This window comes from Heloderma suspectum, chromosome 4, assembly GCF_057233095.1.
Source record: "Heloderma suspectum isolate Gila_16-S chromosome 4, 16-S_ref, whole genome shotgun sequence".
In the NCBI taxonomy this organism is placed as follows: domain Eukaryota; kingdom Metazoa; phylum Chordata; class Lepidosauria; order Squamata; family Helodermatidae; genus Heloderma; species Heloderma suspectum.
In genome coordinates this window covers 116,246,462-116,390,640 of record NC_139461.1, presented here as the reverse complement: position 1 = coordinate 116,390,640, position 144,179 = coordinate 116,246,462, and the positions used below count along the sequence as shown (strand labels likewise).

Below are 144,179 nucleotides of genomic sequence, written 5' to 3'. Positions count from 1 at the left end.
ATCATAGGGGATTGGAATGCTAAAGTAGGAAGTCAAGAAATCACCGGGATAACAGGCAGGCATGGCCTTGGTGTACAAAATGAAGCAGGACAAAAGCTAATAGAGTTTTGCCAAGAGAACATGCTGACCATAGCAAACACTCTTTTCCAACAGCACAAGAGGCGACTCTACACATGGACGTCACCAGATGGTCAATATCGAAATCAGATTGATTATGTCCTTTGCAGCCAAAGATGGAGAAGCTCCATACAGTCAGTAAAAACAAGACCTGGAGCTGACTGTGGCTCAGATCATGAGCTGCTTCTTGCAAAATTTCGGCTTAAATTGAAGAACGTCGGGAAAACCACTAAACCGTTCAGGTATGACCTAAATCATATCCCTGATGAATATACAGTGGAGGTGAGGAATAGATTTCAGGGATTAGACCTGATAGACAGAGTGCCTGAGGAACTATGGACGGAGGTCCGTAACATTGTTCAGGAGGCAGCAACGAAATCCATCCCAAAGAAAAAGAAATGCAAGAAAGCCAAGTGGCTGTCTGATGAGGCTTTACAAGTAGCTCACGAAAGAAGGGAAGCGAAAAGCAAGGGAGAAAGGGGAAGATATACCCAACTGAATGCAGAGTTCCAGAGAATAGCAAGGAGAGACAAGGAGGCCTTCTTAAATGAACAATGCAAAGAAATCGAGGAAAACAACAGAATGGGAAAGACTAGAGATATTTTCAAGAAAATTGGAGATCTCAAGGGAACGTTTTGTGCAAAGACGGGCATGATAAAGGACAAAGAAGGCAGGGACCTAACAGAAGCAGATGAGATTAAGAAGAGGTGGCAAGAATACACAGAAGAACTATACAGGAAAGATCTGAATGTCCCTGATAGCCATGATAGTGCGGTCACTGAACTTGAGCCGGACATCCTCGAGAGTGAAGTCAAGTGGGCCTTAGGAAGCATTAGTAACAACAAAGCTAGCGGAGATGACAGTATTCCAGCCGAGCTATTTAAAATCCTAAAAGATGATGCTGTTAAAGTGCTGCATTCAATATGCCAACAAATCTGGAACACTCAACAGTGGCCACAAGACTGGAAAAGGTCAGTTTACATTCCAATTCCAAAGAAGGGCAACGCCAAAGAGTGTTCAAACTACCGCACAATTGCGCTCATTTCACATGCCAGCAAGGTGATGCTCAAAATCCTACAAGCTAGGCTTCAGCAGTATGCGAACCGAGAACTACCGGAAGTACAAGCTGGGTTTAGAAGAGGCAGAGGAACTAGAGATCAAATCGCCAACATTCGCTGCATCATGGAGAAAGCAAGAGAATTCCAGAAGAACGTCTATTATTGCTTCATTGACTACGCTAAAGCCTTTGATTGTGCGGATCACAACAAACTGTGGCAAATTCTTAAAGTGATGGGAGTACGAGACCACCTTACCTGTCTCCTGAGAAACCTGTACGAGGGTCAAGAAGCAACAGTAAGAACCAGACATGGAACAACCGATTGGTTCCAAATTGGGAAAGGAGTACGACAAGGCTGCATATTGTCACCCTGCTTATTTAACTTATATGCAGAGTACATCATGAGAAATGCCGGGTTGGATGAATCAGAGGTCGGAATTAAGATTGCCGGGAGAATTATCAACAACCTCCGATATGCAGACGATACCACCCTAATGGCAGAAAGCGAAGAGGATCTCAAGAGCCTCTTGTTGAGGGTGAAAGAGGAGAGTGCAAAAGCTGGTTTGAAACTCAACATTAAAAAAACTAAGATCATGGCATCTGGCCCTATCACTTCCTGGCATATAGAAGGGGAAGAAATGGAAGCAGTGACAGATTTTACTTTCTTGGGCTCCAAGATCACCGCAGACGGGGACTGTAGCCATGAAATTAAAAGACGCTTGCTCCTTGGGAGGAAAGCTATGGCCAACCTAGACAGCATAGTAAGAAGCAGAGACATCACCTTGCCGACAAAGGTCCGTCTAATCAAAGCTATGGTTTTCCCAGTAGTAATGTATGGCTGTGAGAGCTGGACTATAAGGAAGGCTGAGCGCCGAAGAATTGATGCTTTCGAACTGTGGTGCTGGAGAAGACTCTTACGAGTCTCCTGGACTGCAAGGAGGTCAAATCAGTCCATCCTAAAGGAAATCAACCCTGAGTGCTCATTGGAAGGACAGATACTGAAGCTGAAGCTCCAATATTTTGGCCACCTAATGCGAAGAGAAAACTCCCTGGAAAAGACCCTGATGCTGGGAAAGACTGAAGGCAAAAGGAGAAGGGGACGGCAGAGGATGAGATGGCTAGATAGCATCACGGATGCAATGAATATGAACTTGAGCACGCTCCGGGAGAGAGCACAGGACAGGAAAGCCTGGCGTGCTATGGTCCATGGGGTCAGGAAGAGTCGGACACGACTGAACGACTGAACAACAACAAATGCTATTTGCATCCCTGCTTTAGCCGTGATAGGCTACATAAATACTTATGTAGCCTATCACGGCTATCACGGCTAAAGCGGGGACGCAAATGGCATAGGGGACGCCATTTGCGTCCCCACTTTTGCTGTGATAGGCTATGTAAGTATTTACATAGCCTATCATGGCAAAAGGCAGCTATGCAAATGGCGGCTACGGTGGCCACCATTTGCATGGCTGCCTTTTGACATGATAGGCTACATAAGTATTTACATAGCCTATCACAGCCTCCACAGGGACTCAAATGGTGTCCCTGTGTTAGCCGTGATAGGCTACGTAAATACTTACATAGCCTATCACGGCATTCCTGGGGAGGTGAATGTCAGCCACCAATGCGGCCGCCATTCGTGGAGCACCCACCAGCGAACGGCACCAGGTAGGCTTCGTTTCGCATGCGTTTCGCAGGGTGGGGGGGCTTTGCTCCGCCATGGATTCTGGGGGGCTGAATGTGCTGGCATTCGGCCTCACTGGGATCCATGGCAGAATTCTCCGCCATCCCTAGGGAAGGAAGTGCATGTAAAGGGAGTCCGTCATGATCCTGCATTTAAAACGGAAGCAGAAGGCCTTGTTTTACATGCAGGATTTTAGGCTGGTATAGAGATGCTCTGAGTTGATGTTACAGGCATTGTCCAAAAGGTGCCTGCCAGTGCAATCACAGAATAGCCAACCTGGATCCAGCCCTCTGACCAGAAAGTGTGAGTTTCAAACTCCCAGGGTTCTAAGACAAACTGAACCCAAACAAGTTCAATTTGCTGATTAATTTGCTGGTTTGGGCCATGATCCAGAGGAACTATGTCTTTTTAAAACTGAAGAGCTGCTTGCCTCATTAAACTATAAAGACTGCTCTGATGATGGGCATGGTTCCATTACAGGCATGTAAACTGTTCCTCTGGATAGCAGCCTATGAGAAAGAATGATCTGCTATATTTAGTTAAAATTTTAAAATTAAACATTTGTTTCACACTGTCTCTTGCTGCTGAAATATATATATTCGTTACAGTGGAGCAATGCTGTTATTCTGTTTTAGCTGTCCAGTTTCAATCAAGGTAAAGAGGATGTGAGTTCAGAATCCAGACAGTATTCGGCAGAGCCACTGAGCTGCGATGCCTCAGAATCCAGTCGGGGAACACACGCCTTCGTCTAAAGAACCTGTAAACAACCATGAATAAGGAACCATGAGCACGCAATGATTGCCTCATGTAGAAAAGCTCATAGTTGTACTGATAAGCAATTGCAATGCAGGCATGGATGCAAACCCATGCTCCATACACATATTCAGCTCCACAGGTAGGAAGTCAGAACGTTAGTCCATCTAGTTCAGTTTTGTCTACACCAGTGGTGGGGAACCTTTCTTGGTCTTGATCCCCTTGACCAATCTGGCAGGCCAGTAATGTCAAGAGGTGGGGCCCCCTCCCCAAATCCCCACCCCTCCCTGTGCATCATGTGGCCCCACCCCACCCGTTTTTCCTTTCCCCATGCAAAGAGAGCCACAGAGCTCCTACAGGGAGCAAGGGACTGACGAAAGGGTCCCTCTGCGTGGAGAAAGGGACTCGGCTGAGGTGACTGACTGAGTCAGGTGTCTCCTTTGTGTGCCACTTGCCATCCTAATTGGTGCCGAGTGCCACAGCACTTAGCACATCGCTCCCCCAGGGGAATCCTCTGGTTATCTCTGGTCACAGATTGGAGATAACAAAGGGGCTCCTTTCCCTGCCACCTCCCCAGGCCCCTGGTTGCCTCCAGGGTGGATCCTAAGCTTTTGTGGACCAGATGGGGAACCTCCATGGGCTGGGTTAGGCCTGTGGGCCAGATGTTCCCCATGCCTGGTCTACACAGGTTGGCAGCAGCTCTCCAGGGTTTCAGGCAGGAGTCTTTTCTAGCTCTGCCTAGAGTTGCCAGGGATTGGACCTGGAAGCTTTTGCATGAAAAGCAGGTGGAGGTGTTTCTCACAGGAGAGGCATTTAGTTCATGGCAGGCTGGTGATTCATTCTCCCCTCCCTGTAATTCTTGCGGGGGAGACCTGGCCTCCGAGGGAGACTGGCAAAACATGAACAGAACTGAACCAAAATTTACAGAACTAGCCTCCTGCCCTGCCAGCCCCAGTGGGCACCAGCTGTCAGTAAAAACAGATGCCCTACTCCTGAGCAAAGAGCTGTTCATGTGGGGATGAATCTCTGCATCAAGGACTTGAGGCTGTGCGTGAGCTCTCTGATACTGGAGCAAGCATACAGTACTGAAGAAATGTTTGGTGTCATCAGCTTTGGCTGCATAGTCCACATTTTTAATTTTTTAAGGAAATGGGACTGAATCCAAACCCTCTCTCCCCACCTCTGCTTGACCAGTACTAAACATCTGTTGGATGTCTAGGTATGTTCAGCAGCAATACAGAGAGACCACACATTTCTGAACCAGGACAACTGTGAAACTGTCCTAAGTTGTTTTAGATGATTGAAACATGGGTGAAATGGAAGAATTGCCCACAAATGCCTGTGGGAAAGGTTTATTCTAAGAACTTTAGCTACTTCTCACTTTTAACTTTGAGATAGTCGATTTGGCTTTATTTTATTTATTTAAAACATTTCTTGGCCGCCTTTCAGGGCAGAAGCCCTCCCAAGGTGGCTTAACAGCAATAAAATACATAAAAACATTTAGAATATTAAAAGTGATAAAAACATAAAAACAATAAAAACAACAATAAAAGCCAACAATAAAACCAGCGACACTGTTAACAGCAGCAACAACAGCAGTCATATCAAGAGAAGGCCAAGGTAAAATAATATGTTTTCAAGGCCTTCTTAAAAGCCTGCAATGACAGAGCATGGCAGACCTCAGATAGCAGCTTGTTCCAAGGGTATGGGGTCACTGCAGAGAAGGCCCTCTCCCATGTGATCACCAACCTGACTGCTCTCACAGGTGGGCAAATGAGAAGGGCCTCTCTTTCTGATCTTAAAGTGCAGGCAGGCTGGTATGGGTGAAGGTGGCCCTTCAAGTAACTTGGTCCCAAACCGTTTAAGGCTTTAAAGGTCAAAACTAGCACTTTGAATTGGGCTCAGAAACACACTGGTAACCAGTGCAGCTGGTGCTGTATTGAAGCACCTCACCCCCATCAACACTCAGGCAGCCACAGTCTGCACAAGCTGCAGTTTCCAAACCGTCTTCAAAGGCAGCCCCACGTATAGCTCATTACAGTAGTCCAGCCTGGATGTCACTAGTGCGTGGATAACTGAGGCAAGGTCCATCCTCTCCAGATAGGGCTGCAGTTGGAGTACCAGCCTAAGCTGGTAAAAAGAACTCCTGGACACGGCAGCCACTTGGGCTTCCCCAGTTAACTCAGAGTCCAGGAGGACTCCCAGACTCCCATTCAAACAAGATATATTGTTTGTATCTAATCAGTGTCTGAACTATGGGGGTGAAACAGTGGTGCAGTGGACCCAGGGCTCACAGGGACACAGCACTGACACTCTTTTTATTAGCAGGGGCACAGAAGTTTTTTGCCACCCCCCTCAGGCTTTCCTGTTCCCTCTGAGCTTAGCTGCAATTCTCGCGGTAGCTGGGGGTGATGGAGTTAATTTTCTCAACAACTAAATATCATTCCCTGTTGTAATGTGAAGTATTTGGGGGCTGGTCTTGAATTGGCAATGAAGACCCAATAGTTTTACAAAACTGGTGGAGATGAAAACTGCTAGAGCTGGGTTGTTGATATGGCTCAACACCACCACTGTTGGCTTCTCCTTGGGGCTGTGGCTAAGGAGATTATCATGATAAGTGTCTGCACTTCAGAATTTACCACTGCACCACTGAGGAGGGGAGGGGAGTAATGAAATCTGCCTTCTAATTTTAGCCAAATTATGCCCACTCTGGAGTCTTTTTAAAAACAGTAGTTAATGAAATCTTTACAAAAGGTAAGGGGGCTGGGCCTCCTTTGCCCCCCTCCCCATGATTTGAACACTGGATTTTGTGATTCTTCAAGCATATTATTCTAATGATGTGGCTGCATAGAGAACCCCTTGAGGAAAGCTTTTAAAGACAGAGCTGTTCTAAACAGAGTTTGAACAGAGGGGAATCGATAATGTGGATTTGATGAGGCAGAGGCTCATAAGCCTGATGGCATATGTGCTGGGTGTTGGGACTGAATCCTAGTGCAAAGCCATCCATTGGTGGCTTTGCGCTAGGAGAAAGCACGGATGGTCATGCAAGGTGGGACCTGATGTTTGCTGATCTCCCCGCATCCCACTTGCAACCACTTGCACTGCCCAAAAGGCTGCTGGTTGGGAGGAACAGAATGGGATATGGCATAGAGGGCTGCTTCACATGATAAATCCTTTTTGCTAGTGCAAAGCCACCACTGGATGCAGCCCATTGTTTCTGAATCATAACATTAGAGCTGGAATAAATTGCATTTACGTTTTATTTGTTTTATATTTATAGCCCACCTCCAACCATGAGGCTTGGGGCGGGTTACAATTTAAATTGAGTGCATATCCAGAAAGGAACACAAGTAGTGCCTTAAAATACATGTTGCATTGTGCAGTTATATCATAACAGCAACAAAAAAGCATAACGACATGTCTTTCCTTCAACCTGTCAACTTTATTTTCTTTCTCCTTTATTCTGTTTCTGTAGGTGAACTCTCTGTGAGCCCTGAAACTTCTGAAAAAGCCATTCAAGAGGAGGAAGACAAAAAAGGTGGAAGAGGTACACTGAGGAATGAGGGAAAATATAGTTCATTTTGCTAAGAATGTACCAAATTTACACTTCCTGAATTGATATGAGAACCAGAACACCGCTATCCTGTGGGATTCACACTTCCCAGGATGTTGCGATGCAGTTCATTAAGCAAAGAACACATAAAAAATGCATATATTGGGGGAAAGTGCACATACAAATGTGCATATTCATGACAAAACTGAATTATATTAAGAAAAACTGTTGGAAAATGCATATTTAAGCAAACTTGCATACAAAAAGGAATGTATGTTAGGAAAAATATGCACAAAAATGCATACAAATGTCCCTGCAGACTTCTTTTACTTAAAAAGATGCAAACTGATGTGGACACAGAGGGGAAAGAATTTAAGATGAGAAATTTTGAAACGGAGGGAAATTGAAATTACCTGATTAGTCTATGGCTAGGTATAGCACAAATCTGATGCCCTGGCCTATTTTTAGTTTATTTTTAAGTTCATGTTTGGGGCAATATGTATTAATAGCTAAAGATGCCTATCTGGTTTGGTTCTTATTTCCCTTTTTTATTACTATTAACAAGATCATTTGACAAAAAAAAAATCAAATAAAATTCCAAATGAGGGTGAGAAAAACATCTTGATGCAAAAAACCAGTACCAAGATAAGTACATTACAGTATTTATTTAAAAACCGTAATGAATTCAACTTTACATTTTCCTCCTGTTTGCAGCTCAGGAGGCTCTACAGAAGCCTGTGGTAGAAGAGTGTGAGGCATGCGCAGTGAAGGAAGGACCTTCCTTTCCAGCTTCTGAGCAGGTGGACAGCAATTTGACCCATGTTCTCACATCTACCATTTCTCAATCCAGCAACGAAAAAGGGATGTCTTCTAACTGTCTTCCCTGGAGCAAACACATTCCACAACATGACACAGAGGAGGTTCTGAGCCAAGAAGGGACTTCTCCTGAGGGGGAAGCTTTTTCCAACCTGGCCAGCTGTCTGGAAAATCAGGAGGGATCATTCACAAATAGAAAGTTGGTTTCTGAAGACATTAGGCTACCTTCTTTTTACAGTTTTGAAACAGGTGCCAAAAATACATGCAAAACTTCATTACAGACACTGAGATGTCCTGCAAACCATGTGGAGTGCCAGGATTGTGGAGTGAAACTGGGGACCTCTTCTCTAGTGTCCCTTCCAGATTCTCAGATAGGTCACAGTCAGTCAGCAACAGAAAGCCACTCTATGGCAGGTACCACTCCTCAGCCTAATACTGAAGATGTTGCCTTGCATCTACTGAGAAGAGAAGATGATGAGGTTCTAAACCAAGAACAGTCTTCTCTGGAAGAGACAGTGCACCAAAATCGGGTGAACCCAGAGCCAGGAAGGATTATCTCAAAGTGAAAGCATGACCATTTCAGATCCACCTTCACCTTCACCTTCACCTTATGGAAGCAGTTTCACCTTATGGAAGCAGTTTCACCTTATGGAAGCAGTTTCACCTTATGGAAGCAGTTGCAGAAAATTCACTCAAGGCTCCATTTCAGGAATTCAGAAACAACATGGATTCTGTGGAATCTATGGAAATGAATGATTCTTGGGCAGAAGGTGCAACTTCTTCTCCATTTGCCTTTCCTCCATATGGGATCAATGATGGACCAACACATTATAATTTGATTCAGACTTTAGAAGATACCAGTTCCCAGCTTGGTTTGGAAGAAGATATTTCTTCAGACTTTCTTCCATGGAGTGAGGATTTTCCAAGGAGAGAGGAGAATGAGGCTGTAAGCCGAGAATGGTCCTCTCCAGCAGATGAAGTGTTTCACAGTCAGATCAGATCACTAGGACCCCAAGAGGAATTGTGTTTAAATCATGCAGATTCCCAAAACACATCTTGGTCCTCTGGTGTGGAAGGAGCTGCAGGAACTATCAACGCTGCTCTGAAGGAATCCAGGCAAACCATGAATCAGAAGAAGAGTGAAGAGTCTTCAGGAGAAGAAGGAATCTCCAGTTCAATTTCTTCATCAAATGCTAGGCTAATTGATGGCAGCTGGAGAGCAGTTTGGACCCCAAAATGGAATATAGTTTTAGTCAGTTGGCACCTAAAATAGGTACTTCATACCTTCCATGGAATAAACACCTTTCAGGAAGGGAACACAGGGAGGCTCGATTATGTTCACATGTTCCTCTGAGACGAAATGACCTTGAATATCTAAAGGCACCACCTGAAAGCAGGAAATATAACAAACACACCTGGGTGCCAAATGTTACCTTTGCTTCAGGACTGACAGTGCAATCCTCCCTATGTCTACTCAGAAGTAACTCCTATTGAGTTCAGTGGGGCTTGCTCCCAGGTGAGTGGATGTAGGATTGCCACCTGAGTTTGCTGCTTTAGCTTCAGGAACAGCTTGATATATACAATCAAATGTACATTCTTGAACTTGAACTCTGCATGTTTTCGAACGATGCATTTAGCTCTTTGTAAGAGTTGTTTACCAGTTTTCAATGGGTGCTACTCTAAAAGAAATTGCATTATATAGCCCTTTTGGCAAGATGCCTAAGAGCCAAACCAAATGTGATGGTGAGACTCATGTGCAGAATCAAATCTGCCACTAAATCTCAATAAAGAGGTTTATAGTGATTTAAGGAGCATCATGATCAGGCATGATTGGAATGGGGACTCAATCCTCTCTGCACAACTGCTTTCTAAAAGCCATTTTTCTTCTGGTGGTTCTCTTAGATCAGAAGTAACCCCACTGAGAGACCAACAGCTTTTGAAAAGCAGTTCCAGGTGGAAGACGCAGGCAAGTTCACTTCACGCCTGCCCATCCAGGCTGCACTTTAAATCTCCTCTAACACACGCAGACCCCGCTTTCTAAGGAACTGATATGGCTCCTGCTGCTGCCATGTCTAGCTGTGTCCTTAAGGAGTCTTACTTCTGGAGACACTGTATTTTTAAAAAAGCTTATACCCTATTCTTTTCAGTGGCGGCTGCTGACTCCAGTTCCAGAGGGGTGGTGATTCCATTCTGGGGTTGAGTTACAACCAGCCAAAGCTCCAAAGGTGCTATCCAAGGTGCTGAACCCATTTTGGGGATAATGTTCAGCACCTTGGACAGTACCTTTAGAGTTTTGGCTGGTGGCAACTAAAACCCAGAATGAAATAACCACACCTCCGGAATTGGAGTCACCAATCACCACTGCCTCTTCTCAAAAAGTCCTCAAGGTGGCGTATAGTACTAAAACATCATACAAAGTATAAACACATACATATCAACCATACATGAAACAGAAATCATAGTAGAACAGCACTACCATAACAAGCCAAGAACTCAATTAAATAGCAAGAACAGCTATATCACAAAACAATAAAAAAGGAACGCCATTAACCTAACATACAGAGGGAAAAAATACTCAGCCTTCTCCAACAGTCATGTTTTAACAAAGCACCTGAAAACATATGAGAAACATAATATTCTATATTGGTGCAAGCCATAACTATGGCTGGCTCTAGCCTTAAGAAATCATTTGGGGAAACAAGCACTGACCATTTGTACTTGGGTGCTCTGAAATGAAAAGTGCTACTGCTCACTTCACCACTCACTCTAAGAATGGTGCAGCTGGGAGGACAGATTGTCGAAGGGTGTCTTTCAAGAGCGATTCATATACTCATTTGGATTAGAAACAGACATAAGGGATTTTTACACACATGATATAGAAGATAAACTAGTATATCTCTTTAATTTAATTGACTAGAGTTATTACCCTCCATGCACTTCAAATCCTATATTTTAATTGCATGTAAGGCTCTTCCGTATGATTCTGTCCTGATTAGTCTAGCCAGAAACTGTACTCTAATTAGGTTTCAATGTAATAAATATAAATAAAGAAAGAAAACACACATTCTGAGTGTATTTGTGCAGAGTCTTTTTTAATTTTACATTGTTTTGGCTGATTTCAAAAGGCCATTTAATAAAGTTACTCAACAAATGTCTGTTATCATCAGTCTTGCTTTGGGTGAGGAGGGTTTAGAACCCCAGTTGAGGAAGTACGGGGTGAGTAAGATAGGTCCTCAGTCCAAGGAGGTGAGTATTCTAGAGTGGCCCCTTTGCAAAGCCTGATGGAGGTCACAGCCACATATTCCAGGATAAAAAAAATGCTAGGATCTCTTCAGTCTGAGAGAAGAGTTCAGTTGTGTACAAATTTACTCATGTCCCCAAAGAATGGGAAGTATAAGTTAAGGCACCTGCCTTAATTTCTGTGCCATGTAGGTGGTAAGTGTGTTCTACAGACAGGGTGGGCAACTTGTGGCCCTCCAGATTTTTGACCTACAACTCCCATCATCCTTTACCATTGGCTCTGCTGGCTAGGGCTGACGGGAGTTGTAGGCAAAAACTTCTGGAGGGCTACAAGTTGTCCAGCCCTGTTCTAGACACCCACATATTGTGCTTGCTTACAACTTAGACTCCATGCACCCATACTTTCCCTTGATCTTTCAGCCCCAATCCCCTTCCTCTTAAGAATTCAAGTGACTTTGATCCACTAATTGAAGCATGCATTGGACAGAGCCCATCATTGGGCAAGAGCCCTGAAATTTAGTATACATGCAAGGCACCTCAGCTGCTAGAAAAATCTGAAAAGGTATCAGTTAACTTTTCTCCCATAAAATGTGGTACTCAAAGTATATACCAAAATGTTCAAGCTACTCCCACATTAGCTAGAAAGCTGAAAACTGGTATGTACATAGGCCAAGACACTTAGGGCACAATCCTATGCATGTTTAGACAGAAAAAAGTCTTACAGCTTCCAGCATGCCCCAGCCAGCCATGCAGGCTGGGGGATGCTGGGAGATGAAGGACTTTTTTCTGTCTAAACATGCATAGGATCACACTCTTAAACAGTCTGAGGAGCAGCATTTGTATATCTGTCCCTAAAAATGGGGAGGAGGAAGTGAACCCCCAAAGCATTTTCAGCCATCGAAAAGGTGGCATTTAGCAACATAGACAGTCCAGGAGGTATAGTGCGAGACACAGATTACGGGAAACATTTAAAAACCAGTCATTTTGTACTTGTCAAAACCAGAGACATAGAGTTTACTACAGAAGAGAGACCAGCATTTCAGCACAGAACAAGCCAAGTCATGCATGGGACAGACTATCAGGATGCAGCAGTTCCATTGCCTCTTCAGGCTTGGGATGGGTGAAGGGGCACTATAGGCAGAAAGACAGGTCTCTTCTTGTACAATGCAAACTCCGTTTACTAGTATTGCTGTAAAGCAGCCTTCTCCAACTTGGTGTCGTCGAGATGTTTTGGACTACAACTTTCATAAACCCCAGCCAGCATGGCCAGTGGTCAGGGATGATGGGAGTTGTAGTCCAAAACATCTAGAGACCCCCTGGTTGGGGAAGGCTGCGATAACGGTTTTCACCAGTTAAATCATGGAATTCCCAGATCCAACCTGAAATCCCATCACCCATTCACAGCCCCATCACCCATTACTATACAGTAAGAATAACTTGTCCTTTTATTGATTAGCATTTGTTTTGAATGCCACATACTTCGCTTACAACATTTCTCTTCTTTGGGACAGCCTGATTCCTGCCAGCTTCCTCCCATTCAGCTGATAAGAGCAGAATTTTGAGGTGCTTTGAAGTGAGTTGCAAAACCCTTTTTGGCAGCAACATCCCTAGGCAACATCTGTCATAGACTGTGTTTGTGGAAAGGCTAGTGATAACAAGTAGAGCTGATTATGTCACTTCCTGAAGAACAGATTTTTTTTTTTTTTTTTACTGATATGCATCTCTGAACAACAAGCAAGCGGGACTCTGATGCAAGTGAATCAGCAGATTAATTTCAGCTGATTTGTAATGACAATGTATTGGCTTGCTCCACTCATAGATTCATTAATGGTGCCATTAATACATACCTGCCATGACAACATAAGAAGAGCCATGCTGACTCAGACTGAAGGCCTATCTAGTCCAGCATTCTGTTCACACAGGGGCCAGCCAGATACCTATGAGAAGTCCAAAAGGAGGAAATGAATGCAATAGTGCCTTCCTGGTCTTGTTCCCCAGCAACTGGCAGTCAGAGGCTAGTTGAGGGGGAAGGTCTGAAGGGGGTTTCTTCTCACATTTAAGTGAACCTGAGTAGAGGCCCCCTTCAGACCTTTCTCCTCAACGCATGAAGATTGAAGACTGAGTGGCTGAGGATGGGGATGTTGGGCGGGGCTTGTGTGTATGTCCATGACACCCCCCCACCTCATGTGAGCAAGCTGAGCATCTTCATTGGGCTAGAGTCCTTGTTAATATATATACTTTGTTGAAATAGACCCAAGACAAAAGCCCTGTGCAGGCATTGGTCTACTCGCATATAGGACAAAAGTGGGGAGGGGGATGTGGGTGTGCAGGTCAGCCCTGCCTCCAATGTCTCTGCATGCTCTGCTGCCTTCATGTGTTGAGTGCAAAGGTCTGCAACAGGTTCTGCAAGCATGTTTAGCTGAACACGCTTACAGAGCCCTTTGCAGACCTTCGTACTCAATGTGCGAAGGGCTAATCAGAAGCTGGGTGTGCAGGGGCGTTGAGGGAGGGGTTTAGGTGCACACCCAAGCCCCCCTTCCCGCTTTTGCCCTACATGTGAGCAGGCTAATGTCTGCATAGGATTAAAGTGGAAATGTAATTTTGTCCTATCAGAATCTTTCATTGCTATTTGGTCAGGCCCTGTCTGTGAAGAAAGGAAGACGGAGCAAAGGCCAAACTATACATGATACTCAGTGTGTTTTCCTCCTCGGACAATTTAATTGCCAGATTTTTTGGAGGGTGTGTGTGTGAATGTTATCTCTGATGATGTAACAGGTAATTTTATCATTAAGATAAATGAAAGTCTTATAAAAGAAAATCCCTCTCGACTGCATGAATTGAGGTCAGTATTGGAACTTCAGATTCAAATTCTCCACAGTTTTACCAAGATTTATTCCAAGGCAAATTATATTCTTTGCTCCTATAAATGGCCTGGAAGATAATTCTAAAATTTAATCTCTCTGATGTTTAGAGACTTTCCTGAACCCAAATATTCTTCTCACTCTGCTGTTAACATCCCAGATTAATTTTTTCTGTCTCAGTCACATGTTCTCCTCAGCTAAACTAAACATGCTATGTTAAGCCTTTGATATTGGTTGCAAAATTCCAGGTGACTTTGATGTAAGATGAGTTTCAAAACATCAAAAGCTAAATCCCTCATATGCTTTTAATAGCTATAGGTGCACAAGTCGCCTGCAATAATTATGTGTCCTTCAGGGCGTGCTTTTTTGTTGTTGCTGCCACTGCTTGGATTTGTTGCCTACAGAAATAATCCTTTTAAAATATAACCAGAATTGGACACTGAATGCCCAAAGAAATTTTTTTAGTTCGTTAAAGGTGTTAATGCTTCCCCGACCAGGCTGAAAATATTTTAACCCGTGCATTCTGAAAATGCATTTAGCCTTCTAAGCCTCTGGTTTTCGTAATCTTCTGTCCTTCTTTAGTACAAAATACTACATTTCATCATCCCACTGAGATCAATGGAACTACTCCTGAGTATATTTACATTGTTACATCTTTAGGATAAATACCTAATCAAATTTGGGATTTTCAAACATAGCTTCCCAAAGAATTATTTACTCCATGACTAGGCAGATCCCAATGTTGATGGCAGTATTTTCATAGTCACAGCATTTGACATTGTGGTCATCCCCTTCAAATGGAAGCACAACTGTCTGTTGAACTTTATCTTCAGGAAAACCAGGGATGAATGAGTCAAGCGGTTCTTTCAGGCTGGTTTTGTTGATGCTGATTTCGCCAATCCATCTTCTGTGAGGACGGAGACACCAGCCAGAGAAAAAAGCAGTTTGTTTGTCAATACTCAGCATTAGTCCTAAATAAATAAATATGCACACACAACGGCACTTGAAAATAAGAAACATCATAGTTACCCATAAAGAACAGACCTGGCTGCCTTAAAAGCAAAATATCAGGAGCACTGCTATGTGGAATACTTAACAAATGTGAGAAGTGCAAACAGCCCTGGTCAAAGATGTCTTGCCACCTGAGGTAAGAACATATGGTGCCAGTGCCGCTTTGCACCCCCCTGCTGCCATCTCCCCTGCACATCCCTTTCCCTCCGCCTCCACCTCACGCCCCTTTCCAGCCAGGGGGCTCTCGTGAGACCTCAGCCATATGAAGCCTGACAGCACCAAAGCTAAGAGAAGGGTGGGGGTGGGGGGACATGAAGGAAATATCAAGGGTGGGTGAAGGGTGAAGGGTGGGTGGCTGCTCCAGAGAGCCCCACCAGCTGCTTTTTTGCTGCATCAAATGCCACAGCAGGATAGCAGCTGGTGGGGCTCTCATGAGTACTTGCTTGAGGTGATGCAAGCCCTCCTGGCCGGGGGCGGGTGGACAGGACACAATTCGTTGCTCCCCCGCCTAATGCACCTCTGTTTGCCTCATGACAGGGCTGGCCCTGAAGGGAAACAGGTCAAAACCAAATATGGAGAACAGCCCTTGAGCTGTGTATGAGTCAATTTTCAATTACTTCGTTGTCTACATGCAGGATGTGTATAGCGTCGCGCCTCTTGTCTTTATGTTACTACACCTTGCCACACTTATTCACTATCATCTTCATAGGGTTAGGAGGCAACAGCATCAACAAAATGTGTCTGGGAGAACAACATTAATCCCAGCTCTTCATGGGAATAAAGCTGACTGAGATGGAAGTTCTGCATATACACTACAGAGATATCCACAATCCGCGCCGTAACTCCTGTAAAAATGCCATTAGAGATGGGATCAGTCTAGCATTCTTATTTTTATCTTCTTCTACAGCAGGGGTGGGCAGGTTTGGGAGGCTCAGGGGCCATTTTTACTGCACTTCCTCCCCTTGCAGTGCTGAAAAAAGAAAATAAAAAGAAAAATAGAAAATTAAAAAAATGCATCTGGAATGGCATCTGGATTGCCAAAAAGGTCAAAATAAGCTTGTTTCCAAGCTAATTTTGATCCTTTTGGTGCTCCATAGTAAAAAAAAAAAGGGAAAAAAAAGACTTTGAAATGGCTGCTCTGGATGCCATTTGGTTTTTACAATTTTTTAAAACCATTTTGAGGGGCACTGAGGGCTGAATGTTGCCCACCTCTCCTGTAAAGCAAAAGTTCTTTGGAAATAGTGATGGAAATATGCAAATTTACCATTGCATAGCCTCATTGAGTGCAGTGAGACTTACTTGCTCTATTCAGGCTGGGTAAGAGAATATCTCCTAGGTGATTTGCAAAATCACATGTGCATACGACTTCCACCTGCAAAATGAAGTGAAATAATTTAGTTCTTCCTGGTGCTAAGCTCCTGCACTATTCCTGACTGGTGAGTCCACAGCAGATATTGCAAATTTGTATTATTAGAGTGCAGCTCCATAGGAAGTACCTCATGCTCTTGCTTGCTTGCTTGCCTGCTTTATTTATTTATTTATTTATTTTTCTTGCTTTAGCTTGGTTTTCTCTGGGAAGCTATCCTAGGAGTGAGGGGGAAATGATGAAGACACATGGGGATTGCCTAGAAAATACAAAATTTCAGCCTTTAAAAAACAAAACAAAACACACCTTTTGTTACAAGTTGTCAAGTTATCCCATACACCCAGAAGGAGGATGTCAAAACCATGGTGTTCCCAGTATCCACTTTTGATGTTTATAATGTTCAACAATGTTGCTACATGCAAAAAATGGAATTAATTTGTTGACAAAACATAGAGGGTTGGATCCAGATTTATGCTAGATCATCAACTGCGCTGGCAGAAGAGGACTTCCCCAGCCCCAGCTCCTCCAGCAGCCTGAAAAGTTTACAAGAGAGTCAGGAGACCCTGCTGAATGGAATGAACTGTGTGTGTGTGTATGGGCGGGCTGGGGGAGATCCCCCCAAATCAGGCAGATGGACCTTCTGCAACTGTGGGCAGAACATTTCCTCTTGCGGAAAGAAAGCCCCTTCCTCTCGCAGAAGGCAGATCCTGGATCCACCCCCCCCCCAAATTCACAAACAATCTACAACATTCATATACCACTCCACATCTAGACAGATTCCAGAGTGGTGAATGGTAAGAGATAAAAAATAAGAAGATAAAAGAACCTCCATATTAAAAATTACTTTTTAATAAAACGGAATACTGATAAAAACCATGGCTGGTCAGTCAAGGAAGGCTTCCTGAAAGAAAGATGTTTTCAGGAGGCACCAGGAACAGCACAGTGTTTGCGCCTGCTTGACCTTCAGAGGCAGGGAGTTCCATAGAAAGGGGGCCACCACAATGAAGGCTGTTCTCCAGGTGGATGCCCTTCAGAGGCAGGGAGTTCCATAGAAAGGGGGCCACCACAATGAAGGCTGTTCTCCAGGTGGATGCCAATCAGGCCATAGGTCTATGCAGAACCACCAGGAGCAGGCTGTCTGATGACCTCAGTGACTGGACAGGTTGGTAAGGGAGAAGGCGCTGTCTCAGGTATCCTGGTCTCAAGCTGTTTAGGTCTTTATAAAGTACTACCAAAATCTTAATCCTGGCCCGGTGGTGAACTGGCAGCCTGTGCAAAGAAGTTCCCTCAGCAAAGAAGTTGCATGCTGAAAAGGGACAGCTCCTGACAACAACCAAGCTGCTGCATTCTGCACAAGCTCCAGCTTCTGGAGCAGCCTTAAGGGCAGCCCCACATAGAGTCCATTGCAGTAATCCAGTCTTGAGGTTACTGGCACCTGTACCACTGTGGCTGAGCTATCCCTGTCCCATAGAGGCCATAACTGGTGAATCAGCTGAAGCTGGTAAAAGGCACTCCGAGCTGCCATGGCCACTTGGGCCTCCAGCGACAGCGATGGATCTAGGACTACCCCCCAACTATGAACTTGATCTTTCAAGGGGAGTGCAACTCCATCTAGAACAGGCAGTGGGCCAATCTCCTAGTGCTTGGGAACCACCGGGCTTCCATCTTACCAGGATTCAGCATCAGTTTATTGGCCCTCATCCAGCCCATGAGTCTAGGCACTGATCCAGGGCTTGCACAGCCTCATTTGATTCAGATGTCACAGGGAGCTAAAGCTGTGTGTCATCAGCAAATGGATGGCATTTGGCTCCAAATCCCTTAATGACCGCTCCCACTGGCTTCATATAGACGTTAAACGACATTGGGGACAAGGCAGTACCCTGCGGAACCCCATAGCTCAATTGCCAAGTGGCCAAGGAATGGTCACCCAGTGTTGCTTTCTGAAATTGGCTCTCCAGGTAAGACTGGAGCCACTGTAACACAGTGCCTCCAATGCCCATCTGACAGTCAGTCTAGGAGGATACCATGGTCAATGGTATCAAAAGCTGATGAGAGATCGAGCGGAATTAACAGGGTACATACCTGTGTGTGTGTGTGTGCGTGTGTGTGTGTGCCTTGTGCACTTACCAGTGGGTTGTGTCAGTGGTGATGTCAAAATTGCCATCATCAAAGTTGATGGAGGCAGCAGAGGGAATGCCGCAAGTGTGAGCTATGCAACACAGATGCCACAACACAGTGCCTGAGAATAGCCAATAGTGACTAGCATGGGTGTGAACTGAAGGTGCCTGATGGTGGTCACTGCTGGCCAATGTGCAGGTTCACCATTATGTTGCATGTGCTGTGTAACATGTGCCCACTCCCTCCCTCTTCCTCTTCCTCATCTGATACTGCAGCAGGTGCATTCATGCTGTGATCAAGAGGCCCCAGGCTTGGCACAATGATAGGGGCACTCTTGGGCTCAGTGGCTGGATGACTTATCTGGCTCTGGGTCCCAACCAGTGCTCAGTCATGACCACACTTATTGCAGGTCCTGAGCAGGCTAGGATGTGAAAAGGTGATGTATGAGAGCAGTTTAACTTCTATGCTTTAGCAGGCCTGATTCTGTTTCTGCAAATTGATTGACACCCTTTAGTTTTGTAAGGCTTCAAATATTTCTGCTGTTGCCAAACGTTCTCTCAGTATGGCCACATTCTGCAAATAATGTCATAACCGCACAACTTCGGGACATCAAAGGGATGTGGTTCAGAAATAACTTAATTATTTGCTTTGCTAATGAACTTGGCTTTTATGCAAGCTAGTTTAATTCATCTCACCATTTTTAATTCATCACGCCTCCTTCTGATAAAAATTCTAATGGGACATCAGTATATCTACAAAACTAGGATTCTAAAGAAGTTGGGTCAATGAACAATACTATTGCACTTGAAGGGGGTGGGGGAGGACCACATCTCCTGGCCTCACCCCTAGCATCACTGTACCTGCCACCCCCATCCCTGCCATCTCTGTACCTGCCCAGTTCCACCAATCTGACCTCTGTGCATTCACAGAGGTCATAAAAGTGGAGCTGGCTGTTAATGCATAGGCTTTTGCATTTGGATGGGAACCTCACCAAGCATGCAGAGGTCAGAGGGGCAGAGCCAACCATACACATGAAACAGTGGGGCAGGTCTATCAGTGCAGCCCTGGTCTTCCTCATTCATCCATTAGTCCTTCCTGTGGCAAACAGATGAACAGGGCTATAGTGTACAATAGAAAAAGGGTCATCTCTGCTGTGGCAATCGACCTTATTCTTAGAAAGCAGCTGTGGTATCCAAAATGTTGGACTACAAAGTCTTTGTTGTTGATCCACACTGTTCATTAAAGCATATAAATATTTCTGCCACTATAATATTCACAATGAATTTCAGGTCTCATTACCTCTTTTCATGATTCATATACTCTATTTTGCACCCCAGTTGTCCAAATGACTGTAGCCCTCTACTTGTTCAGAGAACCGCATTGCAAAATTCTGAGAAGTGCAAATACTGAAGGATACCTGTGTTCTGGTTCACATATGGATTCGGGAAGTACAAATTTCATAAGTTTGTATCAAAATGTGAACTGAACAAAATTCTCTCCCATCCCTAGTTGAAAGGCTCTCCATGCAGTCAGGAACACTGCATAATCCTTGATTGCCTGGAGTGTGTACAGGCATACATTTGTAGATGTGTAGGCTTACTTTCCAAATGTCATGTTGAACAGGTGGATGCCAGGATGGGATGTGTGATGTTGGGGTGAGGCTGGGTTCCATGCTGGATATGTACACGAAGGGGCTACAGTGAGAAGGACAGCCCTTACATCCTGTCTTTAAACTCATTTCAACATCAGATTTGGTCCTTAATTGTACACACTTATCCAAGGATCAAACAACACAATATATTAATTGTGTAGCATGTAACTGAGGGTAATCACTCTCTTTTTAAACTCTAGAGTAAGTGCACATGGCTCTGGTTTGGATCAGGACCACTTCACACCCAAAGGGGAGGATTAAACCTCCCCCCACTTTTTTGAGGCTTTTCCCTTTTTTTTAACACCCCTGCACATGGGGGGGGGATTTGGGGAAAAATGATGAGGAAGTTTAATCCTCCCTTCCCAGTATGCAGTGGTTGCACACTTACTCCAGAGGAAAAAAAAGAAAGATTATCTTCAGCTACACAATTAACGTAATGTGTAGCTTGACCTCAAGATGAAGTGCATTTAGGGGAGGTTGCTATGTTGTATAAATACTTCTGTAACCAATGATGTCACTATGGAGGTGCTGTATTTTGCTATTTATTTGTCCTAATTTCTGCTGATGGCTTCTCCTTCTGAGGTTGGAGATGTGCTTACCTAAACGTCTCCAGATTGTCGGGGAGGAATATCTCATTAGTTATAATTTGTACGTTATGAAATACTGACAGAATTGTATCTCTTATTGCAATTACCTCACACACAAAAGAGCGCGTGTGTTTGTTCAGAAGGTATACTTTAATTAGTATAAGTTGCTCGCATATTGACTAATACTTTAAGTGTACTAAGGTCAATTTGTAACTGATTAACAATGAAGAGCATCTCTTTAACATGTGTCTGGTTGAGCTTTGGTCATAATTGTACCACTGAATGTCCTTGAAGATGAACAAGGCACAATGAGGTTATTATTCCAGAATTCGTTAGTCTCTGCAAAAGTTGTTTGGGCCCAGCATTTGAAAGCTTTCTCTATCTCCCACAATGGAGAACTAGGTAACTAAGGCATTGCAGGAGGTTGCAGAATTGGATTTTTGTCATCAACAAAATGGTCTATGTGTTTCAACAACTTTCCATGAAAATTAGATTCCTTTTATTATGTATTGGAATCCTCCTTATCAATATCTTAATTTGGAAGTCATATCTTCCAAATAAAATGTAATAAATAAAATAAAATGTACATAAGAGAGCAAACCTACAGTCCCTGGGCAAGCTTCCCAGGGACCATAGCGTTACTTGGATTCCCCCTTCTAAGGTCAGAGGCAGCATTCCAACCTCAGAAGGGGGAGTCAGAGAAAGAACCACGCCGGCTGCCCTCTGAGGTTGGAAAAGTGACCTTGGAGGAGAAACAAAGAGGGTGTTCTGGTGGGTGGGCAGAGGAGGAGACTGGAGAGGCCAGGATACAAGTCATCCTGAGACTCTTCCAGCTGCCTTTCCTCCCCCTCCAAAGCACCCTCACTAGACAGGCTAAAAAAAGCCCATCTAGTGAAATCTGCAGGGTGGAAGGATGGGGATGCAAAGATTGCCTCCACCACTCCTCCTGCCTTACATTGGATGATCAGACACCCCTGGATTTGGGGGTTTCCGACCACTGAGGGTACAGTCTATAGGACTGCTTTCTATAGGACTGCACCCTAAATACCTTAATTTCCCTAAGTTTAATAACATTAACTGAACAAGTTGGAGGTTCAGTTTCACACAGCACAATATCATTCTCATCACTCATCTACCCATTACACAGAATGTGATGGAAGACTGAGGTGGGTTGTTGTTTTTTTTTTTTAGAATTCTGGGCTGTACCACTGCAGGTGGGGTTTAGGGTTGGCAACTAGCTTGCGTGCGGGGGGCGGGGGATGGCCTGGCCCTGTTCTTATGCCTTTAACAGCAGGTTCATGTGCAGGAATCAGGAGGTGAAGCCATTCACAGCAAAGAGATATGCATTACTGTTATATGCTACGTTCTGTATAGGAAGGTCCTGTGAAAGGCACAAGAGAAAAAGTTTACTAAAGAAGTTAGCAATCCTAGAAGAACAGTCATATTTTTCAATGCTCCCCTATGTGAAAATTAGCACATATGTCTCTAATGCAACATAGTGCTTCAAAGGATAACTGCAGTGTGGCATAAGACCTCTTGCTTGGCTGTGTGGGATAACCGCAGTGGCATAAGACCTCTTGCTTGGCTGTGTGGGATAACCGCAGTGGCATAAGACCTCTTGCTTGGCTGTGTGGGATAACCGCAGTGGCATAAGACCTCTTGCTTGGCTGTGTGGGATAACCGCAGTGGCATAAGACCTCTTGCTTGGCTGTGTGGGATAACCGCAGTGGCATAAGACCTCTTGCTTGGCTGTGTGGGATAACCGCAGTGGCATAAGACCTCTTGCTTGGCTGTGTGGGATAACCGCAGTGGCATAAGACCTCTTGCTTGGCTGTGTGGGATAACCGCAGTGGCATAAGACCTCTTGCTTGGCTGTGTGGGATAACCGCAGTGGCATAAGACCTCTTGCTTGGCTGTGCGGTTCAGTTCATACTGCAAGTAGGGAATGAATGCTTAAATGCTGTACGCCATCCAGGCTGGCTTCAAGAGTGGGCATGGCTGGGCACTTGCTGAGGGCCCACACCCCAGCAGGGACCACTGATAAGAGCCCCCTTTACTTGCTCCTCCTCTTCACCACTGCAACCTGCTTATTCACCTGTCTCTCGCTCTGCCCCAGTCAGAGAGCGGTGGTGGTGAGAAGCGGGAGTGGCAGATGCCGCTGTCTCCTTGCGCACTGGTCCTCTGCCTGCCTGCCAAGCAAGCAAGTGGGAGCAAGGACAAGAAAGAGGATGAAGAGCACTAGCAGCTGGTGACAATGGTGAGGGAGGGAGCCCACCGAGGGTGTCGTGCCCAAGGGTCCTCAAAAACCTGGGACCAGCACTGTACATCACACATGCAGAGCTATCACGTGAGGGTTAGGGTAGAACCTTGCCTTCAACACTGTGCTAGGTAGAGCTAAAACAACAGCACCGCCGCTCACCTAATTCAGCACCCACCCACCCCACTCTCTGTGTAGCATTTTCAGGGGGCTGGAGAGGACGGGAGGGGGAGGTCTGCTTTCCCCGGCCTGGCTCTGTGTGCCTAATCTGATCCCATGCCACTTCCCCCCCCTTAAAATGGCCGGGTGTTCTTTCAGCCAACCAGGCGAGATGATAAATTTCCACATGCTTAACATAACTCCGTCGATGATCTGCGCAAGGCAAGCGTTTTGCCACTTGGCACTTGCGCTGCTCATCCCCACATCCTCGTTATTATACATTGCCAGTGTGACATTGCACTCACAATCGGGAGACAGGACTGCTCTGAGGATAATCTCTAGAACTGATATAGCACATTTCAGCTCCTGAAAGCACTTTACCATCATTATCTCGCCAGTCGTTACATTTGTTTTATAAGCAACCGGCCAGTATATTACTATGATGCCCACAGCACAGGTTGGTGGTGGTGGGAGAAGCTGAAACAATAGAGGTTTGCCAAAGGCCACCTAGTGTAGCCTTCCCCCAATCTGGCACCCTCCAGATGTTTTGGACTTTAACTCCCATCAGCCCCAGCTGGCATGGTCAATGGTCAGGAATCCTGGGAGTTGTAATCCAAAAACTCCTGGTGAGAGGGCACCAGGTTGGGAAAAGGAGGCCTAGAGAGAGTTTGTGGCTCCAGTGGGACTCGAACCCAGTTCACAGTGTTCACATATGACAAATATATGAACATAGGAAGCTGCTTTAGACTGAGTTAGACCCAGAGGAGGCTGGTGGCTCTGATTTTGATGGGGTGGGTCCATTCTGGGTTTCATTCAGAACAAGCCAGAACTCTAAAGGTGCTGAACTTTGGGTCCATCTAGCCCAGTATTGTCTACACTGACTGACAGCAGCTCTGCATGATTTCAGGCAGGCGTCTTTCCGGCCCTACGGGGATTGAACCTGGGACCTGCTGCACGCAAAGCATCTGTTCTACCACTGAGCCAGGGCCCCTCCCTTAAGCTGTGGCCCTTCCCTTAACAGGTTGTACCAGCTCAGATGGTGTTTTGAATACGAAAGACTTTGAAAAAGGCTGTGGTTTCTGTAGTTGCTGTACCAGTGCAACTGTCTCAGCACGTCGGGAAAGCTTCAGACCAGGCTGCTGTGATTCTAACAAATTCCCACAGGAGGTAAGCAGCATTGCTTGGGGTGTGTGTTTGAGGGGCAGCCTAACCTACTGTTCATCCCTATTCCAGATCATCTGGTGTGAATCAGGAATATTCAGAGAAGGTGATGAAGGCGGCGGCTTGAGCCTCACCTTTGCTTTCTTCAGGGTAGGGTGAAGGGCTGTAGCTCGGCGTGATAGAGCACCTGCTGTGCATGCAGGAGGTCCCAGGTTTGATCCCCGGCTACTCCAGGTAGGGCAAGGAAAGAATCGTGCCTGAAACTCTCGAGAGCAGCTGCCAGTCAGTGTTGGCAGTACTGGAATGGATGGACCAATGCTCTGACACAGTATAAGGAAGCCTCCTGAGGGTCATTTGAAGCATGGCACTTTCTTGCAGGCTAAAGAGGGCTCTTGTCAGGGGCCTCAGCAAGTGCCCTCTCATTAGGCAAAATGAGTGAAGTGAAGTTCACTGAGCTGCAGTTACAGCTCCGTTGTTCTCCCACCCCTTCTCCACGGGGCAGGGCTTCAGGGAGGGGAGGGGCCTCACCCGAGGCCTCTGTGGGCTGGATGAGTCAGCCTCATGGGCCGAATTTGGCTGACGGGCTGGAGGTTCCCTATCCCTGCCTTACTAGAACATGCCCCATAGCCCTCTTTAAAACACAAGGTTCCATGGTAGGAATCTCAAGGCAGATAAGTTAATGTGGGAAGGGTTCCCTGTAGACAGAAACTGTGACAGTCACTTACATGAGACAACCCTGTTAATTGTGACTCTACGCTCTAAACAGCTTGTGAACACCCAAGATTATTCTCATAGAATGGAAACAGACGAATGTTTTCAAAATGTTTTGGTTGGAGAATGAGGCTGCAGTCCTATTCCCACACACCTGGGCATAAGTCCCATTGAATTCAGTGGGCTGACTTCCGAGCAGACCTGTATAAGACTGCACTGTAAGGCAAAAACCTCTGTGGGTGAGGCCAAGATGTGGCGTGCAGCATCATAACTCTTCTGCTCTCTGCTCCCTATGCTAAATATACAGTGACAATTACCAAGGACTACCATCTAAGAGCAAAATGTCTTTTGTGCCTCTTACACCAGCCTAATTAGTCAAATCAGACTGATACACATCATTATCGATTTGTAGTCGCAAGCTAGTTTATTGGCAGTAGGGTGGAAAGGAATCATTATATAAATGACAGAAGCTCACATCACACACTGCTAGACTCCTGGAAGACAAGGTCTGTGCTTTTGGAAGGCTACCTAAGTTCCAGGTTTAGTTAAGGGACTTTGCACAAGAAATTGCTTAAACACGGGGAGATGATTAGTGGAAGGGGCCATAGCTCAGGGCCATGACTCAGTGGTAGCGCACATGCTTTGCATGCACAAGGCCCCAGGTGCAATTCCCGGCATCTCCATGTAGGGCTAGGAAAGAATCTTGCCTGAAACCCTGGAAAGCTGCTGCCAGTCAGCATTGACACTATTGGGCTGCATGGACCAATATTCTGGCTCAGTATCAGCAAATTATCAAGTATCATGTTCTTACTGCTGGTTTCTGTTTGTGGCACATTACAGATCATATAGGCTGATCTGTGGCAGACCATGTATGGATGATCTCATCTTGCCGTGTGGAGTTGCATTCAATGACCAACTGTGCAATTCATGTATTAACTAGCCAGAACGTCAAAACTGCATAGTGGGATCCAGTCACTAGCAGAGAGACGAATATATAGTCTTGATGGGTATGTGCTACCTCCAATACCTGAGGCAGTGAGCCTATGTACACCAGTTGCTGGGGAACATAGGTGGGAGGGTGCTGTTGCACTCATGCCCTGCTTGTGGGTTCCTGGTTGACAGCTGGTCGGCTACTGTGTGGACAGAACGCTGGACTAGATAGACCCTTGGTCTGATCCAGCACGGCTCTTCTTATGTTCTTACCCTGATACTCCATGTGGTGTTAGTGGAACATCAACATCATGTGCCACCTTAGTTATTGCATTCTCAGCAAGGCAAGTCTATCCCATTATGTTGCATGGCAGTTACAGTCCCATTGGGAGATTTTTTCAAGTGCCTTTCAGGGTTTAGGGTTGTGCTGATGTATCTGGCTCTGTGGTGACTGAAAAGCCATCTGGCGGTGCTTTACCAGCAGAATCAATCATGCTTAGCATTTGCATACCACTTTCACATGTTCAAAGTGTTTCACATGAGTGAAGGACAAATCTATCAGTTTATCTTTCTCCCATATTCTTTTTTTTTTTTAATCTCAAATTCTTTCCATCTCATTTATGAAGAAATTTGTAAATTTTGGCAAGTCCTTATCAAAAACTGAACCAAACTAAATTCTCACCCATCCCTACTTCGTATGCATTATCTAGTTGAAAACCGCACAACAATCCTATAAGGTATGTCAGTATTATTATGCCCCATATTGCAGGTGAGTGGACAGGCTGAGAGGGAGTGGCTTGCCTAAGGCCAACCTTCTCTAACCTGATGTTTTGGATGACAACTCCAAGCATTCCTAGCCATTAGCCATGCAGGCTGGTGGTGATGGGAGTTGAAGACCAAAACATTTGGAGGGCACCATGTTGGGGAAGACACCTAGTGGGCTCATGACAGAAGCAGGATTTGAACCGGAGAGGGGACCTTGATTTGAAAATCAGTCTTTTAGCCACTATGCTTTGTCTTATCAGTTCTATTCCTCGATTATACCATTTTAGGCTGCAGGGGTTGTGTGTGTGTGTGTGTGTGTTGGCTGCCTGTTTGAGTGCTTCCTGGTGAAACCTTTCTGCACAGAAAAAAGAGCATGTCCCCATCATGCTAGCTTTCTACATGCAGAGAAAGTTTTTTGGGGTTGGTGCTTATTCAGACATTCAGTTACTACATCACTAATCTGAAGTGCTACGGTCCAGGAAAGGCTGTACCACTTCATTCTGCTGAATGTATAAACTGACCCTTAGATGGCTATCAACTGTTAAGTAAGCAGCAGTCTGTATGCTAGTGAGTGTATCTAACTTGCAATAAATTGGCTGAAACCTTCTTTTGACACTTGATGCAGTGGGAACCCTTTAAAAACCCTTAAAAAAAGATCACGGGCTGGGGCTAGGATCCTCGTTCCAGCAGCAGAAGGACATCGCCAGTGGAACGGGACGTCTGTGTCCTCTCTTCCCTGCTGCAGCCCCCCCTCCCACACCCTCCAAATCTCCTCTGGAAGATCCCCCAATCCTCTGGAGCAGATTTGGAGGGTGCACAGAGGGGCTGCATGGGGGAGGAGAGGACATGGAAGTCCCATTCTGCAAGCGGTGTCCTTCTGCTGGTGGAATGAGGCTTCTCGATCCAAGCCTTTATCTCTCTGTCATGGTTTATATTTTTTCTGTTCCTGTTCTTTTTCTTCTTGTCCTGTTGTGTTGTTGTTGTTGTTGTTGTTATTATTATTATTATTATTATTACAGAGTATTCGGATTTAACAATGGTCACCCTCAGTGAAGCAAATGCTAAGTTTGCTGTTGACTTTTACCATATGGTAACCCGTGAACACCCAAATGAAAATGTCGTGATTTCTCCTGTGAATCTCACAGCCGCTCTGGGTCTGCTCATTTATGGATCCGACGGTGATGCAGCAGCTCATATAGAAAAGGTAGGTACCAAAGAGATCTGCTTTGGATCTTACAAGGGTCTACAGGAAGTTTTTCATGAGTTACTCCAGTGTATTAATTGTTCTGTAACACAAATCTTTTCCTTTCACCCCCCCCCCCTACAACAGCAGAAACATCACCTGATATAATGAATGGCCCACCGAGAATGAGCTGGACATATCTGAAGACATTGTCACGCTGGGCTGTAGATTATTAATGTTTATTAATGTACAACAAATAATGTACTACAATAAATGTAGATAATTACTGTACAACAAAGATAGCATCCATTTTCCTTATCTCCCATGAAATGCAGATGGATACAAACAGCAGCAACATGATATAATGGAGTAGTCTATGGTCCCCCAAAGACTGGAGTAGTCTTTGGAGGACCACAACTTACTGGTAGAGCACATGCTTTGTATGAGAAGGTCCCAAGTTCAATCCCCAACATCTCCAGTTACAAAAAGGGCCAGGCAGCAAGTGATGGGGAAGAGCCTTGTCTGCACAGCTACTGCTGGCCAGAGTACACAATACTGGTCTAAATGTGCGAAAAGTCTGACCTGGTCTAAAGCCACTTCCTGTGTTCCTAGACTTGCTGTACTTAAATGCATTGTTGATGTTGCCATGAATAAGCCACTGCAGGATCCCAAGTAGAACAATTCAACAATTTGGAACGATCTGGATATACACAACACATGTCTACGGCTGAAGCTAAGCAGGTCTGGACCTGTAAGATGCCTGGGGGAACTGTGCGTTAGTCACTCTAAGCCCTTATGAATAGGATGGAGAGTAACTGTAATTTTTTTTTTTAAATGTAGTGTTAAAAGTTCCATTGAAATCCAAATGAAAGGCTATTGGAACATTCCGTATGATCATGTGTGATAGTCCAGTTGGATTGTACCACTTCAGACTGAAGATGAGGGGTGTGTGTGCGTGCATTTTTGAATGCTCTGTCTCATAAAAAGCTCCCCCACTTAGAAAACCAGCATAAAGGAGAGGAAGGTTCTAACATAGCTCTCTAGAGGAGGGGTAGGCAACCCAGAGCCCTCCAGACACTTTGGACTATAACTCCCATCTGCCCCAGCCAGCATGGCCAATGGTTAGAGATGTCCAAGACATCTAGAGGGCATTGGGTTGCCTACGTCTGTTCTAGAGAGTCCTTTAAGGGGTGAGGAGGGTAATACTAAACACTTTATAATATTGTTACATTCAACAAGGTTGTTGCCTGAAAGAGATATAATTATTAGTGGCCTAAACCAGGCGTACACAATAGACTCATGGAGCTGATTCCTGGAAATCATCTGGTCCAGCACCCTGCTCAATGCAGGCTCTGCACTGCAGGATGCAACTGTATCAGTGACAGATGGCCATCCAGTCTCTGCTTAAATGACTCCAAGTGAAGGAGAGCCCATCACCTCTGAACAGCTCTTACCTTTAGGAAGTTTATCCTAATGTTTATCAGAAATCTGCTTCCCTGAAATTTCCTCCCACTGGTTCTAGTCTTCCCCCATGGGGGTGGGGGGTCGGGAGAGAACCGGTCTGCTCCACATTTAACATGATAGCCTTTCAGATATTTGAAGACTGCTATCGTGTCTCGCTCTTGCCCTCATTTTTTTCTCTCTCCATGCTAAACATACCCAGCCCTCATAGAACATGCAGCCCACTAAGACCTACACAAAACATCAGCCATCTATAGTGGCCTATTAAGGGCTCAATAAACCTCCTGGTTTTGTCTTGGACAGATTGTCAAGCCCCTGCTAAGTGGGCTGGTTTGCTGGGTAACAAGTTGAGTGAGCCAGTGTGAGCAGTGTCATAGCTATAATTCACCCACAGTCTCAAGAAAAAAAAACAATTTATAGAACTGTATTGTGTAGTTCAGCATGCTTGTTTGGAAGAATCTATTTTGTGGAGGGGAAGATATCCCTGCTCTTAAGTCATGTTGACTTGCCACAATTAATAAACTAACTAGTATTGTCTCAGAGTTTACTTCCATGACCACAGCTATCTCATTCCATTCCAGATACTTCATTGGGATGAAGTTAAAGAGAGCAGTGGCCCTGGGACAAGAAGAACTTTAGTGGCATCGAGAAACTATGGTCACTTGGGAGACATACGAAGAGCTAATTTGTCATATCAAACCCCTCCCACAATGGTATCATCAAAACAATTTTTTTGAATTATGCTTGTGAAAGTGGACACTGATTAGATGAACTAGAGTGGTAGCTCAGAATATTCAGCTCTTAGGAAAACAATCATTTTATAATCCAGTTTATAAGAGAGAAGGGAAAGTTGTCAGTTTGGATGGGATTAAAAGCACAACAGGGGATGATAAGGAAGAGGTCCTGGGAGGTGGGGAAATGAAGGGAAAGAGAGCCCAGAGCCAAGGAGACTAATGGGAGGATGCAGAATTGGCTGTGAATGGAGAACTAGGAACTTCAAAGACGAAGAAGGAAGGGGATTCAGTTATAGTCAAGGTCAACAACTATAATTGGGCTGCTTGGAGAAGACTTGACTGTCATTCTGAGGAGAAAGCAATCTAAAATGTGAGCTGATGCAAGCCAGTAGCTCAACATTTCAATCACATCAACAATGTTTATGAAATCTATAATGAAGATCACAGAAGCTGTTAATATTGAAATCTGTCAGCTATAGGTTGACCTCCTAGACACATGTTGAGATTAGATGATCCCATGAGAGGAAAAGTGGCCCATAGTGATGCATCAACTGGCTCTGTTCTTTTATAGATAAGGGCATTGGATAGTGCTAAAAGTTTGCTTTGCTGTGGTACTTTATTTAGGGATGCAATCCTATGCATGTTTACACAGAAAAAAGTTGACAACACAGTGCCCATGGGTGCAGTGGCCCCTGCATATCCTCGCCAGATCCCCACTGCCACCACCACTACCACCACTTTCCTCTTCCCCCAACCTTTGCTGCCGCTTTCCTCCCCACTGCTACCAATTTCATCCCCACACCACTGCTTTCCTCCCCTCTGCTGCCACCTGCATTTGCACTCACATCAGCAGCCCTACTGAGGAAGGAGGAAGTAGAGGGAGGTGAGACCCATGGCAGCAGGGAAGGAAATTACAGGCAGGAAGAGGTGGAGGAAAAAGAGGTGACTGCTGTGGTGGGAAGAAATTGCTGGGTGGTGGAGGAGGAAGTGAGTGTGGTGGTGGAGAAGGGAATTGATTGGTTGGGCAGGGAGAGGAGGATGAGGTGAGCATGGTGGTGGTGGGAGGGGGGAAGGGAAGTGGCTGGACAGAGGAGGAGTGGTGAGCATGGGAGGAAGAAGAGAAAGAAGGGAGAGGCGTGTGGGAAGGAAATCCCAAGCGTAGAAAGATAAGGAGGGGGGACAGGCAAAAAAGGGAGAATCCACAGAGAGGGATAGAGAGAGAACCTATGGACGGGAGCAGAAAAGGGAGATTCTTAGGTAAAAACAATAAATGCACCAGCAGACCCAAAAAGATTGCCTAACCCTCTTGTAGGCCATCTAGTCCAACCACCTCTTCAACACAGGAAATCCAGAGTTAGAGCACCCCCAAAAGATGGCTGTCTTACATAGGATTGCAGCCAAAGAGAATGAGCTATAAATCAGGAAGAGCCCAGTTTGAATCTCACCTCTGCCATGAACTCATCAGGTAGTTTTAGGCAAGCCACTCATCCTTCCAGTTTGCAGTATGTGGATAATAACACTCACTTAGCTTGTAGGGTTGCTGTAAGGATTGCAATGAGATAATATACATGATGTGCTTTGAACACTTCAAAGTACTAGACAAACACTAACTATTAAGTATTACTATTAAGTGTGAGAGTAAAGCAAATTGCAGGAACTCATAGCAATGGTCAAATAAATGTCACAGAGTAATGTCAGGTCTCCTGATACTCAGAGCTGTGCCACAGACTGAGCAACAATGCCGAACGTTGGAAAGGTTAAAAAGTCCAAAGAAGTCTTTGTGAGGAAATCAGGAACAATTAACTATGTGCCTTGGGTAAAATTCCATGCATGCATGCACAGCACTTGATTTCTCACAGCAGGATTTGTCAACTTACTCCACTGAAAATTGTTGCATTTGAGATAAGAAAGTTGTCCCACTTGCAAGTCATCCAGTGATGAACATTCATTTGTGAACCAGCCCTCGGACTTCTGTATTTGCACATGTACGATACAATAACATTGATGTTGTTACATGAAGGTCCCTGATTTTGAATGTGAGAAACCTGAGGGGATCCATACTGCTTTCCACAAGATCCTTGCAGAGCTCAACAAGCCTAGCACAGACTATGTGCTGAGTATCGCCAATCGACTCTACGGAGACCAGGCCATTGTTTTTTGCCAGGTAACTTGGGTTAACAGATTGTTGCATTGTGGCAGAGGTGTTGAACCTTTTTAAGCCTGAGGGCCCAATTCTATTTTGGAGACGCTCTCAGGGGCTGTGTTCCAGTGGGGGGTGCAGTCGAAGGCAAAAGGGGCAGAGCCAAAACGCCAGCCTATTTTAGCTTAAAGCTCTTCCAGCAAGTAACTAAGGGCACAATCCTATGCATGTTTAGACAGAGGAAAAGGTCAACAACTCCCAGCATGCCCCAGCCAGCAATGCTAGCTGGGGCATGCTGGGAGTTGTAGGCCTTTTCCTCTGTCTAAACATGCATAGGATTGTACCCTAAGCCTTCGGAGAAGCGTTTCAACCTTTTAGAATGGGGAAAAAACTTCTTAAAAGCTGGGAAAACCACCATACTATCAGTGGTTGGGGGAAAGGGGGTTGGGAGCATAGCCATTTGGAAAAGCCCAGAGGGCCAGATTTGGAAACCAGGCAAGCCTGAGGATCTGCTTCCCTGCGTTATGGGATCTAGATTTCAAATGGGAGTGTGGAATCCCAAACATTTGATGGCATTGATTGAGTTATGACATTTGTACCCCATGTTTCCTTAAAAAAATGTGGCTAGCAAGGGTCTAAACCAAAATAAATAGTAACATATAACACCATCTAAAAATCAAAGAAGAGCATATATTTATTTGATGTCTTTATTTGTACAAGCTTTTGGGGTACAGTCAAGCCTTTTATCTGCTTTCTGGTGATGCAGTGATGTTTTTGTTGTATTTTATTGTGTATTTGTAATTTTAGAATTATGATTTTAGCAGCGTTCATATGTTGTATTGTTTCTATATGAGTTGTTAGGCACCCTGTGCTCCTTGTGAAGAAGGATGGGATATAAATACACGCGCACATGCACACACACAAATGTAGCAGCCCAGTGAAACATCAGTAAAGTAAAATACAGGTTAAAAGACAGAGCAGCAGAGTAAACAAATCAGCTGTATTAGGCTCAACACCTGTTTCAATAAGATTTTTACTTGCTGGAGGAAGGTCATTAATGAGGGGGTAAAATGCTTTAACCAGTTTGCCATTACTCAAATACATTGAAACTAAAAATGAGAATGGTTATTGTTAGTTACGTATGTCTAAGCATTCCCAGCACAAAGACTTAGCCCACATTCTCATCCAGAGAGCAATATTTACTGATTTATTTGATCCAGTGTTGTTTTTATTTTTGTATAGAAATTCCTTTACTGTGTTCTGAAATTGTACCTGACTGATGTGGACAGAGTTGACATTCATAATGACCCAGAGGGAGTCCGGACTGTGATAAATCTGTGGACTGAAATCCAGACACACGGTATGAGTATCTTGTGATTATGGTTTATCCCGTTTATGATACAGATGTTATGTTAGATATTGAGATGGATGTACCAACCACTTGTTTAATATACTTCTTTTAGAAAGGAAACAACTTCAGGATTTGTTCAATGAGAAGCGATATATAAAAAATGATGATGATGATGATGATAGAACAAGCAGAGAAGTAAATAAGAAGAAAATCATTCAAATTTGGAAGCCCACCCCCAACACACATGACTCTCCAACTCAAAACTTGAATACATTTCCACAATCCCATTATTATGTGGACATGATGCTATTTATATATTGAAACACATTTTAATTATATGGTTCCATAGACCTAAAGATCTGGGAGCCTTCTCCTATTTATTATTTATATAGCACCACCAAGAGACATGGCACTTTACAGATTTCAGGTTCATTGGATGACTCTGTGTTCTAGAGTTTCATAAGAAACTCAGTGATTGTATTCATTACCTCTATGCTAGTTATAATTGTATCCTCTCCATGATCTTTTTTCTTAAACTTAAATCAAAAGAGAGCAAAGTTATAGGAACATCAGACAAATTTTTCATACGATGATAAGTTAGCATACTGAGTCATACTTAGACTAGACCATTTAAATCATGACTAACTTAAGTCCCATTGATACACTCAGTTAAGGGTAGCAAGAAACAATGATTCTACCAAAAAATCACAAAATGAAGCCTGCACTTTGAGCAGAAATGTTTCAGAGAATTTATCACACTCACCTTTATTTCTCTGAGCATGCAGTCCTACGGGGATAGTTGGCCACCTCCAAACTTGGAGGTGGCCAACTATCCAATGCTGGGCAGGCGGAGCATGGAGGAGATCCTCTCCTCCATGCTCCAGCTGCCCTACATTTTCATCTAGACAGCTGATTGCAGCTGTCTAGCTGGTGCGTGTTGGAGCGGGGGTGGAGGTGCTTAGACTGTGCATAGGAAGCATCATAATGATCTTTCCACAGCCTCCTTCCCTCCCCATCCCCCAGGAACACCCCCTTTTCACCCACTCCATGCTCTTACAACTGTGGAGATGGGGACGAACTGCGCTGCCTGCAAGGTAGCGGAGGAGGGGTGGGGAGTCAGGTTTCTGGGAACTGAAAAGTCCTATGACTGTCTAGAGGCCATAGGATTGTGCCCTGAGTGAATAAGTAAACAGAGAAGTCCTTGCCCCCCAAAGGTTGTAGTCTAAATATTAACATCCAGGAAGCCAAAATGTTGCATGGATAACAAGGGATGGATGTGAGTTTTCCTTCATAAACGACATGTGTATTACAAAAGGTCTTACTACAAATTGTGCCTCTATTGTTTACAGGTGAAATCAAGAATCTGTTTCCTAAGGACAGCTTTGATAATCTTGCTCAGATGCTGCAGGTGAATGCTCTCTACTTCAAAGGACAATGGGATGTGAAGTTTAACAAAGAATTCACACAAGAAGGTGCATTTCATTTAAATGAGGTGAGTTCCAGAAATATACCCAGAGCTTCATACTTTCTTTTCCCTAAATCAGCCTTCCCCAACCTGGTACCCTCCAGGGCTGGATCTACATGGGGGATTTACTCTGGTGCTACTGCATTTCACACATAGTCATGGCACATGATGTTTCTCCCTTCTCCACAGCAACCATGGGTTTTCATGCTGTAAAACCTGCATTTTTTGCAAAGTTGTTTTTGATGGATTTTCCTGTTGTGCTGGTTTAAGTGCAGTTTGGGAGTCTGTGTGACCTCAACTAATGATACTGTCTTCAGCACCGGCTGGAGGAGCAGCTGTGATAGGTGGAAGGGAAAGTTGCATCATCAAAGGCAGGAAACCAGGAGAGGAGTTGGCTAAACATGTCTATTCAGAAGTAATTCACATCTTCAATTACACTTACTCAGTGTGGGAGCAGATACAGGGGTGGGGAGTTGGAAATTGCTTTACCTTTTGCTTTAAATCTCTGCTTATCTGGAGGAGCAGACCTGCGCATTAGGTTAATGACTTGAAAAGCTGATCATGTTTTGTTTTTGCCCAAATGAGCCTTACTTCCACCAAGAAAGTCAGCATGTTGCTTTGGGATGACTTTCTTTTAAAATCTCCACTTCAGCACTGAAAACAGCCCGCTAAACATGTCTACTCAGAAGTAATTCACATTGTCTTCTGTGAATTGGGGATTGCTTTGCCTTTTGTTTTCAATCTCCCCTTATCTGCTACAGTGGTGGATGTGAGCATAAGTTTAATGACTTTAACGAAGGGAGCATGTTGTTGATGCCACGAGATTCCATCCACATATGCCCCAACTAATGCAGTTTCTTGTGCAACCTACGATGTGAAAGGGTTTATTCCTCATGTATAAGCCACTTTAACTGACTGCATGTGCTGCAGGTGGAGCAAATCCGAATATGATAAAACATGGTTTTAAACTGAATCACATTGGGAAGCGTCTCCAATGTTTTTGACTTCAACTCCCAGCCAGCATAGCTAATGATCAGGAATGCTGGGAGGGCACCAGTTTGGGAAAGGCTATTCTAAATGTTTTGGAGGTGCACAGAAGACTTTAAGAAATGTATGGAATCATTGCTGTATGCAGACATCTTTTAAAGGGTTTGAAAGTTTCATCATATCAGTGGGGTGCTTGGGAGCCATACCGGCACAATGCAACATACAGGGGGAGCAAACAGGAGTTGGCCAGGGGAGTTGCAGCGGTAGAAGAGACAAAGGAGACAGAGGCTTAGAGGTAAGTGGGCTGCAGGAAGCCCCGGGGGCTGCCCTTTATCCTTCTGAGTGGCTGTGAGCTCACCAGGTGCTTCTGAGAGCTCCAACTGAATTGGGTGCGTGTGGCCTGAGTACTCCCAGCAGCTGAGTGGGCAGGAAGCTTCAGTCTGTTTCCCACCTCCCACCTGAGCAGAGCAGAGCAAGCTGCTCCAGCTGGTCCAGGGGGACTACAGAAGCAAGCAAGCTCCCAGAGAGCGAGCAACCAGAGCGACCAGGGGGAGCAAACAGGAGTTGGCCAGGGGAGTTCGGCAGGGGAGGTCAAGGGGGAGGCCATTTTTTTTCTTTTTTAACTAACTTGTTTTTCATTCATTTGTCTTGTAACATACACTTCCACACCAGTGGGACTCTGCTTATAACCTCTACTGAGTAGAGAAGCAGGCACAGGCTAGTCTAGAACAATCACAAAGCTAGACACAAAAAGGGAAAAGAGGCTATGGAAGGACAAGACTCTCCAGTGGTGATGACCTGCAAGGTGTGTGCAATGTTTGTTTTCTTGCCTGAGGACAACCTGGCCTACACCTAGGGATGTACGAAAGTCACTTACCTTTCCGCGGATTATGTTGATGGGGGGGGCATTCCGTCCCTCCCCCCAGAATCCTCGATGGGGGGGAGGTGATCTGTTCCTCCCCCCCGGAATCCTCCACGGCCAGCTGTGCTCTGCGGCAGCTCCACGGAGCAGCCGGCCAGGCCCAGGCCAGAGCCATCCGCAGCCGGATTTCCGGCCACGGAGGGCTCTGGCTAACCCCCCCCCCCGCATATTTTGGCCGTCTTAGTCTACGTAGACTAAGATGGCCAAAAATGAGGAACGCAAATGGCGGCGGCCGTAGCTGCCGCCATTTGCGTACGCGTTTTTTTTTTTTACCCAGCCATGATAGGCTATGTAAATCTTTACGTAGCCTATCATGTCTTGTAAAAAACCCACAAAAATGACAAGACTGCAAATGGCGGTGGCGGTGGCCAGTCGGAAGACCAGCCGCCGCCGCCACTGCCACCGCCGCTGCCGCCCGGAACATCCGCCCCAGGAAAGTCTCGTCCCGGGAGGGATCTGCGGGGGGGGGGCAGGGGGGTGGCAGGCCGTTCCGCCACGGAGTTCGGGGGGCCGAATGCACTGGCATTCGGCCTCACCAATGATCCGTGGCGGAATTCTCTGACATCCCTACCACCTGCAACAAGTGCAAGTTGATCACGCTGCTGGAAGAAAAAGTAAGTGGACTAGAGTGGTGACTGTCGACCCTCTGGTGAATAAGAGAACACAAAGAGTTCTTGGACAGAATGGGGGAACTACAGCAGCAAAGGGAAGACAAGAAGCTTGAAGAGCAACAGCAAGATGAGGCAGAAGTGGGTAGGGATGTACGAAAGTTACTTACCATTTCACGGATCTGCTTCGCGGTGGGGGGGAAGGCGCTCCCCCCTCCCCCCGGAATCCTCGACGGGGGGGGGGGAGGCGCTCCATCCCTCCACCCGGAGTCCTGCCTGGCTGGCTCCGCTCCGCGGGCATTCTGCAGAGCTGCCAGCCGGCTCTGCCAGCAGCCGGACATCCGACCGCTGGGTAGCAGGAATGCAAATGGCGGTGGCCATAGTCGCCGCTGTTTGCATCCCTGTATTCAACCGTGATAGGCTACGTAAAGACTTACGTAGCCTATCACATCTGGGTTAAAAAAAAAACAAAAAAACAAACGCGTACGCAAATGGCGGCGGCTATGGCGGCCGCCATTTGCGTTCCTTATTTTTCGCCGTCTTAGTCTACGTTAAATATTTATGTAGACTATTATGGCAAAAATAAAGGGGAACGCAAATAGCATAGTGGGCGCTATTTGCATTCCTTTTTGATTCGCTGTTTTAGCCTACGTAAATATTTACGTAGCGTTTTTTTTTTAACCCAGATGTGATAGGCTATGCAAGTCTTTATGTAGCCTATCATGTCTATGTAAAAAACAAAAAAACCCCAAAAAGACCAGACTGCAAATGGCAGCCAGTCGGAAGACCAGTCCCCGCTGCCACCACCGCCAAAGCAGCTGCTGGAGCCGCCGCCATCCGGAACATCCTCCCCAGGTAAGTCTCGTCCCGGGAAGGATCAGCGGATTTTGGATTCATGCATTGAGCAGGGCGTTGGACTCCATGGGCTTGTAGCCCCCTTCCAACCCTACTATTCTATGATTCTAAACCCTGGGCAACCTGGTTCAGAGAGGACACAACCTCTACTTTCTTAGTTGATCACATTGAGTTGGATCCAGATTTAGATATGCTTAGAAAGCACCCATTGAGATCAATGGGACGTAAGTTAATCATGATTAACTTGTCCCATTGATTTCAGTGGATGTACCCTAAGTATGATTAAGTCAGGATCCAACCATATGCAACTGGGGTTTGAAATTTCCATAATTGATGCTGGAGTCCATGCCCACTATATGACTTTTATCACCACACAAAGAGGAAAGGAAAACAAATTGTCAGAATCTTTCTTGAGCCAAACAGGAGTCACAAAACTCGCAAAGATTCCAGCATGCCTAACTGTACAATGCCAATGATAGGTTCAGAGTTTTGTCCAGATTAGCTAACAACAACAACAACAACATAGCTATTCCACAGAGCACAAAGATCCTGATGTTTCTACTTTCCTTCATATCTCTCCTTGCAGAAGGATGGCACAACTGTGCAGCTGATGCACCGGAAGGGTCAATATAAGACTGGCAAAATTGAGGGATACGATGTGCAGGTGCTTGAGATCCCCTACAGAAACAATGAGCTGAGTTTGTTCATCCTGCTCCCCAGAGACAGCCGTCTAGAATCCCTTCAGCAGGTAATTTTTTTATTATTCCTATGACATTTATTTTTATAGCATTAATATACCTCTCCTTTACAACCAGGTTATGAAATCGGCTGTTATTTTCACACATCTTTGGTCGTATCATCTCAGATACTATAAGACTAAATAATATTTGCAGGAGCCTTTCCCAACTGTTATGGAAGCACTCTCCCTTTCTTAATTTGCTCTATTACACTCTGCCTGACAAGCAAAACTCACCCACCCACCCTAAACAAATACCAGCTTCAGAAGAGACTTTCCTTCAGGACTGGAGTAAGGGCGTAATCCTGTGCATGTTTAAATGGGAAAAAAAGTCTTACAACTCCCAGCATTCCCCAGCCATTCCCCAGTTTAGACCATGCCCTGGTCCCAAAGCATGGTTTGAAGGCACATGAGACAGCCACTCAGCAGGTTTGGGTCTGGCCAGTGCTTGGAGAGGAGACCACCAGGGAACCACATGTGGCCACCTTGAGTTCCATGATAGAAGAAAGGTGGGATATAAACGTAATAAAATAAATACAATAGATGGGTTGTTTTTCATTAAGACATGCATAAGATCTCAACTTAAAGGGTTAATTTCTCTCTCCACACCAGATGCACTCCTGATAATGATATCAGCCCCTTCTAAGCTGATGCTATTTGAATTTGTAAAAACCCTGCACATCTATCCCTTACGATTAAAATGTCATGTTAACTGGAAATGCCAAGGAATAAACTTGGACTTTTACATGCAAAACATGTGCTCTGCTACTGGTCTATGGTCCCTCCTGTTGAGTTCCTGCTATTCAGCTGTTACACCAACTGTTTCAAAACACGACTTTCCTTCTCAGGTTGACTCCTATTTGGTTAGATTGATTTACATGCTGTTTTGCTCCTGCCAACTTTCTACAGCTCTCCCCTGCTCTGCCACTTCCCCCCTGGAGTTCTAAACATAGACCTGGTTTGCAAGATGTATTTAACCCACAGTGGGTTGCAGTGTGTGAGGGCAGCCATTCTGAATATTCATCCTCTGGCAGAAGGTTGCCATGGTCTGTCGTGTCATCTGAACCTGGGTGGCAGGGATTGTTTGAGGGTTAAACAACCCTCAAATACCTCATGTTCTGTTGTAGGGTTATTTGAGAGTTAACTCTCAAACAACCCCTGCCACCTGGGTTTGGATGATACAACAAACTATGGCAATGCCCCGCTGGGGGTTGAATATTCAAAATGGCTGCATGCACACAGACACAACCCAGTGGGCTGTGGTGATCATGTGAACAGGCCCATAGTCTCCCCCTGGATCAATCTAGCTGTGGCCTCAGTTTAATGGGCCTGGCATAATCGGGGACTCATAAATTTGTTCCTCCTTTTCACTGAGCCCACAGGTGTCATGGTGTGGCACTTTTTAACCGTTTATAAACCTGTCACCAATATGACATCTGCATTTGCATCCTCCACCCCATTGATGTCCCATGCTAAGAATTATGAATACATCGAATATGGAATGCTAGTTTGACCTTTTTTCACCCCAACCCCTCATCATTGACAAAAATATTTGTATACAAATATTTAGTGGGTAGATCATGCTAGTCTGTGTGATACTCTTATATCCCTGTTTCTTTCCCAAGGAAAATTAATTTTACAATGAAGTGTGTTTCTGGCTTCTTTTACTGATCACTGTATTCATCACCTCACTGCAATTTGTCTCCCTCCAGCTGGAAACTGAACTTAGTGAGCTTCTGCTCGACTGGTCTTGCATTCTGAAGGAGGAAGAAGTTGAGATGGTGATCCCCAAGTTCAGCTTAGAGAAGAGCCTTGATGTCAGTGCGTATTTAGATCTGTCAGCCCTGACTGATCCCCCAAAATCCAATTTCTCTAGAGCCACAACCACAGAAAATGTGGCTCTGACTCAGCTTCTTCATGATACTTTTATTGAAATTGATGAGGAGGGTGGTGAGGAACCAGAAACCCCCCCTGGCCCTCGGGATAGGCGCCCACATCGGGAACCTGTGCAGTTTGTAGTTGACCGTCCATTCTTCTTCTATATCCTGCACAAACATACCCAAATCCTCATTACCTTGGGTAAATTCACTAAGCCAGAATAAAGGAACATGTTCAATTAGCAGACCCGGAGATCTCTAGGCCCACATGCAAAAGGATTTATAGAACTGACAATAGGGTTATCAGATTGATTCTTTCCTGCTGTAGCAGCCATTTCGGGAACCCGCCTCAAGCCTTTTACCCTGTGTTGTTGCCCTGATGCTACTGTGGTCCTCCTTGTCTAGCACTCAGTGACTGGGAGGAAACAGGACACATGGCAAGAGCTGCAGTATGGTGGGAAGCACACAGAACCACTAATTTAGCGTTAGGATGTCCTTTTATCCCAGTGCTTGAAACCTAGTAGAACCTCATCTGGAATAAAACCTCCACCAGCCCTATACACATATACGTTTCCTTTATCACTCAACTGTTTACATTGCATTGTTATTGGTGCAAAGCTCTTGAAAACTGGTGGTGGTCCTGCTTTTCTTTTACTTCTGGGTTGGATTAGAATCTTAAATTGTGAGAGGCTAAATATATATAACACCTTCCCCATAGACATTGTAACAGGCTTTTGCTTTCTGGCTGTTCAGTGTGTATAAATTGGTTCATATTGCTGACTCTTGATTAAACCCAAGCATTCAAATATAACTGTTGTCTATTTGTCTTTGTTAAGAAATGAGATGTATTGTAAAATGTTGTACTCAGTAAACATGCTCAGACATTACAAGTGGGACCTGGAACAAAATGTGGCAGCGTGGAATGGTCCTGTTCAGAGATCAAGCCAGCCATAACTTCTTTCAGGATACTCCATTCCATTGCCCTCTCACCCATTTTCCATTTCTCCTCCTCCAACAGTTAGCGACCACTCTGTGTCCACTGAGCATGCTCATTCTTCATTGAGCTTTTGTTTGTTTGTTTCTCCCTCCTCTCCTGCAGTACAATAAGTTTTGCATTCTCTTTTTTAAAAGGTTCACTATATGCTAAGACACCAACAGGAGAGTCCTGCTGGCTTGCTTTCTTTCTTTCTTTCTTTCTTTCTTCCTTTCTTTCGAGGTATATGAATGTTCCCAAGATGGAGAAGTGCAGTGAAAATCACTCAGCCTCTACAGAAACATAAAAAATGCTTTGCACAATTAAACAGTGGCACAGATGTGGTGGAGGGAAGAATGACAGTTGTCTCTGAGGTCACCGGAACTAGCCAATAGGTGTCCCATAATATTTACAGAACTACAGTAAACGTAGCACTGCAAAACTGTAATAAATACATTTCCTGGGCATCATATGCATGCATGTGGGGTGGAATACATTTTCCCTCTCATTAATAAATTTTTACAGCTGGGAAAATGCAACTCCCCAACAAAAGATACGTTAGCTATGTGAAAGATGCTCAGATTCCCTATAGAACAATGGAGGAATAACTGAGAAAATGCCTGTGGGCCTGGATCCTTGGGCCTCCTACATTCTTTACATATGGCTGGAAATGAAAACAAACAAACAAACAAACAAACAGGGAAGAGGGTCGGGCTGTCAAGTGAAAAGGTGAGGTGTTTTCAGGAAGTCTCCATATTGCCTCAAAGGGATGTTTTATACCATTTGTCCCTGTTGATTCTAAATTATGTATGCAAAATTATGTATGAAAATCAGAGGAATATGCAATCAGCTATGTCTATTACCCAAAAGCACACATTTGATTTACATACATTTACTATATGCAAAAGAAACATTTAAAAATATGTATTCTCATTTCTTAACCTACTTCCTTCATCGGCTTCTTTTTATTTCCTGCCACTTCCAAACAACTTAAGCAAATATATTATGCAGCCCCCCTCCCCGCAAAAGCCAGATCTGGATGCAGAACTGGCTTTTTACAAATGTGTGGATTTGAAGGTTGAAAGATGGCATTTCTTATCAAGAACAGGAGTTGTTCAACCAAAGTAACCCACTTCTGGGTTACACTGCTTAAAAATGTCAAACTATAATGCAGATAAAATTCTAAACAAGGATCGTTACATTATTATTTTATTTATTTATAGAGCAATCCTATGGCTGTAGACAGTGTCTAGATGGCCATAGGATTTTTCGGTTTCTGGGAACCAAGTGCACAGCCAGGGCTTTGAGCTCAGTTCTCAGAAACGGCGCTCCTGCTCCCTCCCCTGCTGCCTTGTAGGCGGCACGGTTCTTCTCTGTCTCTGTGCTTGTAACCGCAGTGCAGAGTGGGAGAAAAGGGGTGTTCCCAGGGACGGGGAGGGGAGAAAACCATGGAAGTGTCATTACAATGCTTTCTATGCTCCGTCTGGCCTCCCCCCTCCTGCTCCGAAGTCCCCAGCTAGACAGCCAAAATCAGTTGTCTAGCCACAAATGCAGGGCGGCCGGAGTGCAGAGGAGAGCATCCCCTCCATGCTTTGCCCACCCTGCATTGGATAGTTGGCCACTTCCGAGTTCAGAGGTGGCCAACTATCCCAATAGGATTGCACCCTTACTTATTCAATTACATTTATATCCTGCTTTTCTGCCCCCCAAATGGCAGAATCCCTCCCTTTTGTATTTCACCCTTTCTCCAGGAGATCAGGACAACACACATTGCCTCCTGCCCCGTTATCATCACAAAAAGACCCTGAGATAGATTAGGCTGCGACTTAAGCCCTATACAGGTGTTACAAAATTGAAATTGTGGAGGAGACATGGGAATGTGTGCCCCATTCCTGCCCCTTTCCTTCCCAACCTATCTTCAGACCCTCCCTGTCAAAATGGGGAAGTCTGGCACAGAGGGAGGTGGGGCTGCATCCCATGTCCCCTCCATGGTTTCAGTTTTATGATGCCTGAATAGGGCTATGATGACTGGCTGAAGGTTACTCAGTGAATGTCATAGTTGAATGGAATTTTGACTCAAGACTCCCCAGTCAAAGCCTTCCAGCAGCAACAATCCCATTGATCATCCACAACATATGCTTGCAAGATACTCCTTCTCACCTTTTGTGCTACAACTGCAAACTTGATCCCTTTGTTGGTCATGTATTGATCTTGGTTACTCAGCAAAAACTTTACTTTTTGTCAATTCATTGTCACTTAACAGCCCAAACATTAATGGTAACAGAACTTATTCTTGAGTAGCTTACATAGAATCATAGAAACATAGAATCATAGAATAGTAGGGTTGGAAGGGGCCTACCAGAGCATCGAGTCCAACCCCCTGCTCAATGCAGGAATCCAAGTCACAGCATCTCTGACAGATGGCTGTCCAGCCTCGTCTTGAACGCCTCCAGTGTGGGAGAGCCCACTGCCTCCCTAGGTAATTGGTTCCATTCTCGTATTGCTCTAACAGTCAGGAATTTTTTCCTGATGTTCAGCTGGAATCTGGTTTCCTGTCACTTGAGCCCATTATTCCGTGTCCTGCATTCTGGGATGATTGAGAAGAGATCTTGGCCTTCCTCTCTGTGACAACCTTTCAAGTACTTGAAGAGCGCTATCATATCTCCCCTCAGTCTTCTCTTCTCAAGGCTAAACATGCCCAGTTCTTTCAGTCTCTCTTCATAGGGCTTTGTTTCCAGTCCCCTGATCATCTTTGTTGCCCTCCTCTGAACCCTCTCCAGTTTGTCTGCATCCTTCTTAAAGGGTGGTGCCCAGAACTGGACACAGTACTCCAGATGAGGCCTAACTAGTGCTGAGTAGAGGGGAACTAGTACTTCCCGGGATTTGGAAGCTAGGCTTCTATTAATGCAGCCCAAAAATGCATTTGCCTTTTTTGCAGCCACATCACATTGTTGGCTCATGTTCAGCTTGTGATAGACAACAATTCCAAGATCCTTCTTGCTTGTAGTGTAGTTGAGCCACGTATCCCCCATCTTGTAACTGTGCATTTGGTTTCTTTTCCCTAGGTGCAGAAGTTTGCATTTATCCCTATTAAATGTCATTCTGTTGTTTTCTGCCCAGCGCTCCAGTCTATCAAGATCACTTTGAAATTTGTTTCTGTCTTCCAAAGTATTAGCTATTCCTCCCAATTTTGTGTCATCTGCAAATTTGATCAGCATTCCCTGCATCTCCTCCTCCAAGTCATTAATACAAATGTTGAAGAGCACTGGGCCCAGGACTGAGCCCTGCAGTACCCCACTCGTTACCTCTCCCCAGTTTGAGAAGGTCCCATTGATAAACACTCTTTGAGTCCGATTCTGTAGCCAACTGTGGATCCACCGGATCGTTGTTTCATCTAGCCCGCCACTTTGAGCTAGTTTGCTCATCAGGAGATCATTGGGCACTTTGTCGAAAGCTTTGCTAAAGTCGAGGTATATGATGTCTACAGCATTCCCACGGTCCACAAGGGAGGTGACTTGATCAAAAAATAAGATCAGATTCATCTGGCAGGATTTATTCTTGACAAATCCATGTTGGCTTCGAGTAATCACTGCATTGTTGTCAAGGTGCTTCCAGATGGATTGCTTTATCATCTGCTCCAGAATTTTCCCAGGGATTGATGTCAGACTGACTGGTCTGTAGTTCCCAGGTTCCTCCTTTTTACCCTTTTTGAAGATAGGGACAACATTAGCCCTCCTCCAGTCATCTGGCACTTCACCCGTCCTCCATGATTTCTCAAAGAGAATAGACAGCGGCTCTGAGAGTTCTTCTGCCAGTTCCTTTATTACTCTAGGATGCAGTTCATCTGGCTCTGGAGATTTGAACTCTTTCAAAGTAATTAGGTGTTCCTTGACCATATGCCTATCGATCTCAAGCTGTAATCCTGCCCCTTCAGCCTGTACTTTGCCTTTGCCAGGGAGGTCATAGACTCTCTTTTGGAAGAAGACTGAGCCAAAGTAGGAATTGAGCACCTCTGCCTTTTCTTTGTCATCTGTTATCATTTTGCCATCCTTATTTAATAGCTGAACCACCATTTCTTTCCTCTGCCTTTTACTATGCACGTAGCTGAAGAAAGCCTTTTTGTTGCTTTTAGCATCCCTTGCTAACCTCAGCTCGTTCTCAGCTTTAGCCTTCCTGACGCCATCCCTGCAATTCTGTGCTACCTGCCTGTACTCTTCCATTGTAGCTTGGCCTTCCTTCCACTTCCTGTATGTGTCCTTTTTTGTTTTCAGGTCATCTCTAAGCTTTTTGTGAAGCCACATTGGCTTCTTCTGTTGTCTTCCACCTTTTCTTCTTGTTGGAATTGTTTGTAATTGTGCCTTGAGAATTTCCTTTTTTAAAAGCTCCCACCCATCTTGGACTCCTTTTCTCATTAGAGTCACTTGCCATGGGACCTTACTGATCATTGTTCTGAGTTTATTAAAATCAGCTTTCCTAAAATCCAGGGTACGCGTTTGACTACACTCAGCTTTTGCTTCCCTTAGAACCAAGAACTGAAGTACAACGTGGTTGTTTTCCCCCAGAGTTCCTGTAACTGCTATTTTATCCACTAAGTCATCTCTGTTGGTTAGGATCAAGTCAAGGATAGCTGATCCTCTAGTTCCTTCCTCTACTTTCTGTAGGAGGAAGTTATCTGCCACACAAGTCAGGAATTTCCTGGAGGGGCTATGTTTTGCAGAATTTGTTTCCCAACAAATATTGGGGAAATTGAAGTCCCCCATTGCTACTACATCATGCTTCCTTAAAACATTGGCTATTTGCTTTTTAAAAGTTTCATCCTCATCTTCTCCTTGATTGGATGGCCGGTAGTAGACTCCGACCACCAGGTTCCTTTTATTCTTTGCTCCATTTATTTTGATCCAGATGCTCTCGATGGGACTACCAAGCTCATCCTCCTGTATTTCTGTGCAGAGAGATGTATTTTTCACATACAGTGCAACCCCAGCTCCCTTTCTGTTTCTCCTGTTCCTTTTGAACAAGTTATATCCTTCAATTGCTGTATTCCAGTCATGAGAGTCATCCCACCAAGTCTCAGTTATACCTATCAAGTCATTATAAATTGTATAATGTAAGGGGGGTTATGACTGACATCTTCATCTTGAGACCCATGGGGCTGCCTCCCATTTTTTTAATGCCTGCCGAATTTTGGATGGGAAGAAAGGTGTGAAATCTCAAAGTCATGAAAACCTGATTCAGAGTACTAAATCTCAATTTCTGATCTCACGATTATGGCTTAAAAAAAACACACCTTGGAAATGAGGGGAATTTGTGCTGGAAGCAAAGAAGCAAGCAAGTACATTGCTTCCTCTGCTGAAGTATGTTAGGGGTGGTGGAGGTGGCTTAGCCCCACAGTATTCTGGGATGGAGCACAGTGGAGGATTAGCCCATTGCCAACTGGAGGCAAATAGAGTTTTGGGAGGATTTGCTATGGGGGTGGAGGTACTTTCTTCTCTTACTCTGCACTGCTGATGGTTGCTTGTTTGGGTCAATGTGACTCTTCTTTAATTAAGGCTGCAATCCTATGAATATTTAGACACAAAAAAGGATGACAACTCCCAGCATTTCCTAGCCAGCCTTTTTTTAGGATTGCACCCTAAATCACAACTGGCAGCTGCAGTGCTGGTAGGGAGGAATGATAGGAATCCATCACATGGGTGGAGAATTCCACATCAATGCCAGTTCTTTCCCCATCTGGTATCATTGCAGGACTGGGTCGTTCTCTTTAGATGGCTGTCCCCATCATGTTATTTTTTGTTTCTTTCCTTCTCACTGGGGTGGTAATACTGCTCGGGGTGTAGCGGTAATTCCTCCCTGGTTCCTGCCCCTTTCCCTCCACTGGCATGTTACTGGTGGATGAGGACTGACACGCTGCAAGTCTGCAACCCTCAGCACACTTACTTGGGAGCAAGCCCCATTGAACTGAATAGGGAGCCCTGGGGTGGGGGATCAGATCTGTCTCCCTTCATTGCAGGGAGGCATTTTACCCTCTTCTCCCTCCGATCGAGAAATGTGCTCAAGCACTTACATGGAAGACACTTGGTTTGAGAGTAACGCACTTCTGTGGTGCCCTGTTGCTGAGCGGGCAGTGTGCTGCACTGTGGCCAGGATTTGGGCAGTTTGGTCGCCTTGAAGGAAAGGGGAAAATTGCTGGCGGGAGGGGAGAGTTGGGTGCAGATCTTTCCTTCCCCAGCAAGACTTGAGCAGAGGCAGGAGTTACCCTCAAACTGTGTGCCTGCCTCTCCTTGCAAGGAAGGGAGAGACCACAAGCCCTTACGGCTGTCAAATCTGCTTGGTCTCCTTCGGTGCAACCCTGCTCAGGACATGCCCCGCAGCCCATTCTCAATGCCTTTGTCATCCAACTGAAAACAAATGGCCACAGCTGGTTTCGTCCACTACTGGAGAATTTCACGGGGAGGTAATGGCACTCTTGTTCCGCTGGCTGGAAAAAATACCATATTTTTTGCGTTTGGGGAAAACACAGGATAGGCTGGAGGAAACGGCGGGAGACACCCTGGAGGGTAATGGCGTCATCTAAAGATCCCACAAACTTCCATGACACAGCCATCTCAATAGCAGGATAAAAGCTCCATGTGAAGAAGCCCATAGTGTGTGTAGGGGATGTGGGATAATGTTTTCAGCTCGCATTTTAATGAGGGCTTATGTAATTTTGCACTTTCAAACCAAGATGTGACCAAATCCCAGTTATCTTTTGCAAAACACAGTTCTCTCCATTTTGGTATGGAGTAAACCAATTTTTGTTAAAATTATTATATTTCTATACTGTATATGTATTGTTGTTCAGTCGTTAAGTAGTATCCGTCTCTTCGTGATCCCATGGACCATAGCACGCCAGGTCTTCCTGTCCTCCGCTCTCTCCCGGAGTGTGCTCAAATTCATATTCATTGCATCGGTGATGCTATCTAGCCATCTCAGCCTCTGCCGTCCCCTTCTTTTGCCTTCAATCTTTCCCATCATCAGGGTCTCTTCCATTGAGTTTTCTCTTCGCATTAGGTGGCCAAAATATTTGAGCTTCAGCTTCAGTATCTGTCCTTCCAATGATGCATGTATAAGAAAATGTATGTATTAGGGAAAATGACATTAAACTGCTTTATCTTAGGAAAATTGCTTGCAAAAATTGTGTATGTTAGACAAAGTCGCATACAAAAAATGCATGTATTAGGAGAACTGCATAGAAAAATGTGCATGGACTTTCATGCTAACTTTAAAAAATGTTCTCAAAGACCTGCACTTAAGATTGGGAATATTCTTAAAGTTTGGGATGAATGAAACTAAAGACTGGAAATATTCTTAAAGTTTGGGACGAACAAAACTTAAGATTGGAAAAATGAGGAATGGGGAGAAAATGAAATTGACAGATTTGTCCATGCCTATGTGCATGGTAGTAGGTTGGTAAACAACCTGAGGCGTTGCAATGGTAAATGGAGGTTTTCTCAAGCCACCCTCTCAGAACTTACTGGTTTATTGGGATCTGGGATGGTAGCCTCACTTGGGCACTGACAATGTCTTTGAATCCAATGCTCACCAGCTGGGAGGTGTAATAACCCTATTGGGAGCCTCTGGGGCACATCTTTAAGGTGCATTGGCCATGAAAAACATCAACCAGTCTTCAGGGCTGATCAGAGCCTTGGAGCCAGTCTGGGCTCGCCCACATGGAGTAGGCAGCAGGAGGCAATTCTCTCTTTGAACTCAGCTTAAAGGAGACGTCAGTCAACTATCTACCCCATTGCAATAAAGTTGTGGCCACCTAGATCAAATCCATATCCTTATCTGGCTTCTTCATTCTAGGGTATGGGGCCAATATAAAATGATCAGATGTTCATTCCATTTTCACAATATGTCATAGGCATGAGATATCCAGTACAGAATTAAGCAACCCACAAAGGGCTCTGCTATTCACTTTAATGGGGGGAACAGCTTTGTGCATGCAAAGGGGTGTGAACAGGAAACCCCCTTCTCTTTTCTGAAATTAATTGGGAAGTCACACAGGAACTCGGTGTTCACACAGGCCTCTAGATTAGAAAAAATATCTATGTTGTTTTTATTAGCAGAAAATACCTTCTTCCAAGGCTGAATAAACTGTTCCTGCCTTTTTACTGCTTCATTTAATTCATACTATAAACACAATCCAATCCTATGCTTTCTTCCTCAGAAGTAGGTCCCATGGAGTTCAATAGGATGTACTTTCAACTTAGGGAGCACATATGATTCCAGTGCAGATTGGGCAACCAGTGAAAAAACCCACAGAGTTGAACTATATCAAAGGTACAATCCTATTCATGTTTAGATGGGAAAAAAGTCTTGCCACTCCCAGCATTTGCCAGGTAGCAATGCTGGCTGGGGGATGCCGGGAACTGTAGACCCGCCCCATCTGAACATGCATGGGGTTGCACTCTAAACCTCTTTATTCACCACCTGTATTTTATACCATGTAATGGCACTTGCATGCAAGTACTGAGCACATCCAATGTGAGTAATACACACTGCAGCTTTCATTATGCAAACGATCTTAAATCAAATCATGAATAACTTACTATAAATGCAAACAGAAATAATGACAGTGGGGCTGGATAAAGCCTTCTATATAGCCTTTAGACGAGGAAGAACACCAGAGTCACCAAGCCACCTCTTCGGAGAGAAGGTAAAGTTTTCTATTTTTACGGTTTGAGAAGGTTTCTTTTCCAGGTGCCATTGAGAAGGAAGAAATGGGCTTTAGAGTAGTAGGGCATTAATTAACGAATGCTCATCAGGCTGACCCAATGACGCCACTCAAGAAAGCTGAGCGAGTGGGAGTCAGCATTTAATTTGGGCTCCGACACTCCAGCTGCAACCATGAAGCTGTTAATCCACTATTGTGAATCCACATTTGTCCCACCGATTTTACTTGGAAAGCTCTGGAGATAGCAAACATTTTGTGTAGAAGTTGCTGGTGTGCAGAAAGTGGATACGGAGACATACTAGCTACCAGAATTCAGGCTCATCCCATGAAGCTGACTGGTGGCAGATTCAGGACAGACAAAAGGGAGCACTTCTTCACACAGCCCATAGTTAAACTATGGCATTTGCTACCACAGGATGTAGTGATGGCCACCACTTTGGATGGCTTTAAAAAGGGCTTAGACAAATTCCTGGAGGAGAAGGCTGTCAGTGGCTACTAGTCCTGATGGCTATATGCTTCCTCCAGTATCACAGCCAGTATGCCTATGTACATCAGTTGCTGAGGAATATGGGCCGGGGGTGGTGGTGCTGTTGCACTCAAGTCCTGCTTGTGGCTTTCCCGTGGAAAGCTGGTTGGCCACTGTGTGAACAGAATGCTGGACTAGTTGGACCCTTGGTCTGATCCAGCAGGGCTCTTCTTATGTTCTTAAGGTAGCTCTCCCTATATTTTGCATTTCAACTCCCAGAAGCCCCTGCCAGCATGGCCAATGGTTAGGAATGCTGGGAGTTGAAGTCCAAAATAGCTGGCAATCTACTTTCTGCCCATCCCTGCTATAAATGTCTATGCAGAAGTAACTTCTATTGAGTTTGATGGGACCTACACCTAAGTAAGTCTGCATAGGATGGCAGTCTAAATCCCAATCTGTGGATGCCAAGGCTCAAGGCTTAGCTGTCTCAGGCTTGCTCCTTTGTGGATCATGATGGGACATGGCAACTGCAATTAGGAAAGGCTGGGATTTTGTTTGGTACTTAGAAAATTGCTACATATATGATACAGGGATCTCTGACCACTGTCATTAACTATATTATATCCTCCAAATTAGTCAGCATATTTACTTGTTTGTAATGTGGCTTCTCCTTCTAATATGCAAAAATTTAGTGATACGGGTTTGAATTGGGATCATATTTTCAAAGTGATTGTTAAAAATACTCTTTACCTGAAAAGCAAAGTCAGCCAAGGTGGTCCATTTAGAAAAATCCAGAAGAGGGAAATACCTTTATTAAAGGCTAATTAAAAATGTTACAAAACACTGAGTAAGCTTTTGCATTGCAGAGGTCCTCATCAGGCTAGATGTTAAACAAATCTGGGCGGGGGCAGGAGAGAGAGAAAGATGGTCATGGAGTAATTCCTGCAAAAGTTTGCAGTTTTAATTTATAGATAGTACACTGGGTAAAATTTCAATAGAAGCCAAATTGGGTAACATTATCTAGAGGTTGGGGGCACATAACCACCTTAACATTCTTTATTTTTTAAAGTAAGCCCAGGTTCCCTACTCACCAGGGGTCCCAGGTTGTGCCACTGTGTGGGTGCCAGTCCAGGAAGGCTCTGAAGGAGAGGGTTCGAGGTTGCAGCCAGCTGTTCATGGCCACACCTCCCACAGCCCAATCAGCTGGGCTGGGCGGAAGGATGAAAGACTGCCCTGGAGGGACACGTTTTCCCTCTGGTCCGCTTCTCAGCTACTTCAAGGGGCTGTGGCCCAGGCCTCCTCCTCACTCTGCTGCTTCAGACTTGGAAACGAGGAAAACAATGCCATGGTGCAGCAGGAAGGAGGCCATATAAAAGTAAAAGCAGCAGGAGCAAGGGTGGAGCTGGTCATGAAGGGCATGTGGGAGTGTGCTTTCTTGGGAAGGGGAGACAAATGGGGGCACTGGGGAACAGGAACCATGGGAGCTACAGCAGCAACCTCCTGGGATTGGGAATGTCTGGTTGCCGGGTGGGGAGAAGAGTCCCTGGTGGCTTGAACTGAGGCACAAAGAGACCTTTGGTAGATGGAAAGCCACCTGCCTCTCCCTGCCATTTCTCCGTGCCAGTGAGGCCCATGACAGCGCAATTGGGTGCTCTCACCCAAGGAGTCCAGGGCAAAGCCTATGGCCTGTTCCACCGTTCCCTCCCCAGTATGCTGCCCCCCCCTCCTAGCACACCTTTTGTCATGGGAATGCCTCTCTCTCCCACATTTCCCTCCAACAAGGTCCCAAGCAGGGCAATTGGTTGTGTTCACCCAATTGCTGGGGGTGAAGCCTAGGGCTTGCCCCACCCCCCTCTACACAGCCCATGTAAATATTTACATATAATAATGATAAGGATGGCTGGGCTACCTTCTAGATTATGGCAGAAGGAGGCTCAGCTTTATACCATAAGAAGGATAATGATAGTAATAGTAACGATAAAGAAGGCTGGGCTACAAGCATGCTAGGCGCAGCTTAAGACCATAACAACATTAAATAATAATAATAATAATAATAATAATAATAATAATAATAGCCAGGCTACAGGCTCAAAGATAAGCAGGTCAGTGCTAGGCTCAGCTTTATGCCAGGCTATTGCAAGGTGGCAAGAAGGGGCTATCACTCTCCTCCCTTTGCACCCGGAAGGGCTTCCCGCCCACACTGACCCTCCCACCCCAAGGGCATAAAAGGGGACAGGCCTTTAGCAAATGCGCAATGGGGGCAGAATTGGATTATGGCAGAAGGAGTAGCACCAGGCCCCCGGTGAGCACATGCTGTTGCATGCACGTTACTGGATGCAACTGTGGGCACCATGCTCCAAGGGGCATGAATATAGATAACAGTTGACTTTTATCAGGCTCTCAGTTAGGGGAGGTATGGCAGCCAAGAAGAAGAACATGAGTGTGGAGCAACGCCCGGCTACATCACCACTACAGACACGCAGACAGGACAGCCGACCCAGAAGATCCTGAGTAGCATGACCAGCAAGGCAGTGGGCTGTAGGCAAGAATGCCCTCAAAACAAGAGCAACAGTGAGCACCCACTGCAGAGCAGCAAACCCTGAAGCTGAGACCCAGACAGTGCTGAGGGGCATACCCAAAACCCTGGCTCAGGTAGCCGAATGGATGGAGCAATTTTGCCCACAAGCACAGCAGGTGCCAGTGAGTCAGGGACAAGCAGTGGCACAGCCCACCCAGGAAGGTGCACCCAGGCAAGCCAAGCAGAAGGGTTGCACAGGCAGAGCAAAGCAACCACAGCAGCACCAGAGGGACCGGGCCATGAGGAGCAGCAGCAAGTCAACCAGCCAAGAGATGGAGCCAATGGCCAGGGAAGGCCGTCCTGCCAAGAGAAGGAGCAAGACAAAAAGACGCACCAGATGGGCTGCCAAGAAGCTGAGAGAGGAGTCAGATAGCGGGGGATCATCAGGTGAGACCTCCTCATCTGAGGTGGAATCCCCTGAACCAGCGAAGAACTATTGGCTGGTTGATGCCCACACCCCAGGCCTACTGGGTTTGGCCTTAAGGAGGAGGCTTAAGAAGCCCCCATCTGACTCGGGTCCAGAAGAAGTCTGGGTTTCCAGCGAGGGAGCTACGGATGAAGTACCAGTACCCTCCACATTCAATGAGGAGGATCCCCTGGGCATACACCTCCCATGGAAAATTAGAGAATGGATTTTGGACAGCTATTACGTAGACATCTTCTCCCTACTAAAACCAGAGATGGAGGAAGGGAGGGGGGAAAACAAGAAAAAGAGAGGTAGTATAAGGGACAAGAAAGAGGGAGCTGAGAGGACATTTAATAATTGTGGGCTACTCAGTGTACATGGGGGTAGTGTTGTGAGCATACCTTGAGCAGGGCTGGCATTTGGTTAACCACCAGACCACAGTCCTAAGGGCATGAGCACTAGCTGGTGAGGGCCCTGCTATAGATTACGATGAGGCATTCAGAAAAAGAGCCCCTCACAGCCCTAAAGCATGGTGGGACCTCCTGAATGACAAGCTATGGCTTGTCATTGTGGGCCCCCATATATGGGATAGACTGGAATCCCCCAAAATGGCCAAGGGTGTGAACAGGAGTGAGACACTTTGGAAGGTTTGCTGGAAAGACTAGCAAGGGAAATGCCAGAGGCCCCGCTGCAAATTCAGTCATGATTGTGAGAGCTACATGGGCCTACATCCTAGACTTTCCTGTCCTGGGGTGGTGGTGGTGGTGGTGGTGGTGGCAGTTCCTTTTGGGGCAAAACTGCCCAGCCAACCTACCCATCAGTAAGAGAGAAGGAAATGCAGCTGGAAACAAGGCACCTCAAACTTCCCAGAGAAAATAGCAAGGCAAAGGAGAGGAAGAAAGGCCTGAGGCTGGCTAGCACCCCTGTCCACCCAGAGGCCCTGTTGCCAATCCTGGAAAGTTACCCCAACAAGGAAGCAGCCCAATACTTGTGGGAAGGTTTCACCCAAAAATTCTGGATCCTCTTCATGAGTCAGCACAGACTCAAACAATCTCAGCACAGTTTGCGACATGCCGGAGGTGGCAGAGGCAACAAAAGCCAAGGAATGTGCAGCAGGTAGAGTGGCAGGTGCCTTTCTCACCCTACCTCTCCCCAACCTCCGAGTCTCTCCACTGGGAACAGGGCCAGAGAAAACACCAGGCGAGTATCGGTTTGTTCACCATTTGCAATACCCCAAAGGGTCCTCTGTTAAAGATGCCATCCCACCTGAGCTCATAGCGGTATGTTATTTATCATTGACGATGCAGCTTAATCAGGGCATGTGGGACAGGGGCCCTTATGGCCAAGTGTGATATCCAGTCAGCTTTTAGGCTACTGCCAGTTCACTCAGAGGATTTCAACCTGTTGGGTTTTAAATTCAACAACCACTGGTACCAGTCAGGGCCAGAAATATTGGAACAAGGATAACTGTTTTGGCAGTTGGCCTCTGTATACCACCACATTGAAGTGGAAAAGAAACACACCCAGATGGGAGCGAAGTCAGGACTTTCAGCTGTAATTCAAGGGGTGTGACAAAAGTGGGGAACTAACCATTCAGGAAGGACAGCCAGCAGCATACACCCCCCCCATTGTTGGTGGCTCATAAGTAATGGAATGAATGGCTGACAAGCAGCTGCATGGCCAGGTGTGGCCTGTTTCCTGTGTACCCAATGACCAATCAAGCAGATAAAAGGCCTGGAGGTGGTTCTGAGTGTTACATTTGCATTTGGTAGCTGTTCACTGGAACTCCCAACAGGAGGTCCAAAGAGGTGTCCATGCGAGTGAAGAAGGCCATCATTAGGCTGAGGAAACAACATAGACCCATCAGAGAGATAGCAAAAACAGTGGGAGTGGCCAACACAACAGTTTGGAACATCCTGAAAAAGAAGGAATTAACTGGCAAGCTCAGCAAAAGCAAAAGGCCTGGAAGACCACGAAAGACAACTAAAGTGGATGACCGCAGAATTCTGCTCATATTGAAGAGGAACCCTTTCACAACATCTAGCCAGGTCAAGAACGCTTTTGAGGAGGTAGGCATGTCATTGTCAACATCTACAGTCAAGAGACGGCTTTATGAATGTAAATACAGAGGCTTCACAACAAGGTGCAAACCACTGGTAACACTCAAGAACAGACAGGCCAGATTAGCCTTTGCCAGCAAACACCTAAAAAAGCCTGCCCAGTTTTGGAATAAGATTCTTTGGACTGAGGAAACCAAGATTAACTTGTACCAGAATGATGGGAAGAGAAAAGTATGGAGAAGGAAAGGAACAGCTCATGATCCAAAGCATACCACATCATCTGTCCAACATGGTGGAGGCAGTGTTATGGCATGGGCATGTATGGCTGCCAATAGAACTGGGTCACTGGTGTTTATTGATGACCTGACTGCTGATAAAAGCAGCAGGATGAATTCTGAAGTGTATAGGGCTATACTTTCTGCTCAGATTCGGCCGAATGCTGCCAAACTGATAGGACGCCGCTTCATATTGCAGATGGATAATGACCCAAAACATACAGCAAAAGCTACCCAGGAGTTTCTGAAGGCAAAGAAGTGGGATGTTCTTCAATGGCCAAGTCAGTCACCTGATCTCCACCCAATAGAGCATGCTTTTCACTTACTGAAGACAAGACTGAAGGCAGAAAGACCCACAAACAAGCAGCAGCTGAAGGCAGCTGCAGTAAAGGCCTGGCAAAGCATCTCAAGGGAGGGAACTCAGCCTTTGGTCATGTCCATGGGTTCCAGACTTCAGGCAGTCATTGACTGCAAAGGATTTTCATCCAGGTATTAAAGGCGATCCTTAAGTTTGAGATGATGTTGGTTTGTTCCATTACTTATGAGCCACCAACGATTGGTGTGTGTGTATGCCACTGGCTGTCCTTCCTGAATGGTTAGTGCCCCACTTTTGTCAAACCCCTTGAATTACAGCGGGAAGTCCTGACTTCGCTCCCATCTGGGTGTGTTTCCTTTCAACTTCAATGTGGTAGTGTACAGAGGCCAACTGCCAAAACAGTTATCCTTGTTCCAATATTTCTGGCCCTGACTGTATGTCGATAAGGCGATGCCAATGGGATGCGCTATAGCTCGTGTTGCTTTTGAAACATTTAGCACGCTTTTGGAATGGGCCGCCAGAGTGAAGGTAGGTTGCCCATACATCACCCATTACTTGGATGATTTCTTGTTTGCCAAGCTCAACATCTTGCGAAGAGTATCTGAAGACATTTCAGGAGCTGGCCCAGCACCTTGGGGTCCCCTTGGCAAGTCACAAGACTGAGGATCCAGCTGGATTCGGAGGCCTGCACATCGTGCCTGTGTGAAAACGAGCTAGCCATACTCAGGTCTCTCAGCAGGGGCTTCCTCAAATGCAGTAAATGCACATGGGAGGAGCTGCAGGTGCTTATTGGCCACCTTAATTTCATGTGTAGGGTGGTTGCACCAGCTGGGGTCTTCTGTGCCTGGCTCACCAGGGCCACAGCCAGAGTTCCTTCCCCACACCATCATGTTAGGTTCACACGAAGGATGAAGGAGGACTTGAGGGTGTAGCTGGCCTTCCTGGATGGTTTTAATGGAGTTTCATTTTGGCAGGAGCGCTTAGCTGAGGGACTGGACCCTCAGGTTCACTCAGATGCCCCAGGTAGCCTGGGTTTTGTGGTTTATGACCAGGGCCGGTGGTGTGCAGAGAAGTGGCCCAAACAGTGGGCAAACCAAGGGATCACCAGTGACCTGACATTCTTGGAATTGTTTCCAGTCGTGGTGGCTGTGTGTGTATTTCAGGAACAATAAGGCATGCTTTTGGTGTGATAACCAGGCGGTGGTTAGGGTCATCAACAAACACGCAGTTCTGGCCTGATGGAGTTCACCTCTCAGATGTGGGCCAGGAGGCCTGGCTTCATAATGTCCATAGGGCACTCCTGAATTGGTTGCAGCTGCAGTGAGGCAGGCAGTGAGGCAGGCGGAAGCAATGTCCACCACTTCTGATGGATAGCATTGGGCTGGATCCAAGTCAAGGGAAAAGGGAGTACACGTTCCACTCCCCAGTGGAAGAGGGGGTCCCTGAGGGTGGGCCACAGGGCTCCAGCCCAGCTTGGGGACTGGCATGCTGGTGCACTCCCAGGAGAGCAGGGGAAAAACATGTGAACGGCCCACACTGTGGCATTGTCAACCCCACACTCTGGCCCCAAACTCCCCTTTAGAGCCACCCGGCACTCAGGCTGGGGTGTGAATCGGTCAGCAGATGGGCTGACGGATCCAGCCCCATATCATGTCAAACTCTACGCTGTAACCAATGAAGTTGTGGCCACTTTATAACCCAACACTACCTCTGTGTGGTTATTGATAGACCTTCCTGGGACAGCCACCCAATAAATGCTTCAGACACAAAGTCTTCACTTGGTTTTCAGGCCCCAACCTGCTGTCCTCTAGATGTTCTAGCTAGCTGGCCAACTTTAATCATCCCTGACTGTTGACCATGCTGACTGGGGCTGATGGTCATTGTGGTCCCAAACATCTGAAGGGCACCAGGTTCTGAAAGGCTAAAACATACCATGCCAGGTTTTAAGAACTAGGAAAATTTCAGTTAATCATTTTGGATTTATGTTTTATATTTGTCTCAACTTAGGCCATACATTTATGTTGAAATCTTCTTTTATAGTGGTGTAGCTGATCAGCTTTGATTGGCAGAAAATATTTTGAGTAAAAATCACAGACATTGAGTTGACATATTGGTGGGGAGAGGGCAATGAGATTTCAGCATACTGGGTACGGTGGGGAGAGTTTTACAACAAAATGTAAAAGCCTGCTTTTGGATGTGTTCAGGAATACATTGCAAAAAAGGTAGTGTATTTTTAAGAACATTTGTTGCAGTTACTTTTTCATACTTCATAGTAAAGTGTATCAAGCACAAAATTATTTTTCTGTATTCCTTTGTAATGATGTAATTGACTAGCATTTATTGGTGAGAGTGAGGGTTATGCCAAATACTCAGCCATTTTGATTTTCAAGTTGAAAGAGGTGCTTTTAGGGGAAGAAGACTCCTTAATTGTGAAAACATTCACCCTTTTTCAATCCTGTTCATGTAGTTACCTCTCTGGTGCTGCCTTGGTGCCAGTGGATGCAGGTGGCTCTGATGTCAGTGGGGCAATGAATGTGCTCTGGGTTTGTCAGGACTCTAAAGGAACTACCCAAGGTGCTTTGCACTGCTTGGTGCTCTTTTTCTTTGAATTACTGTATTACCTTCTTCCTCCTCCTCAATTAATCAAATGGGTGACCCCAGCCAGTTAGAGACTATGATTTTAAGTGGATAATATCATGACACTATAGCACTATGCAGCCATTTGCCTGCTTGTGTGTAGGGCAAAAGAACAGAGGGAGAAGTGGGCACGCACATAAGCCCCGTCCCCCACCAGATCTTAGAACTTTGCACGTTGAGCACGAAGATATGTAAAGGGCTTTGTAAGCGCATTCAACTGAACACACTTATACATATTCTGTGATTGCGAACCCTGCCTCATCAGGGCTTCTGATCATGGAATCTCTGTACACACGTTCAGCTGGATGTGCTTTCAGAACCCTTTACAGATCTTTGCACTCAATGCACAACAGTCTAACTGGTAGCCGGGGGCATGGACACTATGGAGGCAAAGCTTATGTGGGCACCCACGTCCCCCTCAGTTTTGTTTGCCCTACACATGAACACCGGCATAGGGCTTATATAGCCAATCAGATTTGGCTGCATGATGACATCACTGAGCCTAGATGAAGCCAATTTGAGAGTGAGGTCCAGTGCTTCACATCTGTGATCGGAGTCAATTAGGGGTCATGTATTGAACAGCAAGATGTTGATGATATTATATAACAGGTTGGGTTTGGCTACATGCTAAGATTGCTCAGAGCAAATGAAGACAATTCAAGAAGCATTGCCCAGTCTCTGAATGGATGAACACTTCTAAGCTCTTTTGATACAATCACCCCCAAAATCACAAAGGCAGACATTTTCAACATGGCTGAAAACGAGGGTGCGCGCACACACACTTTCAGCTCAGTCCTATTGAAAATTACTTTTTTTTTTTAACAACCACATAAAAAAATCACTGGAAATGTTAGTTTGTGTTTGTGGTTCATTCTATGATATGACATTACAGATACCTGCAGCAGGGGTGCACTACCTTTTGGGCCCGAGAACCACATGCCAGTGGCTACACAGCACACACACATACACAAATCCCAGCAATCCTGATACTGATCACTCTTTCCTCACTACTAGCAGCAGTAGCAAAAGGTCGGTCTGTATCAAGATCACTGATCAGGTGGGTGAATTCAGTGGTAGCAGATAGATCAGGGCATCCTGCTAGGCTGAAGTTAAGGCCTTGAGTGGTGCACCTCATGTACCCATGACCTATAGAATACAAACAGTTCGTAAACAAGCAAATAAAACCTTTTTCTTCTGACAATGTCAAGGGAGTAACAGGCTGAAGAGCCAGAGTTCAGAAATGTGGTTAAGGCATTTGTTGTCCTGTTGTTTCTTTAGGGCAGACTGATTTCACAATGACCTCCCTCAGTGCTAAATTTACCTTTGACTTCCTCCGTCTGCTGAGCAAAGATTACCCACATGAAAATATTATATATTCTCCCCTGAATCTCTCTGCTGCCATGGGTTTGCTATGTTATATGTCACGATATGACACCAAAGCTGAGATAGAAAAGGTAGGAGGAACATTTCTTTTTATTTTTCCCCTAAGGCAAGGCGGGGCAGAAAGTAGATCTCCAGATGTTTCACACTTCAACTCCCAGCATTCCTAATCATTGACCATGCTGGCAGGGGCTTCTGGGAGTTGAAGTCCAAAAGATCTGGAGATCTACCTTCTGCCCACCCCTTCTCCCCAAAGGTGTGCAGGGTAGTGTTTTAATTTCATGAAAATCTAGGGATGGATGAATCTGTCCACCTGTTTCTCATTTTTTCCAATATGAGGTTAGGTTCTTTCTGAACTGAATGAATTTCTCCCACATCCCTATGAAAATCCTATAAGTTAGGCTGAGAAGGCATGGGTTTCCCAAAGCCACCCTATGAACGTCATCATTGCAGAGTTATGAACACAAGAACCTGCCTTGTAATGAGTCAGATGTTTGGTCCATCTATGCCAGTAATGTTGGCTCTGATTCACAATGGGAGAAATCATTGAGAAAAATTCACCCAGCTGCTTCTTCAGCTTGCAGAGATTGTCTCTTACGTATTACTGCCATTACCGCAAATTCACCTTAGTCTTTGGGTTAGGGGAACTGCAAGATTTGTGAGTTTCTATCTGGGAAGCTGGGTATCAGCTAAAATCTCTATCTGTTGCTGAACAAGGTCAGCCTGTTTTCCAATTGCCTTCCCTTGGTTATATAGCCCCAAAGAGCACATTCTTGCAGGGGACAAGTTCTTGGGTTGTTAGAATTATACAGTCAAGATAAGCCCAGGTTCTAAATTAAGAAGCTTTTTTTAAGATTAGGGGTAGGGGTGAGATAAGATAGGTAGCATAGAAAGAAAAGAAACCATTTAATCTCTACATAGCTAGAAAATCTTAAAGATAAATGTTAAACTTACTTTCAAGGGACAATGGTTTCATAGGGAAGAAACCCCACTTTTATCCCTGTAGGTACAGGGAGGGGGCTGACAGTGGGAAAAGAATCCACCAATCAGGTATTACCATGGTAAACTTAATGCACCCAACACATAGGCAAGGAGTATCAGGGGAGGTGGGCTATTGACTCTTCTCCAGCTCATGAAGATGGAAGTAAAAAGGTGTGAAGAAGTTGGAGGTATTTCCTCTTTAGTCCTGGTAAACAGGACCCATGGGGGGGGGGCGGCAGGGGGAAATTCCAGTGTAAGCACCTGGAAGATGCTTGAGAGATGTGAGAAGACAGCTGTTGCATAATGGGGAAGCTAGCCTATTGTGTCAGATACACCAGATTTTTAAAGAGACAGGCATTTTTCAACCTATTTTCCAATGTTCACAGTCATTCCCAGAGATTCTTTTCAACTGGAGAAGTTAATGACTGAACCTGGGGCTTTCTTCATGCAAAACATAAGCAATGCTATGAATATGTGGCCCACAATGAAACCTAACACTTTAGTCAATATTCCTCCCCTGCCCCCAAATTTGCCCTTGGAGAAGGTCCTCCAACTCTCCGGAATTTGAGGGTGAGGGAATGCAGGAATCACCCCCTCCACTTCCCATTCACAGAAGCCATTCTTTGGCAGCTGGGGTTAAATGGATGTTGACGGATTAACAAGAAGCAGCATCATTATATTCTTTGTCAATGCATAATGATGGGGTATTTTTTTTCTGTTTTAGATGCTTCACCTCAACAAAGCTGTAGAACATGGGAGTTCAGAAACCAAAAACCACTCTGAAACAGCAACAAAAGCAGATAGTTTGGGAAGTAAGCAAAGCATGGATCTTTGAAAATTGCCAAGTGGTGTGTAAAGAAAGTTTATTGCTGAACAGGCTAGGTCTTTCCCTTACCTTTTCTGCAAAGAAAACATCTTTTATATGCAAGGATTGGATTCCTCAAAACAGAGGGTGAGCAACTTGTGACCTTCTAGATGTTTTGGCCTACAACTCCCATGAGCCCTAGCCAGCTGTAGCCAATGATGGGAGCTGTAGGAGAAAACATCTGGATGGTCACAAGTTTCCACCCCCTGCTCAAAACCCTTACTCTACATGGGCTATTGCCTTTGTTGGGCTTTACCTTTTGTTTTCCCCTTCATGGATCACTGCCTTGTTGTGGCGAAGGGGCTTGCGTAACTCAGTGAAGCCATAAGCTATGCCGTGCAGGGCCACCCAAGATGGACAGGTCATGGCAGAGAGTTCTGACAAAATGTGGTCCACTGGAGAAGGAAATGGCAACCCACTCCAGTATTCTTGCCAAGAAAACCCCATGGAACGTATCACAAGGCTAAAAGATATGACGCCGGAAGATGAGCCCCTCAGGTCGGAAGGTGTCCAATATGCTACTGGGGAAGAGCAGAGGGTATTTCCAAGTAGCGCCAGAAAGAGTGAAGTGGCTGGGCCAAAGCCGAAAGGACACTCAGCTGTGGATGTGTCTGGTGGTGAAAAGAAAATCCGATGCTGTAAAGAACAATATTGTTTAGGAACCTGGCATGTCAGATCAATGAATCAAGGTAAGCTGGAGGTGGTCAAACATGAGATGGCAAGATTGAACATCGACATCTTGGGAATCAGCAAACTAAAATGGACAGGCATGGGCGAATTTAATTCAGGTGACCATCATATCTACTATTGTGGCCAAGAATCCCTTAGAAGAAATGGAGTAGCACTCATAGTCAACAAAAGGGTGGAAAAAGCAGTACTGGGGTACAATCTTAAAAATGATAGAATGATCTCAGTACGAATCCAAGGCAAACCATTCAACATCACAGTAATTCAAGTCTATGCCCCAACCACTGAGGCCGAAGAAGCTGAGGTTGATCGGTTCTATGAAGACCTACAACACCTTCTAGAACTAACACCCAAAAAAGATGTCCTCTTCATCATAGGGGATTGGAATGCTAAAGTAGGAAGTCAAGAAATCACCGGGATAACAGGCAGGCATGGCCTTGGTGTACAAAATGAAGCAGGACAAAAGCTAATAGAGTTTTGCCAAGAGAACATGCTGACCATAGCAAACACTCTTTTCCAACAGCACAAGAGGCGAATCTATACATGGACGTCACCAGATGGTCAATATCGAAATCAGATTGATTATGTCCTTTGCAGCCAAAGATGGAGAAGCTCCATACAGTCAGTCAAAACAAGACCTGGAGCTGACTGTGGCTCAGATCATGAGCTGCTTCTTGCAAAATTTCGGCTTAAATTGAAGAACGTCGGGAAAACCACTAAACCGTTCAGGTATGACCTAAATCATATCCCTGATGAATATACAGTGGAGGTGAGGAATAGATTTCAGGGATTAGACCTGATAGACAGAGTGCCTGAGGAACTATGGACGGAGGTCCGTAACATTGTTCAGGAGGCAGCAACGAAATCCATCCCAAAGAAAAAGAAATGCAAGAAAGCCAAGTGGCTGTCTGATGAGGCTTTACAAGTAGCTCACGAAAGAAGGGAAGCGAAAAGCAAGGGAGAAAGGGGAAGATATACCCAACTGAATGCAGAGTTCCAGAGAATAGCAAGGAGAGACAAGAAGGCCTTCTTAAGTGAACAATGCAAAGAAATTGAGGAAAACAACAGAATGGGAAAGACTAGAGATCTCTTCAAGAAAATTGGAGATCTCAAGGGAACGTTTTGTGCAAAGATGGGCATGATAAAGGACAAAGAAGGCAGGGACCTAACAGAAGCAGATGAGATTAAGAAGAGGTGGCAAGAATACACAGAAGAACTATACAGGAAAGATCTGAATGTCCCTGATAGCCATGATAGTGCGGTCACTGAACTTGAGCCGGACATCCTCGAGAGTGAAGTCAAGTGGGCCTTAGGAAGCATTAGTAACAATAAAGCTAGCGGAGATGACAGTATTCCAGCCGAGCTATTTAAAATCCTAAAAGATGATGCTGTTAAAGTGCTGCATTCAATATGCCAACAAATCTGGAACACTCAACAGTGGCCACAAGACTGGAAAAGGTCAGTTTACATTCCAATTCCAAAGAAGGGCAACGCCAAAGAGTGTTCAAACTACCACACCATTGTGCTCATTTCACATGCCAGCAAGGTGATGCTCAAAATCCTACAAGCTAGGTTTCAGCAGTATGCGAACCGAGAACTACCGGAAGTACAAGCTGGGTTTAGAAGAGGCAGAGGAACTAGAGATCAAATCGCCAACATTCGCTGCATCATGGAGAAAGCAAGAGAATTCCAGAAAAACGTCTATTTCTGCTTCATTGACTACGCTAAAGCCTTTGATTGTGTGGATCACAACAAACTGTGGCAAATTCTTAAAGTGATGGGAGTACCAGACCACCTTACCTGTCTCCTGAGAAACCTGTACGAGGGTCAAGAAGCAACAGTAAGAACCAGACATGGAACAACCGATTGGTTCAAAATTGGGAAAGGAGTACGACAAGGCTGCATATTGTCACCCTGCTTATTTAACTTATATGCAGAGTACATCATGAGAAATGCCGGGTTGGATGAATCAGAGGTCAGAATTAAGATTGCTGGGAGAATTATCAACAACCTCCGATATGCAGACGATACCACCCTAATGGCAGAAAGCGAAGAGGATCTCAAGAGCCTCTTGTTGAGGGTGAAAGAGGAGAGTGCAAAAGCTGGTTTGAAACTCAACATTAAAAAAACGAAGATCATGGCATCTGGCCCCATCACTTCCTGGCATATAGAAGGGGAAGAAATGGAAGCAGTGACAGATTTTACTTTCTTGGGCTCCAAGATCACCGCAGACGGTGACTGTAGCCATGAAATTAAAAGACGCTTGCTCCTTGGGAGGAAAGCTATGGCCAACCTAGACAGCATAGTAAGAAGCAGAGACATCACCTTGCCGACAAAGGTCCATATAATCAAAGCTATGGTTTTCCCAGTAGTAATGTATGGCTGTGAGAGCTGGACTATAAGGAAGGCTGAGCGCCGAAGAATTGATGCTTTCGAACTGTAGTGCTGGAGAAGACTCTTACGAGTCCCCTGGACTGCAGGGAGGTAAAATCAGTCCATCCTAAAGGAAATCAACCCTGAGTGCTCCTTGGAAGGACAGATACTGAAGCTGAAGCTCCAATATTTTGGCCACCTAATGCAAAGAGAAAACTCCCTGGAAAAGACCCTGATGCTGGGAAAGACTGAAGGCAAAAGGAGAAGGGGACGGCAGAGGATGAGATGGCTAGATAGCATCACGGATGCAATGAATATGAACTTGAGCACGCTCCGGGAGAGAGCGCAGGACAGGAAGGCCTGGCGTGCTATGGTCCATGGGGTCACAAAGAGTCGGACACGACTGAACGACTGAACAACAACAACAACAACAACAACAACAACCTTTTGTTTTAGTTTTTTTAACATGGAATTTTATTTTGAAATAAAAGTTAAAAAATATACATGAACAAAGATGTGCTGTTGGCAGTAGGCCCCCCCCCCAAACAGCCTTGGATCCACTGAATCCAAAGCCTCCTCACTCAACTCAATTGGCTTCAAACCTACAACAGCCTGGAGCTGGTGTTGTGATTTCCCCTCCCATTTACTTCAATGGGAACAATTTTTTTTTAAAAAAGACATGCCTCCAGGGCCAGATCTACATGGAAACGCATGCAGAAGCTATTTTAGCTTTTCTCTATATTATAATGAAAATGGCTTTGGTCTGTCAGTAGCACACAAAGCAAGAACAATGCAGTATACACCACCTAAAACCCCACTGTCACAAGTCATACAAGAGCACTTTAAACCGGCTTACTTTGGAGTTGGGCGGAGTCCTGCCAGCTGACGTAAATGTCATCAACTGTAGAGATGCTGCTCAGTGAATGAGAGAGGCTTGGTCCCCGCCCTGTCCATGCTCCCCCTACTGGATGCCCCCTCTCCTTCCCCTCTGTGAATGAATCTGCCCTATTGTGAATAGGAAAAAGAGGCTAGATAGATAGTGTGCTGCTGTGAAGGCGTGAAACAGTCCAGCTCCAATTTCTCAAGGGGAAAAAGATGCTACAGATTCTCAGTGGGTGAATGCTTGTGAATGGGAAGTAGTGCCTGTGTCCAAAAAGAAGGAATGGGGGAAAAAGGGGGGCAGCCCCACCCCTTGACCAGGTCACTGCCAGGTCCCAGAAACAGCCACAGCTAGGATTTAATGCAGGGCACGGGGCACACTGCAGCAGAAACACTCTGGAGCCATGTTTAAGAAAACAATGCACTAAAACCACTTTCCAAAAATGCGCCTTTTCCAGAGGAAGGCTGTGGGGGGCTGCAGACTGGTGACAGCATCGTTTGTCACAAATGATCCTGATGTGGTTTCCCTCTGTATGAAATTGGCTGTGTAGATTGGCTCCAGAACAGATAGGGCAAGCACCTTCCCCCACCTGTGATTATTATATCATCACTACTCCTCATAAATATTTTTACAATACCAAATACAAATTCTAGCTCCAGAATTTCAGTACCTCTATATTCTCTCAACCTCTTCCTTGAGATAATACCTTAGAGCGAGTGTGTGTGGAAGGAATACATCAACTATAACTTCAGCAACCACTACTGTTGTGTTTCTCTCTCTCTCTTTCTCTCTTTTTTTTTTTAAGAAAAACTTTTTATAAACCTTTATTAGGATGCTGCCACCACCCTCCCCCTCATGAGGAGAGAACCTTCAACTTTTATGTGTGTGAGTGGGTGTAAATTCATAGGCTATGGCTTATTTCTTTCATAGTTTCATCTAACCATTTTTCTGGTAACAAACGAGACTGAGAATGGTGTGCTTTGAAAGAACAATTCAAAAATGAAACTTTATTTATAAGGTATAAGACGTTTCAATGTAAGATGTTCCAATGCAGTTGGAATTTTACCACATGAGTTTTATGTGGTAAAATAAATTACTGTTTCAAGTTTTCATTAATTTTTTTTACCTACTCTACCCCTTCTAATAATAAGGCTTTAGAATAATAAATATACCTCCCTCCACCTCCCAGGGGTATCTAACCACCCCCAAAGCTAGAGGCCAGTGCCTACCACTACCCCTCAGAAAGGCAGTCCCTATCTCACCCTCTAAAGAGAACCACGTGCCTCTTATTCCTTTGCTTTCCCAATTGAAAAAGGAACAGCCAATCAGGAGACATTTAAATCTGAACATTCTACCCCCCCCCCCACTTGCCATAGCCTTTAGGAGAAAGGATATGTTAGAATACATCAGTCATGTATTCATACTTTCAAACATACAGTTAAACAACAAAACAAAATACCATTTCATCACACCCACACACACTCTGCCCCATGACTCCTGCCCTGGTCACTATGAGCCAGCAGGGCTCAGGATGACCCAGTCATTCTGTGGTGGATCTCCCCTCACCCAGTACACGGGATCGTTCTTTAATCATCATTACCATCAAAATGTATTAGTAAATAAAAAGTAAAAAACCCAGAAAGAGCCACGTTCAGAGTGTGAGTACAGCTTAGTTCCACCACCATTAGAGATCTGGTGTTAATAGCAATGTTCAAAAATGTAGCAACCAGTAACATTGACCTTGTAATTAAGGGGAAAAGGCAACACACTGATTTACAGCCCCTGATTATAGTTAATATCCAATTATTTAAAAAACCTTCCTGTTTAAGACCAGAGTTAAGGTCTTATTGACCCAAACTCCACAAAGCCAGGAAATTGAAGCTTAGGGTGATGCTGACAGGAACAGTGGAATTCAAAACACTGGAGTGCACTGGCAGCATTCTAGGTCAGAGTGACACTGAGCATGCCCAGCATAACTTTGCCAGCAGCTGCTGCCGTACGCTTTCACGGGGCAGAAAAACTGATAATTTCTAAAGTGCTGCTCAGAATTTCACCAAACCAATGAAGGACCTCCTCAACAAGTCCAAATAAAGTATATCAGTAGTTTCTCCTAGAGTTTGAAAGAAATATATGATATGGTGAGCTGCAGCTTGAGTAAAAAGTACAGATGTGTCAATTTTCAGCACTTGTTAACCTGCTATATCTGTGGCAATTTGTATTGGATGGATATGTAATTTGTAGAACTCATCATGTAGATTATGGATGCTGTGTTTCAGGTTATTCGCTCTGTAGGTGTCATTTTTATAAGCAGTAGAACTTTGAGGCTTATAATGGTAGAACCTTTTTTGTGACCCACCTTAACCAATGAGACATTCTTGAGCCCTTTTAATATCATGGACAAGCTTGTGGGATAATTGGGGCTGCTCTCACTGTCCCTGCTGTCATGTCCTTGCCAGCCCCACCCCACCAGCCACACATTGGGGGGGGGGGCATTCTGAAGAGGGGAAACTACTCTACATATTATGGCACCCTGATTGCACAGGGTTCTAAATCGCAGGGGAAACCTATGCACGTACTTATTTATTTGTGATATTTATATACTGCTAAATATAATAAAATTCCTAAGCAATTCCCCTCTTCAGACTTCCCCTCTCAACGTGTAGATGGCAGGGGGCTGGGCTGGGCTGCAGTGATTTAACAGTGGGGGAAGGGCCAGAAAGTGTGGTCCTGTTTTCCATGTCACATGATTGTAAAAGACTGTCATCCCCCAGAAGGCCCAAAATGCATGAGGCTAAAAATGCATGTAATTGTGTGAGGGGGTCTTCTGTAGGAGGAAGCCCCAAATAAGGCTATTCAGTACTGGATAGCCTTAAATGTAATTGCACATCACTTTTTGTTTACAGTTCAGGCCATTGTGAGTGAAGCTCTGTGTGAAGCAGAAGAAGGGACCTCATCACCCAAATCATCTGGAGAAGATGAGAGACAAGCAGACACCAATTTGGCTTTGTCAGCAGCAGAAACTATTCCTCAATCCAGTGATGAGGAAGATGTTTGTTCTTACTTCATTCCTTGGAGGAAACATCTCTTGGGAATAGAAGCGACTGAAAATCTAATTCAGGAACAGCCATCTCTGGAAGGGAAACTGTCCCCAAATCCAGCTAGTCTACAAGAAAACCAGGAAGAACTACCTGCAAACAAAAAAATGGCAGTTGCAGAATCAAGTCTGCCCATGTCCCCCTTGAGTGTTGAAGCAGACACAGAAAATATTAGCGCCCTGTTGGATGAGTTCAGACATACAGTGGAACGTGCAGATGGCAACATGCAAGCATGCATGGGAACTTGGATTATTTTGAAAGAATGTTGTGACAATATGTGTACAAGCATGTCAAAACTGCAAGGTGTTTTAGAAACTCTAATTAAAATTTTAAGCTAGTAGAGAAGAAGCAGCTCTTATGGGAACAAACTATATTAAATCCATTTGTCCACTTTAAAGAGAAGTCAAATAAATGCACAAATTATTTATGTGTTGTCCTTCACAATGGCACAATAGATGGTGAATAAAGATGATCTGTCTGTCTGTCTGTCTGTCTGTCTATCATTTTAAAAATTTATAAACCCACTCCTTGATCCACAGGATCCCAGGGTGGTGAGCACAGCATTAAACACACGCACATGCATACACACACTGCATATAAAAATGCAAATTAAATTTTACCATGCATCTGTAGGGTGGTTATTCACTCATCACCAAAAAAAGAGAATAAAAAGATGGATCCTACTTTGCATCCTGGATTTGCATATAATTTACATATGCTAATGTATGTGTAGATGCAAATTTAGACATAATGACTATAATAACAAATAGTATATAATTATGATGAGGGCTTTTTTGGTGGTGACCACCCAACTTTGGAATGCTTTCAAAGGGGAAACCTGCCTGACGCCCACACTGTTATCTTTTCTGTGCCAGGCTAAGACATCCCTGTTCTCCCTAGATTTTAAAGTCTGTCAGAGAGCAATCCTATGGCCACTAGACAGAGTCTGGAGGGCCAAAGGATACTTCAGATTCCTTGATCCAAGGTCAGAGACAGTGTTCCGACCTCAGACCCAGGAGTCTGAGCTCTCCTCCCCCTCCCAGCCAGCACGGAGAGAACCACACTGCCCGCCTCTCTGAACTCACAAAAGTGACCTCGGAGAGGAGGGAACGGGGAGGTTCTGTGGGTGGGGAGGGGACTGGGGAAGTGGGGATATGAACTATTCCCATCCGTCCCCATCCTCCTTTCCTCCCGCACTGCAAAGCAGGGGAAGCACAGAGGTGAAGATTGTCTCCGCGCTCTTCCCACTCTGCATAGCATGCCCGTCAGCCTCCAAGTTCAGAGGCTGATGGGAATCCTGACAAGATTGCACCCTTAAACGTTTTTTAAATATTGTTGTATTTTTGTGTTTTATTATTTTACTCCCTGCAATGTGGCTTTACCTCTTATACCTGATATTGTATTTTATGCTGTGTCTGGCATGTTTATTAGTTTTATATTGTTAATTAATTGCATCAGTATTATTATTATTATATTTTAAATGGTAAATTGTAAAACACCTAGAGAAATTTATTTTAAGAGGCATTTAATAAATTCAATACATAAATAGTTTCAGTCGAATTACAATGCATCTCATCTCACCAGTGTGTGGAATACTCTGACCAAGTGAGCCATGGGCTTGCTCAGTCTCAGTCCAAGTGCTGACGGTTGATGGAAAATTTCCAGGCTCTCCCTTCTCATGACTTTTTTTTTTAAAAAAAATATATTTAAACTGGACCAGGACTGGACAGCCCTTCAAACAGAGAAGTCTCCTCCACCACCTCTTCAAATAGAGGACTTTCCTCTGTAAAGTAGAGACATGGGCACTCTACACATCTGTATCTGATTTATGGCAAATTCTCCTTACCACTTGGCAGGATGATACAGAGGATTCATGTGGATTAATACTTCCCAAGGGGCAACTTACTACAGTGCACAAGTAGCCACTTCGCAAGCTGATTGACTGAGCCCATACGGATAACCGAACTATCCCAGGGTGAAGTGTCTCACCCTTGTGTAGGTATTTGTCTCATTTTTTTATTTTTTTATTTTAAATATTTATAGGTCACCTTTTAGAGCAAATACCATCATAAGCTATCTTCCATAGAGAATGGGATACAATATACATATACAAAATCACAAACATAAATATGAACCATAAAAACAATAAAATACAATAACCATAAAAATAGCCAGAATAGCAAAAATGACAATATCAGACCAGCATAACAGTGTTAAAACCAGCTGAGCCTTTGATACCAATTAAGTACCAGTACATGCCCATAGGACCACAGAAGCTTTTCAAGAAAAACAATCTGAAATAGGTATGTCTTCGAAGCCTGCTTAAAGGTCTGTACAGAAGGGGCCATATGCACTACACCCAGAAGGGAATTCCACAACTGTGGGGCCACCACCAAAAAGGGCCCACCAGCCTGATTGATCTCACTGGGGAGCATATGAGAAGGGCTTCCAAAGCTGATCTTAAAACACAGGCAAGTTGGTATGGGTAAAAGGGGCCCTTCAGAGCGGTGAGATGAAGTGGTAAGACCTTTTTACCATGCTTCGGGGGCAACTCTGTAGTGAAATGCATAGCATGGTCATTCTCTGTATCCCCCTCTGTACTATCCTGCTAAAAGGCAAGGAGAAACTGAACAATATCCTAGGCATGGCCATGTGACAAAACTACATTACGATGAATGACATCAGTATTATTCCCCCGGGCCATTGGCTTACCAAGTAATTGCCATTTAGTAAATGGACATCTGTACTGGATCTTGAAGGTAGGGTTTATGAGATAAAACTGTAAAAAAGAGTGTTCTGAGCAAAGAAATCAAATGTATGAAGCATGAATGGGAAGAAAACAGTGGCTACTTCCCATTTTCAAAATACCTCTCATATTTCTGTGGTGCTTGTGCAACCATATTCTGTGCAACCATTACAATGGCAATGAACAAGCTATTTCCCAGATATAAAATATTTCAATCTGACCTGGTAAAATGCAGGATCTGCATATCCTTGATGTAAGTTGTGTAGGTAGTAAAGAACACATATGCTTTTATTGTGTGGTAAAGCAGTGCCCCCCAGATAGTAGATAAGACATTTGTCTCTCCTCTGGTCTTATACCTTTATATAAAGGTATATAAAGATTATTAAGATTTTGGCTGCAAGTAGATAGAAAGCCTCTTTCTTTGGAGAACTGCCACTGCTATCTCATTCCAGAGCAAGCAAGACGACACGCTTTACACAGCATCAATCAACTGATCGTGCAGGGCACATATTTCATTCTGACCTGTCAGAAGATGGTAATATACTGTACGTACATTATCCACATGAGATCATGCAGATTTACATACAAGTTAACAGGGTGTGAGGAGCAGCATCTAATTACAGTCTTTTTCTGTGTGTGGTAAATTAAACATACAATTAAACAACCTGAGCCTCGCTCTCATACACGTGCACATTTGCACCCACGCACCCACGCACACACACAGCAGTGCAGTCAGGGGGCAGCAGGTGAGCATGTGCATACTTACAGATACTCATTTTATTATTTTTACTTTAAACAGAAACTATTCACACATATATATATGCAATGGCGAGAGTGTTGGACTGGGAGCCGGGAGATCTGGGTTCTAGTCCCCACTCGGCCATGGAAGCTCACTGGGTGACTCTGGGCCAGTCACAGACTCTCAGGCCAACCTACCTCACAGGGTTGTTGTTGTGAGGATAAAATGGAGAGGAGGAGGAGAATGTAAGACGCCTTGGGTTCCTTCCAAGAGGAAAAAAGGCGGGGTATAAATGCAATAAATAAATTATATGCATTGTTTTCAGTGTTATTCTTATAGATTTAATATATGGGGTTGGATCCAGTATCTGCTTTCCCCAAGAGGAAGGGCTGTCCTTGTGGAAGTCCTCTGCCCAATTTTTGGGAATCCTCCTCTCCCCACACAGACCACAGCTCACCCCATTCAGCAGGGTTTCCTGGCACTTTGGGTAGCATTTTCATGGGGTTGGAGGGGCTGCCTTGGAACAGAGGGCCCCGGGGAGTCCACTTCTGCCAGCACAGTTGATCCAGCATAAATCTGGATCCAACCCCATAATGTTTCATATTATATATTAGGCTGGTATTTATGGCATAGGCAAGATTTAAACTAAAGACTCCAGCCCCATCTATACAGAGATGTCTTCCGACACTGATGCACTTTAAAAATCCTCCTGCGGACGGGAGGAGACAGCCACCGCCCGCTACGCCATTTGCATCCCTGTTCTTTGCAGTAATAGGCTACGTAAAGATTTACGTAGCCTATTACTTGAAGAACAGGGATGCAAATGGCGTAGCGGGCGGTGGGTGTCTCCTCCCGTCCGCAGGAGGATTTTGCTCCTGGCAAGGGTGGGGCAATACAAAGGGAGGCGAGCTTGCAGTGGCGCTTCTGAGAGAACACTTTTAATTAGGAGTGGGGCTCTTTTTTTTCTTGCCTGCTTTCTTTATACTTGGCCAAGGAGTAGAGCAGGAAACTCCCTTGGCCCCAACCCTGCCCCTGCGCTGGGTAGAGTGGAGATGCGCTCCTGGGGATTCTACACCCTTCCCAGCTGCTTCGCCACGAACGGCGGTGGGTGGGCGAGCAAGGTTCACACGGGCAGGGCAAAGGTGGAAGGTGCAGCCTTGGCGTAATTCCCTCAGCCTTTCAGGTTTCCCTTTGACGACCAGGGCTGACTCTTCAGGTAAGCCCTGGCTGCTTTCAGCAACGTCGGCCTGGCTCCCCTCCCGCACCCAAGCAGTTTAGTCTGGAGTTGTTTGTTAAATCACTCCTATATTCCGACGGAAGTCCCTACCTACGTAGCCTAGTTTCGATTTTCCAGACCAAAGTTAAATTGATTGATTTATCTTGTTCTCTGCGCCTCCAACTGTACCTCTTTTTTATTGGATACACACTTATTGTTAAGTGTGCACTGTATCGAATACAACTGGATTATCAAAAATAATAATAATAATAATAATAATAATAATAATAATACCTCAGCAGTAACAATTCTAAACTGGATTATCAATGATATTTATAATTCATTAGTAACAGTAGTTCTAAACTGGAGTATCAGTGTTGTTGATAAATAATGAAGAATTTAAAATGTAAATAAGTAAAAGTACTAGCGGTTGCCATTTGCGTCCCTGCTCTTTGCAATAATAGGCTATGTAAAGATTTACGTAGCCTATTACTTGAAGAACAGGGCCGCAAATGGCGTCAGTTATGCTGGACGCCATTTGCGTCCACAGTCCGGGCGCAGCAGGTGGACGGCAGCGGTCAGACCCGGACCAGCTGCCTCCAGGTAGGTTCTGTCCTGGGGAGATTCCAGGGGGTGGCAGGGGGGTAGTAATAATAATAGAAATAAAGTACAGAATAAATGTAATACACTTGCATTTAACCATCCCACCGGTCCATGGAAAAATTGTCTTCCACGAAACCGGTCCCTGGTGTCAAAAAGGTTGGGGACCGCTGCTCTAGAGGGTTTGGGCTTCAACTCCCATCAGCCCCAGCAAGCATGGCCAATGGTTAGGGATGCTGGGAGTTGTAGTCCAACACATCTGGAGGGCGGCAGGTTCGGGAAGGCTGGTATTTATGGCATAGGCAAGATTTAAACTAAAGACTCCAGCCCCATCTATACAGAGATGTCTTCCGACACTGATGCACTTTAAAAATGCATTTTCTTGAATTCGCATCCATTCATCCCGTGGCACACGTAGCCAATTAATCTGGTGTAGACTTGACATAAATCTTGTTTTTGTGAGACAAACATAATCGTAAACTGCATTAATTTGTTTATCAGCACATTTCAGCTAGTTGTTCCTTGAGACAAAGAAATAAAAAGGACAAAGGAGAGAATTGGGAAGGCTTGAAAAGAAAAGGCACTCCAAACTTTATTTTTTTCAAAGGCGGGAGGCGGGGGAGGAAGTAGCATCGCAGGAATGGGGTGACTTCTCTCCATTTTGGAACATCAACAAGTTTCCTTCCTTCCTTCCTTCCTTCCTTTTTTTTAAAAAAACATTCATAAAGGGTGCAATCCTATTGGGATAGGTGGCTGCCTCCAAACTCAGAGGAGACTACCTATCCAGTGCAGGGCAGGAGAAGCGCAGTGGGGATCATCCCCTCCATGCTTCACCTACCCTGCATTCATGGCTAGATAGCCAATTTTGGCTGTCTAGCCATGAGAAGTTGGCGTGGGGGCGGGGAGCGAATGCCAGACGATGCACCAGAAGTGTCGGAACAGCCCCACCCTGGCATTCGCCCAGGAATGCCCCGTTTTTGCTGCTCTGTGCTCCTCTTCTGAGTGCAGAGTGCGGGGCCATTCCACACTGCCAGAAGGCAGTGAGGGAGGGGATGGAGGTCAGTTCTCAGGGGACCGACCTTGGAGAGAAGGCTCCTAGTTTGGTTTCCAGGAACTGACCTATGCTATGGCCATCTAGCCACTGACTAGAGGCCATAGGATTGCACCATAAGCTTATTTGCAGGTGCGATGATGCAAAGGAGTGGAGTTGTTGTTGTTTTTAAAGTAATTCCCAAGGCAACATTTCTCAGGTGTAATTCCCTGTGCGTTAACTCTTCAGTTCATTGGGCTAAGCAGGGCAGAGAGAGAGAGCAGGAGAGAAGCCAGCAGAAATGTGTGTGTGTGATTCACAGATTCACATCTCTGCAGGTACACATTAGCAAATACTATTTAAAACACACACACCTGATCTTGGTCAGTGGAGAGTGAAGCCAATAGGAAGGGTAAACTCCTCCATTCCTGTCGGGTCTACCCTTCACTGATGCAACTTTCCGTTCCTCCTTGCAGCACTGAAGCTACTCCTCCTCCCTCCAGAATAGTACCACAAGTTTAGGAGATGAGTCCCAAAATGCAGGAAAATCACAGTAAACAGAAAATCCATCACAAAAGGTCTTTGTGAAAATGCGGGGTTTTATGGCAAGAAAACCCAGGATTGATAAAGATTGTGGGAAACATCTGTGGGAATATTGGGAAGTGGTCTGATAAATTTGCAGATAGCAGTTGCAATAAACAGCCTGTTAAGACTTATAGTCAAGGTGAAAAAGAAGGATAAAAAACTTTATTCAAGGTAAAAAAGGAACATACATAGACATCTCAGCTGCCACAAAATAAAACAGCACCTCATTGCAGGCAGAAGAGAAAAAAAGAAGGAGGTGAGATAAAAAGGGAAGTGGTCAAGATATAGGAGAGGACAAAGGGCAATTAAAGACAGTTTAGCAAGTTAACCCCTTATTCACCAAGAGAGGATTAGCCAGCAAGGACAGAAAGATTATCATAACTATCACCTCCCACTGGCTCAAACAATTAACTAACAAGTGTTGTTGCCCAGTTCTAACAATGTCATGTGTTTGAGGTGCAGTAGCACCGCAATAAATTCCCCATGTAGATTGGGCCTCCAGCTTCATCCATCCACTACCCTATACCAGTTCCTTCCTACTGTATTGTTTGCCATCAGGAATCGCTGTCTCCCAGTCCTTTGAAATTCAGGATTACCTGGGGTCACTTCAGCTTCCTTGGCTCCAGTCGCCCAGGAGTTCCAATTAAAAGAAGGAAGAGGCTGCGGGCAGGTTGGCTAACAGCTCAAGTTAGAGTTTCTTGGCTATCGCTCAACCTGTTGTGCTTAGGGAAGTGTGAGCATCTCATCATTGAGCCCCAAACCTGTTGTTCCTTTGCGAGTGCTTACAAAAGCTCACATCTTTCCTCAGCATTTGATGCAAGCGCTCAAAAAACAGTTAGAAGGACTATCCTGCTACATTTTGCATTTTTTCTGAAGGTCAGATGAAGAGGTTTCTAAATCATGAAATGGCGGAGGCGTGGCTAATCGGAAAAACACGCAAGACGTCTGTTCCAGCCCCATGAACTGGAATTTATAAACATGTTTTGCCAATTGGCTATGTTTAGTCTGTAAGATCCAGGCTAGACCAGAGATAACTGTTTATAGATATCCGTCTCTTTACTTTCATTTTTTTTTTAAATGGATATGATATACTGTACTTAAATCTCTTGTATGAGGGTGTATAGAAATGTGCACACTCATTTGCATATGTAGAAAGGATACTATCTAAAATATAGATAGCAAAATACATTAGTCATTGTTGTATTTTTTATCCTTTATATTCTTTATTTCCTTTTCTATTAATAATAATAATAATAATAATTTCAATATTATAATACTAGGATTAGTAATATTTCTGGCTGGTTGATTTTAAGCTTTATTATTATATAGTAGCTAAAAGGCATTATATGGCCAATGGAAATGAATTGTAAGCTTGCTTCCTTGTTATAAGCCTGAAGATACAATATTGAAACTGATTACTTATGCTGTATTGATTTGTAAGACTGGTAATATTATAGGTATAGTTTCTAAGTAGAGTGATATTTGAAATTTTCTGTTTCTTTCCCCTTTGTCCTTCTCTCTCCTTTCTATATTTTTTTCTTTTCCTTCTCTCCTTTTTTCTCTATTTTATTATTGATGGGTCCTCTTAAGAATACTGCAATGTTGGAAACTGTAGAAGACGATTATGTTGTTGGTGTTCTTTATTTCATTTATAAAGATAAAAGTAGAATAAAAAGTATTATAAAAAACAACAACCAGAAGGCACTCACATTGAGTACCCACCTTCTCACAGACCACTTTCCTGCCCCCCAAAGCAAAGAACTACCAGTCCCAGAACCCTGGCAGAAAGGATGTCAATATCACCAATGTTCCACTGGGGTTTCTGGGAGTGGTAGTCCTGATCCTATCCCATCCCATTCCAGGCAGGGAAGGCAACTCTGCTGGGGCTATGGAAGTCCTTGCCTCCACCATGTTCTCCTTTGCCAACCTCCAAAGTAAGGTCTCGCCCTTCAGGGTGGTGGAAAGAGGAGGCAGCAGTGACTTGCAAGATCATGGTGAGCATTGCTCTGCTCAACCTGCTTGTCTTGATCCTGCTTGCAAGCATTTGAATAGGGATGCTCACAAAAGTGTGCAATCAATGCTTCAGACATTTCCAAAAGAAAGAGTAGATGCTGAGCACCATGTAGGTTCTTTATATAAATGCTCGTGACCACTGCCCCAGGTTTTTGAGGGCCCTTGGGCAAGGCTCCCCCAATGGCCCCCCTCAATGAGTCTGCCATTGCCATTGTCACCAGCTGCTATTGCTCCTCATCTTCTTTCTCAGCACTGTTATCACTTGCAGAGATCCAGTGACCAAGTAGGTATGGCCGCTAATGCTTCTCTTTCTCAGTACCACCATTGTTTGGGCCAGAATGAGAGGCAGGTGAACAAGCAGGTTGCAATGGTGAAGAGGAGGAGAAACTCCAGGGAGATCTTGTCACGTGGCCCCTGCTGAGGTGTGGGCTTTTGGTAGGTGTCCCACCGTACCTTCCCTTGATGCATCCCTGCACTTTGGCCTCTGCCCTGCCCACTGCTAGTGTGGCCCCCCATCCCCAAGGGAATGTGGCATTTGACCATAAAAAAAATGTTCCACACTACTGTGCTAATGTGTCATCCAGAAGGGTTAGGTATCAATGGTACTGGAACAAAGGTCAGCAAGGTATAGATCAGCACTTCCAAATGCATGAAGTAACTAACCGTGGTGATGTAGCATACTCCATGGACATTGGTGTGGGGGTGTTTGCCAAGTGCAATGTTTTCCTCTTCCTGTACATAAACTAGGGGTAGCTTCTTAATACGTTAACGATGTGAAAATGAATACCAATTTACCAGTCTAAAGTGGATGCAAATATATCAGTTGGAAATCTAGTTATTTGAGCTTGCACATACAACAAAACTATTCAAGGATTCTGAATAAATGTTAAAATAATCCAATTTGCAACACCTGTCCTTGAGATCAAGTGTTGTAAATTTCTCATTATTTGTCTTTTTTTGCATGTACAAAACAAGAAGCATAATTACAAACCTACTAAACAATCCCGTCCTAAACTAAAACTTTAAGATTGACACAATCCTCTTAGTGAACCATGTTGCTGTCGTTGTGTAAGTCTGAGTGGGTGGAGGTTTTAATAAGGGGAGGGTCATCTTTCTTTGAAATAGTAAGTTAAATCAGGAGTTGGCAATGCAGACAGCACCCACCAAGATCCTCTCTTCACCCCAATCCCACTTTTGCCACAAATTTTCCCGACCTCCACAGCCAGGAAGCAGGAAGTTGGTGGTGGCACAGTGATGATGATGGTGGAGGCGGTGGGAGGGAAAGAAGCAGACAAAGCAGTGGCAGCAAGTGGGTGGAGAAGCAGTCAGAAGCAGCAGGTCAGGAGCCAAAGTAGGGGGCGGGGGCAGGGGCAGGCAGGCAGGCAGGTGGGGAGAAGGAGGAAATCTGGTGGTGGAGCTGGCAGAAGCAACAGGGATGGGGGGAAGGAGGAAATATTAAGGAGGCAGAAGAAGTGGTGGCAGGAGGAAAGGAAAATGGCAGAAGGGAGCAGAAGGTGGGAGAGGAGGAAGGACGAGGAAAAGGAAGAGAAATCTGGAGGAGGAGAAATCTGGATGCAATCCAGAAATCTGGATGCAATCCTATGCATCCTAAACATGCATAGGATTGCACCCTAAGAGTGCCAATTGAATACTTCATTGATGCCAGATTTGCCACGAGAGGTTTCAATATAAGCTGGAAAAAGGTGCTCACTGCTGATGGTGTTGTAGATATATGCCGGTCTAGCTCCTTGAATCAGCCATTGGCCATGATCCAGCTTTCTTTATGCAACTAGTCATGCATAACAGCCGGCGACCCCAGATGAGGGTGCATCAAATCCTAAATGGCAACAAATGCTGAATTCAGTTATCAGGTGAGAAATGCAGTGCAGATTTGGATGGCTCTGACTTGGTTGGGTCAATAGTGTTGAACAGCATACGGAAAGTATGCTACGTATTTTGGCTTAAAACATACAAAGAAAATGATAGTAACACAACCCTACTAGATCAGTGGTTTCAAAGAATATTCCAGGGAACCTCCATGTTGCTTGGAAGTTTCTCAAGGCTTCCTCACTGAGAAGTTCAAGAACGGCAGGTGCACTTCCCTGAAAGATAGCTGGCCAACCCACTACTGGACCATTTTCCCAGGAAATCTGGGTTCAGAGAGTTAAATGTGTCCTAGAGCGCACTCCCAGTTCATCCAGGGTGCTAGTGAGACCCAACAGACTCAGCCAGCACCTCACGTGAAATGGTTGTGCACCCTAGCTAGGGAGGTCAGAGAAATCCACAACGGAACCAAATGAGTTCGAATTTTTATGACTCCAACCTGTGGATTCTGCAACCAACAGGCTTTTCTCCTGTTGGGTGGTTTGTGCAGACCTGCAGACCATTTTTTAAATCTTTGGGAATTTTGTGCAAATTTGTGCACACAGACCCTACATCCTCCTCCAGGCTCCTTCCCTTCCCCTCCAAAGCACAGCCCGTCTAGCCAAAATAACGGAGATCGGAGAATTGGGAGACACTTCCACCACTCCTCCTGCCCTGCCGGCTTCAGCCCATCAAGGAATAGGAATCTCGGAAGCCCTAGAGTCTTCTGAGCAGCGAGAGCACAGTTCATAGGATTGCGCTCTAAGTGTATCCTCACTTCAGCTCATTGAAATCCATGGATTTAAGCAAGCCTGTGCAGTAGTTTATTGCCAACATATCGTCTTCATGCTTCTCTCTGAGATGTGTTAATCTCCTCATCACCAGCTAGACACAGCTGTTAAGTGACATCATGTTCTAGTTCCTTTTTGTGCCATTTTCTGCTGATGCCTTTTGCTCCTGAATCTGATACCGTGAACCTGCTTACCTAGATGTCTCCAGATTGTCTGGGGAGACATGCTTTCCTATAAGATTCTCCTCTCCATGCATTATGTAAAGTCTGAGGTTATGAAACAGGGACAGACTTGTATATCTCCTCGTTGCAATTATTGCATATACAAAAGGGCACACGTGCTCATTTTAAAAAAGGGGACTATTATTCAGTAGTTTCCGATTATGTGCACAATAAAGAATACTTGCATTGTCATTAAGGTCACCTTATCCGTGGCTCTCCATAGGAACATTTTGTACACGTTGAACCATTTGTTCCTTTTTGTCTCCTTTTGTGTGTGTGTTTGAAAACTTGATAAACTATCTGGAAAAAGACCATAGAATCATAGAATAGTAGGGTTGGAAGGGGCCTACAAGGCCATCGAGTCCAACCCCCTGCTCAATGCAGTAAAGCCATCTTTACTGAATCTGAAAAGCAGAATGTTATCATTATTATAAACATACATACACATGCCCTGAACTAGGTAGCATGAAAATATTTACACTGTAATCCTGTACATAACCACTCAGAAGTAAGCTCTATTTTGTTTAATACTATCTACTCCCACTAAGTAACTGTGTATAGTGTGAATCTGTGGCTCTCCAGATGTTGCTGGACTCCAGCTCCCATTATTGGCAGCCAGCAATGGTCAGCAACAATGGGAGCTGTAGTTCAACAACATCTGGAGAGGCATTGGTTCCCCGTTCTTGGTGTGCAGGATTGCAGCCTCAATGATGGACATTACATTAAGGCTGGTTCGACAGAGCCCCCACACAGGTGTGTAAGCTCACACCATATAATTCTGACTTAATAGCACAGTTGTCCATATACTAGACAGTGGTACTGTTGGGCATCCACCTGTTTTGTCAGGAACGCTATCACCTGATCTATGTATCTATTAGTTTTCATGCTGTTATGTTGCCATATTACCTGTATGATGCCTTACCCTGTAGAAATGAGAGGTATAGCGCTGGTATTACCAGCCAACTGTTACCACTTAATTTAAATTAATTTTCATTTATTTCATTTCTATACCACCCAACAGCTAAAGCTCTCTGGGTGGATTCACAAAAACGACAATACAAAATACATAGTTTTACAAACAGTTAAAAAGCTAAAACAACAGTTGCAATAAAATATTGGGACCTGATAAAACACAGACATTAAAAAAAACCTCATCATATGCCATCAAATGCCTGGGAGTAGAGGAAAGTGTTAACCTGATGCCAAAAAGATGACAATGTCCCAAGCAGACCTCAATGGGGAGAGCATTCCACATGTGGGAGGCCACCACGGAAAAGACCCTTTCTTGTTGCCATCCTCCAAACCTCCTTCAGAGGAGATACTTGGAAAAGGGCCTCAGATGATGATTGTAGTGTATGACAATGCAAAATCATATCAGGAGGCATGCTGTCAGGTATTACAGTCCTGAGCTGAACTTGAGGAATTTTCCTTGTGTTGTTCTGCGCCCTCAAGAATACCAGGGCAACTATGCTTCCACTGTATAATTTGTCAGCTCCAGTTCATATGTGTATTGACCTCCAGTAAGCCACACTGGATAAATATCAACATGTTTGTTTTCTTACTACATAACAGTAATACCATGATTTCACGTACTCCCAAAGCCAGGTAAAATAAACCAGCACATAGAAAGTCATCAAGCTCCTTTCCCTCTCAGTCCTCAGTTTCCAACTGTCATAACTGCTGTCAGTCAAGAAGCCCAATCACCATGGAGTTCTATCACCAATACAGCAAGTCCCCAGCAGTTCCTATTTCACCACAACCTGGGTCCAGCATAACCTTTGTATATAAGGCCCTCTTCTCTCATCACTCTGCAGACATCACCCTATGTGTAATCTTGTAGACTCTACGAGGAAGAATTGAGTTTTAAAAATATGACAATCTGTGAAAGAGAGAACAAACACTATTTTAGGATCATGCTCATCTGCACAAGCAGTTATCGTATGCAAAGAATGACTTCTTAAAAGAACCCTGTGAATGTTTATAGCAGTCTAAAATTGTGCTCGTGGTTATGCCTGAACAAGTTACGTAGCTCACCAGTGCTTCTGTACCTGTCAAAACCCAGCTAAGACCCTATACACAGGATTCTACAGAAAGTTAGCTATGCTTAAGTCCAATTTAAATTAATGACATAAGTTAGCTGCAACTACTAACTCCCATTGATTTCAGTGGGTCTCAATTGTGACTTTCTCTGGATGAGGTGTCAAATACCAGAAATGGCCATTCAGCCACTGTGACAATGAGATTTTTAGGCTGACTGCTGGAAACCTGAAAATGGTCTCAGCAGAATTGATTTTGCAAAAATCAAGGGTCCAGCCATCACAAATTACTGCTGTGCTTTCTTTTGAATCAAAATCCAATGCAAAAAAAGTTTTGTCCGCTTAAGCTCTTGGGATATCACTTTAAATGTTCTTCCCACACTTTTAAAACAATCCTAGAAAACTAGCAGGCCAGGGGGAAACATTCTAACCCAGTTTTGCTGGATGCTGCCTAGTTTCCTTATTGTTGAGTTTTTTATTGCTGAAAACTTGTTCAAAATTGATTCCTCTACCTGTAGTGACATAGTCCATTTAATCATCCCAGAACTCTACCACCTCATTCTGCTTGCAGATGTAAATCCAGCCTCAATTTAAAAGGCAATGGATCAAATTATTAGTAGAGAAAGTTTGACCATGCATCATTCAGAGCAACTGAAGAAGACACACGGAGATTCCTTAGAGCCCCATGTTTATTTTTTAGTCATAGGCCGATGAAATAACTGGACAATCCTATGCAGATCTCAGAACAGGCTGCATCATCTTGGCTCTGGGTTTCCTCCTGAGAGCTGTTTGGACATTTGTAATATTGTAGAATTTCCTCTTCTAAGTCAGCTGATTATCAGGCTACCCCTGGATGAATTGAGGTTTGTGAATTCAAAGAGCCCAAAGCATGCATGTAGCAAATGATTATAGAGAATAGCCACAGACGTAAACAAACAAAGAGCCATGCGGGGTAGTAGAACAAAAGATTCATCTAGTCTAGACATGGCACCTTTAGGCACCCCAGGGACAAATTTCCCAGACACCCTGGGGTCACACACAGCCCATAGTGGCAAAAAAAGGAAGCAGCTACATTTGGCACTTTGGAGTCTCTATAGTGGTGTTATGTTTTGTTCTTTGCTGCTGCTGCACTGCCAAATTTTAACAGTGCAGGGTCAGCAGTGTGTGTGTGTGTGTGGGGTATACCCAAGGCTACAGTGGGGTCACACGCAGCCCCTATGCTGCATGTTACCCACCCCAGATGTGGCCAGACAGACTCTTCTTAAAAAGTAATACGCAGGACACAAAGGAAAGAGATTTCCCATGTTGTTCATTCCCAGCATAAGGTATTGTAGGGGTGCTGGGGAGCCTGTGGCCCTCCAGGTGATGTTGGACTCCATCTCCCATTAACCCTAGCCAGCATGGTCAATGGTCACAGATGGTGGGTGTTGTAGTCCAACAACATCTGTAGGTTCACAGGGTCTTCCCCCTGTTGTATTGTTTTCCGACATATAATGCCTCTGGACTTGGAGATTCCATTTAGTTACCACAGTTGACGATAAATTACAAATGTATTGAATCCCCCTTTGAAGGCATCTAAGGCAGCGTCCATCACCACATCCTGTGGCAGTGTATTAACACGCAGTGGGCTACCATGCCAGTTGCAACTTCGCTACACATTTCTCACAGCACCAGTTGGCATTCAAGGTGGCCCACCAGTGGCCTGTTGCAGGGAATATGAAAGTAAACCTCAGCAGTTCCTCCCTAAGGGGACATCCTGGCAATCTGTTATTACTATGAGCCTACATTCTTTTACTGGAGTCTTTCTGGAAAATCTGTGCTTTAGGGGACATTGTTATAATGGAAATGTCCTCAAAGGTCATTATTTGCGGTGCTTAGGGCACATGGGGAACTTACAAAGCCGAAGCAGCATCTTCAGTACTGAATGGGTCTCTTGGGGTGTGTTTCCACCCTATCGGCTTCACTTTGTTTGCAACTTTGTTGCGATGTTCCCCAATCGCATCTTCTCCTTTTCCAGTTTCCACAGTGCTTAAAGTTCTGGCTTATCATCACTGTTGCCTGGGGCTCTGTGCTCTTTCCACTGAGCTCTAATCGAATGATTTTCTTGATGGCTGGGTGGAGTCTGAGTGGAGTCTGGGTTAGGTCTGATTACCTCATCAGAGTTCCCACCTCCTGGGCCATGTTTCCAGGACAATGGAAGGAGAAGCTAATGGAGGAGTAGAGGATTTTTTAAAAGGAATCAACTTTGCTGTGAAAAGAAGCTTTCCCCCTCTCGCCCCCTTTCTCCTTTCCCCTGAAAGTCCAGATGCACCTGCATTTCAGGAGCAAGCCTCATTGAGCACAATGGGAGTTACTTCTGAGAGGACACACATATGCTTGTGCTGGGAAAGTGGCAGGGGGGGAGAACACAAAGGGGGAAACTAGCCCCATTTTAACCCAGAGGACCTTTATATGGAAGCTGTGAATGAGTTACATCCTAAGGCAATAGACCAAGGCCTCAAGATCACGCTTAATCGCATTTAAGGAATAGGGCTTAAAAGCATGCTATTTCAATTGAGGGGGAATCTCTGTAGGTTCCAATGTAGGCATTCAAAGGCAAGCCTCATTCAGCACAATGGGAGTTACTTCTGAGGAGACTAATGGGTTTGTTGTAGGAAAGAGAGTGGTAAAGGCAAAGATGGAATCCAGCCCCCATTGTAACCGGCAGGATAGCTATAATGAAGCTGCAAAGTACTTTCTTCCTAAGGCAATTCATCAGCACCTCGCTTGGTCACTTAAATGCATTTAAAGAATTGGGCTTTAATGTATGCCATTTCAATTGAGGGGGAATCTCAGCTTAATCCACTACAATGGGAGTTACTTCTGAGGAGACACTAATGGGTCTGTTGTGGGAAAGAGACCAACACCAGCCCCAATTTTAATGCACAGGATCTCTATATGGAAGCTGTGAATGAGTTACATCCTAAGGCAATAGACCAAGGCCTAAAGATTGCGCTTAATCGCATTTAAGGAATTGAGGGCTTTGATATGTGCCCTGTCAATTGAGGGGTTTCTCTGTTATTTCTGTGGTCATTGAGAGGTGGGAGAAAAATGGGAGAAAAAAACCCTTGACTGGGATCATGGGCTGTGTTCTAGCGCTTATTTTCAATGATATTTTAAAAGTAGCTCCCTCGGCATCCTGCTCCAAAACGGCGAGGCAAGTTCCGGAAAACAGGGAGGGAAAGGGTTGGGTCACTGAGGTCAGAGCGACACACCCACAAAGGCCGGGCAACGTGCCCCATGGGCAGGACTGTGATACTGGACCCAGTGCAATTGTGGAAACAGATCAGTAATGGAGCCATGGTAAGCTGGAAAAGTCGGACTATAAGCAGTCCCAGAAGAAGCGGTTGTTCAGCAATAAAATGCGGGGCTGGTGCTGAATGGCCACGATGTCATGGAAACACAGAGATCTCACCATGCAGCCAGGTTGGAATAAATCGCTGGTGGAAACACAGCCTTGGTGTCAAAATCCACATGCTGTCTGCAATATGTGAAGTGTACATAATTATAAAAAACCATATATGCACTATAAGTAATAATCTATGATAATTACATTTGAGGATTGCAAATGTCCACTTTATTCATGATACTGTTTTCATTAGGCAAATTAGATTTCATCAAATTGTTGCAGATTTAGAAATGCAAGCTTGTTTAACGGCTGTGGGTGTGTAAGAAGATGACTATAAATACCAGCACCTCACAGCAGAAGAGCATCACACTTAGCTGGCAGTCTCTGATCATCACTACTGAAGTCAAGGTAAGGAGCTTTCCTTTGAACTACCTTAGGTGTTCTTGTGTTTGGTGATATGCATCGTTAGACAGAATGAAATGTATTTGTCTTAGGCAGTTCTTCCAAACTATGGTTTTGGGAGTGGGAGGTATTGCAGTGTGTACCTGGCTTGCAAAAAAGTTTATTCTCAAAGATTTGAATAGTAAACCTAGGAAGCATCCGGACAGATCACGAAATAGTGGATTGCTTTCTTATTCCATTAGAGACTTTGGATTTCATCATGGCCACCATGCCTGAAGTTATTGCTAAATTTGGCGCCGAGTTTCTCAATCAGTTAGCTGATGAGCACCCACATGAAAACGTCATGTTCTCCCCTGTGAATATCAGCTCTGCACTGGGCCTGCTTATGTTAGGATCCGGATCTGAACAGGCAGCTGAGATCAAGAAGGTGAGTGTAATCAAGCAGCAGAGAGGCAGCCTTCAAACTGGGTTCCTTGGCAAATGGCTTACCATCACTGCTCCTCGCTATTATTATTACACTGTTATACGATTATTACAATTTGTCCATCAAGCCATTCTCCATCACAAACTGCCTTAATAAGGTCAAAACCAACATTTTTGTGACTAAGGCACTATAGTCAATTCTTGGTCAAGTTATGATTGCAAGGTCCAAAGCCAGAAACCTCAGTGCTTTGCTCCAGGGTTGAGAACATTACTGGCATCTACAGTACAGTATACAGTGATGCCAAAGCTCTCGTCTATGTTGAGATATATGTGTCTCTATTGCTGTCAAAGCAGCTGTTCTCATATGGCTCACACACATATGTATTAGCTTTTCTACAGCTAGGGCTATGGTACTTTCCACCTTCTTCTACCTGTATCTATGGTAGCTTCTCATGTTGCACAAAGGTTTAGTAACAGCTGCTCCTTTTGTTGCTGCTCTTTGCACTCCCTGTGCATTTTTCATTCAAAAATATATGGGCTTTTCCCATATAATATAGATGGACTTACATTCATGACACCTCTTTATTTTTTAATTTTAATTTTTATCATCATCATTATCCTAAATATACCATTAGATTAAAAATACCATGTCTTATAATGTGCCTGGAAGAAAGTCTGTATATGAGATTCCATAAATGTATAGAGATGTAATAACATTATATAACCACATAGACAATTTCCCTTCCCCCAATTTGCCAATCACAAAGTGATAGTTGCTATTAACTCATGGTAGATATCTAGAATACCTTAATCATTCATCATCTATTTGGATGACTAATATGGTATAATTCAGATATTGTATGCTGAACATGTTGAATCATTCACAAGATAGGGATGTATGAGAGGAATGAGGATATCTACATAGTAGTTGGTTCCAGATGCCACCTTGTGGTATAAGAGACATATCAATTCGCCAAAACATACAAATCAGGTAAAACAGTGCTGCTCTTTTATTATCTGAGCATCTGAAGAAATGTAACAATTTTATTCAAGCTCCTGCACTGGGATGAACTGAAAGAGTATAACAGACCCAGAAACAGAAGACGTCTGGAAGCAACCAGAAGCTTTGGAAGTTCAGCAACCAGACTAAAGGTATCTACAAGAAAGCATGAATAGGGCTGCAGAGTATACTTTCCTCTATATCCAACCTGCATATTGGTATTATTTCAAATTACTGCAACATCAGATTTCATGCCAACTGGGGAGAAATATATTTGAGGGAAGGACAGGAGCCATGAGTTTTCACTAAAATCTTTGCACATGATTGTTGATGTCATTTTCACAAATACATTCTCACCCAAACACTCAGATGTGAAATTGACTTCCCCTCCTTGAGTTGCAGTAGAACTTGCAAATGAAAGATCTTTGCATCTGCTCTGTTGTATTATTGGGCGTAGATTGAAACAAGGTTTATCAGACATTTTGAACAGTTAATGTGTTCGACACAGAGGGGGTTCCTTAGCCTTTTCCTTTAAGAGGGACTGAACTTGAAGTACCTATGAATGCAGACAATTTATCATTTCATTGCAGGAGCAAGAAAAAGTTGTGCGCTGCCCCAAACCCAAACCCCACCCTGAACCTGTGCACCCTAAACCTGACAGCAGGCAAACTATTCATGATCCATACCCAAAACCTGAGCCGGAGTGCTGTCCTGAAAGAGTAAGTGGTGAAATACTTGGGGCATTTGATTTTGATTTCCCCCCCCTTTCCTTTCCTTTCCTTTCCTTTCCTTTCCTTTCCTTTCCTTTCCTTTCCTTTTTAATATTTAAGGGTTATCCCTAATTATATTAAATGGATTAACAGAAGTCACGATCAGATTGAGAGAAAAGGAGGAGATGAAAAATAAAAGTGAAACCCAGATTTAAAATGCCTGTTCAGCCGTGAACTTCACTGGGTGACTATGGGTCAGTCACAGTCTGACCTACTTCATAGGGTTGCAGTGGCATCCAATTGGATAACCCCCATGAATGCTGACCTGACTTCCTTGGAGGAAGAGTGGGATTCAACTGTAATCAATGTGTATTTCACAGTAAGCATCACTGAGTTCCATAGGTCTTCCAGGTAAAAGTGCTGAAGATTAGGCTATAGGTTTTTTAAAAATTCTCGTGACAGAAGTTGTTAACAAACCTGTACTGTCCATTTATTTAGATTTCTGTGTTAAAATAAGCAACACAATGCAAATAGAAAATGTTGGAACCTTTTATGAATCAACACTGGAGACTTTTTATGAGTCGAATATCTTTAAATCTAGCCCATCACTGCCTGTTTTAAAACTGAAAGAAGACATGAGCATTAACTGCATGCTTGGTTTCGAAACCCCCCCAGTTAGATCTCTAGTCTCCTCGATTGTGACTTAACTAAGGAATAGCTAGGTGGGAATGGCTTGGGTTCAATTATAGCATTGGTTTCACTGGTGCCAGTAAAGCATTAGTATTAGAAATGGCAATAAAAGAGAGGAAACTGGCAGAATTATAGTATTGGAAGGGAAGAAGTCTTTAACTAAGGAAAAGGGGGGATTCCCCCCCTATCACCGCCTTCAGTTTTATGACACTGCTGCTAGTTTCTAGATCTATGGGACTGTCTAAATAATAGAAGAAGTAGAAATAGCTGAACTAGTTATGGACTTGGAGAAAAGGAGCATCAAAGCATGTTTAGGGACTATCAGCAAAGTGCCATTAGTCCTAACCTTCCTTTTTTATTATTAGCATGTTCCAGACTATGAGTGTGAGGCACCGGAAGGGGTCCATACCACATTCAGCAAAATCCTGGCAGCTCTTAACAAACCCAGCACCAACTATACACTGAGTTTTGCCAACAAGATCTATGGAGACCTTGACATTGCCTTCATCCAGGTAACTCTAATTTTTCATTATATACATTTTTTATTTTGTTTTCCAATACAATCATTCAAGAGTTACAATATTGCAATTTAACACATGCATAGTATATCTATAGTTGTGGTCCATTGCACAAACCACTATCTGAGCTTGATTGAACTGTGGTACAATCTACAGTTGTACCGGTGTCAGTAGAAGTATGCCTCATTCCAGACCACCAGAGTTAACTGTAATGATTGCCTGTTCTACATAGTGCTCCACCAGCAAAATCCAATGTTCTGAAACCTTAGAGAGGCATAGCTGAGGCTGAATCTACACCAAGCAGTTATACTGTTATCATACTGCAGCATTAACTACTGGTGCCCATTGGTGTCACGTGCAACAATAGTTATCATTGCAGGATAACGGTAAAGCTGCTATGTGTAGATTCAGCCTTAGATAGTTAACAAGTACCAAGGCCTTTTCAGTGGTTGCCCCTCCTTTGTGGAATTATTTGCCTTAGGAATCCCATGAGGCTAAGTCTTCCCTGCCTTTAAGGAGACTGACAAAAATATTCCTATTCATAAAGTCTTTGAAGGCATTAGGTTGTACTCTTAATCATTCTTAAGTTAGGTAGATCCTTCAGAATATTTTTCTGTATTGTTATATTTACTGATACATAGATCCAATTTTTCTCCCTATACCCAGAAATTCCTTTTCTGTGCTCTGAAACTGTACTTGTCAGAAGTGGAGGGAGCTGATTTGCGTAATGCCCCAGAGGAAGTGAGGAGACGCATGAACGTTTGGGTCGAAATCCGGACACATGGTAAGAGCATACCATCCACTGTCTGCTTCTTACTGTATTTAGTGAAAATTTAGTGAAAATGAGCTACCAACTCTTTGCTGGAGTACCCAGTGAGACGATAGAAAGGCTTTTTCAAGACCAGTAAAGGCATTCTTCAATAAGGATCCATATGTTTGTTCTGTAAAATTGTAAGAATAATCCAACAACTCACTATGGTATGACTTATGCTTTCCCCAAAAGCTCAGAAAAGTTCAAATTGTTATGAAGTCATTCATCTACTCAAGCTTCTCCATTTATCTTTCACAAACAGTGAGCTACAAATTGTATATTTTTATTTGCAGTATAATATAATAGCTAAAAACTGAACAAATCAAAATGCATTGTAACCATTTCTTTGTAAGGTAAAGTCAAGGATCTCTTCCCCAAGGACAGCTTTGATTGTCTTGCTCAGCTGCTACAGGTGAATGCTCTCTACTTCAAAGGACAATGGGAAGTCAAGTTTGACAAAGAACTCACAGCAGAAGCCCAATTTCATAGACATGATGCTAATGAGGTGAGTTATATACACATATAGGTTCTGTCAGTTTTACAGAGCCACAGAGAGGAATTGGTTACCTTGCACCTTTCAGCAGAGTTGTGTTCCCTCAACAGGGTCTTGATGTTGGAAACTCTGACAACTTGGTGCAAAGATTGCTCTGCTGATCAATTGGCCCTTTTGTTTGGAGAGGATGGCCCCCATACAACTGATGTTATTTGCACTAATGTTCCATTGGAACCAATGGGCCAAAATTCAGCCACTAATAGCCAGTCCCATTGATTGCAATGAGGTGAAAGCAGGACTCATTGTAGCAGGACAGTGGTGTTGAATTTCACCATTATAACTTACATATTTGAGTTCAGATCCATGGTGCACCACTAAAAAACAACGACCCCTGCTTCCAAAAACAGAAGTTGTTCTTCACTTCTAAAATGTGCACCTTTATTTCTTTCTCTTGTCAGAGAGACTGCCCAATGGTGCAGCTGATGCACAGGAAAGGTGTGTACAATACAGCAACTATTGACATATGCGATGTGGAGGTGCAGGTGCTTGAAATCCCCTACAAAGACAATGAGCTGAGCTTCTTTGTACTGCTACCCACAGATGACAGTGCTGAATCTCTTCAACAGGTAATACATATTCTGACTCCTATGACAATATCCACCGTCTTTATCTATGTAACCCTTATGTGGACTGAGCCAGCACTTCACCCATCTCTGGCCATCTAAGTAACCAGATGATGTTGGTGCAAAGGTCCTTCTTATTCGCTCTTGATCTAGTGCAGCCACCCTCGCTTTGCAGTCATGACTGGATCTTGGGTGATCTTGAACTGAAATGATATCGCTGCACTCTCTATTTGTTCCTCTAGCTGGAAGATGGACTTAGCCATGAGAACCTGCTTGACTGCTCCTCTAAACTGAAGCCTGAAGAGGTGGATGTTGCCATTCCCAAGTTCAGCATGGAGAAGAGCCTCTATCTCCAGGAATACTTGAATCTGCCAGATCTGACCGATCCTCAAAAAGCTGATTTCTCCAGAGCAACAACAACAGAAGGCGTAGCTCTGACCCAGCTTGTCCACGATGCATTCCTTGAGATCGATGAGGAGGGCGGGGAGGCAGCAGAGGCACCCCGTCGCCTTCGGGATAGGCGACCATGTCGGGATCCTGTGCTGTTCCGATGTGATCATCCTTTCTTGTTTTTTGTCCAGCACAATGGCACCCAAGCCATCCTTATATTTGGTAAATTCGCTAAGCCAGAATAAAAGAAAATTTCTGATCCATGCAACGAAATCAATGGAAAACGAATACGGAAAATGCTTTTTTAGAAAAATGCATTCTTTCTTCTCTTTGCCTCAATCTCTGCAATGTGAATCACTGCATAAACGTGGGCAAAGAAACCTAATATTTGGTGGTGGGTCTAATCTCCATGGGATGACAATGATGTTTGATGGCTTTTTTCTTGCCCTACTTGTCTGTGGTTTGCTTCTTCCATTATTTTACATCAGGTCATCTTTTTAAAGAATATCCTCCTTCCTCTGGCTATTGCCCCAGCTCTTGACATCCAGGTCTCCACATGATAGCCAACAAATTCAAAATGGCTACATCCAGAAAGAGATCTTCTGTCCCTTTAAGGCCTCTGAAGAAGGTCAATATCGAGGAGGTGCACTTTTCCCACTAGGGTAACACTTTGCTGGGAGAAGCTGCACTTCTCCCTTCAGTTTTTTTTTTAAAGGGGACTGTGTCTTTACAGATATAACCATCAGGCATAATTGCAGTGGGAAAACTGGCCTTTTCATTGATAGTAGTGCTAGCAGCAGATATTTTAACAACTGGTGCAAAAAGGCCAAACAATGTCCAAACATCTTTGGAACAGAGTTTATTTCTTTAAAAATGACTCACAGAAGTAGAGCCTGGAAGCCCAAAAAGGTTGCCTGCTCTGGAATCTGCTTCTTGATGCAAGTCTTCATGTTGCTTCATGATACAATCTGCCCCAATATTTGAAAGACATCTGTTCAGATTGCATTGCCTAAAGTCTGCGTGTTACTGTCATCCTGTATCCACCGACCTCATAGTAAGTCCAACTGAACTTAATGGGAATTACTTTTGAGTAGGCTTGTATAGCATTGCACTATTCTGCTGTAAACTGTGGTTTAGGTCCTTTAGCAAAAGTAGACAATTAAAATAATTGCATTTAGCTTGTGAGACTGTGGCATTTCACTGAAACATATAAAACTTTCTTGTATCTTTTTTTCACCTGGACTTGAACTGCAGCTGCACAATATCTTAATAAACAAGGCATTTAGTAAAACTGTGGCTTTGTAGTTTTCACTGACAAGGGGGTATTTCACAGAGTATATGTGCTTAAGGATCATCATAGCTAGCTTCCCCAGGGCACTGAAACAATCGCTTAGGCCTCACTTAATATAAACAAGTCAAACCATAATGCAAGAGAAACATCCTTTAAAGAAAATTTGTGTATCAGACTGCATGAGACAATGTCTTCTTGGATACCATTCCATTTTGCTGTTGGGGTGCATGGTCAGTGGGAAATCTAGAGCTTTGGCGTAGAGTCTCCTTTGGCCTTTAAGCCTGTGTGGGACCTAGGTTTTGGTTGCCCTCAGCAAAACGCTGTCTAGTCAATGGCTCTCCTTAGTATTCATGCCACTGCCTGTGATCATAGAATCATAGAACCATAGGGTTGGAAGGGGCCTACGAGACCATTGAGTCCAACCCCCTGCTCCATGAAGGAAGCCTGATTCCCAGGCAGTCTCCCATCCAAGGACTAACCAAGGATGACCCTGCTTAGCTTCTTGGCCTGGTGGGGAAGACTGAGACCAGATGCCCCATGGTGGCTTATCCACCACCAGACAAAGAAAGATTGGCTGCTGTTCCTGCTTTTGCTCACATGCTGGCCAAATATGGTTCAATAGCCTCTTTCTATAAGTTCCACATCATCCATTTTCTAAAGGGACAATTCAAGGACTGAGGGACAAGTACCGTCTTATGTTTTGCCTGTGTTTTTACAAGCATGCTGACAATCAGTCACTCATTTCAGACAGATTGATTTCAATGTTATTGATATATTATCTTTCCAAAGTATGCAAAAAGCGGTTTGCATCCAAATTGACAGCAACCATTTGTGGAGCCCAAGGATGTGGACAAGTTCCTTGGAGAAGTGAGATCCACCACATGTGTGCTTGCCCTTGCCCTTCCTGGGTATAAAGGCTGCCAGAGAGGAAGTAGCTGAGTGGGTAAGGATAGTAGTGAATGCCTCTCTACAAGAGGGTGTGGTTTCACCATGCCTAAAAGAGGTGGTGGTGAGACCTTTGTTTAATAATTCCACCCAGAACCCCACTGTACAACATAATTTCTGTCCAGTCTCCACTATTCCATTCCATTCCATTCTTGGCTTATGATTACTGATGAGTACATTTCAAAGTGCAGGTTCTCATCATGACAGACCTGATAGCTATACATCCCCAAGGAAAATCCCCAAAAGCAGGCAGCTGTCTTGATCCATCTCTCTCTCTCTCAGTCTCTCTTTCTGTATTATATATGTCTTTTGTAGGTTTTTGGAAAAGCGAACGGTTCATAATTACCTATTCAAGATCAAGCCATCTAGGAACGCTTTGCATTACAACAGGTAGTTCACAACAATATACTGTTGCTAGGAAAATCTACAGCATGGGAACAGAAAAGGCTGAGGGCAGCAGCAGATGATGCTAATCATCTCTGCTAATCAAAAAGGTGCGGTGCTTTGACTTGGTGAGCTCTGGTGTCACTATGCCACTATTTATGGTGTGTATCTTGTCCCCCATGCTATTTAACATCTACATGAAACCACTGAGGGAGGTCAGCCAGGCTTCTCACGTTCACTGTCACCAATATGCTGTTGACCCCAACTCTATATCTCCTTTCCATCTAAAACCAATAAAGCTGTTCAAATTCTCAATGAGTGTCTGATGTTGCTAAAGTATTGGATAAGGGTGAACATATTGAAATGCAATTCAAACAAGAGAGAAGTGCTCCTGATCTGTCAAAAGGCAGTTCAAGGAACTGGGGTTCAATCTTTTTTGGATGGGGCTACACTTCCTACTCCTGGACTTAACCCTGAACCTGGCTGTCCAGGTTTTGGCAGTGGCCAGGAATGCCAAGGCTACTGTACCAAGTGCACCTGTTCTTTGGAATGTTGAATATGGCCACAGTGATACATGTTGTCCTCATCACATTACATTTAGACTATTGTAACCCACTCTGCATGGAGCTGTCTTTGAAGAGTGTTCGGAAACTTCACCTTGTTCCAAGTGCAGCAGCCAGACTATTGACCAGAGCTGGCTAAAGGGAGCATGTGACTCCCATGTTACAAACAGCTTTGCTGGCTGCTGGTCCATTTCCAGGCACAATTCAATGTGCTGGTTATGAAGGTTATGACCCTCACAATTTGGAACCAAGTTATCTGAAGAACAGCATTCTCTCATAAGAGAGCTTCCCTGTCTTCTAAAATCCTTCGGAGAGGTCCTTCTTTCTGTCCTGCCACCATCTATGGTGGCCAGGTATGGATCACCAAAAAGACAACACAAATTTGCATATGCTAGTTTATATGAATAGGTGCACATTTAGAAATAATTACTATAATTTAGATAGAAATACAGTACAAATCCCCATAGTGGGGAATCCTGTGTCCTACAGATCCCCCTCAGAGGGCCAAAGTAATTGGAACACACACACACAATCAGTAGAAGCAAATCTTGCAGCCCCAGAGGAAAAGCAAGGAATGAGGTGGTGAAGGTGAAGGAACAGCTGCTACCAGGTCCATGATAAAGGAAAGGGGGAGGGAAAAATACAAGTCATTTTTATTATCATATGAAAAAGACTGGAAGGAAAGTGTTATATGTGTGAGTGAGTGATGGGGTGGGGTGGCGTAACCATTTTCAAATAATCTCAGAGCTAACCACTAATTCAGTGGGATGAGTCTGGGATTCAGCTGGCCGATATGTAAGTATTTATCGTTATCACACCTTCAGCTCCAGAAAGACTGAGCACCTCCTAGCTCTCTTTTGACTTCTTCACCCCATAATTCTTCTTTCCCCTTCTTGAGACAATTTCATGTACCTCTTTCTTCCATCCCCCACACCTTCCTTCCACTCTGTCCATTTATACTCCTATCTCTGCTAGTTATTTTTCACCCATTCACCTTGCTGACCTGCTGATCAGTGTCATTTTGAAGGAGCCTGGGCTGCTGAGGGCATTCCCCCTCCTCACTGGAAGGCCCTCACCACAAACATCCATCCAAAGCTTGCTGGGATTTGTAGTCTGGTAGGGAGAGATGAAGATAGAAGGAGAGAACTCCAGCTCCCAGAACACACTATGTTCTCTAACCTAATCTTCACCTATACAGATAGAAAAGGTTTAGATTTATATACCACAGTGACGTCCAGATCTAGAATTCTGGAATCTGAGAGAACAAATGGGAATCCAATCCAGACACAAAAATGGACAGGACTGAAAACAGAGAGCGGTCTGGGACAAAAGAGAACATCTGACTACCCTACCCCCATCTGAAGCACATTTGCTGGGGACTTGAGAGAGGGCCTTCTTGTTGGCAGGACTTGGAAGTCCTTGCTAAGGGAGACATGGCTAGCCTTGGCTCTGGTTACCTTCTCCTGGAAGGCAAAGACATTTTTATTTAGACAGATATTTGGTCCATAACTATGATTGTAAATATATGGTAATTTGCTTTATTTGGTTGTTTTCCTCAATTTTATTGATACTTTACTGACCTTGTTTTTATTTTTACTTTATATTTTATTGGTGGTTTATTGTATTTTTATTGTCTGTTTCAGACACCTTGAGCACCTTTTGGTGGAAAGGTAGGATACAAATTTAACAAACAAACAACAATCTCACAATATCACACTGTATAATACAATAAATACATTCCTAAGAAGAGGGCAATACATTAATAACAGTCCATTAAACAATGCATCAGAACATAGCTAAAGCAATCAAGCCAATAACATAATTCATAATTCCTAAATCATATCACTATCGTTTTATGATATTATTTTATTTATTTTAAACCATTATTAACCACCCTTGATTAACAAATTCCAGGGTGATGTATAAGATTCATTAAAACTGCAATTAAAATAGAAATAACCCACACCAAAACAGGGAGTCTCACTAAGCTAAGCTTTAACGTAAGCAGATGCTTGGTTAAACAATTATGTTTTTGCCATCAAGGTTGGCGCCTGTCACACTGCAGGAGGAAGATAATTCCAAAGGGCGGGTGCCACAACTGAAAAGGCTCCTCCCCTGGTTTCTGTCAAAGTACATGTGCAGGTGATGGAACATCCAAGAAGCCCTGATCTGTAGATCTGAATGAAAGAGCAAGTTGATATGGGAGTAAGTGCTGCCTCGGATAATCTGGCCCAAGTGGTCAATAATGTGCCCTTGAAATTGCTCTGGTAACATGTTGGCAGCCAGCACAGTTCTTTGAGCAAAGGTGTGCGCAGTAGACTCCCCCACTTAGGGCGCAATCCCATGCAGGTTTAGACAGAGAAATGTCCTGCAACTCCCAGCATGCCCCAGCCAGCATAGCCGTAGGACTTTTTTCTGTAAACCTGCATGGGATTGCGCCCTTAGCAACCTAGCCACTGAATTCTGCACTAACTCTAGCTGCATGTTCTGAACTAGTCTCAAGGGAAGCCCCACACAGGCACTGCAGTAATCAAGTTTATATGGATCACTGTGGCCAGACTATCCCTATCCAGGAATGGCTGGTGTACCAACCAAATGCAGCTGGTGTACTAACTGAACTTGGCAAAAGGTACTCCCATTCACCAAGTCTATCTGGGCCTCCAGGGAGAGAGATGGTTCAAGGAGTTGTTATTGTTCAGTTGTTAAGTCGTGTCCGACTCTTCGTGACCCCATGGACCATAGCACGCCAGGCCTTCCTGTCCTCTGCTCTCTCCCGGAGTGTGCTCAAGTCCATATTCATTGCATCAGTGATGCTATCTAGCCATCTCATCCTCTGCCCTCCCCTTCTTCTTTTGCCTTCAATCTTTCCCAGCATCAGGGCCTTTTCCAGTGAATTTTCTCTTCGCACTAGGTGGCCAAAATATTTGAGCTTCAGTTTCAGTATCTGTCCTTCCAATGAGCAGTCAGGGTTGATTTCCTTTAGGATTGACTGATTTGACCTCCTTGCAGTCCAGGGGACTTGTAAGAGTCTTCAGTTCAAGGAGTACCCCCAGGCTATTAACCTGATCCTTCAGGGAGGGTGCAATCCCATCCAGAACAGGTAACCTCCCTAACACGGCAACTGTCCAGAGTCTCCATCCTGTCAGGTTTCAACATCAACGTATTGGCCTTCACCCAGTCCACCACTACATCCACACATAGATACAGGACGTGCACATCTACAGCTGACTCAGATGTCACAAAGTAATAGAGCTGGATATCATCAGCATTCTGATGACATCATGCCCCAAAACTCCTAATGGCCCCTCCCAAGACCTTCATATAGATGTTAAACAGCATCAGGGACAAGACAGTGCCAACAATACAGCATTGCAAAAAACACTAAAGCATCAACATACAGGAGGGGTGCAGAACCAATCAACCCTGTTGAAGTTGGTGTACCTGTAGCAGCCTCACAACATCAGGCTCTATGGTAAGATGTTAATTGGCAAATATGCTAGAGCTGCACATGGCCACTTCTTCTTGATGGATCTACTGCAGGTATTCTCAGTAAGGCAAAGCTAGCAATAGGCCAAAAATACCCAATAGGAGTTTCTAAGAAGGGATCTCCTCGCTCACAATGTGATGTTCTTGTGACTCCCAGTTTTGTCTCTTAGCCAGCATGGGAGGCATCAACATTAGAGTGGGGCAAAAGACAGAAACTCTACCTTCTCTCCCAGCATCAGTCAGTCTGATGCTGCTCCATTCTGGAACAGATATTGGTTTTTTAAAGAAACATCTTTACCACACTTCCATCACCAACTATTCCATAAAATTATAAAATCAAAGTAATATGACAACAATGGAATATAAACATTAATAGACATAGAAAACCCATTAACTGGCAAACCACCAAGTAACCAACAATCTAAAATCAATTTAGACTAAAACTGAATTTACGATCTTAAAATATCAGAATTTCAAGATATTAACAATCTTCTGAAAATGTCTGGGCAAACAGGAATTTGAAAATTTGGCACTGAAAGGAATATAGAGTGAACTCCAACTGAATTTCTTTTGGGATATCATTCCAAACTCAGGGAGTCATGGCAGAGAAGACCCTCCCTTTTGTGGTTGTAGAAAATGGTCTTGAAGTGTAACGCCTCATGTTCCAGCTATCTATTGTGCATAGCTTTGCTGCTCTGGGCAAGTTTTCTTAGCTCCCATCTGATTGGCTCGTAAATGAATGGACATATTTACCCCCAAATTGGAAAATAGCTTGGTTTATTGCTGAACCAAATCTGGGCAGCTCTTCAAAACAGACCCCTAGCAAAACCAAGGAAATGTTTCAGTATGGCTTTGCTAAGGGACTGCTTTGAAGAACTATTCTCAGGAAAACTGGAGCAGGGGACCAAATCAACCCCCACAGGGGACCCTCTTGGTCCAAGAGGCCCAAGGAGGGAGTGGGTTTTTGTCCCACACCCTGCATTTTCTGAAGTTCAGGTCTTACACCCGGTTCCCTGGCAAGGCAGCACAGTTTTTGTTTTCTGCTTTGCTAGGAGTCTGGTTTGAAGAGTTGCCCCCTGGGAACATGCAGATGGTGGTGTGTGTTTCGTCCCTCAAGGGAACCCTTGGGCAAAGAAAGTCCCTTGTGTGTATCTCCTTCCCCAAGGAGAAAATAATTTAAAATTCTCCCCCTCCTGTAAAAGAGGCAGAAAAAAACCAGTGCCTTTTTCGCAGGGAGAGAAAAAAATTCCCGAAAATAGGAGGCAGGATTTGGCACAGCATTAGTACAAACCCCAAACTCAGGAGCTCCTGGAGCTTAGGAGACTTTGAGTTTGTGTGTAGCTCCCCCATATGGTAAGCCTCTGAATTACAAGTTGGAGACTGCATAGGCAGCTGGACATTCTCAGGACCTGGATTAATACTTCCCACCCTGGCTGTCTATTGGATCTTTTTGGATCAGAAGGGGTGTAAAAGGGCTAGGATTGCAGCCTTAATGATCTGTGTTCCCATTAAAGCTGGTTGTACAGAGTCCCAGTAATACGCAAACATGTGTGAGAGTTCTCAGCATATCATCCTAACTTCGTAGCGCAGTTGCCCACATCGCCAGAATCGCCAGCAGGTTTTCTGGGCCCATCACCAAATTTGTATTGAAAGCCTTCTTCCCTCAGCCCTCTGCAGGCATCACCCTATGTGTAATCCTGTAAGTTGTGAAAGAGATGACCAACACAATTTTAAGGATCACACTTGTGTGCACAAGCAGTTCTAGTATGCAAAGGATGAGTGTGACAGTGATCCCATGAATGTACACTGCGGTCTAAAATTCTGCTCATGGTTATGTGACCTGAACTACTTATGTTGATGACCAGTGCTTTGTACCTTGCAAAAGCTGAGAAACATCTCAGACCCAATACAGAGGAAGTTACCTAAGTTCTAGTCTCATTAAAACTGACGAGTCAAGTTAGACAAAGTCCCATTGATTTCAGTGGGTCTTAACTGTGACTTTCTCTGGATCATTCTGGCCTAATGCCAGAAATGGTCCTTTGGTCACTGTGACAATGATATTTTTTAAGTTTATTGGTGAGAACCTGAAAATTTGTTTGAATGGATTATGAATTGATTATGCAAAATACTAGTCCCAGTGAGAGTTTCAGCCACCCTCCATCTGCTGCAGCTTTGTTTTGAAACAAAACCCCACCCCCAACAAAAACGCACAGGACTGTGACCAGGAACTGGATCCTAAGGATATTTATTTGGATAGAAAAGTCAAGAACATTAAGGGTGCAATCCTATGCATGTTTAGACAGAAAAAAGTCCTACAACTCCCAGCATTCCCCAGCCAGCATGGGGAATGCTGGGAGTTGTAAGACTTTTTTTCTGTCTAAACATGATAGGATTGTGCCCTAAAAAAATTATTTTCTTCCACAGTTTAGAAATAGTTTAGGTTCGTAGCCTAAGTGTTTCCAGTGACACTATGAAGAGATAGATGACATCTATGGACATATTGTAATATTCCAGTGTTCTGCAAAATACTGAGTGTGCCTGAAATTTACATGCCCTTAGACTTCTTGCTTCTTAGGATGGCTCCACACGTGCCTTGAAAGTTGAGCCTTGTGTTCATACAGAGGATTGTACCAGACTGCCAGTGAAGGACAAGCTAGATGAGATGCCATTCACAGCTAACTGGGGAATGCTGGGAGTTGTAGGACTTTTTTTTTTTTTGTCTAAACCTGCATAGGATTGTGCCCTAAGTCTACGTTCTTTTACTGGAGTCTTTCTGGAAAATCTGTGCTTTAGGGGATACTGCTAAAATGGAAATATTTTCAATGGTCATTATTTTCAGTGCCCAGGACACACAGGCAATACACAACACATCTTCAGTGCTGAAAGGACGTGTCTCTTGGTGTCGAAATCTACATGCTATCTGCAGTATAAGTAAACCAGATGAATGGACAAACCTAATTAGCAATTAGTGAATGGTGCCTGATTCAGACCAGAACTCTGGTAGGCGGACATAGGGGGACTTTAACCCTTTGCCTTCCAGATGAGCCTTGCGCCAGATATTTCCATTGGGAAAACAACTCCCATTTTCCCCTGGAAGAATGCAAATAGCAATGCAAATAGCAAGGGTGATATGCTATGGAAGAAAGGAACACAGCAGAAGGCAAAGGAATTTGCCCCCTAAAACCTTTGCGAGGGTCCCAATCCTCATTGGCCCACACCTATATATTCTTTTTAAAACTGTATATATTTTACATACTTTCCAATACTAGCAAATCAGTGAAAACCCAGCTTTACTCTATGGTTGCTAGTTTTCTTACTTCTGAAAACATTTTTTTAAAAAAAACTCTACTACTTCATTCTGCATGTGTATGTAGAGCCAGCCTGAATCTAGAAGTCAATGGAGCAAATGAGCAGAGAGGGTTTGACCATCCATCCTTCAGAACAATTGAAGAACACACACAGAGAGATTCCACAGAATAGCATATTTATTTGCTAACCATGGGACAATGAAATATCTGGGCATGGAGATCTATAAAGAACTCAGAACAGCCTGCATTGTCTTGGCTCTGGGTATCCTCCTAAGAGCTGTTTGGACATATGCCATATTTTATAATTTCTTCTTCTGTCAGATGATTATCACACTGGTAGATCATGTTTTGTGAACTGAAAAAGCCCAAAGCAAGCATATAGCAAATGACTGTAGAAAGTAGCCGCAGATGTTAACATAAGAAGAACCCTGCTGGGTAATAGAATCAAAGCTCCATATAGTTCATCAGTGACCAGCCAGATTCTTCTTTAAAGGTTATATGCAGACCACAAAGGGAACAGATCTCATGTGTTGCTCATCTCCAGCATATTGTATTGCAGGAATGGTGGGGTACCCATGAACCTCCAGGTGTTGTTGGACTCCATCTTCCATCAGCCCCAACCATCAGGACCATTGGTCAGGGATGGTGGGAGTTATAAGGTTTCTTCACATGGAGCTTTCATCCTGCTATTGAGATTGTTCACTCATGGAAGTTTGCGGGTCCTTTTCATGATGTTGTTAACTTCCAGGGCACATCCAGAGGTATTTCCTGGTTATTCTATCTCAAAAAGATCTGGAAATAATGAGCTATCTATTTAAGTTGGATTGTTACGCTATTAAAGCAGCTACTAGATGGTGCTGTTTCATTCATCTCTATGGAACCTTGAAAATTAAAAACTTCCCCTCTCAGCAATCATGTAGTCACCATCTGCGAGCCTGCTGTAAATGCAGGAAGGCTCCCCAATGGGAGGACTGCACGTTTTTTCTTTAGTGTAAAGGCATCCATAGTCCACAAAAATCTGGATGGCCACTGGTTCTCCACCCCTAGTATATATTTTTCTGACATATATTTCCTCTGGACTTGTAGGTTCCAATTAGTTACCACAGCTGATGGGCCATGATAAATTTGTTGAATCCCCTTTAAAGGAATCTAAGGTAGCGTCCATCACCATGTCCCATTGGAGTGTGTTAACACACAGTGGGATGCCATGCCAGTTGCAACTTTGCTACACATTTCTCACAGCACCAGTTGGCCTTCAAGGTGGCCCACTGGTGGCCTGATGCAGGGAACATGAAAGTAAACCTCAGCAGTCCTCCCTATGAGGACATCCTGGCAATCTGTTATTACTCGATGCTGGCTGGGAAATGCTGGGAGTTGTAGGACATTTTTCTGTCTCAACCTGCATGGGATTGTGCCCTAAGTCTACGTTCTTTTACTGGAGTCTTTCTGGAAAATCTGTGCTTTAGGGGATACTGCTAAAATGGAACTATTTTCAATGGTCATTATTTTCAGCGCCCAGGACGCACAGGCAATACACAAAGCTTCTTCAGTGCTGAAAGGACGTGTCTCTTGGTGTCGAAACCCACATGCTATCTGCAGTATAAGTAAATCTAATTGTACAAGGTCATATGTAATAACCTCTGATTAATTACATTTGAAGATTGCAAATGTCCAGTTTATGCACTGTACTGTTTTCATTAGGCAAATTAGATTTCATCAAATTGTTGCAGATTTAGAAATGCCAGCTTGTTTAACGTCTGTGGGCGTGTAAGAAGATGACTATAAATACCAGCACCTCACAGCAGAAGAGCATCACACTCAGCTGGCAGTCTCTGATCATCACTACTGAAGTCAAGGTAAGGAGCTTTCCTTTGGACTATCTTAGGTCTCCTTGTGTTTGGTGATGTGCATCATTAGAGAGAATGACATGTATTTGACTTAAGCAGTTCTTCCAAACTGTGGTTTTGGAAGTAGGGGGTATCACAGTGTGTATCTAGCCTGAAAAAAAGTTTATTCTCAAAGATTTGGATAGTAAACCTAGGACGTATTCTGACAGATCACAAAATAGTGGACTGCTTTCTTCATCCCTTAGAGGTTTTGGATTTCATAATGACCACCCTGCCTGAAGCCAATGCCGAATTTGCTGCTGACATATACCAACGGTTGGCCAAAGAGCACCCACGTGAAAACGTCATGTTCTCCCCTGTGAATATCAACTCTGCATTGGGCCTGCTTATGTTAGGATCCGGAGCTGAACAGGCAGCTGAGATCGAGAAGGTGGGTGCAATCAAGTAGCAGAAAGGCAGCCTTCAAACTGGGTTCCTTGGCAAATGGCTTACCACCATTCTCCTCACTGTTACTACACTGTTTTATGATTATGAATTGTCCATATTTGATTAAATCAAACCATTTTACATCTGAAACTGCCTTAAGTAAGGGACGAATTGAGATGTGACAATTCTTGGCCATGTTATTATTGCAAGGCCTTAAGCCACAAACCTCAATGCTTTGCTACAAAGTTGAGAACACTACTGATAAACATATAGCTATTTCAGAGCTCTCATCTGTGTTGAGAGATCTATGTCTCAATTCCTCTCATAACAACTATTCTCATATGACCTAAACACATATACAATACATTCTGTAGAGTAGGGTGATGGTACATTTTACTTCTGCTACATGCATCTACAGTATGTTGTTATTTTGTATGATGGCTGCTGCTTAATTGCTGCTTTTTGCAAACCCTGTACATTTTCAACTCCAAAGTGTATGGGCCTTTCCATAGGAATTTAGTCCATTCAAGATGCATCTTAATGTTTTTATTTGGAAGATTTACTTTACTATTACAATCCTTTAAAAATAATCTTAAACAAGGATGTCTTAGAATGTACATGCCTGGGACGAAGTCTATACATGAGATCCCATGATCTGTGGGCATTTAATAATACTGAATTGCTTCGTTGACAATATATACACATAGAGACAATGCTTCTCCCCCCCTCCCAGTTTCTAAACCACAAAGTGACTTCTTGTTGTTAACTCAAGTTGGTTATCTAGATTCCCTAAATAGTTCAATATTCACTAATTCATGTATTGTGTGGTGAATATGTAGAATCATTCAGAAGGTTGGGAAGCATGAAGATATATATAGTATAGTCAACTGCTTGTCATTTTGTGGTATAAGAGTCATATGAACCCACCAAAATACACCTATCAAGTCAAGAAGGGCTGCTGTTGTATTATCTGAGCATCTCAAGCAATGTTGCCATTTTATTCAAGGTCCTGCACTGGGATAAACTAAAAGAGTGTGACAGACCCAGAAACCGAAGACATTTAGAAACTGCCAGAAGCTTTGGACATTCCGCAACCAGACTAAAGGTACCTACAAGAAAGCATGAATAGAGCTTTGGAGTAACCCCTGCCCCCCCCACACTTTAAATCTAACTTGCATATGCTGGCATTATTTCCAGTTCTCTCAACTTCAAATTCCATGCCAGCTGGGGAGAAATATATTTGGAGGAAGAACAGGAGCTATGGATTTTCAGTAAAATCTTTGATAAGAGTGAGGAAGTAATTTTGGCGAAAACACTCTCATCAAAACATTTAGATGTGACATTGACTTCCCCTCCTTCTGTTGCATGGGCATCAAAACATGCAACTAAGGCATGTTCACATTTCCTTTGTTGTATTATTGGGTGAAATTCAATGTACAATGAACAAGGTTTTTTTTTAGATATTTTGAAAGGTTAAGGAGGTTTTATAGAAAGGGGATTCCTTAGCCTTTTCCTTTAAGAGGGACTGAACTTGAAGTACCTATGAATGCAAAAGTTTTATCATTTCATTACAGACACAAGAAAAAATTAATATCTGCCCCAAACCCCATCCTGAACCAACACACCCCAAACCAAGACCCTGTCCTGAATCAAGTGATTCTGAACCAGCCGATTCTGAACCAACATGCCGCAAACCAAGACCCCATCCTGAATCAGGTGATTCTGAAGCAGCCCACCGTGAACCAACACGCCCCAAGCCAAGACCTAATCCTGAATCAGGTGACTCTGAACCAGGACACCCTGAACCAACACGCCCCAAACCAAGACCCCGTCCCGAATCAGGTGATTCTGAACCAGAACACCCTGAACCAACACGCCCCAAGCCAAAATCCAGTCCTGAATCAGGTGATTCTGAACCAGCCCACCGTGAACCAACACGCCCCAACCCAAGACCCAGTCCTGAATCAGGTGATTCTGAACCAGCCCACCGTGAACCAACACGCCCCAACCCAACACCCAGTCCTGAATCAGGTGATTCTGAACCAGCCGATTCTGAACCAACACGCCCCAAGACAAAACCCCGTCCTGAATCAGGTGATTCTGAACCAGCCCATCGTGAACCAACACGCCCCAAGCCAAGACCCCGTCCTGAAACAGGTGATTCTGAAGCAGCCCACCGTGAACCAACACGCCCCAAGCCAAGACCTAGTCCTGAATCAGGTGATTCTCAACCAGCCGATTCTGAACCAACATCCACCAAAGCAAGACCCCATCCTGAACCAACACGCCCCAAGCCAAGACCCCATCCTGAATCAGGTGATTCTGAACCAGAACACCCTGAACCAACACACCCCAAGCCAAGAACCAGTCCTGAATCAGGTGACTCTGAACCAGCCCGCCGTGAACCAACACGCCCCAAGCCAAGACCCCGTCCTGAATCAGGTGATTCTGAACCAGCAGATTCTGAACCAACGTCCACCAAAGCAAGACCCCATCCTGAACCAACACGCCCCAAACCAAGACCCCGTCCTGAATCAGGTGATTCTGAGCCAGCCCGTCGTGTCCCAACACGCCCCAAGCCAGGAACCAGTCCTGAATCAGGTGATTCTGAACCAACCCACCGTGAACCAACACGCCCCAAGCCAAGACCCCGTCCTGAATCAGGTGATTCTGAACCAGCCCGTCGTGTCCCAACACGCCCCAAGACAAGAACCAGTCCTGAATCAGGTGATTCTGAACCAGCGGATTCTGAACCAACATGCCCCAAACCAAGACCCCGTCCTGAATCAGGTGATTCTGAGCCAGCCCGTCGTGTCCCAACACGCCCCAAGCCAGGAACCAGTCCTGAATCAGGTGATTCTGAACCAACCCACCGTGAACCAACACGCCCCAAGCCAAGACCCTGTCCTGAATCAGGTGATTCTGAACCAGAACACCCTGAACCAACATGCCCCAAGCCAAGACCCCGACCTGAATCAGGTGACTCTGAACCAGCCCTCCGTGAACCAACACGCCCCAAGCCAAGACCCCGTCCTGAAACAGGTGATTCTGAACCAGCCCACCATGAACCAACACGCCCCAAACCAAGACCCCATCCTGAATCAGGTGATTCTGAACCAGCCCACCGTGAACCAACACGCCCCAAACCAAGACCCCATCCTGAATCAGGTGATTCTGAACCAGCCGATTCTGAAACAACACGCCCCAAGCCAAGACCCCGTCCTGAATCAGGTGATTCTGAACCAGCCCGCAGTGAACCAACACGCCCCAAACCAAGACCCAGTCCTGAATCAGGTGATTCTGAACCAGCCGATTCCGAACCAACACGCCCCAAGCCAAGACCCCGTCCTGAATCAGGTGATTCTGAACCAGAAGATTCTGAACCAAGACGCCCCAAACCAAGACCCCATCCTGAATCAGGTGATTCTGAACCAGCCCGCCGTGAACCAACACGCCCCAAGCCAAGACCCAGTCCTGAATCAGGTGATTCTGAACCAGCTGATTCTGAAACAACACGCCCCAAGCCAAGACACCGTCCTGAATCAGGTGATTCTGAACCAGCAGATTCTGAACCAACACGCCCCAAACCAAGACCCCGTCCTGAATCAGGTGATTCTGAACCAGCCCGCCATGAACCAACACGCCCCAAACCAAGACCCACTCCTGAATCAGGTGATTCTGAACCAGCCGATTCCGAACCAACACGCCCCCAGCCAAGACCCCATCCTGAATCAGGTGATTCTGAACCAACACGCCCCAAACCAAGGCCCTGTCCTGAATCAGGTGATTCTGAACCAGCCCGCCGTGAACCAACACGCCCCAAACCAAGACCCCGTCCTGAATCAGGTGATTCTGAACCAGCCGATTCCGAACCAACACGCCCCAAGCCAAGACCCCGTCCTGAATCAGGTGATTCTGAACCAGAAGATTCTGAACCAACACGCCCCAAACCAAGACCCCGTCCTGAATCAGGTGATTCTGAACCAGAAGATTCTGAACCAACACGCCCCAAGCCAAGACCCCGTCCTGAATCAGGTGATTCTGAACCAGAAGATTCTGAACCAACACGCCCCAAACCAAGACCCCGTCCTGAATCAGGTGATTCTGAACCAGCCGATTCTGAAACAACACGCCCCAAGCCAAGACCCCGTCCTGAATCAGGTGATTCTGAACCAACACGCCCCAAACCAAGACCCCATCCTGAATCAGGTGATTCTGAACCAGCCCGCCGTGAACCAACACGCCCCAAGCCAAGACCCCATCCTGAATCAGGTGATTCTGAACCAGCCGATTCTGAACCAACACGCCCCAAGTCAAGACCCCGTCCTGAATCAGGTGATTCTGAACCAGCCCACTGTGAACCAACACATCCCAAACCAAGACCGCATCCTGAAGAGGAACACCCTAAACCTTGTGATGGCAGGCGAACTATTCACCATCCATGTCCTTGCGAAGAACCAAAACCGAAGCCTTGTCCTGAAAGAGTAAGTAGTGTAATATTTGGGCAACTGGATTTTTATTCCCCCCCCCCTTTTAATGTTTAAGTGTTATCACTAAATATAGTAGAAGGTTCAATAGGACTCATGATAAGACTGAGGGGAAAGCAGTAGAGTTTTTACAAGTGAAATCTAGATTTAAAATTTGCTGCTCAGCCATCAAGTTCACTTTGTGTCTTGGATCAATCACTCTTTCCCAGGCTAACCTATCTTGCAGAATTGTTGTGGGCCTCAAATTGGAGAACCTCCATAAATGTTATCAGCTTCACTGAGTACACTAAGCTATGGCCAAGGTTGGGGGCGGGGGCAGAATTCCTTGCAAAAGACGTTTTTATGAAACCGATGCTATTCACATTTTTATTTTTGGTTAAAATAAGCAACATGATGCCAACAGAAAACAAAATTTATTTTTTTTATTTATTACATTTATATCCCACCTTTTTTCCTCCTTAAGGAACCCGAGGCGGCTTACATAATCCTCCTCCTCTCCATTTTATCCTCACAACAACAACCCTGTGAGGTGGGTTGGGCTGAGAGTCTGTGACTGGCCCAATGTCACCCAGTGAGCTTCCATGGCCAAGTGGGGACTAGAACCCGGATCTCCTGACTCCCAGGAGCCCTTTATGAATAATTTAGGCCACATGCTGGGAGTTGTAGGGCTTCTTTCTTTCTAAACATGTGTAGGATTGTGCCCTTACTGTCTTTAAATCTAGCCCATCGCTGCCAGTTTTAAAAGAGAGAAACTGAAGAAGAGGCAGGAGAACTGAGTACAGGCTTGGGTTAGTAAAGAACAGTTGTATCTCCAGTTACCTGGATTGTGACTTAATTAAGGAACTGCTTGTTGTTCAGTCGTTCAGTCGTGTCTGACTCTTCGTGACCCCATGGACCTGCGCCTTCCTGTCCTGCGCTCTCTCCCGGAGCGTGCTCAAGTCCATATTCATTGCATCGGTGATGCTATCTAGCCATCTCATCCTCTGCCGTCCCCTTCTCCTTTTGCCTTCAGTCTTTCCCAGCATCAGGGTCTTTTCCAGAGAGTTTTCTCTTCGCATTAGGTGGCCAAAATATTTGAGCTTCAGCTTCAGTATCTGTCCTTCCAATGAGCACTCAGGGTTGATTTCCTTTAGGATGGACTGATTTGACCTCCTTGCAGTCCAGGGGACTCGTAAGAGTCTTCTCCAGCACCACAGTTCAAAAGCATCAATTCTTCGGCGCTCAGCCTTCCTTATAGTCCAGCTCTCACAGCCATACGTTACTATTGGGAAAACCATAGCTTTGATTATACGGACCTTTGTCTGCAAGGTGATGTCTCTGCTTCTTACTATGCTGTCTCGGTTTGCCATAGCTTTCCTCCCAAGGAGCAAGCGTCTCTTAATTTCATGGCTACAGTCACCGTCTGCGGTGATCTTGGAGCCCAAGAAAATAAAATCTGTCACTGCTTCCATTTCTTCCCCTTCCATATGCCAGGAAGGGATGGGGCCAGATGCCATGATCTTCGTTTTTTTAATGTTGAGTTTCAAACCAGTTTTGCACTCTCCACTTTCACCCTCAACAAGAGGCTCTTGAGATCCTCTTCGCTTTCTGCCATTAGGGTGGTATCATCTGCGTATCTGAGGTTGTTGATAATTCTCCCGGCAATCTTAATTCCGACCTGTGATTCATCCAACCTGGTGTTTCTCATGATGTACTCTGCATATAAGTTAAATAAGCAGGGCGACAATATGCAGCCTTGTCGTACTCCTTTCCCAATTTGGAACCAATCGGTTGTTCCATGTCTGGTTCTTACTGTTGCTTCTTGGCCCTCGTACAGGTTTCTCAGGAGACAGGTAAAGTGGTCTGGTACCCCCATCTCTTTCAGAATTTGCCAGAGTTTGTTGTGATCCACACCATCAAAGGCTTTAGCATAGTCAATGAAGCAGAAATAGACATTTTTCAGAATTTGCCAGAGTTTGTTGTGATCCACACCATCAAAGGCTTTAGCATAGTCAATGAAGCAGAAATAGACATTTTTCTGGAATTCTCTTGCTTTCTCCATGATCCAGCGAAAGTTGGCGATTTGATCTCTAGTTCCTCTGCCTCTTCGAAACCCAGCTTGTACTTCCAGTAGTGTGGGAATTAGTTGGGCTCAATGATACCATTGGTCCCACCGGTGCTGGTAAAGCAGGAGTGGGAAACCTCTGGCCCAGAGGTTTCCCAGGTGGCCATGCCCCCGGTTCTCTGGCCCCACTCCCGTTCCCCCAACCCTTGATTATTTGGTGGTTTCCTGGCTTTTCTGCAGTTTTTCCCCATTCTAAAAGGTTGAAATGCCTCTCCTAAGGCTTAGTTCCTGGCAGTAAAAGCTTTAAGCTAAAATATGCTGGTCCCTGTGCCCCTATTTTTGTCCTTTTGTCTTTGGCCTCACCTACCACTGGAATATGGCCCTTGGGAGGTTCTCCAAAACTGAATTCATCCCTCAAGCATAGTTTTCCCACCCCTGCAGTAGAACATTAGTGCTAGAAATGAGAATAAAACAGAGATAGCAGGCAGAATGATAGTATTGGAAGGGAAGAAGTCTTGGACAAAGGAAAAGGGTTGATTCCTCCACCCACTCTTTCAGTTTTACAATGCTGGTGCTTGTTTCTAAGTCTGTGGGATTGTCTCAACCACACAAGAAGACTGGAAGTAGAAATAGCTGAACTAGAAATAGCTGAACTAGTTATGGCTTGGAGAAAAGAAGCATCAAAACATGTGTCAGGGACTATCAGCCAAGTGTTGTTAGACCTAACCTTCTTTTACTATTATTAGTGTGTTCCAGACTATGCGTGTGAGACACCAGAGGGGGTCCTTACTGCATTCAGCAAAATCCTGGCAGCTCTTAACAAACCCAGCACCAACTATACACTGAGTTTTGCCAACAAGCTGTATGGAGACCATGACATTGCCTTCATCCGGGTAACTCTAATTTTTCATTATATAATTTTTTATTTTGTTTCCCAATACAATCATTCAAGAGAGTTACAATACTTCAGCTTAACATATACATAGTGTATCTATAGCTGATCAATCTCCTGTCCGGAACCTATTCCAATAATTGATAAATGGTAGCCAACTTTATTGGAAAATCTGAATAGAGTTCATTCTTCCCTCCCATGGCACCATATAACTTGTTGTTTTATTCATCACCATGGCAGTCCAAGGCTTCTTTTTTCATTGTACCAGAGATGGTATGCATATTGATTGTCAAGCTTTTCCTACGAGAATCCTTGGAACTCACCATATAACTCACCATCACCATTACATTGTTAGGGGCCTGAACTTTAATATCACCCAGGTAACTCTAATTTTGAACCACACAAGTAGTCTATTGCATTGTGGGACCCACTGACAATCTGAACTTGACTGAATTGTAGCATAAGTGTGTTTGTCTTCTACCAGCATAGGTAAAAACTGTGCCTCCTTCCCAGGCCACCAGAGGGAACTGTTACTGTAATGACTGCCTGTTCTACAAAATGCTCCACCAGCAAAATCTAAGATAGTTAACAAGTAGCAAGGCCTTTTAAGTGGTTGCCCCAGCTTTGTGGAACTCCCTGCCTAAGGAACTCCATCAAGCTATATCTCTCTTGCCTTTTAGGAGGCTGACAAAAACATTTCTATTTGCAGAGCCTTTGAGGGCATTAGGCTGTACTCTTAATAACTCTAAAGTTAGCTAGATCCTTCAGAATATTTTTCTGTATGGTTATTGTGCTGTTGACTGATCTATGTATCCATTTTTTCTCCTACCTAGAAATTCATTTTCTCTGCTTTGAAACTGTGCTGGACAGAAGTACAGGGAGCTGATATGTATAATGCCCCAGAGGAAGTGAGGAGAAACATAAATGCTTGGACTGAATTCCAGACACATGGTAAGAGTGCACCATCCACTGACTGCTTCTTCCTGTATTTAGAGAAACATTTGACAGGATGATCCACAATTGTTGCTCCTCATATGGCTGTTCTAAAACCCAGCAACCAACTGAATATCTGTTGGAGCAATTGAAAAGGCTTTTTCAAGACTGGTAAAGGCATTTCTTCAATAAGGATATGTATGTTTCTTCTGTGAAATTTTAGTGTGGTATATACTTTCCTCAAAACCTGGGGAAAACAGTCAAATGAATATGAAGTCCTTGATCTACTCAAGCTGCTCCATTGAACTTCCATAAATAGTGCGCTACAAGTTGTATGGCCACTTAGGGCTTTTTCTACATGAGTCATTTATCATGTGCTCATCATTCCCTACGCACGGTTGTTTACAGGTTCTTTCGATGACAACATGACCCTCTGGCTTTGTTTCAGTGTCTAAAGAGCAGTTTCCACGAGTTATTTTAGAGCAAGGGAAATGTGGCATTTAATTGTGAAAGTGAAAGAAAGCGCTTTTACTTGGGTATTTGTGCTATTCCGCCAAACTGCAGTACCACCTCGAGGTTACATAGCAGAAAAGCAGGCAAGAAAATGTGCTCAGATCTCAGTTCTGCAATGAAACTGGAAGCAGATACAGCAGATTAACAACCTCATGTAGAAAAGCTCGTAATATCAAAAGATGGCAAATCAAAATGCACTGTACCCATTTCTTTGTAAGGTGAAGTTAAGGATCTCTTCCCCAAGGACAGCTTTGATCATCTTGCTCAGCTGCTACAGGTGAATGCTCTCTACTTCAAAGGACAATGGGAAGTCAGGTTTGACAAGGAACTCACAGCAGAAGCCCCATTTTATATACATGATACAGATGAGGTGAGTTATATACACATATAGGCTCTGTCTTCCTGTTTTGTAGAGCCATGGGGAGGAACTGGATCAATGGCTATCTTGAACCTTTCAGCAGGGATGTTTTGAGAAGGTGTGAGAGTTGTGTTGCTCCAATGGGCTGTTGGTGCAGGCAGTTCTGAAAAGTGCAAGCTAATGCAAAAATGATCATTCGGCTATTTTGGGTGGGGATTATGGCTGTCACACAACTCTGGCCCACTTGCACTGGCTGCCTATATGCTTCCTAGCTCAATTCAAGGTGCTGGTTTTAACCTATAAAGCCCTACTCGGCTTGGGACTGCAATATCTGATGGCACACCTCTCTTGAAACGAACATACACTACATTCAACATCTAAGGTCCTCCTCTGAGTGCCTCCTCCAAGGGTAACTCGGAAGGTGGCAATGAGGGAGAGGGCCTTCTCAGTGGTGGCCCCCCATCTGTGGAATGAGCTTCCCAATTAGGTCTTCTTGGCACCAACATTGTTATCTTTTCGGCACCAGGTTAAGACCTATCTCTTTTCCCAGGCATTTGGCAGCACATGAGGAGTTTTAATCAGTCCTGAATGTGTCTTTAGTTTAGGGATGTCAGAGAATTCCGCCACAGATCTCGGTGAGGCCGAATGCCAGTGCATTCGGCCCCCCGAACTCCCTGGCGAAACGGCCTGCCCCCCCGCCCCCCACGGATTCCCCCCTGGGACGAGACTTACCTGGGGCGGATGTTCCAGATGGCAGCGGCTCCAGCGGCTGGTCTTCCGATCAGCTGCCGCTGCCGCAATTTGCAGTCTGTTCCCCCCCCCCATTCGTGATAGGCTACATAAAGACTTACGTAGCCTATCACGTCTGGGTTTAAAAAAAAAAAGTATGCAAATGGCGGCGTTCCTTATTTTTGGCCATCTTAGTCTACGTAAATATTTACGTAGACTAAGACGGCGAAAATAAGGGGGAACGCAAATAGCGTAGCGGACGCTATTTGCGTTCCCCCTTATTTTCGCCATCTTAGTCTACATAAATATTTACATAGAGTAAGATGGTGAAAATAAAGGAGAATGCAAATAGCGTCCGCTACGCTATTTGCATTCCCCTTTCTTGTCTTCGTCTTAGTATACGTAAACATTTACATAGACTAAGATGGCCAAAAATAAGGAACGCAAATGGCAGCGGCCGTAGCTGCCGCCATTTGCGTACGTGTTTTTTTTTTTTTAACCCAGACGTGATAGGCTACATAAGTCTTTACGTAGCCTATCATGGCTGAATTCAGGGACACAAATGGCGGCGGCTACGGCCGCCACCATTTGTGTCCCTGCTAGCCAGCGGCTGGATGTCCGGCTGTGGGCGGAGCCAGCTGGCGGCTCTGCGGAATCCCCACAGAGTGGAGCCGGCTGGCGAGGATTCTAGGGGGAGGGATGGAGCGCCTCCCCCCCAGCGGAACCCGGCGGAGCCAGGTAAGTGGGGTTTCGTACATCCCTACTTTAGTTATGACCGACTGTTCTTTTTAGTTATTTTAGTTGTTTTTAGTTATATGTTGTTTGTGTATATTGTCTGTGCGATGATGATGATGATGATAACAACTGAAGGTGCTTTCACTAAAAAACCATTGGAATCACTGCGGCTTAACTCAGCCGCTAAGGGGCAGTCCCACTGATTTCAACAAGAAATAAGCAGGACTTATACTAACAGTTTTTAGAGGATAAAACTGTTTGCTCCACTGCTTTATTTTCTCTAGGAGTTTTAAGCAACATTGAATCATTTAGCCTTGCAGTCAGCAGTAAGGATCATTTCCCCTTTGCATGAGAATGTTGGACTTGAGATCCACAGCATTATGCTTTTTTCATGTTTCCTAATCTAGAATAAACACCAGACCTCAGGGCTTCCCTCACAATCTTGCACATCCCACTATTTCTGGGGAGTCAGAGGATTCTCAAAAATGTTCTTGATGGATTGTGTCCATTGTTTCTGGTTCTTCTCTTTCTGACATACACAGATGATCAATTGGTTTTGAATATCACCATTATAAGTTAGAACCATGATGCACCATCAAAAAAGAACCTGCTTCCAAAAGCAAAAGAAGTTGTTCTTCACTTTTAAAATGTGCACCTTTATTTCTTTCTCTTGTCAGAGAGACTGCCCAATGGTGCAGCTGATGCACAGGAAAGGTGTGTACAATGCAGCAACTATTGACATATGCGATGTGGAGGTGCAGGTGCTTGAAATCCCCTACAAAGACAATGAGCTGAGCTTCTTTGTACTGCTACCCACAGATGACAGTGCTGAATCTCTTCAACAGGTAATACATATTCTGACTCCTATGACAATATCCACCGTCTTTATCTATGTAACCCTTATGTGGACTGAGCCAGCACTTCACCCATCTCTGGCCATCTAAGTAACCAGATGATGTTGGTGCAAAGGTCCTTCTTATTCGCTCTTGATCTAGTGCAGCCACCCTCGCTTTGCAGTCATGACTGGATCTTGGGTGATCTTGAACTGAAATGATATCGCTGCACTCTCTATTTGTTCCTCTAGCTGGAAGATGGACTTAGCCATGAGAACCTGCTTGACTGCTCCTCTAAACTGAAGCCTGAAGAGGTGGATGTTGCCATTCCCAAGTTCAGCATGGAGAAGAGCCTCTATCTCCAGGAATACTTGAATCTGCCAGATCTGACCGATCCTCAAAAAGCCGATTTCTCCAGAGCAACAACAACAGAAGGCGTAGCTCTGACCCAGCTTGTCCACGATGCATTCCTTGAGATCGATGAGGAGGGCGGGGAGGCAGCAGAGGCACCCCGTCGCCTTCGGGATAGGCGACCATGTCGGGATCCTGTGCCGTTCCGATGTGATCATCCTTTCTTGTTTTTTGTCCAGCACAATGGCACCCAAGCCATCCCTATATTTGGTAAATTCGCTAAGCCAGAATAAAAGAAAATTTCTGATCCATGCAACGAAATCAATGGAAAACGAATACGGAAAACGCTTTTTTAGAAACATGCATTCTTTCTTCTCTTTGCCTCAATCTCTGCAATGCGAATCCCTGCATAAATGTGGGCAAAGAAATCTAATATTTGGTGGTGGGCCTAATCTCCATGGGATGACAATGATGTTTGACGGCTTTTTCTTGCCCTACCTGTCTGTAGTTTGCTTCTCCCACCAGGAGGCAGGTAAATGTCACTCTCTTTGGAATCCGCTTCCTGATTCAAGTTGCTACATTGTTTCATACTACAATCTACCTGAATATTAGGGATACATCTGTATGGGATCTACTGCTGTCAACCTATGTACACACTGACCTGAGAGCAAGCCCTATTGAACTTAATGAGACTTACTTCTGAGTAGAGTTGCATAGGATGTCAACACTGAAAATCTTTCTATGTAGCTCTTGAGACTAAGGCATTTCTTTGAAACACATACAACTCTATTGCCCTAGTTGCACAGTATCTTAATAAACAAAGCATGTACTTAAATGGTGGTTATGTAGTTTTTCACTGATGGGTATTTTGCAGAGTATATGTTCTCAAGCATTATGATGGCTAGTCTCCCCAGGGCACTGAAACAATAGCTTAAGCCCCGCTAATATGAAAAAGTCAAACTGTGACACAAGAGGCAAATACTTTGAAGACAATTTCATGATGATGAGGGTGATGATGATGATGATGATGATGATAGCCTATCAGACTACATGAGGTTATATCTTGTTAGGTACCATTCCGTTTTGCTGCTGGAGCGCATGGTCAGTGGGAAATCTGGAGCTCTGCAGTCTCCTTTGGCCTCTGAGCCTTTTTGGAATGGAGAGCCAACCCTTGGTTTTGGACACCCTCAGCAAAATGCTGCCTAGTTAATCGCACTGCTTACTTGGTATGGCACTGCCTGTGGCAGCAACTCCTCCACCATGGGACAGAGAGAAGATGGTGGCTGCTGCTTTTCCTTCTATTTTATTTATAGACTGCCTTCCGTATGATGTTCATGGTGGTTCACCTCCAAACTGGTTCACATCCAGATTTGTACAGCTGACGGATGTGGACAAGAGCCTTGGAGTAGGGATGTCGGAGGAATCCATCCAGGGGATCATATCCACCCAGCTCTTGGCAGCCTGGCTCCCCAGATTCCGGCACGCCTGTCCTCGAGCTGGCCCGACTCAACCTGTGCAATCTGGGTCAGCTTGCGGACTTCCATCACCCTGTGCACCCCTCGCACTCTCCTTGCCAATGCTGACATCAGCAAGGACAGCAAAGAGGAGTTTGGCATGGTGTTGCTGGTGACAGCAGCGGGGAGGGAGAACTCCCGTCCTCCCTGGCATCGCTGCCTGCTTCCACCACTGTGCACCAACCCCTCATGCTCTCCTTGCCAATGCCAACCGTGGCAGTGGGGGAAGCTTTCCCCTCTTTTATAGAAGTGCGTTTTTTGCACATTGCAGCCTAATTTGCACAAATAGCAGCTGTGATTTATGAAACTGCAGCTGTAATTTGCAGGAAAACGCACTTCCAGAAAAGGGGGGGGGAAGTTCCCAGATTTCAGGAACAAACCCCCATCCCAGCTTGCAAATGCAAGCTGAGCTGGGGTCTCTGGGGAAATCTGGCAAGCCCCCAAGGGCACAGATTTCCCCATGATGGCCATCCCTACCTCAGAGATGAGAGACCACATGTGTGCTCGACCACGCCTTTCCTAACTATAAAAGCTGCCAGGGAGTGGGTATTGCCCATATGTAAAGGCACTAGTGAATGTGGCCCAATCTACACTTCCTGTCATTAGGGATGGTGCAGAATTCTGCCACGGACTCCAATGAGGCTGGATTGTAAAGGATCTGGCCCCCTGGAGTCCGTGGCAGAACGGAAGACTTACCTCCACTTCCCCGTGGAATCCTCTTCGGCCAGATCCTCCAGCTCTGGATTGCCAGTGATACAGCCACCATGCCGTATCGATGGCTGAAGGAGACTGACTGCGACTGCAAATGGCATCCAGGATGCCATCTGCGGCCATAAAGGCCTTAGTTTAAGGTAAATGCAGCCATTTACGGCTGCATTTACCTTAAACTAAGGCCTTTATGCCCCTTCATGGATCACTGCCTTGTTGTGGTGAAGGGGCTTGCGTAACTCAGTGAAGCCATAAGCTATGACATGCAGGGCCACCCAAGACAGACAGGTCATGCTGGAGAGTTCTGACAAAATGTGGTCCGCTGGAGAAGGAAAAGGCAACCCACTCCAGTATTCTTGCTAAGAAAACCCCATGGAACGTATCACAAGGCTAAAAGATATGACGCCGGAAGATGAGCACCTCAGGTTGGAAAGTGTCCAATATACTACTGGGGAAGAGCAGAGGGTGTTTCCAAGTAGTGCCAGAAAGAGTGAAGCGGCTGGGCCAAAGCTGAAAGGACACTCAGCTGTGGATGTGTCTGGTGTAGGGATGGCAGAGAATTCCGCCACGGATCTCGGTGAGGCCGAATGCCAGTGCATTTGGCCCCCCGAAATCTGTGTCAGAATGGTCTGCCCCCGCAGATCCCCCCCGGGATGAGACTTACCTGGGGCGGATCTTCTGACTGGCTGCCGCCGCCATTTCCAGTCTTGGTAAAAAAAAAGAAAAAAAAGACGTTATATGCTACGTAAAGATTTACGTAGCCTATCATGGCTGGGTGGGTTAAAAAAAAAAAGACGTGATAGGCTACGTAAATCTTTACATAGCCTATCATGGCTGGGTGGGTTTAAAAAAAACAACAACCCGCGTACGCAAATGGCGCTGGCTACGGCCGCCGCCATTTGCGTTCCTTCTTTTTGGCCGTCTTAGTCTACGTAAATATTTACGTAGACTATGACGGCAAAAATAAAGGGGAACGCAAATAGTGTAGCGGGGGCTATTTGCGTCCCCTTTTGATTCGCCGTTTTAGCCTACGTAAAGATTTACTTAGGCTAAAACGGTGAATCAAAAAGGGATGCAAATAGCGCCCACTACGCTATTTGCGTTCCCCTTTATTTTTGCCGTCATAGTCTACATAAATATTTATGTAGATTAAGACGGCCCAAAATAAGGAACGCAAATGGCGGTGGCCGCAGCCGCCGCCATTTGCGTACGTGGTTTTTGTCCCCCCCCCAGAGCCCTTCGCGGCCGGAAATCCAGCTGCGGACGGCTCTGGCCTGGCTGGGCCTGGCCGGCTGCTCCACAGAGCTGCCGTGGAGCACAGCCGACTGTGCAGGATTCCAGGGGGGAGGAACAGATCGCCTCCCCCCCTGTCGAGGATTCCAGGGGGAGGGATGGAACGCCTCCCCCCCCCACCATCAACATAAGCCGCGGAAAGGTAAGTGACTTTCATACATCCCTAATGCAAAGACATCCAGGAAAACAACAGAATGGAAAAGACTAGAGATCTCTTCAAGAAAAATTGGAGATCTCAAGGGAACGTTTTGTGCAAAGACGGGCATGATAAAGGAGAAAGAAGGCAGGGACCTAACAGAAGCAGATGAGATTAAGAAGAGGTGGAAAGAATACACAGAAGAACTATACAGGAAAGATCTTAATGTCCCTGATAGCCATGACAGTGCGCTCACTGAACTTGAGCCGGACATCCTAGAAAACACTCAACAGTGGCCACAAGACTGGAAAAGGTCAGTTTACATTCCAATTCCAAAGAAGGACAATGCCAAAGAGTGTTCAGACTACCATACAATTGCACTCATTTCACACGCCAGCAAGGTGATGCTCAAAATCCTACAAGCTAGGCTTCAGCAGTATGCGAACCGAGAACTACCAGAAGTACAAGCAGGGTTTCGAAGAGGCAGAGGAACTAGAGATCAAATCGCCAACATTCGCTGGATCATGGAGAAAGCAAGAGAATTCCAGAAAAATGTCTATTTCTGCTTCATTGACTATGCTAAAGCCTTTGTGTGGGTCACAACAAACTGTGGCAAATTCTTAAAGAGATGGGAGTACCAGACCACCTTACCTGTCTCCTGAGAAACCTGTACGAGGGTCAAGAAGCAAAGGTAAGAACCAGACATGGAACAACCGATTGGTTCAAAATTGGGAAAGGAGTACGACAAAGCTGCATATTGTTGCCCTGCTTATTTAACTTATATGCAGAGTACATCATGAGAAACGCCAGGTTGGATGAATCACAGGTCGGAATTAAGATTGCCGGGAGAATTATCAACAACCTCAGATACACAGACGATACCACCCTAATGGCAGAAAGCGAAGAGGATCTAAAGAGCCTCTTGTTGAGGGTGAAAGTGGAGAGTGCAAAACTGGTTTGAAACTCAACATTAAAAAAACGAAGATCATGGCATCTGGCCCATCATTCCTTGCATATGGAAGGGGAAGAAATGGAAGCAGTGACAGATTTTATTTTCTTGGGCTCCAAGATCACCGCAGACGGTGACTGTAGCCATGAAATTAAGAGGCGCTTGCTCCTTGGGAGGAAAGCTATGGCAAACCAGAGCCAGGGCCTGCAGGAGAAGCCACCACCACCACCACCACCGGGGAAGAGGCGTGCTTGCCGCCGCTGGGCCTGCTGCTGCCGCCGTTGGGCCTGCTGCTGCCGCCGCTGGGCCTGCTGCCGCCGCCGCTGCCACCACCACCAGGCCTTCCTTGTGGACTTCTGCCTGGCAGACCGCCAGTCCCTGCGGGATCAGGCCCCCAGGTACCGAGCCAGCTGTGCTGCTCCACCTGCCCCTCCCTGGAGGGGCTACATAAGCTGGCTGGCTGAGGTGGCCTGGGAGAGCCAGGGCCTGCAGGAGAAGCCACCACCACCACCACCGGGGAAGAGGCGTGCTTGCCGCCGCTGGGCCTGCTGCTGCCGCCGCTGGGCCTGCTGCCGCCGCCGCTGCCACCACCACCACCAGGCCTTCCTTGTGGACTTCTGCCTGGCAGACCGCCAGTCCCTGCAGGACCAGGCCCCCAGGTACCGAGCCAGCTGTGCTGCTCCACCTGCCCCTCCCTGGAGGGGCTACATAAGCTGGCTGGCTGAGGTGGCCTGGGAGAGCCAGGGCCTGCAGGAGAAGCCACCACCACCACCACCACCACCACCACCACCGGGGAAGAGGCGTGCTTGCCGCCGCTGGGCCTGCTGCTGCCGCCGTTGGGCCTGCTGCTGCCGCCGTTGGGCCTGCTGCTGCCGCCGCTGGGCCTGCTGCCGCCGCCGCTGCCACCACCACCAGGCCTTCCTTGTGGACTTCTGCCTGGCAGACCGCCAGTCCCTGCGGGATCAGGCCCCCAGGTACCGAGCCAGCTGTGCTGCTCCACCTGCCCCTCCCTGGAGGGGCTACATAAGCTGGCTGGCTGAGGTGGCCTGGGAGAGCCAGGGCCTGCAGGAGAAGCCACCACCACCACCACCGGGGAAGAGGCGTGCTTGCCGCCGCTGGGCCTGCTGCTGCCGCCGCTGGGCCTCCTGCCGCCGCCGCTGCCACCACCACCAGGCCTTCCTTGTGGACTTCTGCCTGGCAGACCGCCAGTCCCTGCAGGACCAGGCCCCCAGGTACCGAGCCAGCTGTGCTGCTCCACCTGGCCCTCCATGGAGGGGCTACATAAGCTGGCTGGCTGAGGTGGCCTGGGAGAGCCAGGGCCTGCAGGAGAAGCCACCACCACCACCACCACCACCACCACCACCACCACCACCACCGGGGAAGAGGCGTGCTTGCCGCCGCTGGGCCTGCTGCTGCCGTCGCCGCTACCACCGCCACCAGGCCTTCCCTGTGGACTCCTGCCTGGCATTTTTAAGGGGATTTTAATTGTTTTGTTTGTTTGTTTTATTTTGTTGGGGGGGATTTTGTTGTGTTTTTAGGGGTGGGTAGCCTGCCTGATAGGTGGGAGCGAGGGGGCATGTGTCCACCTGATGGAGGCAGTGGGGGGAGTGTTGGGGGCCAGAACATACCGAGGCTGGGCGGCAGGCGCTGGCAGAGCGCTAGGGGCAGGCCATGCCAGGTAAGGGGAACAAGGGAGAGATGTGTAGTATCTATCCCCTGCTCCGGGCCTGTCCAGAGCCAAAGGATGGCTGGGGGAGGCGTGACCCCATCTTCTGGCCTTCGTTTGCTGCTCTGCAATGCCAGGTCTGTTACCCAGAAAACCTCCCTCATCCATGACATGATCCTGGATGAGGGTGCAGACCTGGCATGTATTACGGAGACCTGGCTGGCCGAGGCTGCTGCTCCAACCCTTGCAGCCATGTGTCCAGCTGGATTTTCGTATGCACAGCAGCCGAGGGCTGGGGATCGGGGAGGGGGAGTGGCTGTTATCTACCGAGAGTCCTTGGTCTTCACCAAACCCCCTCTCCGGGAGACCAAGGTTGTTGAGTGCATGTACTGGAGGTTGGGCCTGAAGGGCAGTCTGGGGATTCTGCTCGTGTACCATCCACCCCGCTGCACGACTGACTCCCTGGCCGAGGTGCTTGAGGTGGTCTCTGATGTGCGTGTACAGTCCCCTAACTTACTGGTGTTGGGGGACTTCAACGTACATTCGGAGGCCATCCTCACAGGAGCACCTCGGGACTTCATGGAGACCATGGCCTCCTGGGAGCTGCACCATATTCTAACTGGGCCCACCCATGTAGCCGGTCATGCACTAGACCTTGTGTTTGTTTCTGGAGAAGCGGGGAGTGATCTGGAAGTCGGGGGTATATCCACCACCCCCTTGTCATGGTCAGATCACTATCTGGTGATGTTGGACTTCTCGGTTCCACAACCCCTCCGCAGGGGTGGAGGACCCATTAAAATGGTCCGCCCCAGGCGTCTTATGGATCCAAATGGATTCCTGAACGCGCTTGGGGATTCTCTGGGGCATGCCAACGGCCACTCGGTCGAGACCCTGGTGGGTGGCTGGAATGCCGCAATCACTGGGGCATTAGATCGGGTGGCTCCGAAACGCCCTCTCCCCCTGAACAGGGCTCGGACTGCACCATGGTTCAATCCGCGGTTACGAGCTCTGAAACAGGAGGTGAGACGGCTAGAGCGCCGGTGGCGGAAGTCTCGCTCCAAAGATGATCAGACACGAGCTAGAGATATATTTTCAGCCTATCACGTGGCGGTGAAGGCAGCAAAAAAGGAATATTATGCTGCCTCCATCGCGTCTGCAGAGTGCTGCCCCAGGAGGCTGTTCCAAGTGGTCCGGAGCCTGGTCGGTCCTGTGGCTCCGGAACCACTGGAGCATTCTAAGGCCTCCAGTGAGGCTTTGGCAAGGCACTTTGCAGATAAAATTGATCAGATTAGGTGTGTTACTCTGCACACTGTGGATACAGTTAGTGAGCAAGAGGCGGCCTGTGGCAAACCGGTTTTGTGGGATCGGTTCCAGCTTCTTCCTCCTGATGAAGTGGACAAGGTGCTTTCATCTGTAAGGCCAACCACCTGCTTACTTGATCCTTGCCCATCTTGGCTCATTATGAGCTGCAGAGAGAGACTGGGTGAGGGGATCAAGGCGGTGGTGAACGCCTCCCTTGAGGAGGGAGTGATGCCATCAGCCCTCAAGGAGGCAGTGATAAGACCGCTCTTAAAGAAGCCCTCCTTGGATCCTCAAGTTCTGAACAACTTTCGCCCAGTCTCAAATCTGCCATTTTTGGGCAAGGTGATTGAGCGGGTGGTGGCGGTGCAGTTGAAGGCACACTTGGAAGAAACTGATTATCTAGACCCATTTCAGTCGGGCTTCAGGCCTGGGCATGGGACAGAAACGGCCTTGGTCGCCTTGGTGGATGATATGAGGAGGGCTCTGGATAGGGGTGAATGCTCCTTCCTTGTTCTCCTCGACCTCTCAGCGGCTTTTGATACCGTTGACCACGGTATCCTCCTGGACCGCCTGGAGGGGTTGGGCATTGGAGACACTGTATTGCGGTGGTTCCGGTCCTTCCTCTCCGGCAGGTACCAGAGGGTAGCACTGGGAGAGGAGGTTTCGGACCCGTGGCCACTTACTTGTGGGGTGCCACAGGGTTCCATCCTCTCCCCGATGCTATTTAACATCTATGTGAAGCCACTGGGGGCTATCATCAGGAAGTTTGGGGTGCAGTGTCATCAATATGCGGATGACACTCAGCTCTACCTCTCATTCAAATCTTCACCAAGGTTGGCCGTAGAATCCCTGTCCAAATGTCTGGAGACGGTGAGTGGCTGGATGGGGAGGAATAAGCTGAAGCTCAACCCTGACAAGACCGAGGTACTTTTGGTGGGAGACAAGAGGAGGCTGGGGGATGTTGACCTGGTGTTGAATGGGGTACAGCTACCCTTGAAAGACCAGGTCCGCAGCCTGGGGGTCATTTTGGATTCCCAGCTGTCCATGGAGGCTCAGGTGTCAGCTGTGAGCCGGACAGCGCCGTATCAACTCCATCTGATACGGCGGCTGCGCCCCTACCTTCCCGACCATCTGCTCCCATCGGTAGTACATGCCCTGGTCTCCTCTCATTTAGACTACTGTAATGCGCTCTACGTGGGGTTACCCTTGAAGACGGTTCGGAAGCTGCAGCTGGTACAGAACGCAGCGGCTCGCCTGATTAAAGGCAGCCGCCGGTGAGATCACATCACTCCAGTGCTGAAGGAGTTGCACTGGTTACCAGTTGTTTTCCGGGCCAAATTCAAGGTGTTGGTTTTGACCTTTAAAACCCTATATGGTTCCGGCCCAGCCTATCTTAAGGAGCGCCTCCAGCAACACCAGACAGGCCACTTAACAAGATCAGCCTCGGATGGCCTTCTCTCTGTCCCATCAGCCAGGACAGCTAGACTGGTGGGGACGAGGGAGAGGGCCTTCTCTGTGGTGGCCCCCACTCTGTGGAACTCCCTCCCTAGGGAACTCCGTCATGCCCCCTCTTTAATGAGCTTCCGTCATGCATTAAAAACGTGGTTGTTCAGGCAGGCATTTGGGGTGGGTTAGGGTATTTTAAAAAAAAATAAAAAAAAAATTTGGTAAAATTTTATTGTTTTAAATTGTTTATGGTGGGTTGTACATCGCCCAGAGTGGCTGGGTGACCAGTCAGATGGGCGATTAATAAATTTAATAAATAAATAAATAAATAAATAAAACCGAGACAGCATAGTAAGAAGCAGAGACATCACCTTGCAGACAAAGGTCCGTATAATCAAAGCTATGGTTTTCCCAGTAGTAACGTATGGCTGTGAGAGCTGGACTATAAGGAAGGCTGAGCGCCGAAGAATTGATACTTTTGAACTGTGGTGCTGGAGAAGACTCTTACGAGTCCCCTGGACTGCAAGGAGGTCAAATCAGTCCATCCTAAAGGAAATCAACCCTTACTGCTCATTGGAAGGACAGATACTAAAGCTGAAGCTCAAATATTTTGGCCACCTAATGCGAAGAGAAAACTCCCTAGAAAAGACCCTGATGCTGGGAAAGACTGAAGGCAAAAGTAGAAGGGGACGGCAGAGGATGAGATGGCTAGATAGCATCACTGATGCAATGAATATGGACTTGAGCACACTCCGGGAGAGAGCGCAGGACAGGAAGGACTGGCGTGTTATGGTCCGTGGGGTCACGAAGAGTCAGACATAACTGAACAACAACAACAAGGCTTTTACGGCCGCAAATGGCATCCTGGACGCCATTTGCGGCCGCAGTCAGTCAAATCCCCTTCAGCCAGAGATACGGCATGGTGGCCGTATCACTGGCGCTTTGGAGCCAGCCAGTGGCTCTGTGGAATCACCGTGGAGTGGTGCAGGCTGGTGAGGATTCCGGGGGAAGGAACGGATCGCTTCCCTTTCCTTGGACTCCCCCCTGGACTGGCAGGTAGGGGATTCGTACATCCCTAACTGTTGTTTAGTAATGAACCCATCATGATAACATGATTTCCATCTTGCATAGTAATACACGGTAGGGCACTGTGCTGCCCTGGCCATGGGCATTGACCTCTTAGGTTAGAGGTGCCAAGATAGTGATAAATCAGATTCAAAGGTTTACTTACAAGGAGACTTTATTGGGTAAGTTACAGCACACAGGAGTACCATAGGGATGTACGAAAGTCACCTTTTACGGAATTTGATTTGCAGTGAGGGGAAGGCACTCCATCCCTTCCCCCCAAATTCTGGCCGGGGGGGGAGGCGTCCCATCCCTCCCCCCCAAATTCTGGCCGGGGGGGAGGCGCCCCGTCCCTCCCACCGCGAATCCTGGCTGGCTGGGTCTGCAAATGGCGGCGGCCATAGCCGCCGCCTTTTGCGTCCCTGCAGTCAGCCGTGATAGGCTACGTAAATCTTTACGTAGCCTATCACTTTCCTCCCCCCCACTGGAAATGGTGGCGGTGGCAGCCGGTCATGGGTTTTATACAATACATGTTAGCACTAAGGCAGCATAACAGCAGCAAGCTCCCCTCGCGTTCATTCCCAGCATAGACTAGAAGTGTTTGGCTCACAGCACAGCTACCTAAGATAAACAAACTTTGCTTCCCAGGCACATCTTGTGCCCAGCCTTCTGACTCATCTCAACATGCTCAGAGGCCCACTAGCATGGGAATTGCACCAGTAATGAACTTAAGCAAGGCATTATGGATCTCCAGGCCCCTCTAACATTACAGGTGACTTGGTTACACTCCTGGGGCCAATACAGGCACACAGTGTTAATTAATGGCAGTATTTAGAATCACTTACTCCATTACCACAAGGCACACATTCGTTATGTGACTATTCATAGTGCTACAAGAGGGCATTCAAATACTGCTCCCCTCCCCTTTGCTAATGACAACTTGTACTGTGTTGTGAAATCCCAAGTTTTAAAAAAGAGCCAGGGAAGCAGTTCATCCTAGCTGTATGAAATGGCAGCAACCAGCCAAAGCAGGTTCAACCATGCTGTGAAATCACTTAAAAAAAAAAAAGTGAGGAAAGCACTTGCTACTAGGGATGTCTGGCACTGGGAAATCTGTCCCTCTTGGGGCTCGAGGGATTTCTGAGGAGCCCCTGGCTCGGCTTGCATTCCTGAGCTGAGCCATGGGCTCCTGCTGGGGAAGGGAGACTTGTGCACAACAACAGGTGCTGGATTTGGCAACCGCCTCCTGTTGCTGCTGCCGCTGCCCTACTGCTGGCTGCTCTGTGCAACTCTCTTGCTCAAGACAATTGTGCAGAACAGCCAGTACGCGATACTGACTGCAACAGGCCATGGGCAAGTCCAGCGCCTGTCATTTTGCACAAGTCTCTTTTGCCCCTGCTAGCACCCCAGCAAGAGAAGGGAGACTTGTGCACAAGAACGGTGATGGGCAAGTCCAGCATCGGTTCCACTCCCATCCTGCCGCCACTGCACAACCCTGCCTCCTTCTGCCGGTGCCCAGCAGAAGGAGGCACAGTTGCTCGGTGGTGGTGACAGGGTGGGAGGCAGGAGGGACATGCTGCTGAGCACAACCCCCTATGCTCTCTTTGCTTTTGTCATCATTTTGTATCAGCGACTCATAGAAGGGAAGGAGACCGCACAGCCAGGACACACAAATGCACAGACTGCGTAATAAAGGCATTCAACCCGTATTTTGGGGGTTATGACATCGGGGAATGAATAGGAGGAAATGGCAGAACAAAAACGGTTCATAGACAGCATCATGTGCCCCAATCAATGCACTTTCAAAATGCTAGAAAGCCTGACTGTGGATTCTCCCTGGGTCTCTACTAGAGGGTGTAACTCCATCATATCTGAAAAGGTGCTGGTGAGACTTTTGTTTTGGGAGGGGGGGAATTCCCAGAACCCCATCACACTAGATAATTTTTATCCAGTCTCCAATGTTTCATTTCATTCTTGGCTTACTGTGGGCCATGGGGTTGTATCTTCTTCCCCATGCTATTTCACATCTAAATGAAATCACCGAGGGGATATCCAGGCATTTGGAGTTTTGTGTCATCATCTATGTTGATGACACCCCACTCTGTCTGTCCTTTCCATCTAACTCCTGGGAAGCTGTTCAAGTTCGGGATGAATGTTTGATACCAGTAATGGACTGGATGATGGCGAACAAATTGAAGCTTAATTCAGACAAGACAAGAGGTGCTCCTGGTCAGCTGAATGGCAGACCAGAGAATAGGAGTTCAAACTGTCTTCGATGGGGTTAGACTCCCTTTGAAGACCCAGGTTGGCAGTTTCAGTGCAGTCCTGGATTCAGCCCTGATCCTGGATGCCCAGATTTTGGGAGTAGCCAGGAGTGCTTTTCCACGTTAAGGCTACTGTGCCGAATGTACCTGTTCCTTGAAGTGTTGGATCTGGCCACAGTGACACTAGTTACATCTTATTTAGATGATTCTAACATTCTCTATGCAAGACTGCCTTTGAAGAGTGTTCAAAACTTCCACTTGTTCCAAATGTTGCAGCCAGACTATTGATCAGGGCTGGCTAGAAGGAGTGTGTGAATCCCATGTTATAAACATTTTCACTGGCTACTGATCCATTTTCAGAAACAATTCAAAGTGTTGGTTATAACCTAGTACATCACTTAGGGCTAGGGATGTACGAAGCAGCAAAATTCAGCTTGTCGAGGTTCTCTGAATTCCACCTCAAAGCGTGTTCTGACTCACATTCGTATTATATTGTCAGCTTTGTGGGCAGGGTGGGGGGAGGTGTTCCATAACAACATTCGTGCATATTTTTGTGCACAATTTTCCAAATGTATGCAACAATTGTACACATTTTTGTACAGATTATTTTCCCATTCCGTTTGAGCTCATTTTTCAAATATACACTTTTTCTTGCACATTTTTCAAATGTACACATTTGTTGTTGTTATGCAAATCACATTACATACTCGGAAATGTACAGACTTCAAACTGCAGATTGCATTTGGGTCTGTGTTTGGTTCTGGGAGGTATGAATTGGATAAATTCTGGTCAAAACCAAACTGAAATGTATTTCTCACCAATCCCTACTCAGCTCCAGGTGATCTGGAAGATGGCATCTTCTCATAAGAGCCTTTCTGGGTCCTTGGGAGAGGCCCTTCCTTTTCTCCTACCACCATCTGAAGCACATGGTGGGAAGGCATTACTGAAGATAAAATTAGTAAGCATATAGAAGGACAAGCCCTGCTGAAAAAGAATCAACACAGCTTCCACGGAGGAAAGTCTTGTCTCACTGACCTTTAAGAGTTCTTTGAGAGTGTCAATAAACGTGCACACAGGGGTGATCCATTAGACATTATTTACTTGGACTTCCAAAAGGCTTTTGACAAAATCCCTCACCAAAGACTCCTGAGCAAACTTAGCAGTCATGGAATAAGAGAAAAGGTCCTTTTATGGATCAGTAACTGGTTAAAGAATAGAAAACAGAGAGTAGGAATAAATGGTAAATTCTCCCAATGGAAGGAAGTAAATAGTGGGGTCTCACAGGGATCTGTGTTAGGACCAATGCTTTTCAACCTGTTCATAAATGATTTGGAATTAGGAGTGAGCAGTGAAGTGGCCAACTTTGCCAATGACACACCAAATCATTTTGAGTGGTTAAAATAAACAAGGATTGTGAAGAGCTCCAAAAGGATCTCTCCAAAGTGGAAGAATGGGCATCTAAATGGCTAATGTGGTTCAATGTAAGCCAGTGTGAACTGATGCATGTTGGGGCAAAAAATCCCAACTTTAAGTATAACCTGATGGGATCCGAGCTAGCCGTGACTAACCAGGAAAGAGATCTTGTGGTGGTGGTGGACAGCTCAATGAAGATGTCAACCCAGTGTGTGGCCGATGTAAAAAAAAAAAAAGGCAAACTCCATGTTAGGCATAATTAGAAAAGGAATTGAGAAAAAAACTGCCAGTATCATACTGCCCCTATACAAATCTATGGTACGACTACACTTGGAATACCGTGTACAGTTCTGGCCACCACACCTAAAAAAAGGTATTGTAGAGCTGGAAAAAGGGCAGAAAAGGGCGGCTAAAATGATCAAGGGGCTGAAGCATCTCTCCTATGAGAGAAACTTACAACAGCTGGGATTGTTAAGCCTGGAAAAAAGGAGGGTAAGGGGAGACATGATAGAGTTGTACAAAACTAGGCATGGTGTGGAGAATGTGGATAGGGAGACATTTTTTTCCCTCTCTCAAAATACTGGAACCTGGGCTCATCCTATGAAGCTGATTGGTGGGAGATTCAGGACAGATGAAAGGAAGTACTTCTTCACACAACGCATAGTTAAACTATGGAACTCGCTACCACAAGATGTAGTGATGGCCACCAATTTGGATGGCTTTAAAAAGGGGTTGGACAAATTCCTGGAGGAGAAGGCTATCAATAGCTACTAGTCTTGATGGCTATGTGCTACCTCAAGTATCAGAAGAAGTGAGCCTATGTACACCAGTTGCTGGGGAACATGGGTGGAAGGGTGCTGTTATGCTCATGTCCTGCTTGTGGGTTCCTGGTCGACAGCTGGTTGGCCATTGTGTGAACAGAACTCTGGAATAGATGGACCCTTGGTCTGATCCAGGATGCTCTTCTTATGTTCTTAACTTGAGAGAGTGGCTGTTTCTGGGCTCGGGAACTCCTTTCCATGGCTACCCCCATGTCTGACTGATTATCTTCTGCTGGACAGCAAATACATTGTTATTTAGACAGGCCTTTGACTAGGGATGGCGGAGAATTTCTCCCCGAAACTTCGGGGGGCCGAGCGCCAACGTGTTCGGCTCCCCCAACAAGTTTCGGGGAGAAAACCTCCGCCCCCCCCGCCCCCCGCCCCCCCCGGGACGGGACTTACCTTCCCTGAATGTCCCTCCCGGCGGCGGGTCCGGCTGGCGGTTCATCCAGTGTTCGAGCGGGGCGGGAGCGGCAGCCGGTCTTTTGACCGGCTGCCGCCCCCGCCATTGCAATGAAAGAAAAAAAAAAAAAGTCCCCTGATAGGCTACGTGACGATTCACGTAGCCTATCACGGCAAGATTTGCAAAGTCAGCCGTGATAGGCTACGTGAATCGTCACGTAGCCTATCACGGGTGACTTAAAAAAAAAAAAAAAGTGTGTACGGATAATGGCGGCCCCCATAGGGAGCCGCCATTCCCCTTCCTTATTTGGTCGCTGTAGTCTACGTCAATGTTTACATCGACTACGGCGAAAATAAGGGCAACGCTATTTGCGTTGCCCTTATTTTCGCCGTAGTCTACGTAAACATTGACGTAGACTACAGCAACTAAATAAGGAACGCGAATGGCGGCTCCCTATGGGGGCCGCCATTCGCGTACGCGCTTTTTTTTTTTTTTAAAGTCACCCGTGATAGGCTACGTGACGATTCACGTAGCCTATCACGGCTGACTTTCCAGATCTAGCCGTGATAGGCTACGTGAATCGTCACGTACCCTATCAGGGGACGTGTTTTTTTTTTTTTTTTTACTTTCGTGTTCGCGGCCGGGCGAGGCGGGAAGCCTCCTCCCCGGCCTGAATTTCGGCCGGGCGAGGCGGGAAGCCTCCTCCCCGGCCTGAATTTCGGCCGGGCGAGGCGGGAAGCCTCCCCCCCCGGCCTGAATTTCGGCCGGGCGAGGCGGGAAGCCTCCCCCCCCCGGCCTGAACTTCGCGGGGGGAGCAGCGAAGCGCTCCCCCCCACCGCGAAAAAGCTGCGAGAAAAGGTAAGTGACTTTCGTTCACCCCTACCTTTGACACATAACCTGAATTGTAAGTATGTCGTAATTGGCTTTAACTGGTTCTTTTTAATGATTTTGTTGATGTTTTGGCTCCCTTGTTTTTGTTTTTGTTTTTTACTTTGTATTTTGCTGCTGTTTTACTGTATTTTATTGTGCTTTTTGTTATCAGTGTTAGCCACCTTGAGCATCTTTTGGTGGAAAGACAGAATACAAATTTAACAACTAAAAAAAACAGTCACAAAATATCTCACTGTATAGAATACATTAAACAAATCCCCATTGGAAGGCAATACATTAATAACAGTCCATCAGAATATAGCAAAGCATTAGTACAATCAAGCCAATCACATAAATGGTTTCATAATTCCTAAATCATAACAGTATTTCAAACAATTCAATTAGAAATGTAAATTTGATCAAGCCAACAAAAATAGTATCTTCCAATAGGCCAAGGATTACACAGTAGGAATCTCTAAGAAGGCTTCTAGTCACTGACAGTGTGACGTTCCAGTGACCCTCAGATTTGGGGCCTGCATTGTCAGCCCCAATATTAGAGCCTGGGGAGCAAGATGGATCTTCCAGCCTCAGATAGTCTGGTACTGCTCCACTCTGGAACAGATATGGATTTAAAATTCAGAATGAAATTTCATTTAACATTTTCAGATATCAGGATTTCAACATATTAAAAATCTTCTTAAAATGTCTGGACAAACAGGAATGTTTTCATTTAGCACAGAAAAGAGTATAGATTTAGTGTCAACTGTATTTCCTTTTGGATGCCATTCCAAACTCAGGGCACCACCACAAAGAAGGCCCTCTCTTTTGAGGATAGAAATAGTGATCTTGAAGTATCATGTTCTGGCTATCCATTGTGTGTAGCTCTGCTGCTCTGGACAAGCTCCCCTCAGCAACCCTCAGCTCCCATCTGATCAGCACTAGTATTTACCCCCAAATGGCTAAGCAGCATGGTTCATTGCTGAACCAATTCTGGGCACACCCTAGGAAACCCAAGAAAATGTTCCCCATTCCCAATTTTCTGATGGCCAGCTCTTAAACCCATCCCTCAAACAAAACAACCTTTTCCCCTTGCTTTACTAGGACCCTGATTTGAAGAGCTGATTCCTGGGAAAATGCAGATGGGGGAAGTGTCCACTCCCCCATGGGAGACTCTTGGGCTACAAAGGTCTCTTGAAGGTGTGAACTTTTGTACCCAATCCCAGGTTTCCCAGGATCAGGTCTTCAGCTGTGACGTCTTCTCCAGCTCTGATTTTAATCAAGCTGGAGAATTCAATGACTTCTAATGCTTGCCTGTCCTTTTATCCTATCCTGATATAGCCTTCATCCCTATGGTAAACTCTATTTTCCATAGAACACAGGGAATCATCCTTCTTGACTTCTCATGCAATCCTTCTCACCCCAAGGAGAAACTATGACACAAAAGTAGGGTCTATCTACAATGTTCTGGGGAGAACAGACACTGGCAGCCTTTTTTTTGTCATAAAAGACAGCTGCCAATGGCAATGATATATACAGCTCCATTGTTAGCGCATGGGTCCAGGAGTGTGTCTCTCTTGTATAGAAAGCCAAGGTGTCAGGACCTGAAACAAGAGGTGTCTGAATTGGTGTGGCTCTGCAATGAAGTGAGCCACTGAACTACATGTAGCAGCCTCTAGGGATGTCAGAGAATTCTGCCTGAATTTTAAATGGGATCGAGTTCTGACAAATCTGGTCCGCAGAATCCTCTTCGGAACGGGGCGGCCCGGAATTACGAAAAGAAATTATTTAATAATTATAAAAAGAAATCCGTAAATCGGAAACGGAGGAGGAAGAATGCGAACAGCTCTACCCTTTTTACGAGGCATTTTCCCTGTGACCCGAAGCTTTCTTTCGCTGGGTCTGGGTCTTGAAGTCCACAGAAATCCTCCATCTTTTCTCTTTATTGTCTGTGGAGGTGAGGTCAGGTGAGATGAGGTCAGGACCAGTCCGGTGAGGTCAGGTCCGGTGAGGTCAGGTCAGGTCCGGTGAGGTCAGGTAAGCAGACGTTACATGGGAAATCCCCGCGAAGGGCTTTACCCTTTTTACAAAAACAAATAGGCTTACGGAGACCAACGGCGGGCACGCAAAAAAGGCTTTTTCGGCAGTACTTATGGAATTATTTATGTAAGTTTGGGGAGCTGGAAAAAAAACGAGGGAATCTGGGGCATGCGGATGGCAGAAGGGGTGGCCTTTGGCTCTGTGGAATCCTCGCGGAGTGGAGCTGCTCTGCAAGGATTCCGGCGGGAGGAACAGATCACCCCCCCTGCAGATTCCCCACTGGAATGGATGGTGGGGAATCCGTACATCACTAGCAGCCTCTGCAGAGACAGGTTACTGTTCTCAGGCCCTGGATTGACTCTGCCTACCCAGGCTGGCTATTGGATTCTCCTGGACACGATGGGGTATAAAAGAGCTTCCTGTTTCATTTTAGCCTTGCTTGAGGAACAAGATCTTTGATAGCTCCAGATTCTTTCTGTATCTTTGGGTCCTGGCACCTGGCACCCTTCTTGATCCTGCTTCCTGATTGGTCCTGACTTGCTCTTCTCTAGTGCCTCACCTTTGGCCCATGGTTCAGCCATGACACAGGGATTGTCTCCAACCCATAGGGATGATTGCTCACTTGGTACATGGACCAGCCATCTCTGCAGCTCTGCCAATTTGAGGACATTGGTAAGGTGGTTAATTGGACCCATTGCACTACAATTTCACATTACTTCAAACTCAACAAGGTCAGCTCTGTTAAGGCCGCCATTGTTATGAGAGTTCTGCAGCAGGTGCTGTGACATGTTTTTCCTCCCCTTGTCTGGGAACTCCTTTCCTTCCTTCTCCACTACCCTGCTTATTGAGAAAGGAAAGTTGGAGTTAGCATGTGGTGTTCTTCTGGGCTGCAGGTTGTGAACCAAGCAGACCTGCCCTCATATAGTCTGTATCACCTGTTCTGTTTTTTCTTGGAAGGGTGGTTTGCGTTGCCCTCACTTGTATGGTTCCCTGCATTAATCATAATGAGAGACACTGCTGGAATCCTATGTGAGACCGTGCCCCAATTTGGGGGCAGCTATAGCCTGTGATACTGATGCTGAGTCATAAAGGGATGCTGTAGAGTCAGGTCCAACCATGGGGAGCCAGGTTCTGAAGAACTCAGTTCTTCCAGGGCATGAGATGCAGGACACTGATACAGCCTATATCCCACAGCCGGGAGACCTGACATGACGGAGGTCCTTGCTTCTTGACCAGGAGCATCTTCCATAGGAACAGGGCAGCAGCAGGAGGTTTCTGCAGGAAGGGGAGTTTCGGGGTGGGGGGGTTCCTTTATGTATGTATGTATGTATGTATGTATTTAGTAAATTTCTTTCTTTATTAATTTTCTTAATCGCCCATCTGGCCAGTCACCCGGCTACTCTGGGTGATGTACAACAGTACAATTTAAAACAGTAAAATTATACATTAAAACATTGTTTAAAAATACCCTAACTCACCCCAAATGCCTGCCTGAACAACCAAGTTTTCAGCCGAAGCTCATTAAAGAGGGGGCATGGCAGAGTTCCCTAGGGAGGAAGTTCCACAAAGTGGGCGCCACCACAGAGAAGGCCCTCTCCCTTGTCCTCACCAGCCTAGCTGTCCTGGCTGATGGGACAGAGAGAAGGCCATCTGAAGCTGATCTTGTTGAGCAGCCTGTCTGGTGTTGCTGGAGGTGCACCTTGAGATAGGCTGGGCCGGAACCATATAGGGTTTTAAAGGTCAAAACCAACACCCTGAATTTGGCCCAGAAAACAACTGGTAACCAGTGCAACTCCTTTAGCACCAGAGTGATGTGATCTCACCGGCGGCTGCCTTTAATCAGGCGAGCCGCTGCGTTCTGTACCAGCTGCAGCTTCCGAACCGTCTTCAAGGGTAACCCCACATAGAGCGCATTACAGTAGTCTAAACAAGAGGAGACCAGGGCATGTACTACCGATGGGAACAGATGGTCAGGAAGGTAGGGGCACAGCCGCCGTATCAGATGGAGTTGGTACAGCACTGTCCGGCTCACAGCTGACACTTCAGCCTCCATGGACAGCTGGGGGTCTAAAATGACCTCCAGGCTGCGGACCTGGTCTTTCAAGGGTAGCCGTACCCCATTCAACACCAGGTCAACATCCCCCAACCTCCTCTTATCTCCAAGAGGATGATAAGACCTTGGTCTTGTCAGGGTTCAGCTTCAGCTTATTCCTCCCCATCCAGCCACTCACCATCTCCAGACATTTGGACAGGGATTCTACAGCCAAACTTGGTGAAGATTTGAATGTGAGGTAGAGCTGCATGTCATCTGCATATTGATGACACCGCACCCCAAACCTCCTGATGATAGCCCCCAGCAGCTTCACATAGATGTTAAATAGCATCGGGGAGAGGATGGAACCCTGTGGCCAGGGGCATTGCTAGGGTCTTAAAAGATGTAATGGGCACACAGGCCCATTACACAAATTTGCATACACACACGAGTCTAAGCACATGTCTAATATGTGTGTGTGTGTGTGTGTGGTGCATGCATGCAGTGTGCTTGCGTGTGTGTATAGATTACATGCATACTACATAAGTGTGCACTGACCCCCCACCCCACTTCAACTCAGACCCTGATTCAGCATTTTGGAAAACATCCCACCTCTGCTCGGGCCAATTTGTAGTCAGACTGCTTCAGCTCAGCACCAAACTTGAGTCAAGGTTTAGAAAAATGAGTCTTTATGCTTCCTGTTAACTACCATGGAAAATTAGAAAAAAAAACACCCTGTAACTTTTTGCTATTTGCAAAAAAGCTATTTGCGTTGCCCTTATTTTCGCCGTAGTCTACGTAAATCTTTACGTAGACTACAGGGACCAAATAAGGAACGCAAATGGCGGCGCCCCATGGGGGCCGCCATTTGCGTACGCACATTTTTTCCCCCCCCAAAGTCACCTGTGATAGGCTACGTAACGATTAATGTAGCCTATCACGGCTGACTTTGGAGATCTAGCCGTGATAGGCTACGTTAATCGTTACGTAGCCTATCACGGGGTTGTTGTTGTTTTTTACTTCAGCTGTAATGGCGGTGGCGGCAGCCGGTCGAAAGACCGGCTGCCGCCCCCGCCCCCACCGAAAGCCCGCCGAACCGCCGCCAGGACCCGCCGCCGGGAGGGACATTCGGCTACGGTAAGTCCCATCCTGGGGGGGTGACGGGGGGGTGGCGGAGAATTTCACCGCCGATTTTGGGGGGCCGAATGCGTTGGCGCTCGGCCCCGCGAAGATTCGGGGAGAAATTCTCCGCCATCTCTACTTTTTTCTCTTGCTCAGAACTGGATAATTTCAGGCATAGTAGCCTCTTAGAAGGGGATTACACCTACCTAAAGTCAGAAAAATAGATGCAGGGTTTATATTTTGATTTTCTTTTAAAAGGAACTGCCAATAACATTTTAATTTCTTGGAAGAATTGGATAAAAATTTCAGGATTCATTGCCCCATCAGAGGAGATCATGTGTGCCAAATTTCAGAATGATAGCCACAAGGGTTTTTGTGCAAGGATGGCCTTGACATTTTGAGGTCTCCAAAAGAGGACATACTTATCTCCCTATGGTCCTTATGGACCATTGTTTTGAAAGTTACAGACAGCCTACAGTTGTCCCTAAGTAAGAAACCAGTGAAGTTTCAGAAGGATAGGTGCAGCAGTTCATGTGGAGGGAGTTCTCCAGTTTGGGGGAGGGAGTGATTTCCTTTCCTTTCCATTCACCCCTTCCCCAATAGTTTTTGGGTAAATTTGTATGAAAATGCACAGGTCATTAGAGCTGTTTCTGAAGGATATACATGCAGTCTAATTTAGAATTACTAGAATTTATTTACATTTCACCAAAGTTAGCAGCAGGGGAACATGGGTGGGAAGGTGCTATTGCACTCATGTCCTGCTTGAAGGTTTCCCATGGGCATCTGGTTGGCCACTGTGAGAACAGAAAGCTGGACTAGATGGAGCTTGGTCTGATGCAGCACAGCTCTTATCTTCTTAAAAAGAGATTGCCTCTGAGTATGTGCGGAATGTTCTTCTTTCACCACTAAGCATTCTCCCCCCACCAATTCTATTCCACTCCATGCAACCATCCCTCCTCATCCTACCATCCTCCAGCAACTTTTCATAAAAACAGATGTCTTGTTTTGTGCAACTCCTCTCTATGCACAAGCTCTCATTGTATCTTCCTCCCCATAACTTCATTTGTGCCAAGACTTTACCAGGATTCAGCCAATCAGTCTGTTTTCAAAACTAGGGCTCAGTTATGGAGAAACTCTGAGCATGCACTAAGTGCCTTTCCCTCACCACTGAAGCTAGAGTTCATGCAACCCCCCCCAAACCCCCAAATGACAAAACATGCATAGGACTGAGCTGAAAGGGTAGTCAATTCATTGGACAGAATTGGGTAGGCACTGTATTAAGCCTGCAGTACCATGCTCACAACTCAGGACTTATTTCTGAGTAAACATGCAGAACATCAAGGTGCAAACCTCCCTGCAAAAGTAACTTGTGCTGGAATCCTATGCACACTTTCCTGAGGGTAAGCCTCAATAAACATAATGGGACTTCTCAGTAGGCATACATAGGATTGCATAAATTAGCGCAAAGTGGTAGGCGGCAGTATTGCAACCAAAACTCTCCCCACGACCTGAGTTCGATCCCAGCAGAAGCCGGGTCTCGGGTAGCCAGCTCAGGTCAACTCAGCCCTCCATCCTTCCGAGGTCGGTAAAATGAGCACCCAGCTTGCTGTGAGAAAGATAGTCATGACTGCGGAAGGCAATGGCAAACCACCCCGCTACAGTCTGCCACGAAAACGCCAGCGAAAGTGGCGTCCCTCTAGGGGTCAGTAATGACCAGGTGCTTGCACAAGAGGAACATTTCCTTTCCTTCCACTTAAAAAACAAACCAAAAACTCCTTTTTTATTAAAGCTTTCTGTTCATAGGAACATAGCAAGGTGCCTTGTACTGAGTCAGACCCTGGGTCCATCAAGCCCAGTGTTGTCGACACTGACTGGCAGCACTAGCTTTTCAGGGTTTCAGGCAGGATTCTTTCCTAGCCCTACCTGGAGATCCTGAGGAATTGAACCTGGGACCTTCTGCATACCACGCATGTGCTCTGCCACTGAACTGCAGCCCTTCCTATTGCCCGATAATGGCAAGTGACAAACAAAACAGTCTCAGATTTGTTTCTCTGCAACCACGTGAACCCACTTTTCTCAGAGACTTGAGTGAGAAGGAGAAAAACCAACCCTCTTGTCTGTTTGTATGAAGTCAAATACAGTTCAGAACTTCTCTTGCCCACCAAAGAGAATTCTCTTTAAGGATTCCCCAAGACACTGTATGCTCTGGGTGGAATAAAGAACAGAAAGAAAGAACAGGATAGGGGAAGGAAGAAGAAAAGAAGAATGGTGGTTGGAAATGTGTGTGTGTGTGTGTGTGTGTGTGTGTGGGGAGAATTCCCCAAGCCAAGTGACTCCTTTCAGAGAGGTAGTACTTCAGACGAATTTAGAGGCTGTGGAAGGTTTGTAAGGATTGCATGTACTTAAATGAACTTTATGAGATGAGGTGGCTGGGGGCTTTTTCTAGCTTTTTTAAAACTGTAGAACCTATTTAAAAGCCCCAGAAGTTTCTTGATCATGATGCCACATAGTCCTAACCCTCCCTTTGGGATTATTTGAGTCCTACAGCTATTTAGGAGAAATTAAAGTGGAGGGGGAGAAAGAATTTTGTGGAGGCTGATTGGATCTTCTGCTGAACTGAAGCTACTAAACTTTTGCAGAAGCCAAAGGTTCCAGTTCGGGGCAGTAAAATCTGATGCTGTGTGAAATACTAGTATTTCACATGGAGCTCTTTCTTCCCTTCCTTCTCCCTCTTCAAAATTTCATTGCAGGCAAGCTCACAACAGTGGGCATGTAAGAGCAGAAAAGAAAAGTAGGGGGAGAGAAGTTTTTTGCACCGCAAAAAAACCCTACACCAGAGATTAGGGATAGTGACCTCCTAATGGCCACTTTAAACACCTTCTGATTAGGATCTCTAATCCCTTACGTAGCTTGAGCTCATAACCGCAAATTAAACCATGGTGCAGTTTGAACCCTGTTCAAGAGGGCATTTCAGAGCCACCCGATCTAATGCCCCAGTGATTGCAGCATTCCAGCCACCCACCAGGGTCTCAACCGAGTGGCCGTTCGCATGCTCCAGTGAATCCCCAAGCGCATTCAGGAATCCATTCGGATCCATAAGATTCCTGGGGCATCTTAATGGTTTAAAACCATTCAAACATTTTAATGGTTTAACTCCTGCGAGGGGTTGTGGAACTGAGAAGTCCAACATCACCAGATAGTGATCTGACCATGACAAGGGGGTGGTGGATATACCCCCGACTTCCAGATCACTCCCCGCTTCTCTAGAAACAAACACAAGCTCTAGTGCATGACCAGCTACATGGGTGGGCCCAGTTGGAATAGGGTACAGCTCCCAGGAAGCCATGGTCTCCATTAAGTCCCGAGCTGCCCCTGTGAGGACGGCCTCTGAATGTACATTGAAGTCCCCCAACACCAATAAGTTAGGGGACTGCACATGCACATCAGAGACTACCTCAAGCACCTCGGTCAGGGAGTCAGTCGTGGAGCGGGGTGGATGGTACACGGGCAGAATCCTCAGATTTCCCTTCAGGCTCAACCTCCAGTACATGCACTCAGCAACCTTGGTCTCCTGGAGAGGGGGTCTGGTGAGGACCAAGGACTCTCGGTAGATAACAGCCACTCCCCCTCCCCGATCCCCAGCCCTCGGCTGCTGTACTTACGAAAATCCAGCTGGGCACAACAGGACTTCCGGTAAGGAGCCATGTCGTTCTGGCAGTGACTTGTGGGGCTCCGCAGGTTGCTTCTTTCAAACAGCTGTGAAAAGATTGAGAAACTTCCCCCCCCCCCCTGGAAAACAAAGGGGAAGCCTGCAGTACCATCCGGATGAAATCTTAGAAGAGCGGAGGGTGCAACTCAAGAGGTTCTTTCAAAAGAAGAAAAAAGAAAGAATACTGTTTGTATTTTGAATCAGGATTACAATCAAATTAACTTTTTATTTCTTTAAATCATTGTTTGAAGGTTTTGATGTTTGAATTAATATGGCTGAAAGCTATGTTTTTGCCCCGTTCCCTTTATCTTCTGCATGACCTTGAGAAAGCGAAGCCAAAATAAATAAATCTTTGGCAGAAAGCCTGGAATAGGCTGGAACAATAACAATAACAACTGAATAAAGAAGGAGTATTGCTGACACCTGTTGGATGCTAAAAGACCAGCAGCTTATGCAAATCTTTCTTCTTTTTATGTTTTTTTTAATCTCCTTTTCTCCTTTTGATACTGAGAGAGATCTCTTTTGGGACTGGAGGATCAACAATTTACTGGATATCCAGACAGACTAATTTATAAAGGAAATAATGCAAAGATAATTGAATGAGTGCTATGACTTTGGATAAACCAGCAAAGGATATCAGAATAACGCGAATTAGAGCGAATACCTGGGAGATGCCTACAGAACAATCAAGTAGAAATACGAAATCCAGGAAAGGCTCTCTAAAAGAGACTCCAACGGGAGCTATGAAATTATAGGGATGGACGAAAGTCCCTTACCTCGTCCCGCAGCTTTTTTCGGGGTGGGGGGGAGGTGCTTCGTTTCTCCCCCCGAAAATTCTTGGCAGGTGGGGAGGCACCCCGCTCCTCCTCGCCGAAATTCTGGCCGGGGGGGAGGCGCCCCATCTCCCCGGCCGCGGAAGAAAAAAGTGTAACAAAAAAAAAAAACCAAAACGTGATAGGCTACGTAAAGATTTACATAGCCTATCACGGCTAGATTTTCAAAGTCAGCCATGATAGGCTACATAAATCTTTATGTAGCCTATCACGGCTGACTTTGAAAGAAAAAAAAAAAGTGCGTACGCAAATGGCGGTGCCCATGGGTGCCGCCATTTGCGTTCCTTATTTGTACGTAAAGATTTACGTAGCCTATCACGGCAGACTTTGAAAATCTAGCCGTGATAGGCTATGTAAATCTTTACGTAGCCTATCACGTTTTTCCCCCCCCCACACACGAGCTTGGAAATGGCGGCGGCGGCAGCCGGTCGGAAGACCGGCCACCACCGCCACCACGCCGCCGGGACCTGCTGCCGCGAGGGACATTCGACCACATCCCGGGGGGGGCGGGGGGCTGTCGAAGAACTTCCCCACCAATTTCGGGAGGCCGAATGCGTTGGCATTCAGCTTCCCGGAGATTTGTGGAGAAATTCTCCGACATCCCTATGAAATTATCAGTGAAAGCAACATCTATAAGCAAGGAAGAGGTACCTGAGCAGAAGCAAGATATACAAAAGATGGCCTTGGATGAACAAACACCGAATATTATAGATGCTATAAGCAAAGAGATGGAGGTTTTTGAACTACACATAGAACAAAGGATGGGCGGTTTTGAATAGGGATGTTGGACAATTCCGCCACGGACTCCAGTGAGGCTGGATTCCTTAGAATCCGGCCCCCCGGAGTCTGTGGAGGAACGTGGCAATTCCCCCCGCCACCCTGTGGAATCTCCCTGGGACGGAGCCTACCTGGCTCCGGGGGCGGCTCTGGCGGCAGCTCTGGTGGCGGTGGCAGCTCCGGGTGGTCTTCCGGCCACTGCTGGGCTGCAGCCGCAAATGGTGGCCGCTACGCCGGCTGCCATTTGTGTCGCTGCCAAGCCGTGATAGGCTACGTAAGTATCTACATAGCCTATCATGGCTAACACAGGGATGCCATTTGTGTCCCTGTCTTTTGCCGTGATAGGCTATGTAAATATATATGTAGCCTATCACGGGCTACGTAGGAATGCAAATGGCGTAGCAGCTGCCATTTGTGTTCCTGCCTTTTGCCATGATAGGCTACGTAAATATATACGTAGCCTATCACGGCTATGGCAGGGACGCAAGTGTTGGCCGCTATGGCGGCCGCCATTTGTGGCTGCAGCCCAGCAGTGGATGGAGGTCCGGCTGCAGGCAGCCCCAGCCAGCGGCTCTGTGGAGTCGCCGCGGAGCGGAGCCAGC

General features: G+C 45.4%; 3 protein-coding genes and 1 long non-coding RNA gene across 4 annotated transcripts; 3 read left to right on the top strand and 1 right to left on the bottom strand.

Annotated features, from left to right (window-relative positions):
* The first annotated feature begins 24,320 nt into the window (after positions 1-24,320).
* On the top strand, positions 24,321-41,919 carry LOC146347348 (leukocyte elastase inhibitor-like). The gene is made up of 8 exons (XM_084850504.1): positions 24,321-24,397; positions 27,817-28,001; positions 30,023-30,154; positions 32,196-32,339; positions 33,558-33,675; positions 35,016-35,158; positions 39,090-39,251; positions 40,952-41,919. The coding sequence occupies exons 2-8, from the start codon at positions 27,834-27,836 to the stop codon at positions 41,339-41,341; spliced, it is 1,257 nt and encodes a 418-aa protein (XP_084706630.1). The 5' UTR covers positions 24,321-24,397; positions 27,817-27,833; the 3' UTR covers positions 41,342-41,919.
* A 45,774-nt stretch (positions 41,920-87,693) lies between these two features.
* LOC146347347 (serpin B3-like) lies at positions 87,694-94,386 on the top strand. Its single transcript, XM_084848130.1, has 8 exons — positions 87,694-87,861; positions 88,911-89,009; positions 90,149-90,181; positions 90,623-90,769; positions 91,442-91,559; positions 91,940-92,091; positions 92,538-92,705; positions 92,945-94,386. Exons 1-8 carry the CDS (start codon positions 87,694-87,696, stop codon positions 93,335-93,337), a joined length of 1,278 nt encoding a protein of 425 aa, XP_084704256.1. The 3' UTR covers positions 93,338-94,386.
* A 10,494-nt stretch (positions 94,387-104,880) lies between these two features.
* LOC146347346 (uncharacterized) lies at positions 104,881-118,049 on the top strand. The gene is made up of 9 exons (XM_084850503.1): positions 104,881-104,925; positions 105,162-105,346; positions 106,349-106,447; positions 106,917-109,826; positions 112,620-112,766; positions 113,599-113,716; positions 114,430-114,581; positions 116,711-116,878; positions 117,118-118,049. Exons 2-9 carry the CDS (start codon positions 105,179-105,181, stop codon positions 117,508-117,510), a joined length of 4,155 nt encoding a protein of 1,384 aa, XP_084706629.1. The 5' UTR covers positions 104,881-104,925; positions 105,162-105,178; the 3' UTR covers positions 117,511-118,049.
* Positions 118,050-133,317: 15,268 nt separating this feature from the next.
* Positions 133,318-142,018, bottom strand: LOC146347345 (uncharacterized). Its single transcript, XR_014790268.1, has 2 exons — positions 141,921-142,018; positions 133,318-133,679 (listed from the first exon to the last, which is right to left on the bottom strand). It is a non-coding gene; the product is annotated as an uncharacterized LOC146347345 (long non-coding RNA).
* Between the last annotated feature and the right edge of the window lie 2,161 nt (positions 142,019-144,179).

What these genes read in the sequence shown, in the direction of transcription:
- LOC146347348 (XM_084850504.1), top strand. Translation starts at nt 27,834, where the DNA reads ATGGTCACCCTCAGTGAAGCAAATGCTAAGTTTGCTGTTGACTTTTAC. An exon ending in AGGCCATTGTTTTTTGCCAG is followed by an intron (nt 32,340 to 33,557) that starts GTAACTTGGGTT and finishes ATTTTTGTATAG; the next exon opens with AAATTCCTTTACTGTGTTCT. An exon ending in GTGCATTTCATTTAAATGAG is followed by an intron (nt 35,159 to 39,089) that starts GTGAGTTCCAGA and finishes CTCTCCTTGCAG; the next exon opens with AAGGATGGCACAACTGTGCA.
- LOC146347347 (XM_084848130.1), top strand. Translation starts at nt 87,694, where the DNA reads ATGGCCACCATGCCTGAAGTTATTGCTAAATTTGGCGCCGAGTTTCTC. An exon ending in GGTCGAAATCCGGACACATG is followed by an intron (nt 91,560 to 91,939) that starts GTAAGAGCATAC and finishes TTTCTTTGTAAG; the next exon opens with GTAAAGTCAAGGATCTCTTC. An exon ending in ATAGACATGATGCTAATGAG is followed by an intron (nt 92,092 to 92,537) that starts GTGAGTTATATA and finishes TTCTCTTGTCAG; the next exon opens with AGAGACTGCCCAATGGTGCA.
- LOC146347346 (XM_084850503.1), top strand. Translation starts at nt 105,179, where the DNA reads ATGACCACCCTGCCTGAAGCCAATGCCGAATTTGCTGCTGACATATAC. An exon ending in ATTCCGCAACCAGACTAAAG is followed by an intron (nt 106,448 to 106,916) that starts GTACCTACAAGA and finishes ATTTCATTACAG; the next exon opens with ACACAAGAAAAAATTAATAT. An exon ending in ATGACATTGCCTTCATCCGG is followed by an intron (nt 112,767 to 113,598) that starts GTAACTCTAATT and finishes TCTCCTACCTAG; the next exon opens with AAATTCATTTTCTCTGCTTT.